General features: G+C 45.6%; 1 protein-coding gene and 1 non-coding gene across 2 annotated transcripts; one reads left to right on the top strand and one right to left on the bottom strand.

Annotated features, from left to right (window-relative positions):
- Positions 1-39,690: 39,690 nt before the first annotated feature.
- Positions 39,691-98,706, top strand: LOC124722887 (homeobox protein prospero-like). Its single transcript, XM_047248062.1, has 8 exons — positions 39,691-42,246; positions 47,560-47,672; positions 48,092-48,193; positions 48,350-48,526; positions 52,435-52,805; positions 62,972-63,133; positions 90,943-91,087; positions 94,375-98,706. The coding sequence occupies exons 1-8, from the start codon at positions 39,807-39,809 to the stop codon at positions 94,552-94,554; spliced, it is 3,690 nt and encodes a 1,229-aa protein (XP_047104018.1). The 5' UTR covers positions 39,691-39,806; the 3' UTR covers positions 94,555-98,706.
- Positions 86,647-86,721, bottom strand: Trnap-cgg. Its single transcript has one exon. It is a non-coding gene; the product is annotated as a tRNA-Pro (tRNA).
- Positions 98,707-144,179: the final 45,473 nt, after the last annotated feature.

The following is a 144,179-nucleotide window of genomic DNA, read 5'->3' as shown; positions in this document are numbered from 1 at the left end:
AGCCTGCATGTTCACTTTGGAAGGGACTTCCACAGTAAAGTAATAATATGGTGAGCAAGGAACTGTAGAAAATTCACGAGATGTATTACCAATAAATAATGCGCACATACAAAAAGGCAAATCTCAGAACCACAGAAACTGTGGTAACGTATGCAATATACATCCCGGATGTTTGGACTGGAGACTGATCATTCTCTAACTGAATCCTCCTTTTCACAAATAAAATCTTCTCTGCGCCGCCTTGACTCCTGAGAAAGACTACTGTCAAACCCTACGTTCGTTAAATGGCTGGTATCCTAGAAACATTGGCCTAGCGACGATCCCAAGAGCAGGAAAAAGTTGAGTAGGTAATGCAAGGAAACAAACTTAACTACCCACAGTGAATACCATCAGCATGTAGAAAGTAGGAGCAGATCATCGCTGCAAAGTATAAAAGAAATAAAGTGCTCGACGGATGCGCCATATGCCACCTGATCCGTTTTTGCGACCTGACTGGTCACATGAAGAAGAAGATGCAAGTTAGGGTGGAGTCTAGTGTCAACAGTAATTGCCCCATTTAAAACGTACGGATTTCCAGCCAGAATGAGACATGCAGCAGTCAGCAAAAGAAGTTTGTTAATGCATTTAGGGATTTTTTTTTGTGTGAAATCTTATGGGACTAAACTGCTAAGGTCATCAGTCCCTAAGCATACACACTATTCAACCTAAATTATCCTAAGAACAAACACACCCATGCCCGAGGGAGGACTCGAACCTCCGCCGGGACCAGCCGCACAGTCCATGACTGCAGCGCATGTGACCGCTCGGCTAATCCCCCGCGGCTAGGGAATTTTCTACAGATTCTTGCCCTACACATTATTACTTTATTGTGAATGTTGCTTTCGGAGTGTACACGCAGGGTACACTGAATAGTGACCAGTTTACAGTCGACATGACAGTTAGGCAACGTTGCTAAAAATAAACGAAGAAGCTCGCTCGTGAGAATTACCGTCTTCTGGACGATAAGACACGCAACATCGCCTCCTTGAGGTCACGACTCGGGAGTCAAAGCTGCGTGAGGCGTCTTGCGGGTTGCAAAGCGCCGTGGTCGCCTCGTCCGGAAGGCGAGAGGCGCTTTTGAGTCCGGAGGAAACGGAGTATCTTTCACACCAAGGCCAGCCGCTGCGTCCCACCTTCCTCACTTCGATGCACTCGATTGACTTCGTCCACGGTTCCAAGACGCCACTCCACTGTAGGATGATACAGGCAGCTTTGTGTCCATACTGTTTATTTCGTGTTAAGTCGGCGACTGTGCGGATAGCTTTTGTACTTCTTCACCGCTTAAAGTCGTTTCTGCTCGACCCGCCTTCTTCGCTCCAGTGGTTCTCTTTGATCTGAAAAGAGTAGGGTACATGGAGGAAAACAAGTGCTAGCAAAATAACATCAAGAAAATCCAAGTTATATTATTCTTAAAGAATCAAGTTTGCCAAGATCACTAGCATTCTTTTTATTACTATGACCGCCGGCCGGAGTGGCCGAGCGGTTCTAGACGCTACAGTCTGGAACCGCGCGACCGCTACGGGCGCAGGTTCGAATCCTGCCTCGGGCATGGATGTGTGTGATGTTCTTAGGTTAGTTAGGTTTAAGTAGTTCTAAGTTCTAGGGGACTAATGACCTAAGGTCATTAGTCCCCTAGAACTTAGAACTCCAATAAGTCCAATAATGCTCAGAGCCATTTGAACCATTTTTTAATCTGTCATACATAAAATCCAACTGACTGTAGGGTCACGAAATCTCTACATTAGGAAGAGCTACTACTGTTACATCTTCTTATGAATATGCATACACATATATCATTCTACGATTTGTAGGGGCCAGTTTACGCTCCATCTGAGATAACTATCTACTATAGTGGAGTCTGTCTGAAATCTTTCCACGTGACTCACGTTGAGCCAGTGATGCTGAGAGATCTTGAGGGACATTCGAGGACGGTCACATGGATGACGATCCGGCAGTAAGTAGGCAAGCAATCGATAGTCGATGCGCCGTGGTCGACCCGTGGCTACGCTAATTGCGCCTTGCTGGGGCCTAATGAACAGCAGCGGGCGGGCAATGTCCACCGCGACTAATGACAAAGTTGCCGGACTTACACATTTATTATTCATGCGCTCACGGGCCGCAAAGAATACTCAACCCCGAAGCAGGACTAGCTGGTGGCTGTGCAGGGCAGACGACTTTTTCTGCCTCCAGCTGTAGAACCAGAAGACAGAGCCGCATTACGTCCACTCAAGGCGGGCATTAGTGGGTACAGTCCTTTAGCGGTGCGTTTACCTGTCGGCGTGGCCCTTGTTGGGTGAGTTGTGTTTTGTTCATAACTTTACACCAGTTTTCAAGTCCCAATTTTTCCGTGTTGGTCACAAATGAGATTTGTTATTTGACTTCACCTATCATATTCAATATCAGTCGATGATGCTTCCTTGTTTCCTCTTTGTATACGAGTGGACTGTAATTAAAATGTCACTCTTTTTATGTCAGATCTGAGATGATAAATGAAAAACACGACTTTATTACGCGAGTTTTAGGATATGTAAAACTGAAATAGAGAACAGTAAGGCAACACTTTAACGATTCGTTCTGAGAGAAAAATGTTTTGTCATAGTCTGGGATTTCTCATTTGCAGAAAGAAAGCAGACTGACACCTCTAAAGCCTGCCGGGGTGGCCGAGCGGTTCTAGGCGCTACAGTTTGGAAAAGTGCGACCTCTACGGTCGCAGGTTCGAATCCTGCCTCGGACATGGATGTTTGTGATGTCCTTAGGTTAGTTAGGTTTAAGTAGTTCTAAGTTCTAGGGGACTGATGACCTCAGAAGTTAAGTCCCATAGTGCTCAGAGCCATTTCAACCATTTTTGTAACACCTCTAACTCTGGAAATCACAGCGGTTATTTATGTTATATTACAACGTTCCGTAGACGGTCACATCCATACAGATGCAACACTGGCTATTTCTCACGAAGACTGGAAAGAAATCTGTTACGATATTCTTCAAAGAAATCCCAGTATTTCCGAAGAATGTTTTATAACAGTTACAGCCAGACTATATGAGAGCTCTTTTTTTAGTAAACGACGATAATCACACCGCATTGGCTATTGTTATTGCGATTAAAATATCCTTTTATGTTGTATTCTACAGCACTGCACAGTTTCGGCAATATCACCATTTTTAGTGTGTCATTTTCGGACATAGTCTGACCCGCCAGGATAGCCGAGAGCGCTAATGTGCTGCTTCCTGGACTCGGGTAGGCGCGCCGGCCCCGGATCGAATCTGCCCTGCGGGTTAACGACGAGGGCCGGTATGCTGGACAGCCTGGATGTGGTTTTTAGGCGGTTTTCCACATCCTGTTAGGTAAATACCGGGCTCGTCCTCACGTTCGGTCTCAGTTACACGACTCACAGACATTGGACTACGTTCCCACTATTTCATGACTTACACTAGACACAGACAGCTGGGGTACACTTATTCCGTCATGGGGGGGTTCGGGGTGGTGGCAGGAAGGGCATCCGGCCACCCTCTGCCACTAACATTGCCATATCCGTAATAACAAGGCCGACCCTGCGTTCCTGCGGAATAAAGGCCTACAGGAAAAGAAAGAAAGAAAGCAAAGAATTTTCGGACATAGTCTGAAGAGAGCAGATGTGAAGAATAAAAAACAAAAATATGTTTTAATCCAATTGACAACACCAAGAGCGGCATGGTTATTGTGATTTAAAAAATTTTTAGGGTGCGAACATCGTTGCGGCTGAAACATGGTAACTAAAATATGTGAGCGGAGTTGTAGCAGAGATGAACTGTTTTTTCTCCTGATCAGAAGTAAGCATGTGCGTATAGCAGTATAGAAGCAGGTGTTCGGGAAAAAGCTCTCACTCCACACCGCGATTTTCTTACACATAATGGGCAACTATAAAAATTGTCAGTGGCTCGCAGCGCTTCGAGGATGCCTCGGGAACTGTGCGGCAGCGATAGCAAGGCTGATCAATAACTTCTGACAAGAACGTCACAGTTATCAGTGTGGCGTGCTACCTTGGGCGCGAGGTATCAAAGTGTGTCGGCGGGCGGTTGGCACGCCTGGAGCTCCACGTACGCGCTTATGGGGGCATTTTGGCACCCCTGCTCGGCCGCACAAAGTGTCCGAGACACCGGAATGGTTTACAGGGACAAAAATCTCCTCTAATTTACAGTTTTGCTCTCCCGCGGCGGCCTCCTCACCGTCTCTTACAATCCGGGGCTAATTTGCTAATTGATGTTGCCTTTAATTAGTGCGCCTGCGGCTGCGTGGCGTCTTACAAAAGCGGAGGTCGGCGGGAAAGCCTTCCGCCAAGACGCCGCTCTGCAGTGCCGGCGCCTTGAATCGCCACGGCCCTTTTGAAGCGATTTCGCCATTCACTAGGCCGACCCGCCTCCCTCCGCTGCGAACCGCGCCCGCGCCACCGGCAGCTCTCGCCAACCGACCCGCGCTGCAGCTGCGCCAACTGTCGCGGACGAGGCGACTTCTTTTTTTTTTTTTTTTTTCCTGGCGATTTTTCGACTGGAAAGCGTCGCAATAAAAAGGCTGGATACACGACGAAACGAGGGCACTGTCAAAATTTCTTAACTCGGAATGAAAATACTGGTTCTTCGCTAACGGCGCGTTCTAGTTTCTCAAACGACGACGGCGCATTCCGGATAAAAGGAGGAAGACTGGGAAAAAACAGCACTTACTTTTCAGGAGAAAGATAATTATTCTTAGGAAAATTTCATAATCTTTTAAAAGATAACACTGAATAGACGTTTGTTACTCTACACAGCAACCGAAATGCATGAAATTGTCTTTTAGTTACCGAATTAATTAAGATAGCTTCTTATAAGGAGAAAATGATGAAAATTCAACGTCTAAGCGAAGAAATATAGCGTTTGTGATGTTTATATATTGGTGCAGTGACAGAGGTTTCTGATGTCAGCCTGAAATAAATTAATTGTTTTTCTCAGGGCGTCTACCCATGTTGGTGATTCCATTATCCAAATGGTTCAAATGGCTCTGAGCACTATGAGACTTAACTTCTGAAGTCATTAGTCCCCTAGAACATAGACTAATTAAATTTAACTAACCTAAGGACATCACCAAAAAAATGTTCAAATGTGTCTGAAATATTATGGGACTCAACTGCTAAGGTCATCAGCGCCTAAGCTTACACACTACTTAACCTAAATTATCCTAAGGACAAACACACACACCCATGCCCGAGGGAGGACTCGAACCTCCGCCGGCACCAAAGGACATCACACACAACCATGCCCGAGGCAGGTTTAGAACCTGCGGCCGTAGCGGTCGCGCGGTTCCAGACTGTAGCGCCTAGAACCGCTCGGCCACACCGACCGGCGATTACATTATTCCTCCCATTATTTGGATGTGCGGAGTTTTTGTTTTCTTCTGACTGTTACTGCCGATAGTACGAAAGTCCAGAGAATCTGTTAAACCGTCAGTGGCAACATGGGATACATCCAACACAGACCACTGACTCACTGGTGCACGAATACGAGGGAGGGGTTCGGTTATTTTGCTGAAGAAATTCCCTGGCATACTAATAAATACGTTCCAGCAACACATGAATATATTTAATTGGTTGGGAAGAATACCGAGCGGTCTAAGGCGCTGCAGTCATGGACTGTGTGGCTGGTCCCGGCGGAGGTTCGAGTCCTTCCTCCGGCATTGGTGTGTGTGTTTGTCCTTAGGATAATTTAGGTTAAGTAGTGTGTAAGCTTAGGGACTGATAACCTTAGCAGTTAAGTCTCATAAGATTTCCCACGCATTTGAATCTTTTTTAGGAAGAATATGTAAATAATAACCGAACGATGCCAACGGAAATTCAAAAAGCGTTGCTTGCGGTACATTAAACAGAATCAACATTTATGAGATTAATAATAATTTGATATAAATTAGGAAATAAAACCCGCGAAAAGGAAATAAAATGGAATGAACACATCAACAGGTTGAGGAGCCAAATATTATTTCCCAGAATGATAAGACAGAATAATAACAATATAGGGCGAAGAAATCAAGGAAGGTTGAGGCGGAGGAAGAAATCGCAGCATACAGCTTTATAACGATGTGACCGTAGAAAAGGGAAAATAATTACGATTGAAACTAAAGCATGCGGAGCCATACCAAAAAGTCAGGGTGCTTTCTTGAGCTTAACATATTGTGTATATAATGGACGTTAATGAATGGAAATGTACCGTACTGACGACCTTAAAATTTAGGTCTTACCTCAAAATTAGGTGTGCATCGACGGTACGTTATTGCTCTGACCAACTTCTATACTCCGACTCTCACAACGAGGGAAATCGAAGCAAAAAAAAAAAAAAAAAAAAAAATGGTTTAAATGGCTCTGAGCACTATGGGACTTAATTTCTTAAGTCATCAGTCCCCTAGAACTTTGAACTACTTAAACCTAACTAACCTAAGGACGTCACGTACATCCATGCCCGAGGCAGGATTCGAACCAGCGACCGTAGCGGTCACGGGGTTCCAGACTGTAGCGCCTAGAACCGCTCGGCCACACCGGCCGGCTCGAAGCAAAATCGTGGAACACTTGAGAGAATGTGAACTCCTCTCTTAACACGGGTTGCGTGCGCAATCTTTCCAGATCGACAAAGGCAGCGTATGGCGTCGTCGTCGCCAATCTTAACTGAAGCGAAAAGAAAAAAAAAAAAAGTTACACTTTCATGAAGCTTCGTTACCTGTCTGTGGCAAAGAGCGAGGAAGAGATCCCTATTTATAAGAAAAGTCTTCGCCACTTCTGAGATTGTATTTGACCAAGAAGTCTCCGGTGGCGTATAAAAAAAGAAGAGGAACTGGCGAAAATTCTGAAGAGCCCGCGGAATGAGATGTTTGAACTTTACGGAGCGGCGTCCGAGACTTGTGCAAGTTTAGGAGGGCCAGTCTGGGGCGCGTTCCATTTCGCAGGGACCGCTCGATGCGAACGGCGGCCGCGTCTTCAAGTTTTAATGCGGGTTCTTTGCGGGAGCCATTTGGAGCGCGTCCACCAGTGGAGCGGCTCGGTGCCAGCGGGCGCCGCTCTGAGTCAGCAGAGCGCGCGCTTCTGACACAAGACGCCGGCGCCCATCAAGAACATTCCGGGGAAGCAGGCGCAATTAGTTTCTGGGAAGCGTCGTGGCGCCGTTCGCCGTACTCGGCTGACACACGGCTTTGGTGCACGAGGACGACGCTTGGCGTCGTGCCCACACACTGCAACGTGATCACAAACACTCCTCTCCGTGTGCGCGTCTTGTTACTTGCTATCAGCAATCTGTCAGGTGGAATAATACTCCCCACCTCCACCACCTCGTTCTCTTACAGATGGAGGCTGGAACATTAGGGTTTAACGTCCCGTCGGCGACCGGGTCATTACAGACAGAGTACAAGTTCGGGTTGGTGAAGGATGGAGAATGAACAAAATCTCAGCATTTGACTAAAGCGATTTACACTGAAGTGATAAAAGTCACGGAATACCTCCCTCTATTACGTCGGACCTCCTTTTTTCCTGCGTAGTGCAGCAACTCGAAGAGGCATGGATTCAACATGTCGTTGGAAGTCCCCTGCAGAAGTATTGAACCCTCCTGCAGCTGTAGCTGTACGTAATGGCGAAAGCGTTGGTGGTGCAGTGTTCTGTGCACGAACCGACCTCTCGATGTCCCACAAATATTCGAAGCATGAAACCAGTCAGAAGACTGATGACCCGGAAATATATATATATATATATATATATATATATATATATATATATATATATATGGCCAAACCATTCGCTTGAACTGTCCAAAATTACCTTCAAACCAGTCACGAATAATTATGACCCGGTGACATGGTGCATTGTCATTCATAAAATTCCACGGTTATGTGCGAACGCGAAGTTCACGAATAGCTGCGAATGTTCTCCAAGTAGCCCAACACAACCATTTCCAGTCAGTCATCAGTTCAGACGGACGAGAGGATCCAGTCCGTTCCATGTAAACACAAAAAAGTGGTTCAAATGGCTCTGAGCGCTATGAGACTTAACATCGGAGGTCATCAGTCCCCTAGAACTTAGAACTACTTAAACCTAACTAACCTAAGGACATCACACACATCCATGCCCGAGGCAGGATTCGAACCTGCGACCGTGGCAGTCGTGCGGTTCCGGACTGAAGCGCCTAGAACCGCTCGTGTGCTGAGTTAACCGCTATTATTTTGTCAGACTAAAGGAGTAACTGCCTCATTCGTGCCATTTAGAAAATATATATAGAACCTTAACAACAAATAATGTACCGATTATTGCTATCTGACATCCTAATAAGCTTTGTTGGACTTGATACGAAACAACTCCCGAGCAAATATTAACCGATCAGCCTTTATCAGTTGCACTCGGTCAGACTATTCTGAACTGTTGGACTGTAATCCACTAGTTTATAAAGGTGGGTTAAAAGGGAGTGTTTCAGTGAGTGTGTGTGTGTGTGTGTGTGTGTGTGTGTGTGTGTGTGTGTGTGTGTGTGTGGTGTTCAATGTTAGTAAACTAATTCGTAACTGGTAGCAATTGCTCTTGTAGGTAGTTAGCCTGGGGAATAAAAGGTAATATCTACGAGAAAGAAAAAGAACGGGACCTTTGAAAGGCAAGGCAACTGATGTGGCACACGGCAATTGGAACAGGTCTCGTCTAGCAAATAACTGAGTTGCTGCGACTCCATGCGCAAGTAGAGCGAGCTGCGGTCGCCGTCGGGACGCAGCGTGTAAACAGTGCGGTGTCGGCTTACACGAGGTGACGAATTTAATTTTCGCCACACTTGACATTTGCGCGCGGAAGACGGGCGCGCCGTCCCGCGCGGGAGGAAGTAGCTAAATTAGCCGTAAACAAGAGAGCGCGAGCCGCGGCAGTAAAAACAGCGGCGGCGATGACTGTGAGAAAGACCGGCCGGAAGCGGCTGGGCTCGGCGCAGCGGCCTCTCTGCCTTGAGATCAGGTGGCGTCGCTTCCTGGGCGCTGGGCTCCCGTCTTCCGCCCGCATCGCGCGTGACGGGGAAGGGGTGCGGGGGGATGAGAGGGGGGCGGCCAACGCGAGAGCTCTCCGCCGCGCCCGTCTAGAGGCAACAGTTTCTTCTCGCTGTCATCGCTCGCCTAGAGTGGTTACTGTGGCCTGGACCTGTACACAACTACACCAACCAATAACAGTGGTCACGCAGTAGACACCTATAATGGCCTCAGATCGGCAAGGAACTGGCCCCGCAAGTTTCACCGGGTAGGCCATATCCAATGGAGACCATTCGTGTCGTGTGGCATTATTGGCTTGGACATCGCAAGGGGATGGTTCAGTCTCTTAGTTGGAAAGGGTTTCCTTCCTCTGAGACAATGGACCCTTTATTGTGGATACGTGAAAGCTTTGTCTTCCGTGTAATTGTAGTGTAGGAGAGCCTAATGGATGCGTGTGTAATGTGGTGATGTTAAAATGGTTCAAATGCCTCTGAGCACTATGGGACTTAACAGCTGTGGTCATCAGTCCCCTAGACTTAGAACTACTTAAACCTAACTAACCTAAGGACATCACACACATCCATGCCCGAGGCAGGATTCGAACCTGCGACCGCAGCAGCAGCGCGATTACGGACTGAAGCGCCTAGAACCGCTCGGCTACAGTGGCCGGTGGAGTATGAACATATCAGGTGCCGGCCGCGGTGGTCTAGCGGTTCTGGCGCTGCAGTCCGGACTGCAGCGCCAGAACCGCGGGACTGCTACGGTCGCAGGTTCGAATCCTGCCTCGGGCATGGGTGTGTGTGATGTCCTTAGGTTAGCTAGGTTTAAGTAGTTCTAAGTTCTAGGGGACTTATGACCTAAGATGTTGAGTCCCATAGTGCTCCGAGCCATTTGAACCACATATCAGGTATGTCAGGCGACCACGTCACCTCGAGAAAAGAGGATTCAGACGTCGGCTGGCTGGGGTGGCCGAGCGGTTCTAGGCGCTACAGTCTGGAACGGCGCGACCGCTACGGTCGCTGGTTCGAATCCTGCCTCGGGCATGGATGTGTGTGATGTCGTTATGTTAGTTAGGTTTAAGTAGTTCTAAGCTCTAGGGGACTGATGACCTCAGAAGTTAAGTCCAATAGTGCTCAGAGCCATTTGAACAATTCAGACGTCCAGTTGACAACACGGTTCATAGTTGGTTATCCTGCTCTTTGGCTTGCCCCCTCGCAGCCATTTAAAGCTGGAATGTGCCTTGCGTCGACCAATAGCTCTTTTGGGGGTATTTATTGTGTGCTGCTTCCTATCCAACACTTCCTTAGGTTACAATTTACTCTTCTCTGGGCAGCCTTAGCACTGATACTTGTTCATAGGAATGGTTACCAACTATTTCAAGACATGCCAAATACGCCTGTTTATGTTTCTTGTGATAAAATTAGTGTAGTTTTGAACCTGTAAGAGAAAAACAATTAAATATGCTATCAGAAACGGAAGGGGGCGATATGCAAACAGAATTCGTATAATTTTTTCAACACCTGATGGTGGAACATAGTTCCGAAACGCACATACATACCTCTACGTGCTTTAAAGGGGAAGCAATAAAGAAAACGCGACCGACAGTTATGTGTGCTGTGAGTGATGCTTTAGATTTTCCACAGTAAGACTTCACAGTTCAGAAGTCCAAACAGCGCGACGCCTACACTTCATAGTGGAAATCTTCTTGTGATATGACAGTAGGGCGTATTGTCATCCGAACTACCAAGTACACCGGTGATGCCGCTGAGGGCGCAGAGATTACGACCTGTATCGGGAGGGCGTCGTTAAACAGGACGGGGGCCGCTTGATGATCAAAGAATCGGGGACAAGTAGCCCGCGGCGGTGGGATCCCGAGCGGACACGCAGGTGCTCCTCCAGACCTATCGACCGCCGGGCGCAGAGGAGTCGAGCACGGCCTTAGCGTGCCGCACCGTGTCTTTGTGCGGCCCTACCACAAAGCCGAGGGCTTCTCAGCTCGCCGCCACTTCCTTCGGCTCTGCACACATCTTGAGAGCAACAAACGGTAGGTCGTCAGCGCGAGTTCGCAGGACCTGCTGCATCGAGGGTGCCAGTCTCGAAGGATAGTGGTTACCTTGGTTTGCCCCTAAAGTAATACTTAGCGGCCCGACGCTCTGGACAAATGGGTCCACGTATCGTTATGGCGAGATCTTCACCAGGGCATTCAAGATGAAAAGATGCGACGTACAAGTGTTGAGATTCGCTCCTGAGGGATGTCGCGTTTAAAAACTGACTGACAGCTGAAGGACTCGTGACACTTGAGCGGGGAACTTCAACGCTTTCCCGTTACGGAACTGCGGTCGAACTGTAGCCTTCCCAGATGAGACTACTTGATGCTTTCTCAGACGTCTCTTAAAAACATCTGGCGTCTAAGCTAGCAAGGAACTAGCAGCAAGCTGATAGGTTGCTTAAAGAAAGACGAACAGCTGAGGACAGCCGCCAAGTCCCGAGGACCTGGCACACTCGAGCAGGGAGTATAAAGGCTTATCCGTTGGAAAAAAAAAAAAAAACTGCTTTTAAGTTGCAGATTTCTTGCCACATTTTAACAAACATCGTGTCGGTACCAAACGACAACTTAAGAGTCAGTCAAAGAAATGAACAGAAAAATAAGCTAGCTATTCTTCGTTTTAGTCTCATAAATGGAAGGCAGTAAGGGTAAAGTCTACTGCGGTGCGACTCACATCTAAGAATTTTTGATCGCTTTACAGGTTTCATCCCCTGTTCACCCACAGTTTCAGTTTCTTCTTTTAAGGAAACCAGCAGCAGAAAACCCATATTCCGCCACTTACAATTTTAACGGGTTTTCTGACAGTTTGTGAGTCCCAAGGAGATACCTTAAACACTTGAAATCGATTGGGAGGTCTCTGAAAGCGTTTGTGTTGAGTAATTCTCTGAAAGGGTGTCAGTGTTTGAGTACCAATTTGTATTCTTAAAGTTACCGTCACTGTTTCTGTTCTACACTGGCAAGAAATCAAATGAAAAAATGGTTCAAATGGCTCTGAGCACTATGCGACTTAACTTCTGAGGTCATCAGTCGCCTAGGACTTGGAACTAATTAAACCTAACTAACCTAAGAACATCACACACATCCATGCCCGAGGCAGGATTCGAACCTGCGACCGTAGCGGTCGCTCGGCTCCAGACTGTAGCGCCCAGAACCGCACGGCCACTCCGGCCGGCAGAAATCAAATGATTCGAATACGAAGTATGTGTGCTGGATGCAACCCAATCAAAAACAACTCCCAAATAAACAGAGCCCAATGCAAAGATCTGTATTTTCTAGGTTATTCAATGAAAAATATACTTCTGAGCAAACTGAATACAATATACAGAGTACGTTGGATTCAGAGCTCACGTGCTGAAACACGATGAAACTCCCAAGTCAAGTTTTACGAGGGAAACAAAGCAACGCTTCGTGACAAACTATTCCTAAGGTTTTGTGACCCTAACGCTAAGCCTCATTTTATTTCATCTAAGCCTTAAGCACTTGTGCAAGGTCATTTGATTTAGCGTAACACAGACGCTCACAAGCCAGTCAGGACAATCGCCGAAAGATATCCACAAGGCAAAAAGTGTGACCCAGTTTTTTGGAATTTACCCACAGGGGCCCCTGCACTTCCGTTCAACAAGGATACGTTTTGTGATTAAATCTTCCTTTCGCTAATTCTCGTGTAAGCGGTACACTGTGCACAAAGGGAGGAGGCATATTTGACTACCCTCTGAGGCTGTTGTTCGACTCTCAGTAGGGCTGTCGTGATTTTAAGGTGTTTGTAGTTTCTTTAATGGACTTTCAAAATACACGAGGATCATTTGTTGTTGCCCACGCAGATCAAATTCACACAGCTACTACGAAAATAGAAGTACTAGTGCTGAGCAAACCAGCTGAGAGCATCTGCAGATTTTAGCAAAAGTACAGAAGGAAAATGATTTCTTTCTTCAGCCCGGAGTTGCAGCGTCTGAACAGATTCTCAGAGGCTTGAACGCCGGGAGGAGGCGAACCCCGCCGCCGTGCATCTCCGACGGAGAACCGCATCGGGCGTCTCCCCGTATTCGGTTTCGCGCAGTGCAAGATTATTCATGAATGCCGGCTGGATCGGAAGCCCCCGAAACCGGAATTAATTCTGCACGCAGAAAGAATTAATTGAAGACTTGTGTAAGAGCTGTCGCAATTACTAGTGGCTGACTCCTTTGATCGCGGCGGCAGCTGCTGCTTGCAGGGTAGGGGGCGGGGCTCGAGTCGCCTCTCTCTCTCTCTCTATCTCCGTCTCTCCCTCTCCCCCTGTGAGCGACGATCGATGCCCGCTTTATAATCTTATTTGCGTCACGGCGGATCCTGATATACTCGCGCTCGGCACACATCGCTCCGCCGTCACCGGCACCGGCACGGGATAATAATGCACGGGTAGGCAACTTCTGCGGACCGCTCCTCCCTCCACTTTTTCCTTCCTCTCTGTCTTTTTTTTTTTTTCAACTACCGCCGCTTCCTCCAACGACGCCGGCGCTCAACAGGCGCTCCGAATGCACCGGCCGCCCAACCGGGAAGCGCATGTCGCGCTCGATCGATTCTTCTGTCCGCATTACAAACAAAAGAAACTAAAGGCACAGCAGTCTCGTTTCGTGGACAACGTGGGCGCAAAGGTAGTAATCGTTCTTCATCTTTTTACCGCAACTTGTGTCTTGTGCAATATATTTAATCGGGTGAACATCCGCAGTTGAGGGCTACATTTATAGAATAAAATTCCGCTTCAGTTGCCAGTAATTTCCTTAATTTTTTCCCACGACCAATTTCGAAGCTTAAAGCTTCATCTTCAGGTGCCACCAAGCGTAGGACGAGCAACCACAGTGCCGGCCTCGACCGCACGACACGTTGGCATCTAAAAATGAAACTTCAAACTTCGAAACGGCCTGGACAGCACGTCACGGATGTCGGTCGTGAAATAAATTAAGAAAATCGCTGGTAACTGAAGTGGATTCTTACTCTAGAAATTGTGTCTTGTTCCAATGTGTGTGAAATCTTATGGGATTTAACTGCTAAGGTGATCAGTCCCTAAGCTTACACACTACTTAACCTAAATTATCCTAAGGATAAGCACACACACACCCGTGCCCGAGGGAGGACTCGAACCTCCGCCGGGACCAGCCGCACAGTCCATGACTGCAGCGCCTGAGACCGCTCGGCTAATCCCGCGCGGCGATTTTGTCTTGTATGTTGACGAGCTCATTAATAACGACCAGTCTCGCCCCTCCATGACTGACGAGTCTCGAGCGATAAATTGACCCTCCTCTACCACAACGAAATCTTATAATAGGCCATAGCAGTGAGACGAGGTGTGGGAAACGCAACTGCATGCACATCGCGACTAATCGACGTAGCATCTCAGTATTCCACCTCCAGAACGTAACAAACGTAAGTACACTGAAATACGTACAGCTGCGTTAACTGGTAGTAAACTGCAACATCTTTGTAGTAATGGAAAATACTGCAAGCACATTTACGATAGGGACCACCATATCTCCATTAATATACTGTTTTATCACATTCTGTGAGCGGAACTCTACAAGAATGGAATTGCTAAGCTATACATAACGAATTAAGTTTCTGAGGGCATCCCATTCCTTCCGTTTAAGTCTCAAGAGCACCAAACGTCCGAAGCACAATCAGAAATGGCTCTGAGCACTATGCGACTTAACTTCTGAGGTCATCAGTCGCCTAGAACTTAGAACTAATTAAACCTAACTAACCTAAGGGCATCATACACATCCATGCCCGAGGCAGGATTCGAACCTGCGACCGTAGCGGTCGCTCGGTTCCAGACTGTAGCGCCTAGAACCGCACGGCCACTTGGGCGGGCAAGCACAATCCCTGGTACGACGACGATCACTGAGTCGCAGCACTTTGCGGTATTAAAACTTAAACGGTATTAGAATTTTAATTTCCCCGCAAAGAAACATCGAAGCTACTAGTCCGAATGTCTGAAAAGCTGAACGTACACACTATTTACTGGAAAACGTGTACAACGTTCAGTCACATCCCTAGATTTACAACTACCACCATTGTTAGGATTATGTCGATCAACTGTTAGTATTTAACAGGCGTCAGCTGTATTTCACTCAGTAAGTTTTTATAAAAGTGTTACGAAGTGTGGCATGAGATTAAGATGTATTGAATGCTACCAGTTATTACTTATAAATTAAAAACAATCGCTACGTTACATGCGAATGTCAGGTGGTATGAAACCTTTCAGCTCAAATACGAATATAACACGGGATGAAGTTAATATTTTACCTGTGTGTCAATGTAATTTGCACAGATGTGGATGAGTGGCTAAGGGGTGAAATGCCAGACTACGGATTCAGCGGTCAGGAGTTTGATCATCGTTTGGTCCTAATAGTTTTATCTGTCACATATCAGATACTACACATCTGGTCTTGTCGTGGATAATAAAAAGGCCATGTTCGATTATAGTTTGGAGTCCTTATTAAATTAATCTATATCTATTACAAAAGTGGATGTAAGTATGTACGTACCTATGTATGTATGTATGTTACCCATCTGCTCCTAAACCACTGTATGGATCTCAATAAAACTTGGTAAACATGGTACTTACTGTATGTAAAGAACCACTGTGGGGGTAAAAACCACCTACCTCTCAAAGTGACCAGGGGCGTGGCTGCGATGGCAAATAGCCACAGTCTATTCATCCAGTATTTGAGAATGTGAGCAGGTAGTGACTTGCAGCAAACTTTACACTAATTTCAAACCTTTATGAGATTATTTCTGGATGACAGCATCTACAAAAGAAAAAAAAATTGTCGCTTACTACGTTTTTCCTGTTTATGCAGTAAAATTGTAGCATCTGGCATGACCTTTCAATTTATTACTCCTGTACTAATGATTCTATTCGCAACACAATTCGCAGGCAGTGTCCGCATATACTACTGGATGTCATATCTTCCGAAAAATGTGTAGTACAATTATAGTACTACACATTTTTCAGAAGATATGACGTCACAAACATTGAACTGCGCGAGAAAAAAATCTGCAGGAGGAAATTCGCCACAGATACACGTGAAATATGTGTACAAATATGAGCGAAATACGTTAAATACATGTGACAAGTGCTTAAGCGGGCAAAGACTTGCGTAAAAATCTCCTTTTGAAATTCTTGGATCGATTTGATCTAAACTTGTTTTACCTCGTACTTAGTGTGGTGTCACCGCCAAACACCACACTTGCTAGGTGGTAGCCTTTAAATCGGCCGCGGTCCGTTAGTATACGTCGGTCCCTCTTGTCACCACTCTCAGTGATTGCAGACCGAGCGCTGCCACACGGCAGGTCTAGTCCAGAGAGACTCCCTCGCACTCGCCCAGTTGTACAGCCGACTTTGCTAGCGATGGTTCACAGTCTGCATACGCTCTCATTTGCAGAGACGACAGTTTAGCATAGCCTTCAGCTAAGTCATTTGCTACGACCTAGCAAGGCGTCATATTCAGTTACTATGAATGTATTCTGAACAGATAATATTGTGAATCATGTACCGTGAAGAGTGACGTTAATCATTAATGGATTAAATTTAAGTATCAAACTAATTACGTCCGCTTTCTGAATTCTAATTCCTTGTCATGTTCCAGACCTCACGTCAGTATAGTCCTTCCCTCCTCACTCCAGCCTGCGTGAGCTAAAACGCGTACCTTTCGGCCTCCACTTGTAGCACGGTGTTGGCTGTCCTGCTAACACATCACTTAGTATCTGGAAAGAAATGTTTTGGAGGCAAGAACCAGCAACCACCTGTTGTAATGGGGTTGATAAAGAGTAGAGGGAAAGAGGGGAGGAAGAGAGGGAGCGACAGGGAGGGGAAGGAGGAGATGGTCAGGGAGAGGGGGAGAGGAATGAACTGAGAGAAAAAAGAGGAGGAGATGGGCAGAGAGAGGTGGGAGGAAGAGATGGACTGAGAAAGGAAACAGGAGGAGCTGGACAGAGAAATGGGGGAGGGAGAGGTAGAAAGAAAACATGAGAACATGAGGAAATGAACAGAGAGAGGGGAGTGAAGGAGATGGACAAGCGTGGTGTGGCAGGTTGGGGGGGGGGGGGGAGAGGCTGGAAGAGGTGGACAGATAGGGGAGAAGGAGATGCGCAGCTGAAGGAGATGGACAGAGACAGGGGGAAGGGAGATCTAAGCTAATAAGATTGGAATAAAATACCTATCTAGACGTCGATGGGTACTCAGCTGATTCCCCTATAATTGGGTTGGCCGATTAGTTCAGAAGTCGGATGAAGGCGACGGCTCCAATAGGACCATGTCTGGAATAGCAATGAAGCGTTTAAAACAACCTAAATACCTATCCTAAATACCTATCCTAAATACCTATCCTAAATACCTATCTAGACATCGATGGGTACTCAGCTAATTCCCCTATAATTGGGTTGGCCGATTAGTTCAAAAGTCGGATGAAGGCGACGGCTCCAATAGGACCATGTTTGGAATAGCAATGAAGCGTTTAAAACAACCTAAATACCTATCTAGACATCGATGGATACTCAGCTAATTCCCCTATAATTGGGTTGGCCGATTAGTTCAAAAGTAGGATGAAGGCGACGGCTCCAATAGGACCATGTCTGGAATAGCAATGAAGCTTTCGAGTTGTCGAAGACTTTAATTAATGTGCACATATGACCGTTCACTAAAACACCCGAGGCAGGATCTCCAATTTACTACGAAAATACGTCAGTAGCAGCCTCGATGTCGATAGGCCATTATGACCGAACTTTTCTCCTTCTCCCCCTACAGTGGCAATGATTTAAAAAATTCCGCGGCTTATTTTCGCACTCCACAGCTGCGGAAATCCTTTGCGAGCTGTGGAATTCAGAAGGCGGCGCGGTTCGTCGCCACACACACGCGTCGCGTACGCGCGCGCCGCAGCTGACCGCCAGCGTGCGGCAGCAGCAGGCGCCGGCCGGCGAGACACGTCCTCCCAATTTCCTCTCCATTTCCAGTCAATCAGCGCCCCGGGGCGCTGCAAACACGCGCCGCAACGAGTAATTGCGCGGCCGACCTCACCTGAAAACCGCACGCCGCAGCGGCGGCAGCGGCCACGGCGGCGCGCGCCGAGCACGTTCCAGCCGGCGCGGCGCGGCGCGGCGTCCAAGTTGCCAGCGAGTGGCCGCCGGTCTCGGCGGCCGCTGTCCGCAAATAGACCCGCCCCTCCCGCTGCGACCGGCGACCGGTCCCTGCCCCGCGCCGCGCCGCGACTCGCGTGTAATTAAGTGTAAACATTTACCGTCTCAGCCGGCGCGCGCGCATGATTGCGTTCCGCGAGCTTCACAGGATCTGCGGCGCATTGTTTCGAGCCGACTGGCGCAAAATCATCGGCCGAGTGTCGCGGACGCGGTAATACGGGGCCGTGCGCAAAAACCCCGCACCGCGTTCTGTTACCGGCGAGGGAAAAGCCTCGCCACTCCCGCCGTGACAGCTAGACGAGTAGTGCAGTCGACAACACTCGACTACGTTTGGTGCTCATTCCGTTATTTACGCAGAGTTCTTACTGACATAAAAATTAAGGGCAATATTTTAAAACAAAATGATATACCTCAGCACCTGAGTCTAATCCAAAATATGTACATACACAACGAAATCAAAGGACCAAAAAAGAAAAGTCCATTTGCGAGAACTATCTGTCAAGAAATGAGACAAAGGTGTCCTTTATCAAATTGTTCAAATCGCTCTGAGCACTATGCGACTTAACTTCTGAGGTCATAAGTCGCCTAGATCTTAGAACTATTTAAACCTAACTAACCTAAGGACATCACACACATCCATACCCGAGGCAGGACTCGAACCAGCGACCGTAGCGGTCGCTCGGTTCCAGACTGTAGCGCCTAGAACCGCACGGCCACTCCGGCCGGAGTCCTTTATCACCCATATTATTTGATATACAGGGTGATTGCGTGATGATGTTACAAATCTTCAGGGATGACGGAGAAGGGTGTCTCAGGTAAGGGACTCTGGTCTGAAAACGAGCAAACCGAAAAATTATAAGCAAAAATCGTGCTGATACGTCTGACAGTGGACCTCTTCTACTGCAAGCTCTTTGTTTTCCATATTTTTTTTTGGGGGGGGGGGCGGGGTTAGTATAGATCAAAACAATAAAAAATTGTCCATAAAGCACGGCCTCTAATATGCAACCCTTAGAGCTATGAGCCTTTGTTCTGTAGAGGAGACGTGTCTCACGAAAACAAAGATGAACAAATAGTCGTAGCTCTTCTTTAGATCCTTAGAGGCCATGTTTCCTTTACATTTGTTCTTTTTTTTTTTGGTACATATTACCTCGTCCCAAAATACGGAAGGCAAAGAGCTTGCAGTACGCGATGTCCACTGTGCGTCAGAACGATTTTTCCTTATAACTCTCTCGTTTCAGAAACGAGATCTCTTATCTCAAGAAGATATATTTACCCTTCTGCATCATTCCTCAAAGTTTGTAACATCATCAGGGAATCACCTTGTATACACAGACGTCTTCGTAAAGACGTGACAGAATAATCTAGTGCACCACTACAAACTTAATAATAAAGTTATAAATAAATACCTGTAAGATGATCAGATAATCACGGGCTACTCTCCTCGAAAAATTTCGGGAAAAGACAATGTTGACGTTTATAACGTGATAATTTATTGGCAAGAGACTTGGACTCTAACAGCCAGTGAAAGGAGGAGAACTGAAGCATTAGAGACGGGACTCCTACGACCACTAGCTCGTTACAATCTCATACACCGGATAAACAACAATGTGATTAGAAATGTACTCGGTGTAAAAAAGCATGCTTCAGAAAATAGAGGCACGCAAAAAAAAAAAAAATGGCAGGACGTCAGATGAACGAATACATAAATTAATACGCAGATATGACCCTTAAGGGAAAAGTAATGTTGGGCTCCTAAGAAGAGATGGGGGGATCAGCTGCAATACACTTGAAGTCCGGACTTCAGCCTATAACTGGATGTGATGATAATGAAAATCGGTGTCTAGCATTATACGAAAGTGAAAATTGGGCGATAAGCAGCACAGACAATAAGAAAACATTTTTGTGATGTGGTGCAAGAGAAGAGTGTTGGAAACTACATAGGATGGTCGGTTAGCTGAAGAAGAGGTATTGAATCACATTTTAGAGAAAACAAATTCATGGCTCAACCTAACAAAAAAGGAAGGGCCAGATCATACCACACATCCTCAGACAACAGGGAATAGTCAGTCTGGTAATGAAACGAAGTGTGGTGAGCAAGGTGAGGGGGGGCGGGGGGGGGGGGGGGGGGGGGGGAAGGCGATTTCTCAACTAGTCTCCTTAGTGACTAACAGAACCGGCTTACCATGTAGCTTACAGACTGTTGCAATACCTTTTCTTCACATGTTAAAGTGTTTCTGTATAAGGCGACTTAATGCCGTAAATGACATCAAACCAGATTCGCGGTAGAATCGATAAAAAGTACAAAGTCTACAAATGCAAACCGAGCGAGGTGGCGCAGCGGTTAGCACCCTGGACTCGCATTCGGGAGGACGACGGTTCAATCCCGCGTCCGGCCATCCTGATTTAGGTTTTCCGTGATTTCCCTAAATCGCTCTAGGCAAATGCCGGGATGGTTCCTTTGAAAGGGCACGGCCGACTTCCTTCCGCCTCCTTCCCTAATCCGATGAGACCGATGACCTCGCTGTCTGGTCCCCTCGCCCAAATCGATGAATCATATCTACAAATGCAAACGTTCAAACTTCGCTTATAACGAGTCTGTTTTCCGCTATCTAACATAATTTTCATCTCTGGCAGCTCCTTGTGTTCAGATAAATAAGAAACAAAGAGGCCACGGTACTTTTTCTTATTTGTAACTGCATATATGATCTGATAGTAGTATATATACCGTCTCATGTATATGACAATTGATAATGACCATGTGAACGACGTTGGCCAATAGTGACGAATAAAACATTATATTCCAACAAGATAGCCTGAACGAACCTTAACGTCTTTAACAGAAAGCAGTGACTCTTCAGTTAAAACTTACATGCTGAGAGACGGTAGACGATGTATACTTGCGAGACATACCTTCAGGGCCAGCTCGAGTATCCACAAATTTAGTTCATCTCATCGTAATACAAACTGGACTTTCACAGCCGATGATTAGCTGAAATTTCAAGGTTCAGAGATGCCTATATATAAAATTATCCACTGACATTTCATCGCGATCTGTGAGAGACGTTCAAAATGGTTCAAATGGCTCTGAGCACTATGGGCTTAACTTCTGAGGTCATCAGTCCCCTAGAACTTAGAACTACTTAAACCTAACTAACCTATGGACATCACACACATCCATGCCCGAGGCAGGATTCGAACCTGCGACCGTAGCGGTCGTGCGGTTCCAGACTGTAGCGCCTAGAACCACTCGGCCACTCTGGCCGGCGTGAGAGACGTCTTCAGAAATATAACTGCCGATTTATCTCTGAATATATCGGTCGCTGATGGGGCGAGACATGGGAGGATAGTCTTGTACATCGACCACGGCCTCCCAGACCGAACATTTTCAGTAAACAGAGGTCGTGTAAGACTACACGGTGCTGTAATGAAGAGAACTGAAATTTTGAGGCGTGCTAAACAGCATCCCGAGCTGGCCCCCAGTAAGACCAGAAGGGCACGTCCCTCGTCACTAACCTCTATGGCAGTCCTGGGTTAGAGTACCGGGACAGAGGGCTGCTGGGTCTTCCGTGGTCCGCGTGAGCGGCCAGAAGACGGCCTGCGGACGGAGGCGCTAGGCGCTCTGCTCCTTGGCTTCGGCTCCCCGCAGCACATACCGCCGGTCTGCCGGCGGCTGCTCCGGCCGTAGCGAGCGGTTCCCGTTTCCTCATTACGCGCCAGAGGGCCGGCCCTGGCGATCCCACGCTCCGCGCCGGCAGGTGCCACCCCGCGGTCCGGCCCGGCTCTCACGGTCGTGGTCGAGGCCCTCGTCGTGGTCGTCCCCTGTCCCGGGCCGTTCCGTCCCGTCCCGTCCCGTTTGCGGAATCGTTGCCCCTGGTCCAGAAGTCCAGCGCCGCGCGACCCCAGGGTCACATTCCCGTGAGAAGCTGGCCCCACCTGACCCCTGAAACCTCCCTCCCTTCCGATCGGGAAATTTCTGGTCGAACTCAGCTTCCTGACGGGACTGGTCCCTTCTCGCCCCAGGACTACTTGTCGCTGCCACCGCCTTTTCTTTGGATCCGTTTCTTGTCTTCAGACCAGCTTCCCTTACACAAGACCCTTACGATACTGAGACCCTTGTGAATCGAGTCCAGATCGGTTGACCCCGCCGTTGTAACAGGCAGCATCCAGCTTCCATCAAGTTACAAGAGGCTACACTCGAGCTGTTCTCGTCATGAAGACTCGTGGGAACATGCCTCTCAGTAGCAATGCCTGTAGAAACAGCTGGACATCGAGTGAACATCACACTAGTGCTTTTTTTTACGCAATGAAACTGACTGCTGTTAATTAACCACGATCAATGGTGATGAAAAAACACTCTCGCAGACGACAACGAGACACCGTTGCACGTCTGAAAACCACAGCAACTAAATTACATTTTAAAGGGAGTTTGGCAGAAAGCAAATGGCGAACTAAAGGAAAAGTAACATTTACGAACGAAGCCAAACAAATTCTGAACTAGGTAATTTTAATACTATCTCCCTCAGGCGCAGATGCAACAATCCTGAAATATATCTTGGTCAAAATGGAGAACGGTAAGCTGTCACTAGCTCAAGATGGTATTCTAGGTATCCATGGATGTATGCAACTCAACCTGAGGGTCTTGTCGACGGACAGATATTCTCAGATTCAATTTTCTATTATTCGTCTGTATAAATAGTTTGAAGGAAGGAGGAATAGAAGTGTAGGGTTTAACATCCCATCAACGTCGACTCATTTAGATCAGAATCAGCTCATAATCTCGAAATGTACTTGAAGTGGTTTTATAGAAACCACGGCAACTGAACTCCAGTGTTCTTCCGATTGTGAGGGTCTGTCGCCTCACGTGGTTAAATCTTTTGAGGGTAGTAGACAGTTGGTATCTGCTGCATCTCTGTGGTCTTGAAGACCATACTGTCAGGCGACAAAATTCACATTCGCACACAATGGCACACAGGCTGCTACGAGTTTGCAGCCTCGGGCTTGCGTAAATATGAAATTAACTACAAGCAAGGTGGTTAAGGAGGCGATAATATGTATAAGTCTGAAAGAGGCGTAACGTAATGCTGCGTCGCATACCTCTCCCTTTTGACCTTTCTTAGAACGTGATTCACTTTATAGTAAGGCAGTAGTTGTTTTTTTCGTACGGTTCACCGAGTAGAACTACCGCCTGTCGCAGAGACGAGTAAATCGGAACCTGATCAAAAGTATTACTGTCATTATCGACTCTTGGCCGAATAAATGACTATACTGATTGTTTTTTCTGGACAGTTTCCCAAAGTCCTGTGGGGAAATACCCAACTGGTTCTCCATTTCTGCGGGTAGCTTCACATGATAAAAATATTTAAGATACGAAATTACGAGGAGAGCTATGCATTACTACAGCAGGCCAAGTAACTTTCATAGAACGTTGCACTAAGCTTCAACGAAGTCACTAACTCCCTCTAAACAACGCTCGGAAACGTCGTAAAAATCGTTCAGTTACCAGATAACAGAAACCCGCTCTTTGGGCACGGAGCCCTTTGAGAACCGCAGTGTGAATGTCCCTATCATTAGAACATCTCTTTCTCCCTGATGTTCTTTCAGATTGCCGAAAAGATAGAAATCGCACTGTGCAGGACCCGGACATCACGATCACCATCACCCACATGTGTGCGGCCTTGCCATATTGTTCCACCTTTGTACTAGGGCTGGACGCCATATAGCATTTGCTTCATACACTATCAGAGTTTCATAGCGAATCTGCGTGCCATTTGGACGTTTTGCTCAAACGACTCGTCCCGTCCCGCGTACTTAAATTTTGGAGTACGTTTAGAGTTGCCACTCCATGTCAATTGCGTAGTGTGATGTACTTGTTACGCGTGACGCAGCAGAGCTGTATCTGCAGGAAATCCATATCATGAACTCATTTTTGACAATGCGTCACTCTTGTCTCAGCGTAGGACGACATATGTCGCTGACTTACGAAATCCCTATGTACGCAGACCATTATTTAGACGACTCGCATGCAGAACTGTACAGAAAAACGCTGTCGGTCCCTCTTGCCTTCCTTCGGCTGCACTAAGTGACATCAGACACACAAACAAATGTGTTAATGATTGGGAAATGTATCAAGTGCAGTAGCGACGCGCCAGGAAACGGACAGGAGGAAGCTGCGGTCTCTCCTTGGGCTCTCGTTCTGACGGGTGGGGGAGATGGGGGAGGGAGGGGTGGGAGGTACGTGAACGGGGCACGGGGCACGGGGCACCCGCCGTTCTTGCCCGCCTGTGACAGCCACGGGCCGTTCGTGTCTCAGGCCAGGGAAACCCTGATTGAGGATTTCCTCAATCACTCAGACGAACGCGCGCCTCACGTAAATAAGGGACAGAGCGCGGACCCTTGATTTCTGTCCTGTCCCTCGCTTCCTCCCACCGCGGTGCAACACAAACAGCTTGTTACTAGCCGCGGGTGGCGCGGGCGGCCGTCCGTGGCCGGCACCGTGGCCCAAAAAACTCCACACTTTGCGCCTCGTTCACCTAAGGAGGTACCGCGGTGTCTCCACCAGGCATAACTACCGTTAACGAGGCTCATCATAGCTAAATACCACAGCAAATGAAAATAACTTGCACCTACTACTGGGGGCAATCGTAAAGAAACGAGGGACTGTGTCGCAGAACACAGTGATTTTGTTTTGTTATTTTACAAAAACAAAAAAGTCAGCTGCGAGTAGGACTCGCACCCTGAGTGTTCCGTACAAAGTTAATTACGTATATAGACAGTTCATCCATTCCGGGAATCTAGGATTTCGACCATTTGTACCAGTTATTGACGACATTGATACTAGCAAGATATCGGCCTCTGTGATTCCAAGAACTTCGAGAAATTTTAAATTTCGGGTTTGAAGTCAGGTAACAGATGACAAAAGAATTATCTTTTCGTGTGCTATAGCTACATATTAACAATTTTCTGATACTTTTCTCTTACTTGTACGGTGAAAGCTTTCTTCTTGCCGAATATCATCACTCAACGTCAAGGAAAAGTAATCCATACATTTTAAAGAGTGAGTTTGCATCAAAATATTGGTTGCATTGACTTAGAAGTTATATTTATTACAACGCCAGAGGAGTGTAAACTTAGTATGCGACAAATGTTTACCAGATCGTGACAAGATGGTGTCTCAGCAGATGCACGAACAGACAGACAGTCTGATAACATAGGCAAAAAAATTTTTTCGTGTAATGCTCAATCTTACTTCTTGCCAAATCATTATTCTAGGACAACGGGAAGTACTCTATAGGTTTTAATGACCGAGTTGGCGAGTACCAAAGTATGTGGCAAAAATGGTTGCATCTTTTCATTGCACTGACTTAGGAGCTTCACTTTTTTCCTTCGCCAAGCGGCCATAGACCTTAATATCTGACATCAGTTTCAACGTTATACGTCTACCCGCTCCTGAGAAAAGGGGTTTTGAAGGTCCGTATATACTGGTAGACATACAGACCTACCGACAACAAAGTGATTCTACAAGAGTTCCTTTCTTACACAGACTGAGGTACAGATCCCTAAAAATAGTCTAGATCACGATTTATTTAATATTAATTACCGGTTTCGGGCCAGTTAGGCGCTCTTCAGCTTTACCTAAAATTCCACAGACGTCAGTTGTTTTTTATAAAACAAGAAAAGCACCTATGTGTAACAGCTGGACAACTGTAAGGACAGTAAGTGTTGCAGAAACAGTATCAGCTTTCGCTCCAGGTAACATGCGTAGCCGATCGGCGACCGTTTCGAGTGTGGGACTGCCCAAACTCTGATTTCACAGTGTGACGCAACCCTTGTGAAGGATCATCCAACGCAAAGTGCGGCCGGCAGCGTTCTCAGATAACAGTCTTTTTCTGTGGCTTTCTCCATGCCTGATACTCATTATGTGTGGCAAAGGAACACATCTGCGGTATCAGTAACGTGTTCTTAGTGCAGACGCAAGCATAGGAGTCCAACGGAGCGGATGATTGGTCAGCGGCCAGTATTGACGGGTTCGCGGTTCGCCTGAGGAAGACCATCCAGCGCCGCATCTGCCCGCCGGCCACGCGCCTGTCCCGTATCGGGTTTCACACGGCCTGGCGACCAGGTGGCCAGCCGCCGGCCAACAGGCAAAACACTCCGCCCACCGACATCCCAGCTTGATCTAGAGTCGTGCTGTCTCTCCCAAGTACCCGGAGGCCGCCTTCAGGTCGCGTTTCCAGTTGTACGGCATCTCTCGTAACGAGATGGGAACGCTCTGCGCTCCGCCGAGATCCAGGTTCCTTTGTGATTTCCCACCGTACTGGTTCACCCAGTGTCAGGCCTTTCCGTTTATCTGTCGTAAATATTATTCCCAGTTGTTATTCGTTTAAGTGGCTTGCTCCCACGGGAGGGAGACAACGGAATGAAGGACGGGAGATCCCGCTGACAAAGGACTCCATTATAAACAACAGCATTAGCTCAGTAGGAAAGACTGTCGAAAGAAGTCTTAGTCGTCATCGCCGCTTCTACGCAAAACGTAACTTGAAGCAAACGACAGTCTCATACCTAAATGTGCGAAAACGTTACCTACAACCAGCATGGGAGCGTCTACAAGAATGAAGTCAACACTCTTTCTGGGTGTCCTCTCTCTCTTCCTTTACAGTATCAGCTCATCTTCCCATCACTACATTACTTCTGAACCAGTTCTCAGCGATCGGCTTTGCCAGTATTAATATCCTATATTGGACTATTATTCAAAAGAAGCGGGGTCCAATTCCCTGTTTGGAAATCCTGATTCAGCTTTCTGTAAATCATCTAAAGCGGGTAATGTCACGCGGGTAATGTCATGCGTTCCCGAACAAGGTTTTCTTCCACTTTCAAAAAAAAAAAAAAGAAAAAAAATGCTTCAAATGGCTCCAAGCACTATGGGACTTAACATCTGAGGTCATCAGTCCCATAGACTTAGAACTACTTAAACCTAAGAAACCTAAGGACATCACACACATCTATGCCCGAGGCAGTATTCGAACCTGCGACTGTTGGAGCAACGCGGTTCCGGACTGAAGCGCCTAGAACCGCTCGGTCACAGCGGCCGGCTTCCTACTTTCCCCATTCGATTAAGTTTTCCGCTCCTACCGATCAGACCCCTACATTATTGTTATCCTCATTTGCAACATTTAATTCTACTACTGCTTGATAATAAAGCTCATATCTCCCTAGTCATTGGGTTTCTGGTAAGCTAAAAACTGATTTAATGTAAGACGTTTCTCTGCTACTTCAGATAAATACATTTACGCCACACACAACACTTATTAGGCTTCGTTTCTGAAATATCTAAATGTAGTCGAAAAGGCTAATCTTGCACAGTGTACACAAGGAGTTTTAACGGTTCGTGCTATCACATTACAGCAAATGCACTGTAGAACTAGACTAGATGACACACAGGAAGGTCACCGACAGCTGGCTGCTCCTGAGCGTTCTAAAGTTCGCCGCTAATTTCCTTCACCTTTTGGCAACGGACGAACACTGCACTAGGTGAATAAAAAAATGCAAAAATGTCATGTGTCGAAATCACCAGGGCTGCCGATATCATAATTATTTACTACCGTATCTTCTTCAGATATCACAAGATTGTTTGCGACAATCTGAGTGGCAATGGTGTGACTGGCGCCAATAAAATAAAAACCACAATAATGAGGTTGCCATGTAGGCTGTTGCAAACAGTTTTATGGTACCTGAAGATGGATCAAAAGACCGAAACCGGTAGAAAATAAAGACTCATTTTATCAGCAGCTCTTAGAACGGTTTTGAAAAAAAAATACCTGTTTTCAAATACTTACGAGCTGTAGGGCACTACCAGCAAATAATATGTATTAGATAAAGAAATCTCAGGCTCCTTACGATCGCCAATAAAAAAAAAGTCCCATTCTCAGCTGTGAGCAACGACTGTGTGCAAAAAGGTCACCACCTAGTGGGGCGGCACATTGCCTCCCCTTCCCGATTCCGCAGTCGCTACTCGGGTAACCGACGGAGGCTATAACTGCGAGGCGAGCCGAGGTGGCTTCTTGAAGGCATTGAGAACCACTCCTTGGGATCCTTTTGAGCGCCAGACGGGGGCACGAGGAGGCCGTACCGGTCGCGGCGAAAAGTCCGTTAGGCGACCGCCGCTACCCCGCCCAGCTACCTGCTCTGCGCAGGGTCTCTTGCCCGCTTCCTTCCTTCCTTTCTTCCTTCCTGCCGGCTGCCGACCTCCTTGCAGCGCGAGTCACCTCCGCCCCACAAAGACGCGGCGGGCAGCTCCTCAGCACAGCTGTCAGGAGCCCAGCAGACAAACACACCTGCCCCGCTGCAGCCAGCCCGCCGCTCCAACCAAACGTGCCACCACTGATGGAAACCACTGTGTTACATCTCCACAAAATATTATCCATATGTTTAGTAGTGCTCAATAAGGTTTTTCTTCGTCGTCGTATTCAAGCTTAGATGCGATCTCTTAAACCCCTTTTACACGATCGGCTTTCTTGGCTGCACGAACCGAGCGAGTCTACTGCACTGCCCCTAGCTTTCTATTCCTGTACTGAGTCTCGTCTGCGGCGGGTGGTCATTTTCGTCTACAAGTCAGTGTCAGAACTGAGTGTCTTGTGAGAACTGCCTGCACTGAAGTTCGACACCAGAACGGTGAAAGTGAGTTTATGAGGGACTATCCTTTTTGCGAAAAATCGAATTATATTAACAAAAAGGTGGAACAATCAATGATAATCGTATTTATTTATAACCAAAGCAGAATTCGTAGTGGAACTTCTTGGCAAAGGTCATTTGATAAATTCTCTACACTCCTGAGAACTGGAAGAATAGGGTAAGTATCATCCAAACCTACACATTTATTTGCCCGAGAAAATATATACTTGCAAACTCATTAAGCATTATCTAGAATGCAGCAAAACGCGCCCTTTTCTTTATGCTTCTGTTTCCTTTCTAAGTGCCAAACAACATAAAAATGCCGGTCGGTGTGGCCGAGCGGTTCTAGGCGCTTCAGTCTGCAACCGCGCGACCGCTACGGTCGCAGGTTCGAATCCTGCCTCGGGCATGGATGTTTGTGATGTCCTTAGGTTAATTAGGTTTAAGTAGTTCTACGTTCTAGGGGATTGATGACCTCAGAAGTTAAGTCCCACAGTGCTCAGAGCCATTTGAACCATTTTTTTTTCTTTTCTTTTCCGATGGCCAGTGATCAGTGAACGCATGTTAAGCATGCACAACGTTTCCTGTGATGTGTCGAAGAAAGTATTTAGTCTACAACTCAACTTTGTAACTGTTCTTTTTCCATTGTTGACATTGTGTTGAACTTCATTCACTACTCCTTGACATAAATAATACCGTCGCAGACTTACATTCTTATTCAAACTGACTTACCTGTTTTTTATCTTGTGCTTTCACAGCACCCATTTTATTCTGAATGCAATTTATGTTCTTTATTTACGTTTTTCTTAGGATTTTTAAATCTCCCTCGGCCTAATATTGTAGAGCACTTTCCTACGTCCAAAAATACTACGATACCGATCGTAAATTGGTAAGCTGGTAGTGGTCGGGAAATGCTTGCGACAGTACTTTGCGTATCCGGAAGGGGTGAGGAGTGCGGGAGACGCTATCGGAGTGGCGCTCCCACGGGGTCACCTGCGCGGAATAGCGACGCCATAATTGAAAGGCAGGCTTGCGTGCGAACGGACGGGCGTCGGGGGCGGCAGTGTGGGAGCTGCGTGCAGTGCGTACGGCTGTGCGTGCCATATGGCGAGGCGAGGCGAGCGCGACAGCAGACACTTCCGACAGCTGCAACTGGTGGTGACGGACGGCTGCACCGGCTTCCAGCAACAGTTGATGCACTCATTAGGCCGAGGGCGGCCCACCCCTCGCTGTACGCGGCGCGTACCAGGCCGCAGTGCAATACTATTCTGTGCTTGGCTTTAAAACTTTATTTTGTTTTCTTTTAAATAGCCTCTGGAAACGTATGTGGGCTACTGCACAGCAGGCTCATCGTCTCCAGGTCGGGCAAGTATAGGAATTTAAAAATGTCAGATCTAGATTCGCTGTTATCAGAGGAGTTACCATGTCACATACTGCCGTGACCTAGAGATAACTGTGGTTACGAAAATAGAAGGGATAGAGTATTTATTTGGGCTGTTTTAGATGCGACGTTCATCTGAATAGTAGCGCTGTATAACTATACTCCGCAAGCTATCTTACACTGTGTGCTTGGGTGAGGGGGCGGTACTTCTGGTAACCTTATTTTTCCCCTTCTTCACGACTGGTACAAAGGAAGAACGAGTATCGATAAACCTCACCGGCCGTTGTGGCCGAGCGGTTCTAGGCGCTTCAGTCTGGGACCGCGCTGCTGCTACGGTCGCAGGTTCGAATCCAGCCTCGGGCATGGATGTGTGTGATGTCCTTAGGTTAGTTAGGTTTAAGCAGTTCTAAGTCTAGGGCACTGATGACCTCAGGCGTTACGTCCCATAGTCTGAGCACTATGGGACTTAACATCTGAGGTCATCAGTCCCCTAGAACTTAGAACTACTTAAACCTAACTAGCCTAAGAACATCACACACACCCATGCCCGAGGCAGGATTCGAACCTGCGACCGTAGCGGTTGCGCGGTTCCAGACTGAAGCGCCTAGAACCGCTCGGGCACTGCGGCCGGCAGAGCCATTTGAACCATTTGTTAAATCTCCGAAGACCTCTAATTTCTCTGAATATTTCGTTGTGGTCATTCCGCGAGACGTATGTGGGAGGGGTTAATACGATGCTCGTCTGTTTTTGCAACGTGCTCTCTCGGATTTACAACAGCAAATCTCCCAGTGGCGCTCGGACCCCTCTCTTGTAGCTTCTGCCTCCAGAGTTAGCTGAGCGTCTCCATTATGTTCTCGCGCTTACTGAGGGATCCCGTGAGAAACGCGCCGCTCTTCTTTCTATCTTATCTCTTACTCATCTGATTTGGAAAGGGTCGCAGACTGATTAACGGTGAAAAAGTCGGGGGATAAGTGTCTAGTAAGTCACTTTCTTCGTGGATGAAGCACATTTCCTAAGAATCTGAGCCTGCCATCTTCTTTGGTTACTATCTGTAACATGTGATCATCCTACTTTAACTCGCTCCGGCTGGTTACTCCTAGGTATGTTTAAAGTGATTTATCGCCTGTAGCGTAATCGAACAGTTGTGTATCGCTGTGCGTCCAGGTAGACAGCAGGGTCGAAATCCTTAACAGCGTGAACTGTGGTATGATGAACGCATGTCTGCCATATTATCTTTGTAGGGAGAGAATAATGAATTTCTAGCGCTATATGTAAGGATCAACAAGCTGCATCTTGTTCGAAAGTCCGTGTCAAACTGGTGGGTCCAAACTTAGTTGGTTGAGCTTGATCCATATACGGGTCGAAGGAAGGGACTGCAGTGTTCAGACATACTTTCGGGTCGAGATTTCTCACCTTACGAGGAGCGTAGCGGACGATAACGTGTACCTGATGTAGAGTGCGACTGGCCGCCAAGGTGGCGGAAGTGAACGCCCCCTATGTAGGTGGACCCGCATCACCGTCTGTGTAAAAAGTGCGACAACCTGCAGGCTTATACGAAAGCGGTCTGGAGAACCATCAGTGTCCGCGGAGTAAACATATGAAGTGCACCATCCATGACCGTTCCCTGTACGGTTCATTACAAACGTAAATCCAAGCTTTCGTTGCATAAAATGAAATACTGTGTAGTAGCAGCCCATCCGTTCCTGAAACTGACTTATTCAGTTTCAAACAGAAACATGCGGTAATAAGTACAGTGATTTAACTTTCTAGCTAGTATATTTTCATGTGGCAACATGAGCTACGATATATATATATATATATATATATATATATATATATATATATATATATTATTAAAAAGCCCAAGTCATCTCTCTTTTCATAACTCTCTGTACTTTTAAACGTCCCCTTCTTTTTCAACAAAAATTAGACTAAAGGTAAATAACACAAAGAAAGGAAATTCTGCAAGTAACAGGGAACTAGTTAATACTAGCGTGTTACATCGGAAATTGATATTGGTAGATTTTTTCTCCATGACCTTGTCTTCGTACAGCTCATAGCAAAAACTGCGGAAGATGTTGGTGTATGGCGAACTGTATGCTTCCCTTCAGTGGTTGGTTCTTTACTGACAAAGTAATAAGTCATTTGGACAAGGGCTTAAGGAGATGTTGTCTTTACCTCTTAAAAGTGACCATTCGGGCAACCGCGAGTTTGTGTGAGGTATTTCCTCTGCCAAGAACAGGAAAAGAAACCTCAACGCAATGTAAAAGACTCTTGGAAAACAAAGTAGTGCTGCGTTTCATTCGAGGTCAGGTGTTTAACAGCGGTCAAATTGTTCACAGAAAATACCATCCATAGGCCTTGCAGAGAAGTGAGGGGAAATCCTGGTGCGTAAGTGTCCTCGATAGTGATGTCGCCTTCTTCTGTTTTGTTAAATGAATTGCACGGAACGAAACAAAGGTACTTAACGACTGATCCACAGACGCTTCTTGTCGCTATTGTGTTCTGTGGTGCGAACACTGTACACGGGGCGCATGCTAACACCGCCGGCTAGACTTGGGCGTCTATCCTTTTAGGGAACGCCTAATAGACTTACGACACTGATATGGCCGCACTGCGTCTGGACTTCAGCTGAATTCTATAACATCGGCATTCCTCCAATTAAGAGGGCTGGATTCCTTCTGTCCTGTACTGCAGTACGATGAAACACACATGTTTCTGAAGAAACGTTCACTGTTTGGGAATATCATCGCATTTGGAAAGTCTTTGTTTTCGTCGCTCTTAAGGAGCCTCTGGAAAAAATTCGTCCTCATTGAATAGGCAACTTTAACACAGAAAAATCATTTTACGACTTTACGTTCAGGCTGAATGTCGTGAGAAATTCATGTGCCTGTACAAGAGTCCATCCTAGATGTCAGATGTCAGTACTGATGGAAATATTTGTACACAGTTGTCCATACGATTGCACATCATAATTTAATGGTCCTGGTGTCAAGATCACAAACAATTATCCGCCGTTCCTGATGTACATAATATTTTCAAATACGTGGCCTGCTTTTGTCCTTCGGCTGTTGTGCCTAAAAGAAGTACTGAATTTCACTTCACTGAACATTTACCTCATCTTGGCTGTGTAATTAAAAAACCAAACGTTTACGATGCAACAACACACGCACGTCAGCCTCTTTAGATCTTCATTCAACCGTTGGAACTTCATTACTGTGGTCAATTTTAATATGTTATATAATGCAGTATCGCCATTTTGGCTCTTTTCAAATTTTAAGGAAGATAAACATTTATAATATGTTTGTCCTAAAATTCTCATCTTTTAAGTCAAAACCCTTTAACATTAATTGCCTGAACGAGATGACTATATTGCCACACATAACAATCTCATTAACGTAATTCTATTACAGTCCAGTTCTTCCCACAATCATCAAAAGTGTGCAGCTTTATGGCAGCCCATTTAATAGCAGTAAAGCTCTACTTATGAACGTTAACGCAGTTGTGTTACAACTTGAACAGTCGTTTCCCCACGTGTTGGGTCAGCGAGTTCTGAAATCGGTGAAATCGGAGGAAGGGAAGTGGAGGTCCCCCTGAATAGAACCCTGCCTAGTTACCCTCTATGGTACACTAACCAACTTTGGAATCAATAAAAACTTGACTCACTATAGCTAAGACAGAATTAAAGAATCAGAAAGAGTTGAGTAGTTCTTCTCTGCCGGCCGGGATGGCCGAGCGGTTCTAGGCGCTTCAGTCCGGAACCGCGCTGCTGCTGCGGTCGCAGGTTCGAATCATGCCTCGGGCACGGATGTGTGTGACGTCCTTAGGTTAGGTAGGCTTGAGTAGTTCTAAGTTCTAGGGGACTGATGACCTCAGCAGTTAATTCCCATAGTGCTCAGAGCCATTGGAACCATTTTAGTTCTTCTCTACTGTTACCCAGGGAGAAACGCACCTGTTGTAAATAGCCATGTAAATGCTTGAGAAACTGGACTCCTTTAGAGGTTACACTGATACGCTTTTCCGCGGCTTTCCTTAACGATTTCTCTGGAATGGCGAGTGGATACTCAGTAGGTCAACGTCCAAAATCTCTCCTATACTGTCGAAATGAGCCACTACTCCTTCTGTAATCACTTCGTTTTCGACAGAAGATTATAGCTTAAAGCCCCGTTGAAAGTGTGGTTTCATCTTGGATTTCTCCAGAAGCGTTTCAGCGACGGAGAAAGTAAGACACGACAGCAGACAGCGATCTGAGCCTTGCTCCCGTCGAATACTATCTCCGTGTCTTAACCACAGTGACACCTCTTCGCCGGCCGGGGTGGCCGAGCGGTTCTAGGCGCTACAGACTGGAAACGAGCGACCACTACGGTCGCAGGTACGAATCCTGCCTCGGGCATGGATGTGTGTGATGTCCTTAGGTTAGTTAGGTTTAAGTAGTTCTAAGTTCTAGGGGACTGATGACCTCAGAAGTTAAGTCCCATAGTGCTCCGAGCCATTTGAACCATTTTGACACCTCTTCGCGCCTCGAGGCTGGTGGAACGTCGAACAGGAAACAGAGGCCGTATTACAAGCAATTCTGCACCATCTCATCTATAAGCGACGACCTACATTCGTTCCGAAACGTAGCTACTTCTTTCTGTCTAAAGGGACGCGCCGGGTGCTGAACCACGGTACCTGGCGGCCGGGGGCTGCTACGCGCCTTGCAGACCGGAGGCTAGGAAAGTAGCGACGGTGGGAGGCGGAGAGTGCGCCCCTCGCCTCGTGGCGCGGCTTCCATTGTCGACACACAAAGCCGATGACGTGCTACGGCCAGGGGGACCGAGTAGGTCTTTGTCGATTCGCGTTTTCTCCCGCGCGCCCATAATGACACACGCCAACCAAAACCTTTACACTGCAGCAGCCAACCACTCCGCCGCGCGCGCCGCCTCCGTTCCTTCGCATCAAGCCTTCTTCTTCTCCTTTCCTTCCGACTTGTTAAGCAGCTGTGCGTCAGAGTGACAGAAGAAACCCGTGCGTGTTCACTCGCGCCCGCTTGCAGGTCTTTCTCTGCGCTCGTGTTAACTACACTGGCTCGTGCAGCGCAGTCTTTCCGCGGCAATTGTCTGAGACCAGCTCCAATTTAGTCGCAGAAAATGATAAGAGATGAATGTTTGATTGCTCCTACGTCGTTGACTGAGTTCGCTAAACATCTCAACATTTAACGCTGCTTAGGGATTAATGTGTGATGATGTTGATAGCACTGCTCGCAATACGCTCATCCAAGTGGCCCAAGAGAAATCCCTCTTCGCTGTTCCACTGCTCTTCAGCGTTGTATTGAACCACAGTCGTGAACATGTCCGTCAGTGTTGCTTGTAGCAGTTAGTCTACTGATCGTAAACGATTACGGTGAGAATGCATCATCTTGCCGGCCGCTGTGGCCGAGCGGTTCTAGGCGCTTCAGTCTGGAACCGCGCTACAACTACGGTCGCAGGTTCGAATCTTGCCTCGGGCATGGATGTGTGTGATGTTCTTAGGTTAGTTAGATTTAGGTAGTTGTAAGTTATAGGGGACTGATGACCTCAGATGTTAAGTCCCATAGCGCACAGAGCCATTTGAACCATTTTTTTGAGCATCAACATCTTTGCTGCACATCGATTTCTCCACATCTCAAATTTACATCTGTCCCCTGGAACAACAAAGTCAAGGAAACAGAAAACGGAGGAATGGTACAGTTTCAAGTGTCGTCGACATTGGGCTAGTAAGATGAAGCGAAGTAGAGTTGGAGGCATCTGGTATGTGTGGCGAGAAGTTGTGTATGGCAACAGCCGAAAATCTAAATTATGATTACACACTACTATTTGAATTTCATTCCTCTCAAATGAACCCAGTGTCTCAACCAGTTCACCAAAACTACAGATAACAAAAGTGTGACCTTGCCATACATATAAACAGACACTCACTCACACACACTTTACCACCCCCCCCCCCCCCCCCTCACACACACACTTTTAATTTTTGGTCTGAGATAACGGACATATTTTTCTCAAAAGCAAAACTGAAATAGCTCCAAATACACTGGTTCCAACCTTTATTATCATGTTATTACCAAAACTGGGTGTGCCCTCGTAAATATTCCCATTCGGGAACCCCTTTTCCTCAACCCAAACTTGCTGTTATTTGGCTGAGAAAAATGAAAGGAAACAGTACCCCTGCGGAATTAAAATTGCAAAAAATAGCTTCATAATAAATACTGTTCTGCTGCTACAGCAATAGGTAACGGGCGTTATAAGAAAGTGGCCACTGTAGACCATTTGAGTAATAGGTAGAATTCGCTCGCATTCTCAGAGTTGAAAGACGATACACAATTAGTACCATGTGCACCTGTGATGACATTATATGCGAAAGTATCCTGAGAAGATACGTACAAAGCCTAGAAAGTGAGTCACATACGGACAGTCTCTTTGTTTATCTGAGCTAAAGGAAGGAACCACTTATTAGTTCTATATTTACAGCTTCATCTGTATTTTAAAGATCCTAGGAGTTTCATTTTAAAGGATAATTATTTGATTCTATTCGCAAACCACTGGAAAAATGACTAAATGAACAGCTTACTACGTGTTCTGTCTGATGTAATCTTACTTTCTAGAGATCCGTAAACAGCACTTGACATTTCTGTTAAGAATCTTTTAACATGTCATCTTTATCGTTCATCAATAGTCCGTCAGACCGATTTTTCTAGACTTCTGTGAAACTTGCATAATATCTGGGAGCCGGTGGTCACCTTTACTGCCCTTGTTTAAATGGCAACATCACTCTCTAGTTGCATGTCACGTTCGTATCTCCTGAACTACTTTATATATTGCTCTCATTACTGCGAAGCAAGCGTTCTTTTGCACTTATATCACCGTACTCTAGCAGGGCAGGGAGCGATGCGTTAGACCCCGATTGCCAGGTATGTTCTAGCAGTGTGTGTCATTCCCCTTTTGCCATGACATTTGCTTCGCCCTATCGACAGGGGGGGGGGTTTACTTTTGCGACAGACGCGCACTGGAAACCACACCGCAGTTAAATTGAGTCTTGATTGCTATTACTGGTTGCGCAGAAACGGTAATATCGCTTTTCCACTTTACGTCATGGTACCATCAAAGAGATTTCCTGTCTAATTGGAGATATGCAAATGTTAACCCTGGGACCGCCGCCGTATTACGATACGTGCAGTCTATTGGTCGTGGCCGAAGAGATGTTTGGTCGTTTCGCCGAAATTGGTAATTCATCAATTACGATATTCAGTTTCTCCTGCGTTGGCCACAATTAGCTGATAGTGGAGGGAAATGCAGAATGACGTAGCGTTTGTTGCGAATTTAGAATGGCATAAAGAGTCAGTTGTTGAAATGGAACGTCGTTGAGAAGTCCAGTGACGGTACGTCGCTCGGTTTGTATTTACTTTGTGTACAACAAATGAAATCTGAGTGTATGAATCTGGTTTCTTTGCTAGACCTGTATTCTGTTCCTAGTATAAAACTGCCTCGGTCTTGTTCTGACGTCGACGCTAAATTCTACATTATCTCATTACTCGCTCTTTCCATGACAGAAGACAGTGCCACTATCTCACTTGTTTGCGTGTTTCTGTAAGAGAAAGGGAGTTGTATCGTTCTACTTAGTTGGCACTGACACAGCGTTGAAAGTAAAACTGCTCACCTTCGATATCGTGAGTCCATTCACTTCTACTGACAGCCTTAGCTTTGCGTGTATTGATTGAGGTAACCGTGCTCGAAATGGACGCAGTTACATGGGCATGATATTGGCAGTTGCAAGCTTTAAAAGACGTTGCGAAATATAATGCAATATACAGTATGAATTCTAAGTGGTATCAAAGTATTTGTACCATTTCACAGAGGAGAGTAGTAGGCCTACGAGATGTATTTATTTTTGCTACCGTTTCTGATGTTTAGAGTTAACAAATCCAGAAACAGTTCTGAAGCAGAGTGAGAGGATCCTGAAGTGTCGACGCCATTTCACCATGCAGTTGCACACTGAATAGTGCTGAAAATCAATACCATTTAAACTGAATTGCATGACTTTTAATTTAATGCTTGTTTCGCTATATTTTACCGAAATATTTCGGCACAGCTGGCGTCTATGCGCGATATTTTCATACGCAACCGTTACAGAGCTGCTGAAGTTTTTGTTGTTCTTCTTCTAGTTTGGACAGTACGTAGTCATCTGGTAGACGAACTATTGGAACCGCAGAACAACAGATATTTTAGGAGGTTTGTGACGGTTATACTTAAAACTATGTGTTCTATAAAAGCAATGGAGCACAAGATACAGAAGATCACCAGATGGCTTTCATTGCCTTTCGTGTGATTTTCATTACCGAAAACCCCTGTTACTTGAATTTTGTACTAGCGAGTGTGTGTTTCCACTGCCGTGAACATGTGGAAAGCAATTGCATTAATTTACGACTCCAATGTATTTTCTTCTCGCTGGAATCGTGATATTTCCACTACATACTCTAAAAGTGAACTTCTGACCAGAAAGGTAACCCTATCTGAACACAGTAGCTTGGTAATGGAAGGTTTCGTAACTATTTTGGTAAGTTATAGCACGTCCGTCGTGTTCATTTCTTGGGAAAAAAAGCAGTACGAATATTTGGGGTTAATGAGAACCACCACAGCTATACTGAAACACTTTGACTGTCTCATAACCGGTTTCGTTCATTACCGAGTTGTGCCAGTATCAATGTTTAGGCGGTATAGTTGCCTTGAGGCAAAACCTGGAAATGACGGTTAGAAAAATGGTTCAAATGGCTCTGAGCACTATGGGACTTAACTTCTGAGGTCATCAGTCCCCTAGAACTTAGAACTACTTAAACCTAACTAATCTAAGGACACACACACATCCATGCCCGAGGCAGGATTCGAACCTGCGACCGTAGCCGGTTCCAGACTGTAGCGCCTAGAACCGTTCGGTCGTCCCGGCCGGCAAACGACGGTTACAGAAACCGGCCGTGGCGCAATAAATGAATATCAACAGAGCAGTGGTGGTTCCAATTCATCATTATATTTGGTACCAATTAGCTGTTCAGCTCAAAATAGAGATTAAAAAGCAGTACATTAGTGTCGTGAAAGGTATCTGAAAAGGGATCGTTATATGGAAACGCTTCGTAACACTTTATTTTGGTAAATTATAGCAACTGCATTGTGCTCATTTGTTGGTAGAAACCAGTACAGTAGCAGTGCACGAGAGGGCACTGGCTGTAGAACTGACTTGAGGCAGAGCGCGCGGCGGCAGCAGTGGCGAGGGCGAGCGGCGGGTGTGCGCTGACGCCAGGTGTGCGGTGGCTTGTTGCAGACGCGGCGATGGGCAAGTGAGTCTGAGCGGCGCGCCGTCGGCCGGAGTACAGCAGCAGCAGCGGCAGAGGCACAGCCAGCACCAGGAGGGGAGTCGCCGAGGTGCCGAGGAGGGGAGGCGCGGAGCTCCACTGGCTGCGCCGGGGCCCCTACCACTCGCAGCGGACCCTCCGCCAATAACAGAGGCGCTTTCTTATGATGTCATCAGAAGAGGAGGCCGAATGCTTCGGGTTGTACGGAGATAAACTGCTGAAGAAGACAAAGCGCACGAGGCAGCGAGTGGACGCGGGCGAGCCCAGGAACAGCTACTCGTCCATACCGAACTTCAGTTCGCGACCGAGCTTCCTCAGCGGAGGACTTTACGGCGCCATTTTCAGCCAAAGCCAGCAACACTTCGGCCTGTTCGGGCCGGCGGCGTTCGCGCCCGCCAAGATGCTCAACGAGCTGCTCGGCAGGCAGGGAGTGAAGACAGACGGAGGCGGCGGGGGCGGCCAGGCGGGCGGCGGGGGCGTCGCCACCAGCGCCGGGCCCGACGTCATGATGGACAACAGCGCCGGCGGCGACTCCAAGGGCGCCTTCGACTGCCTCAACGCCACGTCGGTGATCCGACGCGGGCTCGACGGCGAGGACACGACGGGCGCGGGCAGTCCGCCGCCGGGCGACCTGGCCCACCACATGCTCAGGGACATCCTGCAGGGCCGCAAGAAGGACCTCCTCGGCCTCGACCTGCACGATCTGCGCGGTGACCCGGGCTCCCCGGACAATAACAACAGCATCACCAGCAACAACAACGACCTGTTGCTGCAGCTCAAGAACGGCGACGTCACGTCCGAGGGCATGGGCGACAAGGAAGTGGCCATGAACGGCAGTGACGGCGAGGTGCAGAGCGGCGAGGAGGAGTCGACGACGGCCGTCGAGGAGGCGCTCAACGAGGTCGCCGGCGCCGTCAGCAAGCAGATCTCCAAGGAGATCAAAAAGGAGATGGAGGAGGCGCTGAACGGCGGCGCGAGCTCCGACACGGAGCAGTCGCTCGCGTCTCCCGCCTCCGACTCTGGGAATCGAGTGAAGGACGAGACGGAGAGCGACGCGCAATCCGGCGACAAGGACGGCAAGGACAAGGACGTCCCGTCGCCGTCTTCGGGGCAACAGTCGCAACAGCAGCAGCACCAATCCACCAGCACGACGCCGAACAGCCAGCACAAGCCTTCGGAACATATGGCTGAGCTGAAGCGAGCGCGCGTGGAGAACATCGTGTCGTCGATGCGGTCGAGCCCTGTGCCGATCGCGGTGAACGGCTGTAAGAAGAGGAAGCTGTACCACCCTGTCCAACACGACAGCAGCAGCCAGCAGCAGCAGCAGCTTCACCTGTCTGCGGGGCTGGGACTCCTCATGGACGATGAAGACGACCTGTTAATCGAACCGCCAGAGGTGCGCCAGAAGCGAGTCGAAAAGAACGCCCTGAAGTCGCAGCTGCGGTCGATGCAGGAGCAACTGGCCGAGATGCAACAGAAATACGTTCAGCTGTGCACGAGGATGGAGCAGGAGTCGTCGGATTGTGCCGACATGGACGACGGAGGCAGCGACTTGGACGCGGACGCAACGAGCCCGACGCCGCCGCCACCCCCGCCTCCGCCACCTCCGCCCCCGCCGCCCCCACAGCAGCAGCAACTGCCGCAGGTGATGCCGCCGGTTCCCATGACTGCTGTGCCGCAGCAGCAACCTCCGCCCCCGGTCGCTATGCCGCAGCAGCCCCCGGCGATGCCTCCCGTCGGCGTGCCGGATAAGAACGTAACTCCCAAGCCGTGCTCTCCGGCGAACAGGTTGCCCGTTCCCAAAATGGGACAGCAACACCATATGATGCAGACGATGAACGGCGGCATGCCGATGATACACCACCAACAACAACAACCACAGCAACAGCCGCCGCAGCAGCAGCAACCGACGCCGCAGCAGCAGCAACAAATGCACGAGGGCCACCCTCAGATGGCGCAGCACCACCAACACCACCACCCCCTCAGCAACGCCGCTGCCATGTACCTGGGTGTCAGCCACAAGCTCTTCTTGGAGCAGGAGAGGATGGCCAAGGACGCAGCAGCGGCGGCTGCCGTGGCGGAACAGCAGCACCACCACCACCAACAACAACAGCAACAACTCGCCGCCCAGCAGCAACAGCAACAGCAACAACAGCAGCAGCAGCAGCTGGCTGCACAGCAGCACCATCAGCAGCAACAGCAACAAGCTGTCGCACAGCAGCAGCAGCAACAACAGCAGCAGCAACAGCAGCAGCAACAACAACAACAACAACAACAACAAGTTGTGCAGCAGCAGCAGCAAATGAAGAGCTCTGCTGTCTCGGCGGACTTTTCTGAACGCTTCACCATGTTCCGCAACAGCGTGGCCGCCGCCCCAGTTTCCGGCGCCGATCTCGAGGGCCTCGCAGACGTCCTCAAATCGGAGATCACCGCCTCGCTCTCGAGTCTCATCGACTCGATCGTGTCCCGGTTCGTGCAGCAGCGGCGTTTCAAGCAGTCGGAAGCAGCGGCTGTGGCCGCCGAGCAGCTGAATAAGGACCTCCTGCTGGCGTCGCAGCTTCTCGACAGGAAGAGCCCCAGGACTAAGGTCATCGACCGTGGAGGTAAGTGCTGAATAACTCCTGTACCTCTCATGTTGCCTACTCAGACTTCATCTGAAGCACGTAACTCGTTTAAAAACAGCTTTTTAGAGTGTGCACAAGTGATTCGGCTTAGCGAAAGGTGTGAGACGGTTTGTGATTGTTAAGCATACGCCACGGCATGACAGACACGGTGGCGCCCACCTGTTGACGCCCGCATGCTGCGACGACGCCTCGCGTAACTGGAGCAGCCGAACGCCATATCCCGGTGGACAGCTGTTGTGGGCGAAGCCCCGAGCCCACGTTCTCGCTCCTTCCGTCGCAACTGGTCGTGTTCATTTCCGCAAGCATTGCGTCTACTGTAGTGCTTTATATACCTGATATCGGGAATTCACATTACCCATAAAAAGTCTGTGGTCCCTAATACGGTTAAAAGTATCCTTTGCTAGATCCGTGTAACGCATACAATCACTTACATAAACAATGCAGATATCACCTCACGCTCTATGTTAGAAGATGAGTCTTCTACATTAAAAAGATATCGTATGTAATAATGTGTTAAATTTTCTAGATGAAAATGCCTAACAGTTACGTGAAATTTTTTAGATCACAGTCCGTAGCTGCAAGTGTGATATGATTCAAACAGTGCATTAACTAGAATGTACAGCTTTTATCCTTGCGCTTCTCCGAAAACGCGAAAGATTTTTGTACACCTGATAAACTGTCACAAATAAGCAGCACTTCAGTACTCAGAATGTTGCTACCTTTGATGTGCCCGTAATAGTTAACGGAATTTCTCTATAGTCTTTCCGCCAGAGTTAAGTTACTGCAACGAAATGATCCACTCGTTTCAAATAGATCCACATTTTAGCACTGTGCATCAGCCTGAATGTTCCTCTGTCGAAACACAACAACCGTTGACGCTCAGTATTTTCTAGTTCTTCACTATTTATTCTCATTCATTTTTCTTTCTTTTGCGCAGTGACATAATTGAAAGACTAGACCGCTGATTAATGAGTTATTCTTTGTTGTTTCAAACGCTCGGTTGTTCTTGTTACGATCTCGAATTGTACTATGTAAGAGCGAAAAGTGTTTCTGAAGAAGTGCATCGTAAAATTTAAAAAGGACACCTCGCTGTTTTAAACGCAGTTAAAAAGAAATTCTTGTTATTGCTTCGGATAAAATATTGCATATCTGACATAGAAGTTAGTGTTGGTCTTTAAATTTCCCAATTAAAAAGATTATTTGCTATTGATTTTTCCTACTACATACAATCTCCATCTGCGTCGTAAGAATTTGGTGTACGAAAGGGCTAGAATGAATTTTTTTTTGCTTAGCGACCATGTTCTTGTTTACAAAATATTACACAATATTTATATTTATGGACCGTAGTGAAGACAGCGCCATTTCAGCTATTATTGATAAAAAAAATTCGGACGCAGTTAATCCGTACAGAGCAGTCTTACGCACATTTCGCATTCCAATATTTCTGATGCAATAACTTCTCGGAGTGTCTTGCACTTGCATCCCAAATACAAAAACATATACAAAATAAGACAAGGAAAAATAAAAATATATTTAATGTGGAAATATGAAGTCAAGATGTTTCCCTCTCATTTCACAGGGACAGCCATTTAAGTACTCATTAAAAGCGCAACTTATACGTGCTCTGTGTACTTCTAGATTCTCGTCGTCGTAAAATACGTGCAGATGAAAGCATGGAAGGCGAAAAGCATTTCATTGTGCCTGAAGCTATTATTGTTTATGTAAAGTCAGATTGATGTTTTTGTGACAGCTATTTTTTTTACGATAACTTCCGACAAATTAAATTAGTTTGTCCAGGCTTTTCAGCACGAGACGTTACGGCACACTTTGGTATCCTCACTTCACATACTTTTGCATTGCCGTAATACTTAAGAATTTCATATCAATAGCGAACCTATCTTACGACGTTTTGCCAATGATAGTATATTTGGCACTTTCTGATTCCTGCGAAGTGTTCTGTTCCCACAGAAAATTAACAGTTCACGTTTCGAGCACTTTTGGTAAAGATCTACGTTTGACCGATGTGTCTGTTCACATACACACGCAAACTAGAGCAACAGGCACTCACCCCACTATAAGCTACCTGCAACAGGAGTATATTGCTTTAACACTGTGAGACTGTCAGACATCCAAAGTATTTTACACACAAATTGCTTGCAGTTTCACATGCTAATAATAATTTGGGCTTCTCGCACACGCGTAATGACTTTGACCGGTAATGGTAAGGGGTAATGTGTGTCATCATTTCAGATAAAGCAGAACTTGGTATCAATTTGAAGCCAACTTCTAGTCGCATCGAGTGTTCCAGAAATGCTAAAATGTTTGCCAGATACAGTCGACTCTAGATATATCACTGTTCGAGGCACCTAACAGAAAGTCTCAATAACTAAGAGTTCGATTTAACATAAGTTTGACTCATCAAATTGTAATCAGGAAAAAGTATAAATAAGAGTATAAGTTAAAAAATGGGAGACTACTGTAATTTGACAAACATACTTATTTCTGTACAAAGTGAAGCTGAGAGTAACAACTAGAACACACATAAAAAGAAAGTTGATTTTTTACATGTTTAGTTACTTTTTTATTTACTTTAATATTTCAGCCAAAAGACACAAAGTCCCTAGAATACATAAGAAACGTTCAGTTTTATTCATTTTTTATGAAGAATAATATTAAGACTCTCGTTTTCCCAAAAAAGCTCCTTAAAGCGAAATTATGTCTTTTTTCATAGTAAGTGAGTCACCTCTCGCTAGCGGCGAACCCTATAGCGCCCACATTAAAAGCGAATGACCTTAAACCTGTAACCTCTGTCCGCTTGCTCTCGACACTCACTAAACAACTTCAAAACGAAACTGGCTGTACAGTAATAAACGTACCTGAAACATGGCTAATGGTTTCTTATTAACATTGACATTATTCAACGGTGGGGCACGAACAGATCAAGATTAACAACGTAAAGCCATATTGACTTTTAATCGACCTTGACTAATTCAAAAATAAGAAAAGGTTTTTAAGAGACCACAATCAATCACAAAATTTGTTGACTACGTAAATCACTGAAGGAAGCAATATGTTTCTAGGCATAAAACTAAAGTCAGGCAATAATGGCAGCACAAAAAAATTAACAAAAGTAGTTGATTGTGATGTTGTGTTTAAAGTAACATTTGGTAATTTGTGAACAGTCGTTGACATCAAGGAAAAATCTTATGAGTTGTCAGGCCGCGATCGATATTCCGTCCCGTCCGTTGGGATCTTCTTCAGGAACTTGTGATGCCCACAGTCGACCGAGTTTTCAGCCAATCATGGACACCACAAGATCCTGACGAAGATACCATCAGAGGGGTAGAAACGTCGATCATGTAGAAGAAATAGGACGCAATCTAACAATCTAGAAGATATTATCTTTAACGACAACGACCACGAAAGTCTTACGTAGTGGGTAACATGTTCGAAGGAGCCATAGCAAAGGAGATAACTGAACAATCCACAGCAAGATATGGAGAAATATGATCAGAGTACGTCCCAAGACTGTACAAAAGAGCTTTAATATCTACGTGTACTTGTGTTAAAGGGTTTGATACTGGCATTCTAGCCTGAAGATGATTTTTATACCTCGAAACATGATGCTTCATTAAATAATTTAAGTGGTCAAAAAGTTTTCATATTGATTAGAGCTGTGTTCTAATGTAACGTTGTTACGAGTGGTGTTCAGCAACTGATGCAACACTTTTATTTCTGAGAGCAGGTTGATTTTATTCAGGATTCCCACACACCACGTTACTGCCCACTCTTTTGGCAACAGTACCCTATTTTTTAGCATAGTATTCGTTCCATGTGACGGATTTACGCGACCGTACTGGGAGGGCCTGTATGCTTGCATGGTACCACTCCACTAGCCGACGTCAGAGCCCACGTCTTACTGCATCAGTAACATCCCTATCATCCATGTGCTGCTTTTCGCGGACTGCATACTTCGTTGCGCCAAGGTGCGAGACCTGGACTGTAGAGTGGATGAGGAAGCAGAGGCTAATAAAATTTCGTGAGCTTTCCTAGTGTGCGCAGACTTGTGTGAGGCCTTGCGTTGCCATGGAGAATGAGTAGTTTGTTGGCATTTTTGTGGCGACGAACACTCTGGTCATTTATTTCTGAGGGTAGCCCAATACACAGCAGAGTTGACTACTGCACCACGAGGGACAACATCAAATATTAAAGCCCCTTCTGAGTCCCAGAAGAGCATCGCCATGACTCTGTCGACTGAGGACGCGGCTTTGAACTTCTTCTTCGGAGGAGAGGTGGTGTGGCGCCATCGCCTGTGACGATGATGGACAAAAAATTGTCATGATCAGCCTTGTAACGCGCAAGCAATTCTTCACACATGGTCCTTCGTTGCTTTTTATGATCTCCTGTTAGGCGGCTACGAACCCAGCAGCCACGCACCTTTGTGCATCCCAAATAGCGGACGAGTGCGTCAGCACTGCCAACAGAGATGTGCTGTTGTACAGCGAGGGGTTTGATTGTAATCCGTCGATTACTTCGAATGAGACTGTCCGCACGTTCCAACGTTGTAGGAGTCACAGGCTTGCGTGACCTTGTTACAGTGATGACAGACACCTCGCCCAGCGACTCACCGTGCTTTTGTTCACTGCCAGATCTCAGTAGACATTCTGCAAGCGCCTATGAATATCTGCGATGATCTGGTTTCCCACCGAAAGAAACTCCATGGCAGGTCCGTGCTTGGAAAGCATCTCCGTTACAGACGCCATATGGAGGCTACGTATGGCGCCGTCACCCATCGGAACTTCATGAAAATATAGGCGTTGAAACGGGAATATTCCACGATGTTCCAAAACAAGTTCCGCATTTCTTCAACCGAAACTGACTGACAAAAAAAATGTGTTGCATTACTAACTGAATCCCCTCGAATTTCCACCACTGTGTGTCGCTCATTTCCCGCTGTGGCGGAGCGGTTCTAGGTGCTTCAGTTCGGAACCGCAGTGCTGCTACGGTCGCAGGTTCGAATCCTGCCTCAGACATGGATGTGTGTGATGTCCTTAGGTTAGTCAGGTATAAGTAGTTCTAAGTCTAGGGGACTGATGACCTCAGATGTTAAGTCCCATAGTGCTTAGAGCGACTTTTTTTGTTTTTGCTCTTTTTTTGTCGTTCATTTCATGTGTACTAGGGGCAGTACAGGGTCTATATTTTGAAAGTTTCTTGCACTAAAGCTCATTGCCATTGTGCAGAGTAGTTTAGGTGGATAGCGCCGATAGCAGACTTCGTCACTAAGGCGACCAGACGTGTGCTGTGCTGCAGGTGGCGGCGGTGGTTCGGCGCCAGGCACGCCCCGCGTCAACGGCACGGCGTTCCCCAGCATGGCGATGACGCCGCAGTCGGCGGACGGCGGCTTGGCGGGCATGGCGCCGCAGCAGGTGGGGGCGGCGGGCGGCCAGCAGCAGGCGCCGTCGCACGTGCGGCCGTCGCCCACCGCCGCCATGTTCGCCACCCCCAAGGCGGCCGCGCCCTGGCTCGCCGGCCCGCCTCACGTCAACCCCTTCTGCGGGGGCGGAGGAGGCGGTGGCGGCGGCGGGGGCGGCGCCGGGGGCGGCGACTCGAGGGACGGAGTACCCGAACAGAACGAGGCGCTCAGCCTCGTGGTCGCGCCCAAGAAGAAGCGGCACAAGGTAAAGCACCGTCTCACCCCTCAATGGCAGATACTTTGGTTCTCTGTGAAACATTACGCCGAAGCCTGCCCCCTTACGGGGAGGCCTCGCCGGCCGGTGTGACAGTCGCCGCCTAATCTCCTTGACGTCAGACGTCGATGTTGCAGGTGACGGACACGCGGATCACGCCGCGCACCGTGAGTCGCATCCTGGCGCAGGACGGGCCGGACCCCAGCAAGTACGGCGGCATGATGGCGCCGGGCCCGGGAGCGGGCGCCGACTCGCCGCCGCCGCAGCCGCCGCAGCAGCCGCAGCAGGTAACCGCCGCACCCTCAGTCACCGCCTCCGCCTCCCGACTTCCTTTTCCTCTGTCTCGGAATACGCGTCACGCTTGAAGGATGGTGAGCGACGGATGATCTTTCCAGGTGGGAGGCGTTCCTCCGCAGGCAGTGTCGCAGCGGCCGTACCACCCCCCGCCCCCGCCACCCATCATGCCGGTCTCGCTACCGACCTCTGTGGCCATCCCCAACCCGTCACTGCACGAGTCGCAGGTCTTCTCCCCGTACTCACCCTTCTACGGCGGACAGCAGCAACAGCAACAGGTACTTGGAGCCTCCTTTTTTTCGCTAATAGACAATGTTCCGGTAGGCAATAATCTTATCTTCAAACATTGTAAACCAGGGTGGCTTTGTGCTGCGACTAAATAATTATGCGATAGGAGACAGAGCCATTCGCTGGGGAAGACACTAATCCTGTTACAGCTCGAACTCGAATGAGCTGGGGAAAAAGTTTCTTGAAAGCAGCAAAATGAAAGGGGTGAAATATTCTCTGAAAACCAAAAATGTCAGATTTATATTCAGAAAGCGAGAACTCGTTTGTACTCCTGACACCTGGGATCAGAAATTCTGCAAAATAAATTTTGTAATTATATCTGAACAACTCTTTAAAACCATTGAAAAGGAATTGTATTCTTTTTTGTCACTAATTTACCTTTTAGGTAGCTGGGCACTATGCCACCTAGTATTTAGCATTGGAAAACCCATAATAAAGAAGGTAACAAGTCATCCATTCCTATGAAGTGACTTCGTGTCAAGTTCGCCACTCTTTTTTGATCCAGAACTATACTCTGGGAAACAAATACTAAGTTTATGGAATAAGAAATATACCAAATTTCTACATCCATTCAGTCTCTGTCGAAATTTTTCTTAAAAAAGTTTCCTCATTAAAACCTTCAAAAACAGCACAAACTCGCCCTGGATTACGGTAGTCGGGAGAAATTAAAGACAGGCTAATGTGTAATCTATCTGCGTATGGTATCACTGGACATTGGTATGCAGGAGTATGTGATTCGCCCACTGCTCTCTCTGTCGTTAATGCTTGAAGTCAAACCATTTTATGAGATAAAACTACCATAACTTGTGAGTGAAGGGAAAAGTTTTGGTCTGTGTCCTATCCATGCGATGATCAAGATAGTTAATTCAGACATGTTACTCCCTTGTGGTTTAATGATCAGCCTGTCTGATATTTACAAGAGGGTCTGAATTTTAAGCCGGCCGGAGTGGCCGCGTGGTTCTAGGCGCTGCAGTCTGGAACCGCGAGACCGCTACGGTCGCAGGTTCGAATCCTGCCTCGGGCATGGATGTGTGTGATGTCCTTAGGTTAGTTAGGTTTAAGTAGTTCTAAGTTCCAGGGGACTGATGACCTCAGAAGTTGAGTCCCATAGTGCTCAGAGCCATTTGGACCATTTTTTTCTGAATTTTATTTCCAACACAACATAGGCCTTTCCCTTGGTTTGTCACATTTATTTTTCACCTTCTGGGACACTAGCTGCCACGTTACGAAATTTCCTTCAACAGTAATTGGTCCCACACAGCTGTCGATGACATTCACCTCTATGTTTGTATAAATAATACGACTTCTAGAATTGAAGTAACTATGATTACCAGTGATGGTTTGCTTCTCACAACATTTACTACTAAACAATTCAGAGCCCATGTTTACTATCTGATTTTTCCTTGTTTATGTCCACACTACCAGCTCCCGAAATATAGAAACAAAGAGTTTGAAGTAGATTTGTTTCACAGTATCGAAGATGAAGAAGTGCTCATAGTTATCGTCCAAGGGCTATTAGGAAAGTAAGGTCCGATCGGGAACGAAACGGAAACAACAGTGAAAATCTGAAGAAACTTTGCACAGGTATGTTGCGCAGTGTCTCTAGTTGCACATCGACCGCGTCACGTCGCTCTTTTTGGTTCTGAGCTCACAGTGAGCGCATAAAGATCCCTAAAAAATAGTCTCCCGCTAATTAGGCCGCCTGCCGTGAGATTTTGCTGGTTTCGTGCAGCCCACGTAACGTAACGGTCATGCACTTCCTTCTTCAGGACGATTCTCGGTATCATACTGCAGGGGCAACGAAGACGCTCCTGCAACGTTTTCGACGGGAAGTTTCTGATCGCCAACAATAGTGTCCGGACGTGCCACCGTCTGATTTTCATGTCTGCTCTCATGAACCGCCGACTGTGAGGACAAAATTTTGGCGGAGACAACGAGTTACAGACCAGCTTAGAGAACTGGCGGAAAGCGGAGGTGGCTGCTTTCCATGAGGAAACTGTTTTTAAGGTTGCACAACGTTACGACAGACTGGTTTCCATTTCACGACCGATCGGACCTGAGTAGCTCTAGTATGTATTTTAGAGCCCATTTTTACTACAATTTTTTTCCTTCGAATGCTGATTCTTGTCATATCCCTGAATACTGAGCATTTCTCGTGGTACACAATGTATAGTGCGAGGCCTGGTGGTTTTTCCTTTAGCCTTGTGTTTCAGATTTAAATAAGGTGAATACTGGCATGCAAGCAGTCTCTAGGCGGCGTCAGAATGAGACGATAACATCGCTTTGTGTGTATTTCATTTGTCATTTACACTACAGGCCATTAAAATTGCTACACCACGAAGATGATGTGCTACAGACGCAAAATTTAACCGACAGAAAGAAGATGCTGTGATATGCAAATGATTAGCTTTTCAGAGCATTCACACAAGGCTGGAGCGAGTGACGACACCTACAACGTGCTGACATGAGGAAAGTTTCCAACCGATTTCTCATACACAAACAGCAGTTGACCGGCGCTGCCTGGTGAAACGTTGTTGTGATGCCTCGTGTAAGGAGGAGAAATGCGTACCATCACGTTTCCGACTTTGATAAACGTCGGATTGTAACCTATCACGATTGCGGTTTATCGTATCGCGACATTGCTGCTCCGGTTGGTTGAGATCCAATGACTGTTAACAGAATATGGAATCGGTGGGTTCAGGAGGGTAATACGGAACGCTGTAGTGTATCCCAACGGCGTCGTACCATTAGCAGAGGAGCTGACAGGCAACTTATCCACATGGTCGTAACGGATCGTGCAGCCACGTCTCGATCCCTGAGTCAACAGATGGGGACGTTTCCAAGACAACAACCATCTGCACGAACTGTTAGACGACGTTTGCAGCAGCATGGACTATCAGCTCGGAGACCATGGCTGCGGTTACCCTTGACGGTGCATTACAGACAGGAGCGCCTGCGATGGTGTACTCAACGACGAACCTGGGTGCACGAATGGCAAAACGTCATTTTTTCGTATGAGTCCAGGTTCTGTTTACGGCATCACGATGGTCGGATCCGTGTTTGGCGACATCGCGGTGGACGCACATTGCAAGCGTGTATTCGTCATCGCCATACTGGCGTATCACCCGGCGTGATGGTATGGGGTGCCATTGGTTACACGTCTCGGTCACCTTTTGTTCCCATTGAAGGCACTCTGAACAGTGGACGCTACATTTCAGATGTGTTACGACCCCTGGCTCTGTCCTTCATTCGATCCCTGCGAAACCCTACATTTCAGCAGGATAATGCACGACCGCATGTTGCAGGTCCTGTACGGGCCTTTCTGGATACAGAAAATGATCGACTGCTTCCCTGCCCAGCACATTCTCCAGATCTCTCACGAATTGAAGACGTCTGGTCAATGGTGGCCGATCAACTGACTCGTCACAATACGCCAGTCACTACTGTTGATGAACTGTGGTATCGTGTTGAAGCAGCATGGGCAGCTGTACCTGTACACGCCATCCAAGCTGTGTTTGACTCAATGCCCAGGCGTATCAAGGCCGTTATTACGGCCAGAGGTGGTTGTTCTAGGTACTGATTTCTCAGGATCTATGCACCCAAATTGCGTGAAAATGTAATCACATGCCAGTTGTAGTATAATATATTTGTCCAATGAATACCCGTTTATCATCTGCATTTCTTCTTGGTGTAGCAATTTTAATGGCCAGTAATTTAATATCGGAGGATTTGACTGACTACTTCTGACGCCGATCGAGGTTCAGACTAGAATTTCCTACAGTGTTTTTAGAAACAGGTGAAGTTTACGTAGATTGTCGGGTATAACAGTGGTGATGTACTGGGAGTGCACGCCCGGGGTGCGGCAATCGTCGTGTACAAACAGCGCTGTCGCCCGCAGGTGTCCGGCGCGCAGGCGGGCGGCCCCGTGGCGGTGCCGCCGGTGCAGTCGGCGGGCCAGCAGGCGGTGCAGGTGCCGGTGGGCGGCCCCGGGCAGGCGGGCCCCGGCGCGATGCACCTGGGCGGCGGCGCGGGGGCGGGCTCGCCCCCCGGCGGCGCCGTGGCGGGCGCAGAGTCGCCGCCGCTGCCGCCCCCACACCCGCAGTCGCTGCTGCACCCCGCGCTGCTGGCGGCCGCGCAGCACGGCGCCTCGCCCGACTACTCGCACCTGCGCGCAGCCTCCGACGCCGTCGACAGGAACTCCGACTGCAACTCCGGCGAGGGGCCCTACGACGGCATTCAGCCTACAATATCCTTTTGCTCCAAGCTGTAGTGAGTTTCGCTCCAATGTGTAGTTCCTAGACTCTACCCTGCTCGCTGACGCGCCGTCTGCTCCTTCGTCCACCAGACAGTGTGCTCTGCTCTTAGACTTTTGAAGAATGCTCTCCTTTCCTGGTAATAATGAACGAGGTCACACGATGAAACACCATTTGGGAATCGAGCGAGGTGGTGCAGTGGTTCGCACACTGGAGTCGCATTCGGAAGGACGACGGTTCAATCCCGGCCACCCTGATTTAGGTTTTCCGTGATTTCCCTAAATCGCTCCAGGCAAATGCCGGGATGGTTCGTTTGAAAGGGCACGGCCGACTTCTTTCCCCCGTCCTTCCGTAATCCGATGAGACCGATGACCTCGCTGTTTGGTCTCTTCCCCCAGACAGCCCAACCCAACCGTTTGGGAGAACGGCGGTTTAAATCCCCGTCCACTAAACCAGTATTTCCCTCACTCGCCTAAGCCAAATGTTGGGAATATTTCTTCGATGAGTTTCGATTTCCATACGAGTCTGAGCTTGTGCTCGTTCTGTAATGACCTCGTCGTCGATAGGACGGATTGCTAGTTGTCTTTCCTCGTGGCCACCTATTGAATTAAAAGTCGTATTTGCTGTCTTCTGTATTCCGATACTCTCTCTTTACAGACTTCACGCATACGTGTCACTCGCAGTCTCTTCCAACAACCCTCCACCCCACCCGACCCCTTTCCTTGCACGCCGTTATGAACAATGGAATTAAAGATGGCAAGGAAGTGCTAAATCGGACCGTACGCTATCTGATCTAAAGTATCCGGACATTTATCAGTGACCATCAAAATGGCACAACTCTCGCTTTTACGATGGCTTGACCTCTCTGGAAATATTTTCAATGGAAGTCTCTGAATGTCTGTGGAACAATAATAGCCCATTCTCCCTCAAGAGCCAAAACCACTGATGATAGTTATTGGACGCTAAGGTCTGGAGTGAAGTCGACGTTCATTCTCGTTCCGAAGGTGCTCCATTTGGTGCAGGTTGGGACTGTGGACAGGACAGTCCATTTCAGTAACTTCATTGTCCACAAACCATTGCCTTGTATCTGCTGTTGTAGGACTGGGTGCATTGTCACGCTGATACAGACAATCATGTTGCCCAAATCGTTCCTTTACTGCACACAGTACACGATGCCCTACTATGTGTTTATAGCCTACCACACTTAGCGGTTTCTTAAGTGCAATATGGGGACCACACCTAACGATGGAAACATCGCATGCCTAACACTACCTCCTCTGTACCACGACACGAAGCCAGCTATCATTCTCCGGGCATTCGCCAAATCTAAACCCCTCCATCAGACTGGCACGGGTATAGCGTGATCCATGGCTCCAAATCACTCGTTTCCAGTCGTCCACTGATCAGTGGCGTTTCTCTTTAGACCACATCAAGCGTCGCTTAGTGCCGATCTCATATGACCCATCAGGAGCTGCTCGACCGATGTACCCTATTCTTTTTAACTCACTACCCACAGTCACTGTGCTAGATGGACTGCTGGCAGCACTTTGGCACTCACGAGTGATTCCATCCACGTGATGTTTACAACCACGCTCTGCTATGCTGGATAGGTACGTCCGGTCTTGGTTTAACTGCAGTTGTTCTTTCGCGTTTCCTCTTCACAGACAAATCGCTAACCAGATCACTGGGGCAGCTTTAGAAGGGCTGAAATGTCCCTGATGAGTTTGACGCTCAGGTGACGTCCAACGACGAGACAACGTTCGAAGTCACTGAGCTCTTCCGACCGACCCGTTTCTGTTCACGCACTCCTCTTACATGTAACTCACTCTTCTGCATATTTAACTATTCTTCGCATAACGGACAAACTGCGTTCTTGAGCCGGCCGCTGTGGCGGAACGGTTCTGGAGGCTTCAGTCCGGAACCGCGCTGATGCTACGGTCGCAGATTCGAATCCTGCCTCGGGCATGGATGTGTGTTATGTCCTTAGGTTAATTAGGTTTAATTAGTTCGAAGTCTATGGGACTGATGACCTCAGATGTTAAGTCTCATAGCGCTTAGAGCCATTTGAGCCATTTTTGAGCATTCTTGGGACGTAGGGTTACGAAAGGTATGGTGGACGAAGGAGTGTCAGTACTCAACGTACTGATACGGAGACTGCATCTGATAAATGTGCTAATGTAAGTTTTTGCATGTGCAAGCATGATTGGAATTACACAACGTGCGCTGTGCTTTCATCAGCTCCTCTCCTCTATGTTTAGATGTATTCAATGTATGTGATTAATCTTTCGTGGCGAATAAATTGTACAGTTGACAAGTTAACTCTGAAAACGTCGTTATCTGATCAGTACATTATTTAGGTACCAGATACCCAAAACGCGTGAAGTATTGTAGACGTGTAAGCAGCAACGTTCTGTCTACATCAGCTAACAAATTTGAAGTTATTCCTTATTTCATTGATATTGTCCCGCAGGATACTTTTGTTGCCTTGAGGCTCTGATCAACTTTTTCTCTCAGCCGTATACTTGCAACTGGAGAGGAAGGTAGAGATTCAAAGCTCTAAGTGATCTGTAAGGCATGTTCGGTTATCTAACACTGGAATTGCAAACAGTGGAGTTCCAGTGCTAATGAGGTACATTTTTTCCAGTCTATTACGTTTAGCCCAACGAAAAATCCACTGTACACACCGTAACTGAATGAATTATCTAGTTTATAAACTGTGGAGTAATTTGAAGCGTCCACGAGAATTGGAAGGTGCCTTCTGTGACAGATTCACTCTAATGCTCTCGAAATGGGCAAGATTCAACGCGTTAACTATAGACTTAGCCTCACCTGCGTAAACAGCGTTATTGGTATCTAGGATCTAGAAGGTTCTGTGTACTTACTTATCAGTTTCTCTGTGTCCGCCCCCGGTAGTTGAGTGGTCAGCGCGACAGACTGTCAATCCAAAGGGCCCGGGTTCGATTCCCGGCTGGGTCGGAGATTTTCTCCACTCAGGGACTGGGTGTTGTGTTGTCCTAATCATCTACATTTCGTCCCCATCGACGCGCAAGTCGCCGAAGTGGCGTCAAATCGAAAGACTTGCACCAGGCGAACGGTCTACCCGACGGGAAGCCCTCGTCACACGACATTTCATTTCATTTCAGTTTCTCTGTCAGGTTTACTCGATCGATCACGCAGTCGTAACATCGACTGCAGCAGCGTCTAGGCTAAATGGCAGCAGCGTCTAGGCCAAAAGACCCCTACGATGTCGGGAAACTATCAGAGAGGGCTAAAAGGCTCCTCATTATTCATTACTGTGCTACATTATAAAAAGGAGCTCTACAGAATGTAAGGTTCGTCAGTACTATATGTGGCCCTGAAGTACATCCTCCTGAAGCAGTGTCTCGAACAGCCTCCTGTGTGACATCACCCCGTAGAGTTTCCTCCGCTCTGACAGAGTTCGATCAGTCTCGACCCAAGTTTTCCTTTCCGTTCTTCGAACGGAACACTCAAGTTATCCTCAAGTCAAAGTTGGCGACCGCCCCAAGGAGCTCCTTACCCCCCTCCCCCTCCCCCCTCTCTCCTCAGTCCTGTGACCTGCGCGGCGAAGATACGACGTAACAGAGGCGGAAGGCTGGGAGGGGAAAAATATCATAACAGATGCACAAACGAAGATTATAGGCGGCCGGCAGCTGGACTCAACTTCGGAAAGGGGAGGACGGTGAATAATGCAGGCGGGTACGTCATCACAGAGTCTGTCTTTGGCGGCGGCGGCGGCTCGCGCTCGTTCCTTATTCAGCGGCCGGCCGTGAGAACGCGGCCGCGCGGCCTGCCTCGTCTTGGCGTCTTGCAGCGCCGCCTTGGCGCAGGCAACCCTTCGCCCCGGCCTGCATTATGGACGGCCGCCTCGCTGTTTGCCTAACGTCCGATAACCTATTGTCACAAGAAGTTCCATTTTTAATGGCCACCAGCGGTCTGCCGAGCGTGTCCAGGACTGGTCTTCATTTTTTATTCTGTCTAAACTAATGAAACATTCACGCTGCCAGTTCTGAGAACTAAAGTTGTTCCAGCGCGTTATTAGTTGCAACTCTACGGCGAGTTCGGACCCTTTTTTTTTCCCCAGCGAGGAAAAGTTACGATTCGTTTCGTCGGCACAAGTGGTCCTATGAAGACGAGTGGGGGCAGTACAAGTTCCACTCGTTCCTCACGACCTGCATTCATTTTTCACCCGCTCGTCTTCGTTATCTATGTGCAAGAGACTTCTAAAATGCGCCTTTAAATTAACTGGTATTTCGAGCTGTATCTGTTACGTAACTGGGGTAGAAAGAGACGAACAGGGAGGTTTCGCCGAACAAAGATGAAACTTGCTATTCATTGCTCTCTTAACAGGCGAGCCGTTACCTATTCAGTGGGTTACGATTCGAATTTCCAGAGGCAGCTACGTATACATTCGCAGGAACTGTGTAACGTATTAGTTGCGGCAAGACCTTCAAATGGCAGAAGACCTTGATCATTAGAGACTGAGCTCTACTTTCCTTCAAATGAACTTTGGAGAAGGACATGCCCGTGACTTTATTAAAGGTATCATTCCATCATACGCCTGAAGTGATCTACAAAAACCACGGAAGCCCTAAATCGCTATTTCCATACCGGGCATTTGCTGGGGGGAAATAGCGTGGGTAAAATAATACTGACCTGGAAAAAAATTACAATAAAACTGAGACGAGACTGACCGTTGTTAACGAACATCACAGAAGATGCTGGAAATGGCCACCGTTGATGTTGATTCAGCGCTGCGTTCGATTTGGCACACTCTGAGACATGCGCAGCAGTTCTGCCTGAGGCACAGTAGCAGTACCGTTTTCACTGTTCTACTGTAGCTCTTTCTATGTGTGAGGATTATTCGAGTACACCAGGCACTTCAATTTGTCCTACAGGTAAAAACCGCAGGGAGAGAGAAACCAAGCAATCGAAGTGGGCAGGAGATTGCACTGCCTCTACTGATTGTCCTCAGCGAACACCTCATGCACTAGTGTGACAAGGTTGTCAGAGCGTTTCGTGCTGTGACTCCGTCTTGTTGAAAATGTCCCTACAGTCGTTCATTTTTGAGTTGATCGACATACGGATTAAACCTTTTCCGCATACATCGATTAGCATTAACATTTTGGTAAAAGAATCGTACTACGTTACGAACACCATACTTTGCGTACCAAACACCAATTCTGAAATTATGCATCAGTTCTTCAAAGCGCTGAAGGGGATTTTCAGATGCATAATAGCGCACGTTCTGCGGGGTCATATAGTCCGACAGACTGAATCAGACTTCATGTGAAGAAATGAAAAGCCACTGGCAGAATTCAACACGCGAAAGTTGATCTGAACGCTCTAAGTCATGCACAACAACAGAAAAATTCGCAGTATACAGATGCAGCTCCTTTTTCGTGATGTTTCGACACGGCGCTCTCTTAATTCCCACTTGCTCAGCTAAACGGTGTCTGATTTCATCTGACTTTCTTTAAACGGGAAATATTCCTGGTATTCGAACTCGTTTCGGGAGGCTGAGGTTTTTATTCTCTACAGAGCCTGCTTCACACCATTTGGCCATTTAGTTTTGCATTGCTTGCTACGCCTCAATCTTTGCCAAAACACATCCAACCTCAGCCCCTTGCGCAAACACTTTAGCAGACGATTTTCACTTATTGTGCCTCGCATAACAGTCGAATCTGAACTCCCGCGGTTATATAGTGAGCACAATTTCATGCTGCATTCAGCTGGTCAACAGACACTTCTGGTCCTCTCCGTCACTCAAGCGTGATGTCACAGAGAAGTACTCGGTGCATTGAAATTACGGTTTCCAGCATTTTCTGTGGCGAGCAGTTCTCCTTTTCATTAAAAGGAGCCAACTCCGCAACCGTCTTATAAATATTTTCCGTGACTGATTTATTTTGCTCCACTAAGTTTGTGGGTGTCAGAAGTGAAGTGTCTTGAGGAGCTAACTTATTTGTCTACTTAATACTTATGTTCAAGAATTACACTTCAGATACTTACAAGTGATAAATCACTTCACTTGTGTTACTGGCTGGATTTTTCCCTCAGATTCTAATCTCGAAAGAGTAGTCGTTCGTTATTAAACTCGTACCAACAGAGAAAATTGTTTTCTACGGTTTACTAATTACTGGAGGCAGAGAAACCTTACTTATACTGAAATAATATCCAACAGCGAAGCAAAAATGCTGTAAATTCGTATGTGAGAGAATATTGCATGTACAATGCTTGGATTTAATCTCGAGTGTCTTTTCGACAACGGGTTAACAGTTCTACTAGGCACTTCTCTTCGTCTCCAGCTTCGTAATGGACAGTTGACAATAAGCATCCAATAGGTCCAAAAAAAAAAATCAAACAGCAACAGCAAACAGGAAGTTATCAAAGCCAGCTTGTTTCGCAAGAAACTGGAAATCTGTCTCCCAGAAGTTCTTCTCTGATGCCACATGGTTCAGTGATACAGTCTTACTTGTTCCGATAGCCGCTCCAGCGATTCTATATTCACATTTCGAAAAAAAAAAAAAACTGTATCAGGCGCAAAACGTAACAGATCGCTCTTTCCACAGCTCGAAACCTCTGCATACGCAACGAACTAGCTACGATTCAGTGCAACCGCACCTTACGTACAGAGAAGTAGTAAAACACTAGGAAATTTCCTTCTTAACAAAAAAGGATGAACGTTAGAAGAGTCAAATTCTTATTGGGATGTGTACCCTGCGACTGAGTAGAGTGTGGTTTCGCGAGCTGTCGGCTTCTCCGAGCTCTGCGGGGCGGCTGGCATTGCTAGCGCTTCAGCATTTCCTTGCATTGTCTCCCATCCGAATGCTGAATCAAATCCTTTTATTGGGTATCTTGTGGCGGTCGAAGCCCCACTGCTATTTCCCCGCGATAGGCTTAGCCGCCGAAGCCTTAGGCGGTGCGATGTTGTTGTTGCTGAGACATCCGACCCAGCCGGGTCTGCCCGCTTCACGCGGATTGACACCTGACCCGGAGGTTGAACCCAGCGGCCGCTGCTCATCTACACACCTCCGCCCTCCAACCAGTCCGCTAGGCACTTACAGACACCACTGTCCCTACACGCACCAGTTGGTAGATAATGTGTACTGAGAAAAATTCTTCAGTAGCCAGAGGGAGGAAAGTAGCAGTTCATGTACATCTGTTGAAACTTTAGAATCACCATAAGAGAGAAACGCCAAACTAGGGACGGAGCGACGGCTCAGATTGGAGAGATACCACAGATGGAATACTTTTTAAGGAACCATTCGTGCAATCACTGGAATGATCTAAGTAACCCATGCAAGATCTAAATCAGTATCATCAACTGCCCCTGTCTTTTCGGTCGCCCCAGAACCTCAGTTCTGAGCGATTTCAACAGACTGATAGTTGCATTTTACTGTTTCCGATTATCAGTCTGTGGTTACGCTGTAGCTACTAACAGGGCCACCTAGAACTGTAGAGCATTCAAGTATGTTCTACCAAGTAATACTGTCCCTCAAAAGAGCTCTCTTTGGCTTAGTTTCCGAAACCCACACCCTTAATCATATTTTAGATTTCTCCTCCTCTAAGAGGAATGTAGAGTATCGTGCTTCCCCAGTGTCCTTTTGTTGTCAGAGAATTAATAATTCATGAAGTTTTTCGTCATTATCATTCATCAAGAAAGTCACACGTATTTATGTTTTCCCATATGCAACAGTAACAAACAGCTTTTCTTCTCAAGGGTACTCATCGCCTGCGTTGGGCCTGAATTCTCAAAATCTATTAATATCATGGCACTAATACAACAGAGACTGTCTTCTTTGCTTTAATTGCATCGTTAACACAGTTACAAATCAAAATCAAAATCGTTTTTGTATTTCTTCTCTTCCCATAGCGTTCTGGCAATAATAGGTACACGTATCGTGTGCTCAGTGTCTGAAATTAACCTTTCTGATCATGTTGCTAAACTTCAGGATTATTTTACTAACAGCTAGATTTATCAGGGTAAATTCCGAAACTGATTATTCTCTGAGCCAGTTAGAGAACTACAGCGAGTGCAACACATTTTAGGCACTTTACTGGAAACAAAGAACTACTGCAAAACCAGCGTGAAAGTTCTTTTCGCGGTGCTCGCACAGAAACAGAAATACCCCAGCAGTTTGGCGTGATGGCATTCAGGGGCGTTGTCTAATTAAGACTTTGACACTGCCTGGCTATGCCGAACACCCCTCTCCCCCACCCCTCACCCCACCCTTCAACCCCACTGCCAGCTCCGCCATCTGATGCACTAATTTCAACTGGGACTCATTAATATACTTGCGCAAAGTTTGTATAATTTTTCCCCACGCTTTGTCTTTATCTTGCCTCGACATTAGGAAACTGATCAACAGATAAGGAACACGCATTTGATTGCATGGTCTAAGGTAATACAACTTGGCTCCAAGTCGGCTTGCAACACCTGCCGGTGGCGCGGGTTGTCATTAACGATTCATCCCTGTGCTCGTTGGCAGGAGAACTGCCGGCTTCTCTGACCGGAGCGCTTCCCTCGCCTCTATTCCAGCGAGCTGTGTTACGCCCTCGCCGCGGACGGGCAACTTAAATACCACACTTGATACTGAATACTAATTTAGTTTTACGGCGCAGTTTAAGCCGAGCTACAGTCGGTAAAGCTCCCGTCATCCCTTTTCACTGTCATTACGGAAACCGCGCTTACTGTAGCGTGTGCTCTGCTTCGATTAATGGAATATAATTTCCTTTCGAGCAGCGTTGTAGATCTCAATAAGTTACTACGAGGCTACGCTTGACGAGTAGTCTCCGAGGCACCTTGTCGATTACCCGATGTATTAACGACGCAGTTTTAATGTCTTTGTTCTTTATTGTCAGCAGCAAGTGGGTGACCGGCCCACGCCTCACCCCCTCCTCATTCAGCTTTCAGTTGCCTCTACGTTACACAATATTGCAACACTCGTACGGAAGTGGTTGTACCACATTTTATACTGACGCGTAATGGCACAGTATGCTGTTAATGAGAGAAAGAGGCTGCCATATGTATTCTAGTTCATTACTTTTCGGAAATTTAAGAAGAAAAGCCAGACACTTTCTCTGTTTATCTACTCCTTTTCTTTATGACAGTTCCATTGGCTTGGAAGTAGTCTTAAAGGTAATTTGTGTTAAATACGGGAATTGGCTCCATCTAACCTCTGTATTTTTCACGTAATCGTTCGAAGTGAGGCAAAATAACAAAGTCAGGTAGGTAATTTCTTGCATGCTGATACAGGGCTGATAACTTTCTATTGCTCTTCCTAGTAGAAGCAACAGTTAAGATTACTGCGCCTTAGTTGGACTTTTGACACTTGCTGGCTTATTTCTCATTCCTTGTGTCTGGTTTCTGAGCAAACTGCCGACTGGTAGAAATGATTATAAATTCATAAAGTAAAATTTTCTGTTCTTATTTAAATCAAATTTTTCAGTCAAAGTACTGCAATGGCGAAACAGGTAGTCTTTAGGGCGTGCAAACACTGTGATATTGGATTGAAAGCAGTGCGTAGTCATACAGGTTTTCCTATGATTTTTGGATACATTCTTATTGAAGTAGTTCATTGGTGTGTACCTTTAAACCTGCAGCGTGATTAGAAGTCACTCGCAGTATCTTCGAGTTTAAGGTTTAGGCAAGATACAAGAAACTTTTTGGGAAATTGTCAATAATTTGTTATTGGCTTCGCACATTCGCCAATTTCAGGGTCTTTCAGCATGATATTTACCCTTTGGTATTAGACACACTTCTTGAATAGAGGAGTAATGCCGTTTAGAAACAAGTATTCGTAATAAGAAGCATTAAATAGTTCTCAGTAGTTTGTATACCTAACATTCTCATGACATTTTTAGAAAAGTGACATGGACGTTATCATAACTACTATGACCGGAAGGAAGTCTGAATAGTTACTCCGAACAGTTCATCATCGAACGACTGCACCAATTCAATGTAAACAAACATAGAGCTATATTAAGGAACACAAAGAATGGTGGAAGCACGTGCACCATTTGTGTTATTTGTGTGTGTGTGTGGGAGAGCATGGGAGAGTGTGTGGAGTGTGCCAGGCTGACGTAGCCCTCACATAGAGGGCGCGAGCGAAGCTGCGTGCCACGGTCTGCCCGTCATTGTCCAGTTGTTATTTCCTTAACCAGCGTGAACTCGTCGACGTTGACGCCGATGCACCTGCGCAAGGCGAAGCTGATGTTCTTCTGGGTGCGCTACCCCAGCTCGGCCGTGCTCAAGATGTACTTCCCAGACATCAAGTTCAACAAGAACAACACGGCGCAGCTCGTCAAGTGGTTCTCCAACTTCAGGTAAGCTAGCTAACCGCACTTTTCTAGCTAGAGCACGCTACTAGCGTAAAGGCCCGTGTTGTACCATGAAATAACCCGTGATCGGTTGGTCAGACCTCAAGTCACGTGAATGTTGGCAGCTAAGCGTGCAGGGTCGTCCGACTCCACATGCCTAGTAGCTGACTTACGAGACAGCTGTAGCATCCAGCTGAGATCTTTCCAGTCCGTTTATCACGGGGTTCTTCATGGCGATACACGAAATTTAGTGTTAAGCTTAAGATCGCGTGTAAAGCACACGAATGTATTCAGATATAAATTGAATTTTTAATTCTAAGCGCATCACCCCAATCTGAAAAATATAGTACTTACCACGGAGCTGAAACTAAATACAATCTTGAAATATTCATTTTTGCAACGTATTTGCCTGTATTCGTACACAAAACGGGCTAATGAACAAGTAAATATATGGGAAGTATCCAATTATTCGGTTTACATTCCTACAGCCATGTAATATTACAACATGAGCGACTGACATATTTACAGTATACGAAGTATATGATTTACTATCTTTGACTTGACTGATAGTAAGTCCCTGGTTTGAATCTTTGAAACAAATAAAGCAGAGCCTTCTTTCTTAAAATGCATACAACTAAACAGAGGTGCAAGTTACCTTCAATGTGCGCACAATTCATGCTTCTCTTCACAAACAATTTACACTGCAGTAAGGGTATGTTGCGGAGTGTTACGATTAGAAGTAAAGCTTCAAGAAAGACCAGAAAGCTTCATGACAGAACAGAGTGTAGCCAGGGGTTCAAACTCGGACCCTTGCCCTTCAACTATCCAGGAGCGTTTTACGGTCACTCTCATAGCTTCTATCTACCAGTATATGTCTGCTTCTACTCAAATTCCACATAATTTTCACTACCTACTGACCGCTGTACTAATTAGTCACAACTGTTTAAGTTCACCACTACGAAACATCGTTAAGACTATGAATGGGAAGACATTCTATCTTGTAAATATTGTTTCCTGTAATTAATAAAGGATGAAGGCTTCCCGAACACAGGTGAATGTTATTTCGGTCAACAAGCCTCTTGAAACTATTTGCATATACTGATGTAGCTTCTAATGTGACACACAGTAACCGACTAACAAAGACGTATTTTCACTGGTTGCTTAACTCAAATGACTGCAGCACGTTTAACAAAGCTAAGAGGAACTCGAGGGTTGTTGTACTACACATCCGTCATCGTAACTAAGCTGATTCGTAGTTCGATTTCCATATCTGCAATGGTTGTTTTCATGTGAAATCTGACTGCTCGAAGTGCCAACATTCCATAGGGAACTGCAACCCACTAGCGCTCTTATCAGCTTCCTTTTTCCAACTTTCGACACCTCAGATGGAAGAAGGGGAAACAATTTCGAATAATAACAATATCCGATGACTTCATGTATTCTAAACTGATCCATCCACCGAGCGGACGAGTCACTAAGAATCAAAACATGACCATTACATTAAAGATAAAACATGTAATCACGTTTAAGGGAAACTAACTATTTCTCCAAGAAACCACTATTACTCTGAAAAATCTGTAGAAAAATTCAGCTTCAACTCTTTTCAATTTCACCGTGTTGTGTGCTGTTGATCTGTAATCGGTATTTCCCTGGCCGGAGTGAGAAGAAGAAAATTTTCGCCACAGCTGTCGGCCACGAGACCGCGGCGTAAGAAATGTGACTCGTTCGCAATATGTGCTCCCCTCGGCCCATTTCCGCGGCGCTATCGATTGCGAGGGGAGGGATCTACAGAATGGGTTCCACGCGGCACTTGCTGCTCCCTTCGCGCAGCCTCCTTACAACAACTCTCCGGGCCACGCCAGGCCCCGCAGCGCCGTGCTGCTCGCTGCTCGCCACCCCTGCGACGTAGGCTCCACTCGTCACATCCGCGTCTAAGACGTTGCCGACACTCCCAGGCTATGTCGGGCCTCGGAAACTACACATAGTCCTTATATCGAATAATGATATATGCTAAGGCTGCACGCATTCCTGACCGTTGTTCATCCGGATGAAGTTTGCTGAGTTTGCAGAATGAAATTTCACTCTGCAGTGGACTGTAAGCCGATTCCTGGTAGATTAAAATTGTGTATGGACCGAGTCTCGAACCACGGACGCTAAAGGCAGTGGTTTCAGTTTGGAGTCCCCTCCAGGTACACAGTTTCATATTCGCGTTTTTTGACGTTCCAGTTCCACTGTTGCGTCCTTCCTCTGGAGTCACTGTTCTTCATGTGACTGAAAATTGTTCACTAACAACTCTTTAATCTCTCATTTTGAAATGCCTTCATCTTTGAAAATTAAGTAGGATTGAACGCTAGATATGTGAACCCCTCCAGGAAATAAGGTAAGGCATCGTTGCTACTCCCCAAACATTATTCGTTAATCTTGATACTGATCTCAACATCGAGTTGTGCACCCTTTTCCGTACAAAAAATAGCGAAGGTCTGCAGTTATATTCTGAAAATGGTCTTCGACAAGTACATTTATAATTGCAATACTGTGTAGCATAATGCAAGCCCCTCTTTCTTTATGTTAACAACCGTGTATCGTCACAGAAAGAATCGCTAGTATCGGTACAGCAGTTAGCAAAAATTCATACACAAAACCTCTTTGCTTACTCTTAAAATCAACTATCTGTTGCTTCACTCTCCTCGCGCTATCTTCTCCGCATTCAATCAGTTACCAGGACTAATCACCTATTCATCCCTTACCGCCACACATGTCTAAAAGTCCCAACACATTTTTGTTATGTTTTTTACTGCTTGTGGAATACATTATCCGTTGCTGTTTTCAATAGTGAGCAAAATGACGGCAATGAGTGATAAAACATCTGGAGGGAGGGGAGGGGAATTCCAAACTCAATACCTTTAGCATACGACATTCGTGTAGATGACATACCAGACTGCTAAACAGGTCGAAACAGAACACAATCATAATTTAGTACCACAGAAGTACCGTATGCCCAAGTTTTTCTAAGGCATCTACTGCTGCAGTGTTAGCTCAATGAGATTATTGACACATACAAAGTGGATTAGTCATAACAAATTTATGCGAAAGATCTTTTCCTCGCAAATAAATCTCTTGTGTTCCATTCGTCTTTAGCCATTGGTCTAACAAGAACAACAGTCAATAAGGTTTCTGAACGAAATGAACTTCACTTGTAAGGTGAAAAACATTTTTCAGATGGGAGACAACAAACAAATGGAGTTATATTAGTCCATTCTTTCCCTCTCGTATGGGTCTCCACTGTTCTTCATATTCTGTGTTTTTCTTCCTTTCCCTCGAGCATTCCTTCATCCTTTCTCTGTGTTGATTTTCTCCCGTCCGCAGTGCATTTTGAACCTGTTTACTTACTCTTCCCCCGTTGGTCCCCATCCACTTGTAACATTTCTATTCTAAAGCTACCCCCTGTCTATTGTTTCTTCTTCTGTTCAATTGTTCCTTTCTAAACTCGTCTTTGTCTCTTGAGCTTGTAGTCGACTGCCCTCGCCAAAAGTGTTTGTGGATCTCGGTATTTAATTTGTTGACATCCATTCTGTGTAAATGACGCAAGATTATTAATCTCCTCTTCCTTGTTCCTACTGTTACTGTTTTGTACATTGTGCCTTACTCCTAATTTTTGGCTTCAACTTGTAATACAGTATTAGACATTCAATGGGATATAGGCATTCTGGTTTCACAAATGTAAGTTTGGCCTTACTTATATGGTATAAACGTGTTTTAAAGGTTCTCACGAAGTAAGAGGCACAGCGTTCCGACTTGGCGACTGTATTAGTCGTTAGTCTGTGAAGGCAGGCCAAGAATCGGCGAAAGGTTTTCCGTCGTACACCACCGTACAGGGCAGTTTTCATGTTACAGTGTATGAGAACAGTTTTTCGGTGTCGGAATCAGTTTTTCGAGGAAATCTCTGCGTGATATTACAAATTAAACGATCCTACGTACAATTCCATAGTGGTCGTCTTCAGGGTGACACCGACCGTTGTAGCTCCGTAAGCGTACTTTGCAGGATTTTGGATAAATCATTAAATCGGAGCCTCGCAATCGAAAAAGGGACCGTGCTAGAGAAGGGCGGTTGTCCTCTTTGGTGTGACGTTTTGAGGCCGGCCTTGCTCGATCAGCTACGCAGTCTCCAGCCACCACCCCCGCCACCCCCGCCACGCCGCCCCCACGCTCGCCCGGAGCTCGCCGTCGTGTTCCGTGATGTCGGCCGTGCTTTGTGGACGCGTCCCCGCCCGGCGTACTCCACGGTTCCGCCTGAAACATTTATCGGCCTGCTCCGTATTTACCCTTGTACGTGTTTTAATGGCGAGTTACCTTAGCACGGGTGCGCACTCTGTTTGCACGCCGTTACCCGAAATAATTAATTAAAAGTTGTCTATCCTGGCTCGACACGCAGTGCATAATGTCTCTGATTCCGTCCTCCCTACCTCTCTCTTTCTCTCTCTCTCTCTCTCTCTCTCTCTCTCTCTCTCTCTCTCTCTCTTACTAGCCTCTTTTTCCATTCGACCGTTTCTCCATCCATGATCTTATTTCCTGCTCCTCAATGTCACTTGATGTACTGCTCAAGAATCGTTACGTAATACCGTTCCAAGCAGTTCTTAACATTTCGCAATCCGTAACTCGCTGTTATTAGTTTAGTTAGGAAATAAAGAGAAAGAGCAGAAAGCACAGAATTAGATGTGGGTCATAAGCTGGATATAGATAACAGTTTATTTCAGCTAAACCAACCTATCAATCAATCTCCGACAAAATAAAATGAGAAACAAACAAAAATAAATTGTTTACCGTTTCTTCACTTCACTACTACTGAAGACTGATGAATCGAGCAAGCTGCTTGGCCCAACTGTTTTCACACCGCATACCAGTTTCTCCTCCAGTGTACTCGAATTACGTCCTTTATGTTGTTCTGCCTGTATCGTAGCATTCGGTGAATCCCAGCCGAATTATGAACGCGAGGACAGCATTTGTCCTGTTTGTTGTGCAATTGCTACTGGCGTCTGTAGAAAAACATATTTTTAGAGTGTACATGGTGCAGAATTCCGACATTTTTCTGTGGTTGTAACAGTACTGAATGTAATGCCTTGTGGTTAGTTTTCCGATGCGGTATTTTTAACCTGCGGCAAGCTGTACGTTTATTACAAGCAGTTTATGATGACTTATCCAAGAATTCACTTTCTGTGAATTGTTTTTTTTCCTCATTCCTATGTCGATTTATCACACACGCTTAAGCGCATCGTATGAGTAAGTTATTCATTCTATTTTCTGTTTCATTGATTGCCCTGTTCTTGTTTCGCGTTTTCGTTGTCCTACTTTCGGTTTCCTTACTTCCGGTTGCGCTTAGCTACATCGTTACCAGCAGTCCTAAGAAAAATGACCCCAAAGCGTGGAATACTTCTTAGATTCGACACTAGATTTTATGATTGAATGTCACTAGCATCTGGCTACTCAAACATTCAGTGTGTCAGTGACAGCTTTATTGACACTCTCCTTGGAATTACGTTACTTTTTCTGGAATTGTTCATACAGCTTGACGACTGATACCTGGAGATCTGTAGGGCGTGTTCTGCAGTATACTTTGATTTTGTTGCTTATAAAAAAAAAGTTTCAGTTTTAGATTAGACAGCAGAGCGTATTGGTAACAGTGGTCTGTTACCCTTCACGCGTGGTCAGCTTAAGTAGGTTAACACTTGTACTTTTCGGCTGCAGTCACCATGGGTTAGCTTTTATTACTCGATTTTTATTTGTAAATGGAAGCCATGTTCGCCCAGAAACGTGATAGCTTTTCTGCGTATTGTATGACGTGGCACAGCTGTAATGAAAATCATCTTCAAGTGTGGTATACCTCTTAGGTTCGACAGAGGGTTTTGTGGTAGAAAGGCACCAACGTCTGGCCAACGCAGCCTTCCAGTGAGGCAGCGACAGCCTTCCTCGCTCCTCTCGGCAGCAGCAGCCGTCGCGCGAGCGTCTCAGCACGGAGCCGCAGTATTGGCCTGGCCGACCGCGATGCTTATCTGCTGTGGGGCAGGGGTTGCTGTAGCGTGTCGGAAGGCGGCAATTTCCGCCACCGACAGTTCCCCATTAGCGGCTGCGTCTACCCGCTTGTTGCTCGCAAGATGCGGGGGAGGCCGCGGTGACGCGGCTCTGAGTTGTCCTACCTCACCACAGGACACCCAGCGCCATAAGAACGTGCCACCTGTGACACAGATGAAGAATTTTTACGTTTCCCCTTTCCTGTCTAGCGTCTGATGCGAATGTAATTGTGCTCTGATGTGCTGCTAGGGAGCCCAAAAAGTGGCTAAATGCCTCCTACCGAATTGATGGTGATGGACTAATCTGACTCCCCTGGCGTGACGTATGATGTTATGCAGAAGACGTCGCAATTGTTTGTACCACACGATTCATAAAGCACATATAGAACTATCGACAAATTATGTGTAAGAAAGTTTTTCCACCCGTGAAACAACGTCAGTCTGTCAGGCAACATATTCACATCACGATCTGTGCATGCTGCAGACAAAAATTAGATTCCAACTTTCTTATAACTTATAACCATAGAATTACTAGCAGCTGGAGTACATAATAAGAATCTATTTATGGACAAGAAATAAGTAATGGACATACCATAATCAATCATAATATCTAACAATGAGGTAGCAGAGGTTTTCCTAGGTTATCGTGTACATCTGTAAAACAACTTGAAGAAAAGCATTTTACGCCATCAGCTGTGCAGTTTTTTCTTTATTCTCTATCGGTATCGATTGTTACGATCATCTTCAAGGAGAAAAATATCGCACATCAATGGATCAGTCACTCATTTCCATCATACAGATTTAGAACATATATAACTGCGATATTAGTCTTTCTTAAAACAGTCCATACAAACACTCTTCCTCTGGCACAATTACAGTTGTGTTTTTCTTTATCACCAAATGTGCACAACTATAACTGTGCCAAGTCATTTGTATGGCTCATATATATAACAGAAATGTATTGTCGATCCATTGATGTACAATGTTTTTCTACTTGAATATGACTGTGACAACAGAAACCAGTGAAGAATAAACATAAAACTGCACAACTGAGGGCACGAATATGTTTTTTTTCCAAAAAATGAGCGAACAGTCCAATGCAGCAAACATTTTAACATCTGGTAGCCGACTTAGCCCTTTTTATGGAAACTAAAACGGTTGGATTTTTCATTGACTTTGCTTTTTAGATAGTTCTGAATAGGTCCAGTATTCACGTCGGCGACTGGGACTGACTGCCAAAGGACCCAATACACTGTAAGACACGAAATAATGATTAAGTGCCTTGTGTTTGAAGCTCTGCTACTAGTAATTTCAAGAATGTACGAACTGATGGAACTGTTACTGTCAATCATTTCGAAAGGAACTGTTAAATTGCCGAGTCTTTTGCTGACACATCCGGATTTCATTCTCAGAAGAATGGTCGTGCATGTTCGACTGTCACCTCTTAAAGTGAGTGCTTTATTGGTGTCTGCTGATTCCATAGCAGCTGGTATAGGCACTTAATCAGTGACGTTCGTAGTTTATATCAAACTAGTCTTCATATCGCTGCGACGGGGTTCTAACCAAGGCTTCGTGGCACCAGTGCCCTTCCAACGGTCAGTGAACAGGCGGTTGTTTAATGGTTCGTCTGTTAATAAAAGGTACTTCTCCACTTCAGTTGGCAGATGTCGCATTAATGGGATCTGCGCTGATGCATAAATCTATTACCACTTTTTTATACAGAGAAGTATGTGCTATCTTTCATACTGTGATATTTACTTCGCTACCCTGCATAGCTCGTCCTTTGATTCTCGTGGCTTTCTTAATCGGATAAGGCTTTCCATAGACACCCCTCCCCCCCACTCTATTATCTTAAGTCTAGATCTTGCTTTATGTAACATCCATAACTTTTAGTCTCGACGGAGAATACAACAGTAGCAACAAAATGACGATGACTGCACATTTCCCTCGTTCACATACTGTAAACACCTATCGAAACTACTTTACCGAAGCATAAAGCATCATAGTTTACTGTTCAAAAATGGCTGTGAGCACTATGGGACTTAACTTCTGAGGTCATCAGTCCCCTAGGACTTAGAATTACTTAAACCTAACCAACCTAAGGACATCACACACATCCATGCCCGAGGCAGGATTCGAACCAGCGACCGTAGTGGTCACGCGGTTCCAGACTGTAACGCCTAGAACGCTCGGCCACCCTGGCCGGCTTTACTGTTCGTTTCGTGTAATAGTTCTGATATGGTTCTTCTGATGACAGGTAGCGAAAAGTATCAACGGACTGTAGGATTAGAAAACAATTAACATGTAAAATGTCCTGGAAATTACGGGACAACAACTGCATCTTCTGTTATACAAATTACCTCTCAAATCCACCAACGATTTCAGCTAATCCGCTATTGTCATCTTCTGTCATCTCGTTGCGACCGTCCACGGAGAAAGGAGAACGCCATGCTGCAAGTAGGGAAGGCAAGCTATGCTGAGTTTCCCTTCCCGCACTGAAAAAAAATCTCCTCTTCGCGACTCGAATTAGCACCCCCGTGCGCGCTCGTGACCAAAGATGCGCGACCGGGAATCAAGGAACGGGGCATTCAACACAGCCGCGGTGATGGTTTTGTTGCGTGTGGTGCGCGACGCCCAACGCAGACACACACACACACACACAAACACACACACACACTAATTCACGGGCGCACACACACACACACACACACACACACACACACACTAATTCACGGTGAGTGCACCGGGGGGCCTGTGACTGTAGCACTGGCGTCCTTTCCTTTTTTTTTTCGAAATTCGACATTAAACTGTTACGAGGAAGTCATTTCCCTTAAGAGAAGGCGCGGCCATTATGAGCTTCGCCGGGTTTCTTCCCCAGTTTAGACACACGCGCTGCGGTCCTTTTCCTCCTTCTGTTTTGTCTTTCCCGCCTCAAAAAAGAAAATAAAAGTAGAACGAGAGGCCGCGAACGTAAAGGGTTGCGGAGGTGAGCAACAATTTGAGCCAGAGGAGGGTGCGGGCGCGGGCGCACACACGCCCGGACTCCTCGCCTCACATGCTCGCCGTACGAACGCCGCACCTTGAAATAATGAATAGTAATTAGGATAGGTTAAGAATAGCAATTACGCACGCATGGAGAGGGAGGTGGTGTGGCGGGGGGGGGGGGGGGAGCGCTTGAGGAGGGGGAAGCAAAGGCAAGACGGAGACGGAGAAAAACGCCCGAGCGCCGAGGGAGAGCGACAAAGATAAAGAGCGTGAACGTCAAGGGACAGAACCGGAAAAAAGAGGCATGTTCACTAATTAGAGCCAAGACCGTAATTAAGTAATTTTTAATTAAGTGACTCCTGACTTGGTAATTCTACTGTGTGGCGGGAGACAGAGAAACACGCGGCAGCGTAGGAGGGGGCACTTGCGGCCGCGAGGGAGCGAGGGTGGGGCCGCAGAGGGCGGCGGGAACGAGGGGGGGTAGGAGGTAAGCGCGGCCACAGGGGGGCTGCAGAGGGGGGCGGGCCGCGGATCAATCCGCTCACTCACGTCCTGTTTATGTCGAGTTTTTTCGCAGTTATTTTTATTTTTCGAGGAGCGAGTAGCAGAAGCAGCCCCCACCCCAGGAGCTGCCGCCCACGTGCCCCGCCGCCCACCCCTGCTGCTCCTTCCCTAGGGGCCGTTTTTTAACGATCCGGCCGCTGTGCCGCTGCACCGCGCCTCCCGAGATAAGTAGTGCGTATGTGCCGTGCGTAACGCCTAGCGCGTAAGGCACACAACAGCCGGCGGCCTAACCTGTTCGTTCCTCCTGACGTTGCACGTGTGCGCCCGCTAGGAGCGGCCATACCGGGTTCTGAGGCAGGAGGCCCGCACACATCCACGACCTCCCAGCTGGGCTTAGCAAGTACAAACAGTGTTCCCTTTATATATATACGTGGTGTCTGTTCTTTCTGACATGTCACCACAGCCGCACGGGCTATGCTAGCAGGCCTCCCGTCGTGCCCAAATTCTTAACTTACGCCACACACTACTGATGTAGTGTCCCGGTTCGTTAGGCTCATTACTGGCGGCGTCTCGCAGATTCCTTTAAGAGTTCGTGCTTGTGTGTATGTCCACTGAAGAGATCGTAGGTCGTCATAGCCATTGGTCAGAAAATGTCAGAAACGCTTGTAGGGATGTTGCAGGGTAGGTTGTACTGAGATATAAATGTTACGAAAAAAATTCGGTACGTTGCGCCGTTTCCGAGTTATTTAGCATTGAAGTTAGCCAATCAGATCGTCGCGCGCGTAAATTCAAGTTTCAGCTAACGAGACAAAGCACTCGTTGGGCAACACCGCCCCTGTTAGGCCGCTTGAATGTGAGCGCGCGACGCCCCGATTTGCTAACTTCTATGCTAAATAACTCGGAAACGGAGCAACGTATCGAATTTTTTTCTTAATATTTATGTCTCGGTACAATCTGCCCTTTAAGATCCCTACAAGCATTTCACACATTTTCTGACCACCAGTGGGCTATTATTTCGGCCATGGCCGAAAGAACAGACACCATTTCGACCCTGAAGACAATATGGATGAAGACACAAAGGAATTAAAGACGACGGCTGTCGTTGGACGTTAATTTATGTCAATGGGGAAAGTTGAAAATTTTCAAATTTCCCCGGTGATACACAATCATTGGCCACCGGCAGCTATTGTCTTTAATTCCTATGTGTCTTGAATGTTCGCTTTCTCGCTAGCCGGAGTCATTTCCTTTAGGGCGTCTAGTTTTTCATTAACAGCAAATCTATGAGACTTGCAGCAAGTGGGAGACATCATCCTGAGAGAGTGGGTGCGGTTGTGAAGGCATCAGCGGCCGACGCGTTCTACGATACAGGAATCGATCGTCTCGTCTCCTGAGGGGATAAATATGTTAACGCATGCGGTGGTTACTTTTGAGTGGAAATATTCCATGGTCCCGTTATGGCGGGTGTTCGGTTTTCATTTGACTGCCCCTTATACATGGTAATTCATAAGTATCTCCAGGGCTTCAGGAGGTGTCTGCGTGGAAGTTGGAAGGCATGCAGAAAAGAGACAGATATCAGCGGATAGTGCATCTCCTGCAATTTTTAATTCACTTTACAGGAGCTCAGTATGGAGACAGCTTGAGACGTGGAGAAGTCAGTGTAAGCGCGGAATTCATTAGTGCTGCCACTACTATTGCCGCTCAGCAAGGCGCCAAGACAAAAGTTTACTTAAGAAATCTGTTCATTTGGCTGCCTGCCTGCAAGTGCAACAACACGGAGCAGATGATCTGTCTTCATTGTCTGACACGCTTGCCCTCTAGTGGTGGACTCTGTAACTACGCCGCCGACCGGTGTGGGCGAGCGGTTCTAGGCGCTTCAGTCTGGAACCGCGTGACCGCTACGCTCGCAGGTTCGAATCCTGCCTCGGGCATGGATGTGTGTGATGTCCTTAAGTTAGTTAGGTTTAAGTAGTTCTAAGTTCTAGGGGACTAAAGACCTCAGATGTTAAGTCCCATACTGCTCAGAACCATTTGAACCATTTTTATATAACTACGCCACAGCGTACGGACGTGGTGGGGGGGGGGGGGGTTGGTTGGGTTGTCTGTGGGAAGAGACGAAACTGCGAGGACATCGGTTTCGTCGGATCAGGGAAGGACGGGGTAGGAAGGCGGCCGCGCCCTATCATAGGAACCATCCAGGCATTTGCCTGGAGCGATTTAGGGAAATCACGGAAAACCTAAATCAGGATGGCCGGACGCGGGATTGAACCATCGTGCTCCCGAATGCGAGTCCAGTGTGAATTTAAAGAGATGAACGTCTACTTATATGTATAATTTTTCTTTACACTTTGTAGTTTTCACGCAGTCGTTCTTATGAGTTACACTGTAGGTGAGTGAGACAACGAAGTGGCTCGTGTAATAGGGGCATTAAAATGTCAAAATGGCCGCTACAGTCCGGAACCACGTGGCTCCTACGGTCGCAGGTTCGAATCCTGCCTCGGACATGGATGTGTGTGATGTCCTTAGGTTAGTTAGGGCTACGTAGTTCTAAGTCTAGGAGACTGATGACCTCAGATGTTAAGTCCGATAGTGCTTAGAGCCATTTAAGCCAACGTCAAAACATTTCACTGGGAAGAAATCAGGCAGCAATCGATAGATGAGTGATGAGACAAGACCGCCGTATTTCCCACGAAAGGCGCCTCGCGCGACGCACCGCCTGCAGGAGGGGGACGTTCCGCACACTACAGCGGACGGCCGGAAACATTAAATAACGCGAACTGATTAGCGTGACGGCGCTGCGGCAGCGGCGGTGGCCGACCTAATCGCCGTCTGGCGGGGGCGGCGGGGGCGGCCCCGCGGATACGGCGCAGACGGGAGGACGCGGCCGGCCGGCCGCAACTCGACACCGGCGGGCCGTCTTAATCGAGTTAGTCTTTATTAAGTAGTCCATTAAATTAGCGCGGCGCGCGAGCGCGGCGCCCGGCCGCAGCCTTGGCGCAGTTTGTAAAACATCCATCACGGGCAGCGGACGCCGACGGCGCCGACGCCGACGCCGACGCAGCGCGCCGGGACGGCCCTTCCCGTCGGCCCCGCCCCGAGCGTCCGCCTCCGACTGCAGAAACGCCCAGCGGCGCCGTCTCGCTGGCGTCTCCTCCGCTGCCGGCGCCAATCGTCGCCCTAATTTGCGAGATAGGCCGCCGTGACAAACGCTGCTCCCTGTAGAGTTGAGAACCGACACGTGTTTAAAGGCAGAGACTGGCAGTGGTCTGCGTGGCAATTTGGCAGTTTACGTCATAGGTATACCTCCCAAACGCCGTCTAAGCTACCAGTCACTATACATTCCAGACATCGTCAGCGTGCCAATCGCCAAGATCGCTAAAATTATTTATTACCACAGATTACCGGTTTGAGCAATTCTCAGTTGCCACCTTCGGATCCGCAAAAGATGGGACCACAAATGCTGGGATACAGCAACTAACATAATAGCAATCATAATTATATCCAAGAGTCGCAATACTTTGAATAAGAACATGCCCGTGTTTACATCATTACAAAAAAAATTGTTCAAATGGCTCTGAGCGCTGTGGGACGGGACTTAACTGCTGAGGTCATCAGCCCCGTAGAACGTAGAATACTTAAACCTAACTAACCTAAGGACATCACATACATCCATGCCCGAGGCACGATTCGAACCTGCGACCGTAGCGGTCACGCGGCTCCAGACTGTAGGGCCTAGAACCGCTCGGCGACTCCGGCCGGCTACATCATTACACGAACTTCTCTTTCTATACAGTAAATGGTTCTTCACAATGTATATTCTTGTTGGTATCGTGAGCTATGCTAGAAGTCGGCAAGTCAATTTTAAATGTGTGTACATGGCTGTTATTTCAAAACTGACATGCCGACTTCTAGTACATTTCAGGATACCAACATTAACATACACCGTATGGCACCAGTTTCTGTACTGAAACAGAAAATTGTGTAGTGATTTGCCGAGCGGTCTAAGGCGCTGCAGTCATGGACTGTGCGGCTGGTCCCGGCGGAGGTTCGAATCCTCCCTCGGGGATGGGTGTGTGTGTTTGTCCTTAGGATAATTTAGGTTAAGTAGTGTTTAAGCTTAGGGACTGATGACCTTAGCAGTTAAGTCCCATAAGATTTCACACACATTTGAACATTTTTGTAGTGATTTAAAAATAGGTATGTTATTATTCCGTGTATTGCAAATTTTGGTTATAATTATCTCTGCTGTTATGTTAGTTACTGCATCCTAGCATTTTCGGTCTCACCTTTTGCAGATTCTAAGATGCCAACAGCGACTTGCCGATACTAGTAATATGTGAATAACTGATTTTTAGCGATCTTGGTGGCTAAAAATTTATTCAGCGTTCATACTACCATTCAGCATTTTCATTGGAATAGACTTCACTTCTAGGGCAGATAAGTGCGAGGGTTATTGCGCAGTCAGCTCAACAACTCATTTGTTGAAGTTGCTGGCAAGGATGACGTAGAAACGAATGGAAACGAAAACTATGGGTCTATTAGGTGACGATCAGTTTGCGTTCAGGAAAAGAAAAGGCACCAGAGAGGCTGTTATGACGTCGCACTTGATAGCGGAAGCAAGACTTACGAAGAATCGTGAAACGTTCGTAGGATCTGTCGACCGGGGAAAACTGTTCGACAAAGTAGAATGGTGCAACTTCACACGAAAATAGGTTTAAGCTACAAGATGAGATAATAAAGGGGGTGTCCCAGAAATATTGCGACAAACTTCGAGAGGCTGTAGAGGGTGTCTTGAAGAACAAATCGAGGTAGGAACCCATGTCTGGAAACGTCATCCATGCGGTAGGATGACAGGGTGTCCCAGAAATGTTGCGACGAACGTCTAGGAGTTGTAGAGTGTGTCTTAACGACAAATCGACGATAACAGTCCAATTTCGGTATTGTCATCGAAAATCTAATATTTTCCGACGACGTTCAACCCTTAGCTTTGGTGTATATACCATCGAACTGCCTCAGAGCCTGTTAGAAACAGAGTTTGTTGACCTGTTGCTGACGAAAAGAAACTTGTTACCCACTTGCTTGTTTCTTCCTTGAATTGATACACTGCGGCATATTAACGTATTGCGCAGTGGTGCAGTCTCTCAGTTGTAAGGTTAATGCAGCTTGAGCTTCTTACTTACCATTAATACTATTCTCAAGGCTGCCACAAATACTTCCCAGAAACTCGCAGACGGTTTACAAACCCTGCCTAAGTAATCCGGAACTGATCATTGGATGTTACGAGAGGCAGACCCGCCAGTGCAAAACAGGTGGGGAACACTGAGGTGGAAGGCTTTCACGACCTGATGCTTCAGCTGCTGACAATTCTTCCGGGTTGTATGGCAGTCAGACCCGCCAGTGCAAAACAGGTGGGGAACACTGAGGTGTCATGAAGGCTTTCACGACCTGATGCTTCAGCTGCTGACAATTCTTCCGGGTTGTATGGCAGTGGTCCATGGAACTCCTCTATCCCCGACGCTTCGTCCAAAGCTATGTTGGACATCCTTGGAGGTGCTCCTGGTTGTGCGGAGTCCTGCCGACTATTCTCAAGGCTGCCACAAATCCTTCCCAGAAACTCGCAGACGGTATACAAACCCTATGCATCGAAAGCACAGGACGACCCCTTAACGCAACACTGGTTCAGCTTTCTTTCGTCGTAATGGCTGCCATCCCAGAAACTCGCAGACGGTATACAAACCCTATGCATCGAAAGCACAGGACGACCCTTTAAGGCAACACTGGTTCAGCTTTCTTTCGTCGTAATGGCTGCCATCGGAATGCGTACAGGAAACTTGTAATCGCTTTGTCATACTACTTGCGCCAGTGCAGATCACATGGTCTTGAGCTACTCGCTGTAGATATATGACGAGACCATATTAATGTGACAGTGTCCCGTGTATGTACTTAACAGTAACGTTAGAAGTCGCGACATTACGACATACGTACCTTTTTGGTGAAAATATAGCCGCAGAGCGGGAGACGGCAAGAGGCCTGAAGAAGCGCCTTGTGACACCCGACTCCCCGCAATATCGCGTTTCCCCTTCCGTCCGCGGCGAGACCCGAAACGGGCGTCCGGAGGCGCCTTGCGGCCTCGTGTTAATCACTTTCATTACGCTAATGAAGCAAGTGTCCGCAGATAGCGTGCGCGCAGACAACGCCCCGCCGCTTCCAGGGGAAAAACACGGAGCGTCTTTGGGCTGTGGCGACGCTTCTGCTGCCCTCTAGTGGGAGAGGTCACGCGACGGTCGAGGGCAGTGCCGTCTGCGGTGGGCGGCGGCCCTTAGTTGTCGAGCCAACACTCCACGTCTGCTGGGAGCTCGCCGGAAGCACCGCGAGTCACGCTGTCCATCTGAACGAGGCGCTGTATTGGTGTTTCGCGTGTCTGCGTCAGCGAGGGTTGGCACATGTAGCGTGTGTGTTTGGGTTTGTACTCACGCACGTGTTTCAGTACCTCTTTCTTAGTGAGGGCAGGAAGAGTTGCGTAATTATGGTCTTATCGGTTTTTTTGGGTCAAGTTTTCATCTAGGGGACGATGTGATAATCACAATTTGTTACTGACCTGGGTTGCTGGTGACCAGTTAAGGTGTGTGTGTTTTTTGATACCTCGTTTCTAGACAAGGTCGGGTAGAGTTGCGTGATTGTGGTCTTACTTATTGCTGTCTTTGAGTCAAACGTTCACCTACGTGGTGTAATGATTACCACAAATGGTACGTTTTTAGACAGTCTTGTCTTTGATAACGGGACTTAGATGTAGACATCACCGGCAGAATTGGAAAAGGTTGTAGGGTCTTCCAACGATTGCAGTCCATTGGGGAAGCCCATCCAAACAGCTTTGGCTGTACTCCTCTGTCATCCTACCGAATACCGTATAGAAGTAAGCTCAATGTTTTCCTTAAATGATGCCTGAGGCGAATTTTGAAATTCAGCTATCGCGATCGCGTTTCAAATGATGAAGTGCAGAGAAGAAATGGTCTACTCAGCTCCCGTAAAATCGTTGCTGAAAGATGGCGAATCGGCACCGTCTTGGAAACCAACTGATGCATATAGAAAAAGACATCGTAATACTTGGAAACGAAATTTTTCAAAGGATCTACAATGAGCGGACATGAACTGGGAGGAATCAGTAAACCTGATAATTTATAGAGTTGGATAAAGGAAAATTGTTGTCTGGTATGGTATCTATCATTGGAGGAGCTAAATCTCTCTGAGAAAGAGACGTAGAGCTGCGGGATTATGGCCTCACTTATTTGTATTTGAGTCAACTCAGTCTTCTGTGCGCACACAAAGACCTGCTTTAACAAATACGCTGCTAAATTAGCAGAAAACTTTTCCAAAAGTGTCAAAGTCGAACTGTTAGTTCCGTGCCGTTAACCACTTGAATGTATCTCTTTCTATTTTCATCTTTTGTTTATTAAAACAGTGGGCTTGCGACAGAGTAGGCAGATAACTTTTGACTAGGGTGTGACAATTCGCCATCACAGCACGATACGTTTCCGTGATGTATTTTCTGGAATAGTATTCACGCAGAAGTTGCGAAATTTGTGATTCAATAATAATCAGGAAAGGGCCGCTGACAGACCTGCAGAGGAGAACACTGAACACTAAAGTGAAATTTTCGAGGTGAATCAATACCGTGTGTCTAGCCGGCTCTCGAAACTAAATCCTCTGCTCTCGTGACCAGTGCTTTACCAATGACTGATCCGAATAAGTGTTACAATTTACAGACTCATTTCTGCCTATTACGTGACAGATATGTCGAATGCAAAATAGACACGTGGACCGAAAGTTATAGTGCATAAATTTCTCGTGACGAGAGCGAAAATAACGAGGAAACCACTTGAAAAGTCGCTTCCGAAGATCATTACTATTTGTGGAACATCATTTTCTACATTTAGACAGAAATAATAACCTGAATACTGTACGCGAAACAATGAACTAATCTGCGCCACGTAACCTATAACAATTTCCACAAGAATGATCGAAGAAATCGGTCTTGTGAAGAGAGCGCTCTCAGAATCTGTTGGGAGCACTGGAAAGGAAGGCAGAAAAGATTTAACGTCCCGTCGACGAAGGTGTCTTTAGAGAAAGAAAACAAATTTGAATTGGTGATGGAGAGCGAAGGTAACCAGTCGTGTACACTCCGGCCTCTGTCTTATGTAATTTTGCGAAATAAATGAAAACTTCAAAACTGGATAGCCAGAAGAGGATTCTAACCACCGCCTTCCCGAATGCGAATCCAGTGTTTTACCGCTGCGCCACCTCGCTCGGGTGTAACATTGGAAATCATGACGTAGAATGGTCAGACTGGACTCAGCTCGACTAAAATGTTATATGGCGAGGTCGTAACTGAGGTAGACGCTGTTCATTCTCAAAGTAAGAAGTCTGTGACAAATTAAAAGAGTACCGTTGTTTAGGTTACGTGAGTAACGTAATAATAAGAAGGCCTTCCCCGCCTGATTTCAACTAGGGATGTGATGCGTGTTGCTAACGTTGTACCTGGACACATCTGACTGTAGACAGAGAAATACGTAGCCACAGAAAGAGAGCGTTTAGATGAACTAATTTGAAGCAGAAAGATGGAGGCCCGACGGCGGGTAACTGGTACACTGACCTCCGTGTGCGTGCCGCAGTTGCCACGCACTGCGTGGGCGTGTCCCGGTGTGAGTCGCGTGCGTACGGCGGGCAGCACAATGCGTGCCAGGCACCGCTCTCGCCCCCAAGGCTCCTTTGCGAAAACGCCTCACCTCGTTCTGCAGAACTGCCGGCGCCGCCCCAAATGCTGCGTTCGCCAGCCGGCGTCAGCTGTCTGCTAGACGACGCTGCCGCGCTCCTGAAGGCGTAAATGTAATGGAAGTCTATCTCGTCGCAAACATGTCACAAACGAACCAAGAGTAAGAAAAATGTGATCTGCATGGTAATTAAGCGTATATTCACGTGTATCTCCCAGAAATGGCATTCAAGTCGTCATTTGTACTGTGGATAATGCATTGTCGCCTTCATAAAGTAAACTTCATTCAGCTGTGAACAGGCACTGCGTGAATTATATTCCAGGATGTATATCCAGATGCAACACGCATGACGAACAGAAACTCAGAATGGAAAAGGCGAGGAACTGACAGGGAGGATGAGGCTGCTGACGAGGAGACGGAAAATATGTTTTTCTAAACAAAGAGCAGGCCATATCACGTAACCTAAAAAATGGTTCAAATGGCTCTGAGCACTATGAGACTTAACATCGGAGGTCATCATCCCCTAGAACCTTAGAACAACTTAAACCTAACTAACCTAAGAACATCACACACATCCATGCCCGAGGCAGGATTCGAACCTGCGACCGTATCAGTCGCGCGGTTCCCGACTGAAGCGTCTAGAACCGCTCGGCCACCGCGGCCGGCTATCATGTAACCTATTCATATGACTATTTTAGGCTGAAATAGCTCATCTTCGTTTCTTAAAATCTACGAAGTAGAACCATTAGTATCAGCTGGTGTGTGGCGTTGAAACAAAACAAAACAAATTTTTGCCGACCAGGCTCACCAGCTGATGCCACTGATAAATATCGTACTCTGCCTATTTTAATATCTGTAAATGCCGTATTTCGGGGCAACCCACTCATATTAGTAAATTATGTAATTTACATTGCGCTCTAGTTGTAAAAATACGTTATCACTGTTTCTCCTGCCGACTGAATCACCAATGCTGTGGTGATTAAGGTGTTTTTCAACCATATACACCAACTCAGCCTGTCAGCACGTAATGGGGAAAGTGGTAGAGGTGGAGACACAGATCAAGGTCGCCTCCAGTGTCACGGAAGGCCATCACGTTAACTGCACTTCGAAGATCAATCCTTCAGCTTTAGTGAAAACGTCATGCATTATCCACAGTACTGGGTACACGGCGAATGAAACAAATATTGATATACACCATCAGTTGCAGTATAAACGTTATTGAAATGCGTTACTGGTGTCAGTGTAGATGGACCATCCTTTCGCGCTGGACAAAAAAAATAATTTTAGCATGTAGCTTTCTGATGTTTCACACTTCCACATATAACGTTACTGTTAATATGATTTACGATACAACTAAGTAGCTAACGTAGTTGCTTTAATATTGACTTATGCAGGCAACCTCTGCCATTTATATTATATTACACAAGTCAGTATTAGGGCAACTAGGTTTCATACATTAGTAAGCAAGGTGCAAAAACGAATTTCGGTACAGCGTCAGAAGATGGTCCACATAACTGAAACTAGCAGAACAGTTCAGCATAGTTTATAAATCGGACGATAGTGTGTATCAATGCCTTTCATTAAACGTATTACAGGTGTGGAGCACCATCGTGCAAAAATGTGTGGTTAGCTTTATCGTATTGTTCATTGCCTACAGTTCGCGACCGTAGCTGAGTAGTGAGCGTGTCTGATTGCCTTGTGGAGGACCCGGTTTCAGGTGCAGATTTCGATGCTTGACCATCAACAAGTGTCAGCGTGCGAACCATTCAACGAAACATCATCGATATGGGCTTTCGGACCTGAAGGCCCACTTGTGTAGTCTTGATACTGCACGACATAAAACTTTACGCCTCGCCTGGGCCCGTCAACATCGACATTAGACTGCTGGAAAGGTGTTGCTTGATCGGACGAGTCTCGTTTCAAATTGTATCGAGCGGATGGACGCGTAGGGGTATCGAGACAACCTCATTCATCCATAGACCCTGCATGTCAGCAGGGGATTGTTCAAGCTGCCGGAGGCTCTGTAATGGTGTGGGGCTTGTGCAGTTGGAGTGATATGGGACTCCTGATACGTCTAGACACGACTCTTCCAGGTGACATGTACATGGACCCATTCATGTCCACTGTGCATTCCGACGGACTTGAGCAATTCCAACAGGACAATACGACACCCAGAATTGCTACAGAGTGGCTCCAGGGACACGCTTCTGAGTTTAAACACTTCCGCTAGACACTAAACTTCCCGGACATGAGCATTATTGAGCATATCTGGAACGCCTTGCTACGTGCTGTTAGGCAGAGATCTCCACCCCCTCTTACTCTTGCGGATTTATGGACAGCCCTGCAGGATTCATGGTGTCAGTCCCCTCCAACTATTCTTCAGAGATTAGTCGAGTCCATGTCAAGTCGTGTTGCGACACTTCTGCGTGCTCGCGGGGGCCCTACACGATATTAGGCAGGTGTACCAGTTTCTTTGGCTCTTCAGTGTATTATGTGCTCTTGCCTCTCTACAAGTCCTGTAAGTTTATAACGGGGATTTCGGAGCGCCCTGTATTTGTAGCACTGAGTGCTTCAAGTCTGATGGCCTCAGAGTCAACGTAACGCTAAACATACCACCATTTGGGGTGACGGGATGCTGGGTCCAACATCCAGCAGCTGCCGCTTATGCAAAGAAGGGCGCACTTGCTGTAGGTGTCAGTAGGTGAGAAGGAGGCGCTTAGCCGCGCCGTCAGCGAACACGGGCACTGCCATCGACTCGGAGGGCAGCGTCCCCGTGTCTGCGCGGCCCCCGGTCGCGAGCTAGCGGGTGACGACAGCGCCCACAAAGGGCACGGAGCACCAAGGCGGCCCGGGAGAGGTGGCGCTAATTTTTGAAAGTGCCTTACGCATTTAATTCCGGCCCCGTGCGCGCGGATAGCGCTGGCGGGACGCCGTCTGAAAGCCGCTCCCGAGACGAGATGGGACGGGACGAGACGAGACGAGCGGTGCGACGCCGCGACGCCGGCGCCGCCGCCGTCGTCGTCGGCCCGAATAAAAAGCGGAGCCGAGGCGAGCAGCAGCAGCAGCAGCAGCAGCTTCCAGCTCCCAGCTCCGTGCTAATTGGCTCTCTCCAGAGCCGCCTTGCTCGTGCGCTGCCATTATCGCGACACAAGAGGGTGAGGGGGCGTGCGATGCCAGTTGATAATGAAGCACCAGCCGTTTTGTCGGTGTGCTATCATCTGCGGCGAATTGCGGTTGTATCAGTTCTATAGCCTTTTCACTTTGGAATGCCGTGGAGCGAGCTCGTGCGCGCGCGCGCCTGCCGCTCGCTCCAAGGGCGAGGTTTCGCGGGAGGAGAGCGAGAGAGAGAGAGAGACACAGAGAGAGAGAGAGGAACGCGGGCGCAGCCGGCGGTCGCTGGGAAACGAGTGCAGCCGAGTGTCCCGCCACGCCCGGATAGCCAATACAGGCATTAGCTGCTGCTGCTGCTAGCTGCTCCTCGCAAGGAGTCCGCGGGCCGCGGCCGCTGCCGGGCTAATTACGGCGCGGAGGTGGCGCCAGCGCGCTTTTTCTGCGGGCGCCGCCGACGCGGCGCACAGGTGCGTGAGCGCCGGCTCACAGTCCTCAGTGGGTCCTGTTCGAGCGTCAGCCGCCGTGTTTCGTCCCCGGTGAACACTGAATAGCGCAGCCGCCGACACTGGGATGACAGCGAGCGGCTGACTCTCGAGAGTGATGTAGCACCAATCGCACCTGTCCCGTGATCGTAGAGAGTTGGTTCAACAAACTTCCCCATCCTCCCTCGAGTACTTCTCTGTGTTGCTCTCTTCCAGTCGATCTCTTGAACTCCCCAATGGCTGTTTCGAAACTCTTTTATGTGCCTCCCTGACAATGCCCGAGTGACGATTTCTAGATACCTTTACTACCAATATCATTCATTGGTCGAATAACCTGATCTGTTGACGTAACACGCACAACACTGTAATTGTGTCACCTTTCCTGGGATTACCCTGACTTCTGTACCCAATAAGTCTACTAATATCTCCAGATTATTGACCGTTTTCTATGTATGACCTTCCACATCTGCTTTTATGCTTACCCCCCTCCACACAAATCCCTTGCCAACACATTAAATTCTCCCTCTATCTTCATCTACATCCAACCCATACGCACGTTCTACGCCAACCTCTTCACCGTCCCTCTCAAATTTCCAGTATTCTACAGTGCTACACATCTCACAACCATAAATCTACCCTCTCTCCACATCCTCTTCCACCAAATTCCAGTATCAGGCCGTTCTGTCATCTGCTCACACAACCAGACGTAAGATAAAAAAATGGTTCAAATGGGTCTGAGCACTATGGGACTTAACTTCTGAGGTCATCAATTAGAACTACTTAAACCTAACTAACCTAAGGACATCACACACATCCATGCCCGAGGCAGGATTCGAACCTGCGACCGTAGCAGTCGCGCGGTTCCTGTATTTAGTAATAAACCGTTTTGATGAAAACACAAACCAGCATGACAAACCGTCAGCTTTAATTGCCAAATATGTCAAAATCACACCCTACATTTTATGCTTTGCCGTCAATCTGAAGCACTTCCTTCTCCATCCATAACAGTAAGCCAACTGATCGTTCCTGCCGTTCGAATCGGTCTGTCTCCGTCTCTGAAGAAAGGCAGTCTAACTTGAGCCATCACGCTTCTTTCCTCCCAGCAAGTTATCTGTTCACTCTTTCTTTCTTAATCATTGTCGTTTACACTATTGAGCTGGAGTACTTGATATAACTTCCGAGTTCAATAGGCGAGAATCGCAACGCATCCTTCCTTCGACGTCGCTTGTATTTATAAATGATTAAATTACATTTTTGGTCGCTGTCTCGCATCCAAACACAGGCCGTAGAGATCAGTGGCATCTCCCATATTCCACCCTCCCACTCTCTCCCCTCCCCCCTCTGACCGCGCTCAAGGGCTGCTAAACTCATCTTCGCTATGGTACAGTTATTAACATGTGATGGTCCCCCAACTCACACCCACCCTAACAGTGGATCTCCAGTGTTGTGAATATGCCCTCTAACCTTCAATTACTGTGTGATATGTCGAAACCGTCTACTTCAATTATTTTTATATGCACGTCGGAAGGAACATTGTATCGTACTTCGTAACAATACAGGTACTCCAACATCGTATTTATCCGAAACTTTCTGGCAGATTAAAACTGTGTGCCGGACCGAGACTCGAACTCGGGACCTTTGCCTTCCGCGGGCAAGTGCTCTACCAACTGAGCTACCCAAACACGACTCACCTCCCGTCCTCACAGCTTTACTTCTGCCAGTACCTCGTCTCCTACCTTCCGCCGATACCAGGTAGCAGCTGTCAGTTACGTTACGACGCATGAAGTTTGGTCTATCGGTGAGTCGTGGACGGATAGCCAATGCGGGTAAGGCATCCGCTCGCCTAAAGCGGGATATTCGTGTTTGATTCGCGGTCCGGAACTAATTTTCATTGTCGTCATTGGGCTGATGTTTGTCCATATTCGCAACTGAGAATACATTCATGTAAATTGCAGAAGTAACACAAAGAAATTATACGTAAGCTGAAGGCTATCGCACACCGACTGCTCGCTAGTTTTCGGATACAACTCAGTGCAGGAGCCTAATTAATTTGTGTGAGAGCTGAGACGCATAATAAACCCAGAACCCTTCTACGACGCAGAGCAGGGGCTCGGGAGAGACAAGGGAGTGCTACAATGCTTGGCGCCCCCCACGAAGACTCGTGGGCCACTTTTCTTTTTCGCGCAATGCGTGATGCAGGCTTGCGGTCCCCCGACGTCGGCGACGGTCGGTCTGCTAGAGGTACTCGGTGGCTATCCTCTGTCCGGGACGGCGCGAGGGCCTCGCACTCACACACACACACACACACACACACACACACACACACACACTGATGTGGACCTTGTCTCTGCTGCCAGGCAGAGAAGGAGCAGCACGGCCTGCCCGGGACCAATCTTACAAATTACACGGCTCCTGCGAGTTGAGGAAGGAGTAATGGCCCCGACTGCTATTGAGGTGCGCGCCGGCGAGGACAGTGCCTGCGCCGCGCGACTGCCTTCTAATTGCGCTGAAGGCCAATATTTGTGTCGCGCCGCGTCGCGCAGGCAGCCGCCGCCGCCGCCACCTCCGCCTCCGCACTCGCGCCTCCACCCCCGCAGCACAGTGTTCCGCCCACACGGCGCCGATTCTTCGCCCGCTCTCCCGCGCCCCGCCCGTGCTAATGCTGCGAGGCGCTGCGCTGAGCGGCGCGGCGCGACATGTGATACAGACAACGGCCGCATTGTTGACATCTTGTACTTGGGCAGCTCAATGGACAATTGTGCGCGAGGGTGGAGGCGTGCGCAAAACGTGAAAATGCGCCGTTCCGTTGCGCCCGCTCGCGGCGCGCGAGACTCATTTCCTAACTAGCCCCGGCGAGGCCTTAAAACGCCTCCTCTTTCCCGCGACGCGGCGTGTCCCACTCCGTGTTTAACACGTGCAGCTGAGCCCGCGCAGCCCGTATTGCTTCCTGCTCCCCATTCACGCCGGAGCCGTTGTCTTCTATTGATCTGCCTAGCGCCTCTTTTTCGATGCCATCCACCCACCTACGCCCGCATTCCGCCTCGCTCTCCCTACATCATTTCTCCGCGCTTTCTCTTTCCCTCTCTCTCTCTCGCTCTGCCCGCCTTCCGGAGTCACGTCCCATTCGTCGCTTAGACGACCGGTAAACTCACACGGTAACTTGGCACCGTGTAAAGTGCTACTTATAATCGCGGAGAAGCCATTCTCTTGAGGAACATAATGTCTCCCCCTCGCTCTATTTCCCGTGCTACGCTAGCGAAGGGGAGAGGCGTTTCTTTTGTTCATTCTGCCATATCCTCGGTTGCAAAGGAACTAGGAAAGAAAAAAGAAAATCATACAACAGTCTGGCACGGAAATTTCTCGAAGCTGGTCTGTATTACTAGGAAGTAGCTTAATAAACACTGGGTAAACTACCATCAGTTCCTAGAATTTTTACGTACTCACTTATTTATTTTACTCGGAAAGCTAGGGTCATGAACAAAACGTACCCTGGATCTGAGCTGCGCAAGCCAACTCATATTCATTACATGAATAGGGGACCCATCAAGGAAACGAAGCTCTATTTCCTACGGAATAATATACAAAACTGTTCAGAAAGGCTGTGTTTTTCGCCAAAGACACTAATGCTACGTCTTTATAATACGAGCGCAATTCAGAAAGTAAGGTCCGATCGGTCGCAAAAATGGAGACCACTATGAAAATAAAAAAAATGTTATATTTGTTGCAACAATTAGCTACACCTTCCAGTTATTTCTCTAGATAGTCACCGCCCCGACTTGGACATTTGTCTTACAGTTGTTCCAACTCTCGACTGCCCTGTTCATGTCAGGTAGCAGCCTGTGCCTTCCGCCAATTCTCTACGCTGGTCTACAGCTCGTTGTCTGTGCCAAAATGTTGCCATCATAGCCAGCGGTTCATGTGAGAAGAGATGAAACTCAGGGGGAGCATATTACAGGCTGTATTGTAGATGATGAAATACTTACCATCGAAAACACTGCAGCATCACCTTCTGTGCCACACCTGAGTGCGGCTGAGAATTGTGATGAAGGAGGAAACGCATGACTGTTATGTTGTGTGGGCTGCATGCCATCAGGCGACATATCTCACCAGGCCCACTTGGCAGGAGACACTATTTCCTAGGCATCTTTACGTGCTCACTGTGCGCTCGGGACTAAAAAGAGCAACGTGACGCAATCGGCGGACGTACTGCAGATACTGTCCGACACATCTGTGCAAAGATTCATCGGATTTTCATTGTGGTTTCCATTTCGGGCTCGATCGGATCTTACTCTCTGTGTAGTCCACGTAGGTACCCACAAAATGGACACCAGCTGTGAGGAACATTGAATGATGATAAACGCGGTGGTAACAGCGGGTCCCGTCACATCACTAAAGTTAAGCGCTGTCGGACTTTGCTAGCACTGGGATGGGTGATTGTCCGGTTCTACTCGATGAGAACAGACTGTGTAATAAAAGATGTAGTAGAAGAAATGGTGACTGGGAAGACGCTCGGAAGAAGAAGAAGATATCAGTAAATAAGTACATCAACATAATGCATCCTACGCAGCTACGAAAATGATGGTGGAAAAGAGGCACAGTGGAGAATACTAGACTTGCAGTGATGGATCTACCTAATTATCATCAGCATCATCATCATTAGCAACAGCAGCAGCTGCAGCATCAGCATCACTATGTACAATGTTCTTAATGTAGAGAGTAGAGCTTGTATGATATTTACATATGCTAAATAACATATGTTGTCAGGAGGGTGACGTTCATTTACCTGCGAATACCTTCTAATATTGACATTTAAGTGGTGTACGACATTGTCTGGTACAACTAAAAAAAAAAAAAATGAAGAAGCAACGCTACTGGAAGCGCTTAGAGTTAACAGCTGTGTGGCATTTTCAGTTGCAAGGGGAACGGCGGTGAAACTCGAAGTACTTTCGAGATTTCGTGACAAAGAGCTCTGGATGCAGTTGCTACTGGCCGATATGAATCACATAGACTAACCAGAATTTCTTTAAAGTGATACATTTGTACCTGAATTACTTGCATCCAATTTTGTGACATTCGTTTCTTTCGCTTGAGTAATAGAGGGTGGAGAAAATAAAAGTGACCCAGAGAACAGAGTTCCAGGGTGCAAATAAACACAGCAGAGGAAAGGAAATACAGTAATAACCTGGCTGTAGCACTGTTGAAAGTGACCTCCGTTCTTCTCTTGGCACTTCTGGGCCCTGGTCAGCAAGATGGTGAAGGCGGATCGAAGCTGGACTGCTGGAATAGCTGCATTCTCGTCGAAAATGTTCTGCTGCAGTTCATGAAGACTATAAAGATTGTTGCCATACATCTTAGACTTGACAAAAAGTAATCGCACACTGACAGATCAAGTGACCTGGGACGCCAGCTGGGGCCGCGACCAAACTGACTTCTGTTAACAACTCTGTCGGGCGTAAAGATTGTGTAAATGTGCTCCAAGGTTGGGTCGGCTGTATGAGCAGTTGCTCCATCTCGTTGGAAGTAACTGTAGGTCGTTTCTTCCTCCGCTTTCATTTGCCCCACCCTGCACTGCGTAACACATTTGAGTTACCGTTAACATAACATAAACCATCTGACTTCGTGTGCTTGGACATTGATCATATCTCTAATTTTAAAAAAAAGTCTTTCTTACTATTCTCTGAATCTTTTTCCACTTCTATCTGTGCAACAAATATAATGGTCAAACTCTTGATAAAATCGTGTAATGTCCGTCAGAAAATAACAGATTTTTAGAAATCCTTATTAATTTCTGATATCAACTGCATTTATTTGCCCGTTTAATGTTGTAAGTTGACTAATTATTCCGTGCAGTGTAAGCTCTATAGACAGTCGTGCAATGTATCGTCGGTTTATCTGTGTTGCAGGGAGTTCTATTACATCCAGATGGAGAAGTATGCGAGACAGGCGGTCAGCGAAGGCATCAAGAACGCAGACGATCTCCATGTGGGTGCAGACTCGGAGATCTACCGAGTCCTCAACCTGCACTACAACAGGAACAACCACATAGAGGTATGGGGACCACAGGTGCGGCATTCTTCAGTTAACTTTCCTAACATCTGCTTGAGTGCTTGCACGATCTCACCTGCCTTACTGTTCTACGCCTTTTTTTGTACGTAGCCAAAGAAAAGACAAACGACCAGTTCGCAAGAATCCTGCATGAAAATTAGTTACTCTTCTATTCAGTGTCTGCCACTGAAATCAGGATGATGAATAGTCCGTCCAAATGGAGTTCAAGAAGTCATGTCTGATCTGTTGCAAATGAGTGTTAGATTCATTAAACAGTGTATTTGGACTAAGGTAGTCCACTTCAGATTCTGTACAGTATTACTGTAGTTACCAGCTTGATACCAGTCATCAACAAGCCCATGACTAGCTGATTTTCCATTCGAATACCCTTCACTGCTACAGTAATATGAGATAATGATTGTTCAAACAGTAAGATGTCAATGAACATTTTATTATAACTTCTTCATAGTTCGTGCGAACGCTGTACGTTCCACAGCGTATCACACGTCCGAGACTTCGACTAAGGCCAAACACGATGAAATGTCTGTGAAGACATTAAATTTTGAGCTTACTTCATTCTCTTCAACTGTAGAACTGTCAGTGGCACAACAGCCTTGCAAAGTCTGAATAGATCTATCTTTTCTGCTTCTATGAAATGGATTCACTTCAAATGATGACTTGCATGTTAAATAGCATGATTTTTAATTTAATAAAATGTGAAATTAAAGATCAAATAATTTCAGTGCAATTCAGAATTATACAGAATAAAATTCCGCAGTCACTGTCAATAATCAAACCGTTATGTGGAATATATTACACTGTAATTTACCTGTGCTCGTGGTACTTAAAAATCTGTAGATTTTATTATTTTCTTAATTTATTTATTTATTTTTTTAAATTAGAAGTTCGCCTTTTTCTCCTCATTACATAAGAAAGTAGATTCTGGGTTGCTCTAGGCAGATCATCCAAAATGTAATCACATTCCCTCCACAAATTAGCATACAAATATTTTCGTCTGCAACTAACAATACTTGTTATTAATCTACTTAATGCGAAAGAGAACGGACTCTGGATCCGCTAGGACTTTAGAGCTCAGAAATAAAGATGTAAATATGTATTTATCGAGAAATTCTGGAAGATATAAGCATTCTACATTATATGGTTGACGCTTCACGGTCGTTGTTCACCGATATTTAGTTTACTGGTACACTGCCTTCCCCCCATAATTATTCAGTCTTTGAATGTCAGAAGTCCATACTCGAAAACTTATTACATACGTTTCCAAAATGACATTTTCACTAACATCACTCTCACTTTCCTTTCACTCACGCAGCGGTGAGTCGTCGGAGCAGCACCAACGATGGAGGGTATTTCTGACGTCGGAATTTCCCGGCTTCTCTCACATTTGTTCGTTGCTTTGTCAGGTACTCTTGGTATATCCATTTATATGAAGTATTCTCCCAACTCTTCAGGAAAAGACAGTGTTGCATTTCGCTTCCTTTAGGAGCAAAGTTGATACCTAACTGTAACAAATCGTGAATTGTTTTAAGTGCAACGGAGGATTAAAAGCTGACGGAGTGCTGTGTAAAGCGCTGTCCAATTTTAAATCATTAGACAGGAATAGGGGAAGAGACGCTTGGAATGTTCATTGCGGGCAGATGCGGCTTGTAGTGAAAGCTTGTGAGGCGGAGGTATATTAGACTATATTTTTAAATAATGTATTACAGAATTTAAATCGAAAATTTTTGCTTGGGGTTTAAATGGGGAATCATCTTTTTTTAGAGCTGTTGATGTCGATTGATGTTATTTCTAGCAGGTAGTACCTACTCTTACGACTGTGCCTTGAAATGCCAGTTAACTGTTTTAGTTCATGTTTGGATGCATGACTTCTACGAAGTACAGCAGTTACGGAATTCTAGAAAGCTCAAGCAGCTGAACGTAAGGCAGTCGTACCAACATCCTCTCGTGGTCCACTGTCTACAGTAAAGGAGACTCAGTAGAGTGGCTGAATGTCCACTGTCGAGTCCCTGTCCTCGTCGCTGTCTATTATGTCTCGAGCATCACTAACTGACTTTAATATTAATGCTTTGGTACTTTTTAGGTTCTGGAATTGGCAGTTCTATTCACTGTGGTAAAGGCGTGCTAAGGCTGTAACTGGCATTTCAATATCGTAACACGTCAACACTTAACGAGGGATTCACGAAGGTTTAAATGGAATTACGACTAGAAACAACTGTCATTATTTTCAGTTGTTAACAAGTACCTTGCTAGAATAAGATTTTCACTCTGCAGCGGAGTGTGCGCTGATATGAAACTTCCTGGCAGATTAAAACTGTGTGCCGTACCGAGACTTGAACTCGGGACCTTTGCCTTTCGCGGGCAAGTGCTCTACCAGCTGAGCTACCCAAGCACGACTCACGCCCCATCCTCACAGCTTTACTTCTGCCAGTACCTCGTCTCCTACCTTCCAAACTTTGCAGAAGCTCTCCTGCGAACCATGCAGAACTAGCACTCCTGAAAGAAAGGATAATTCAGTAGTGCTAGTTCGCAGGAGAGATTCTGTAAAGTTTGGAAGGTAGGAGACGAGGTACTGGCAGAAGTAAAGCTGTGAGGACGGGGCGTGAGTCGTGCTTGGGTAGCTCAGCTGGTAGAGCACTTGCCCGCGAAAGGCAAAGGTCCCGAGTTCGAGTCCTGGTCCGGCACACAGTTTTAATCTGCCAGGAAGTTTCAAGTAACTTGCTTGCTAACGACGTTGGCTCGAGAAAGTGCAGTATTTGCAATTTTCTCTTTGTTCCCTGAAATACATTTTGACGTTTTTCGCAATGTATGCGTCAGATAGAATTGCTAAATACACGTGATTTGAGGAAGGGGACAAAGCAAATTCGGTAGAACTCAAGAGAATTTTACCCCACTGGTAACAGATTAATGCACACCGGACTCACATTCGGGAGGACGACGGTTCAATCCCGCGTCCGGCCGTCCTGATGTAGGTTTTCCGTGATTTCGCTAAATCGCTCCAGGCAAATGCTGGGATGGTTCCTTTGAAAGGGCACGGCCAGATTCCTTCCTCGTTCTTCCCTAATCCGATGAGACCGATGACCTCGCTGTCTGGTCTCCTCCCCCAAAACAGTCCAATCCACAGATTAACGGCCTTCTCCAGTGCTGCTACCACGGGTAGCTTACTGATTTTGGATGATCGTGCCTCAAACATTTTTTTCGCTACGCTGTAGTTACTTTCACTTCCAGACGGCTGCACCGCCTAACAGAGCGCCTCTTTCTTTCTTTCGCAGGTCCCCTCGAACTTCCGGTTCGTAGTGGAGCAGACGCTGAGGGAATTCTTCAAGGCCATCCAGGGCGGCAAGGACACGGAGCAGTCGTGGAAGAAGTCGATTTACAAGATAATCTCGAGGCTGGACGACCCCGTGCCCGAGTACTTCAAGTCGCCCAACTTCCTGGAGCAGCTGGAGTAAGCGCGTCCGCCCGCCAACACCGAGGACAGCCCCAGCCGGTGCCCTGGACGGGCGCCGTCCCGCTCCACTCCTGCGGCCGCCACGCGTCTCCCCGCCCAGCCTCCGCGCGGGCAGACTCGGCTGCAGTCCTCAGCGTCGCTCCGCGTCTGCTGCAGGACCAGCCGGCTGGCGGCGCAGGAGTCTCCAGGACGCTCTCCACTTGCCCCGACGGTGCTGCCGCATCCGAGGACCGCGCCCTGCTCGTGTACATAAGGAAGACCACCGAGGCGTACGTCCGCCGCCGCGTGTTGCCACTGTGTAAAGCAATTATTGTGGTACTGTCTTCCCTTTTCGTGTATGTAAAACCAAGAAAAGAAAAAACACAGACAGAAACGTACGAGGGAAGAACACGAACACTTTGTCACGGGGCGGACACGCCAAGAAGTCACGTGTGGTACCGATACGACCAAAGATAACAAAAGATCCTTTATAGATAATTAAAAAAATGAGTTTGTTAATTTGTGCTAGTCGTTGAGTGATGTGTTTTGAAACGAGTCGTTGAACACTCTGTGCGAAACGCCAAAAAAAAGTTGTTTTTACCTTCCTCTCTCACGGACTCGGGAAGTTGCGTCAAAGTTGCTATTGTTATATAAGTTGTAATTATTATTATTACAATTGTTTGTGAACCCCATTGCGGGAGGGATTGCCCACAAGCGCAGCACGTTAAGCACAAACTGTTAGCCGTAGTGACGTCACCTGATCTCACGCCCGCTGCTTCCGCAAAAGGGCAATCTGTCACTCTGGCACGTGGGCTGCCCGTGGTTAAACTTCCTAGTCAAAAATCAAGTTGTTTGTCTTAGGTTAATGCAATGTTTATATCATGTGGTGCAGTGGAAAGAGGAAATAACGTATTCCAGATCTTTTTGCCTTCTCATGTTAAAAACGACGGTGTAACTGATTTTGTGATATATACGCGATTGAATTTTGCATTGAAAATTTTTATAACTGCTTTTAAGTAAGAAGTTAAAAAAACTGGAATTGTGGATAGAGATTTATGTAAATTTTCCTCGAGTTGAGAACGTGTTTCAGTGAGGACATGCAACAGAGGGCAAGGAGTATTTGTGGACACCATCTCTGCGACGGCGGAGAAGAAAGACTGTGCGGTGCTGTGCAGTGCAAAAAGAAAACTTTTTTCCTTTTTTCGTAGGGAAAGGGACCATCGAGTAACTAAAAGAAATGTGATTGTTGGAGGAAGGTGGTAAAAATGTGGATAAAAGAATTCCGAACTGTCGCGGAAGGGATTTATTAGAAAAAAAATTAAAAATGGACTCTCCTCGAGAAATTGTAAGAACATTTCAAGAAATGTGAACGTCAGGCTGGATAATGGTAGCAACTGGCCGATTAATTTCTCTATTTTAAAATAATATGCATACAATTCTACTGCCGATTGTATCAATAGTAACTTCAGGAACCACAATTTACAATTACCTTCAGTGCAATCTTCGTTTCCTAGTTGTGTACTTGAGTTCCAACAGCTCTCGTATGGTAATGCTTTCCTTTATAAATGATTGTCTTCGTTAAAAATAAAAAAAAAGGTACTTGGTCGCTGAACAGGGGCAAGGGGGCCCCATAGAACGACACTGCTTCAGGCCGACCGATCCATTCTGTCAGGTTACAAATTTCACCACACTACGCTGCCAGTGTTTAGGGGAAAAAAAATTAGGAGAGAAAGAGAGAGAGAGAGAGAGAGAGAGAGAGAGAGAGAGAGTGAGGGAGGGAGAGCGAGGGAGAGGATTCAGGGAAAGATAGAAGATATAGTATATGTATAAATAAAAAAAATTATATATAGAGAGAAAGAGATAAATTATGTGGTAGGGAGATGTGGAGATGGGTGTAACCTAAGATGGTGACGAGGGAGATGAAGCAAAAAGAAACCAAAGTGTCCTTTAAGTTCCGGACTGATGAGACCGCCAACTGTTTACCGTAAATATGGCGTCTCAGCAGTTCTGGTACCTAGTCATCACCAAAAAATGATCGTAAACAAACTATCAACAAGCCAGAAGCACATACAGTATCCAAACGACAGGTGATCACTCACACACACACAGAAACAAACACACACACACAGCTTTGACAGTGGCGGTACTCGACGCCGTCCCCGCATCGTACACACATTCACACACACACACACACACACACACACACACACACGCAGAGCCGAGTCGTTGATCGCAGTATCGCCGCTCCTACGCAGTGTCCTAACCCCCTCCCCGGGCCGCCGCGAGCTGTTGCGCGCCTCTTATTGTATTTTAAAAAAAAAACAAAAGCGCTTCTTGCAAAAGAAAAATGTTGCCAGTGCATGTACTGGGATTTTTTACGTAATAGTTTTGTTTGTACTCTTTTTTCCCATAGAAAAACTGACATTGTTGACTCCTATGGTGATTGTTACCCCCTGTAGTTTTTACCGCTTCCGATGGTTGTTGTAGCATTTGACAGGGAGCTAACCCTTAACAAGGTGGTGGTAGCGGTGAGGAATGTTTTCTCTCGTTGGGTTCGTCTGAAATACAGCGGAGGTGGCGCACCCAACTATACCGGACTAATTTCGCGGTTACTTTACAGGTACAACACAACAAATAACACATATTATAGACAGCCGATTCTGTTACTGTTGCAGTGCAGACCATATGAACAGACTTTATTTCCCGAACGCAACAATTTTTCAAATGCACACGGACCATTTGGACCTACAAACCCCCTCCCCATTTTTGTGTGTCGGCGTTCTTTTTATCAACGGTGCAATATTTTTTTTAATTCAAAAGACCTTGGTCCCCAGCCTTTGATAGCGATACTTAGAAAAACAGATTTGGCAAGTTTTAGTCCTGTGTTTAAAAATACCTTTATCGTTTTGCAATGAAAGAAAAAGAGGTCTCGGCAATGTTAGGATTCCCGTTCGAACCTTGTCACAGAAAGTACAAGCTTATTTAAAAAGCACCTTCGCGCCTTATCTTTATGATAAAAGAGTAAGCGAAATAAAATTGTGTGTAATTTTTACCAAAATCTGCCTTACATTCTATTTTCTTACAGAAGTACCTAGTGTGATGATTTGCTGTAGACGAAAAACAGTTCTCACATGTCTGGGTCTTGCCATTCAGTACATCCATGTTTGTTTAGCAGCGCTCTACTACGTATCACTGGCAACTGCCCCGAGGGTTGCTTCCGCCACTCGTTCGTACGTTCGTTCGTTATTCATAAACAGGCTGTTTCACAATCTTCTAGTCCATTTCGCAAAATAGTCATTCTTTTGAGTGTGAGATGTAGTATATGTAAAACTGTTGGTAACTTTTGAGCGTTATGGGATACTTCCTTCAAGTTTGTTGTCTTTTTGTTTAATATGAATATATATATATATAGAAATATATGAACGAGTCGCTATGCGACTCTAACTGCTGACTTTGAGGTTGCGTTCTACTTTTTACAGTTGTATTTGAAGCGAAGACATTGTACAGACAGAATGGTGGCATTACTCAGTTGATGAAACGGCGGTACTGTTTAATGCCGCTACCGGTTTGTGTTGTTGGCAGCCCTGCCCGGGGAACTCCGCCCCGCGGCCTCTCAATAGAGGACGCTGCTAGCTGGGGACCCCCTACAGTGTTCTCAATTCTGAAATAGCATTTTTGAAACGGAACCATATTCACAATACAGTGCTCGCAATAGTCTGAAGGCAACTAAAACGAAACTCTCGTCTAAAATATTTCTGATCAAGGCAAAAAAAACTCACTCAACATACACACAGGGCCAACTCGTCCGATCTAAAGTGCCTTCAAAATGTTAATTTTTTTAGAAAAAAAAGAAAAAAACAGGGCCCTAAATAGACCATTCTCGCCCCACCAAAACACTGTACTTGGTCTCCAGAGCAACGCCCTCTTTTCTGTATCATTTCGAAGGACCCAAAACGCAAAACTCAAGTTATTAAGATTGTTATGCTGAGAAATCAAGATAATTCCGTTTTACTGGTATTTTACGCAAGTACCGCATATTTAATTTATTGGTTCTTATTTAATATTGTATTTACAGAGGTTTCATATGTGATGCATGTAAGAAACCGTATATCCATGGTATAGCATTACTCTAGAATGTAGGAATACATGATTATAATGATAATAATTACTTAAATTGTCTTATTATTTAACATACCAGTTCCTCAATTCCAAATCACAGCAGTCAGTTCTTTTGTCCATTGTTGGACTATATCTGCAACCAGGAGATAAAGTTAACTTGATCAATGTCTCTCAAACAGTAATGAGCTTCAGAAACGGGATATAACGTAGCAGTTGTGAGATTTCTTTCAGGTAGGCGAGAATTCAGCCACACCGACAGAGGAAGTCCTATAAAGGGATGGATCATACCACCTCTATGTGATAGATTACCTGGATCAAACTTGACGAGGATCAGTTTTAACACATAGTATGTCATGTTCGGTACAAAGTGTACTCTCAAATAAAATACTTTGTGTATTAAAAAAAGATGCATACACAAAAAGGAAATACTTCAATGAAAAGCTCGACACATTAAACCTGTAGGACTAAATCGATTGGTATCAGAGCAAACACTCAGGATGTATACCTATGTACGGATGTGTAAACAACACTGAGGTACATTTCAAACCAAAGCAATTACTCTGTATGTTTTGGGGTCAAATGTCACTCTAGTTTACTTAATGTTTTTTTTTAAGAGTAGATCATAGTACCAACCAAACTGGTGAAAACTGGCTTCTAGCATACATTACTAACACATCTGCATTAGTATTTGATAGGTAATAGACATTATTTCCCACACAGAAATATATTGCCAGCATTACAGAGAAGAAACACAACCAATTTGTTGGTGATATACTGATACACTGATCTGATCTTGATCGTCATCTGTTCACAGTCTTACAGTGTAATTGATTGTCGTGGTTTTTTTAGCTTTGTAACAGAAACTGTGAGTTAATAAATAACACACACACAAGTGCATAAAGTCACCAAACGTGTACGTTTACAACTGTGAAATAGTAATATATGCTCTCAAGAACACTTTAACAACAACGTGAAGTAAAAATCATATACAACACGTTTTTTATGATACTGTGAACAAGACAATACACTGTACAAAGTACACAATGAAATGTGAAGAGCATGCAATAGTTCAGAGCTGTGAAAGTGTAGCTCCATCAGGTAACTATTAAATAGTGAAGTCTCACATTGTTTTCAATATTGTAGGTTATTATCATTATTCCAGAAAAATAGTTAATTTTATTAGACGCACTCCTAATTCACAAGGTATTCACCAAACGTTTTTATAGACTGTCAAATGATATGACAAAGTACAGAATAATGCTTGAAAACTCACAATTTACTACTCTCTGCAGACTATTGTAATAAATAGTCATTACAATATACTGACTGACATAACAAAACCTACAGCTCATTTTCCTTTACATACGAACATATATTCTGGCATTCAGTGTTCTATTATTAGTGAACTGCAAGAGTGATAACTTTAGATATTTTACACACCTTATGCAGTCACTTACTCATTTTAACAGTTCATTGCAGAGATAATAGTAAACAGGTACATGACAAGAACTCATGTCGCTGGGCACAACAAACACTCATCTAGTTTTCTACTTGCACTTATACTACACAGAAAACAAGAGATGTAATCGAATCTCTATTTAAATTTGAGATTCCACATTAAAAATTTCTTCACTGACTTGGCGTAGCACAAATTGTAAGATTTTTCATGTCATGTTAAACATTTACACTGATGCGAAAATCAGAATATTGCTTACACTACTGAAAGTTAGCAATTTTCACTTACTCTTCTCTGAATAGAAAAGCCCACACTACAGGTACTGATTATCATAAAGAACAGCATCTCATTTCGTGTTCTGATACAAGAAGTACATATCTATAAACAATAGTACAAAAGATCTAAGAATGATAACAGACGGTTCACAAACAACTGCAAAATCGTTTACCTCATTCGGCCTATGTAGTATATCTGGAACGACATGGTAGTACACTAAAGCGTCATGCAATCACGAGTCTACACACAACAGCTAACAAGTAGGATTTCACATGTAAAAATAGTTTCTTCAATGCAACAGGACAATTTTTACTTGTCAGTGAGAAGAGCAAGCCGCAACGTCACTTGGGTACTTGCCATATGTTCTTTATTCCACTCACTCTAAACACAACATGCACCGTCTAAAGCAGTGAAAAGATGTAAGTTGAGATCTGTACTTCTAGAAACGTGCAGAAGACCAAAACCACAGACGAAAAGTATTTGATCTGAATGATAACTGTGCCTGGGTTTACAACAGGATTATAGTATAAAGACTAGAGAAGAAATCATATGAAGTCGGTAATAAGAGATATCGGCTTCTCAGTCAGCAGAAGAACGAAATTCACATCCATTCAGATGGGTAGTTTATAAGATACAGCTATCAAGTTTTATCACACTCATTTTAAAGACAGCATATATCGTTCCCTCATTTTCTATACAACTTACTGCTGCAATGAATTGTTTTCATCAATACACACTTGTGTTCACAAAACACCTCCAAAACGAATCAAGCATAATACTCTCGGTACTTGGTCAGTGAAGAATACAACAGTCAGTGAGATAGTGACCTAGAGTAAGGAGCATTGTGTTTAACAAACAGATAAAAGTCGTATCTGACACCACCGCTCTGACAAAATTTGGAGGTAGTATCTCAACAGTTACATGTAAGTCAGTAAACCAGTTTACAACTAAACCAACTGAAGGTATTTTTTAATTACAAATTTAGTGCAGAAATATTTCAAACACCACAAAGGCGAAGTGAAATGCACCACAGCACTGCAGAAAAAAAATACATCAAAGATGGATAAACGGTGATCTCATAGAGACACACATCGACTAGGTTCCAGTCTTCAACTTGCTCTATTCATAATGGTAGTGGTATACCGCAGCAGAAACTATTTTGTCTGGCGCAGAAAAGAAAGACTGATACCTGTGTATTATAAAAAAAATGTCGATGTTACTAACAACTTACATTGTCTGGGCCAACTGCGACTTGAATGCTGACTGAACAAGGTAAGTACGAAAAGAAAATATCAGTAAAACACCGATTTCAGAATATTAATTCAAGGACAACCCCTTTATCATCAAAGTCACTCAACACGGCGGGGTTAAACCAACATCCCACAGAAGAGATTTGAAACAGTGCATTTTTAACAGGGTACAAGTTTTTTTTCGTAATGAAATGATCTAGAGTTAAGACTCCGTTTAAGTATTATGTTTTGGGTTTTGTCTCTGCTGGTGCTACAAGAAATAGGAAATTGGCATTCCAGTGCACATTTGAGAAGTACACCTTTCGTGATCCGCCAGATTAAATCCAACAGTAGGGAGTTTCGTGGTTCTTCCTTGAAATGAAAGGTATCTTTTCTTGATTAAAATAATAACTTACTAGCGTATGATGGTAGAGTAGTTAAACTCAGGAGCAGATGAGGCTGACTGATAGTATCTTTTCCAAAGTATTCCCCTTCTGAAGGAACAAATTTCTACCACTATCTTAATCAAATACTTTAAGATCGCTGCACTATTCTTGAGCATTGCTTCACAAGTTCTCAGACCCAATGTCCATGAGCCTCATCTCAAATGAAACAAATTTGAAGTCATAGGAAATGAGACTAGTGTTGGAAGACTGACGCAGGAGACACACTTTACAGGATGTCGACAAATATTCCATGATATATTCCATAATTTTTTGGTGTGCATCGAGCGTATTAAAACTTGATCCGATTTTTCTTCTGACAAACTTTCAGCCATTCTCAAGGTGAGTCGCTCGAAAGATTTTTAAAACTCTTTCCGCTGTGGAGTAAACACATATGCGTCAGAGGGAACTCTGCTGATAATAAGAGCGTCAGTCACAGATAAAACTTTACGCCTGTAAGAGTAAGACAAAGGAAGAGCAGAATCAGCGAATCCACAGTGCTAAAGAAAAATTCTGTCGATTTTTATGGATGGAACATGTTGGAATGCCAGGCAGTGCAGCCTTAGAACAATATTTCCCTGGAGAGCGCAGACATCTCAAGGTAGCAGCTAGTCTTTCTTCGGTTTCCTGGGAGGGGCCTGATGGCATAACTTGGGACTCAACCCATCAAAGCTTCACCGCTAGGTAAGCTGCAAAGTTTGACCACCTGACTGATTTTTCTCAGCAAAAAAGTCTTATAAATATTTTGTTTTTGATCTAACGAATAAGGATCTGGACATCTCGGGAATGGCTGCTTTAGGAAAGGACTTGAATTTAGCTGATAATTAGAACAATAGTTTTTTCGAAAGCGCAGACGTGAACAAAGGGTTTTCCATTATTTGCTGAGACGGGAACCTTCATCTCGGTTGAGCAGGTTGTATTTGCGGAACTCCTTGGCTAGCGAATCCCAGCAGGTTGAGGCCGTGGCCAGTATCTTAACTTACCCGTAACCCATGGAATGGCCAATCGAATGGCAATGGTCAGCTACTGCAAATTTTTTGGTGTTCAGTAGACGAATGTACCGCTAGTGTTCAATGAAACGATGTTCTACAGTGCGTATTGTTTGCCATATGTGGCTAAGTACCACACTCAGAGGAATTTCGTGTACACCCGCATCCCGTAAAAAGAGAACATACTTCATTGATATCAGAAGAGCTGTCGCCTTGGTCACTGGAAGAAAGATCACATCCATTTTATGTTTCTTCACTACTCTTGGAGGTTTTGAAGAAATGTTTCCATATACGGTAGAAAAGCAGCAAACTTTACGTCTTTTCTTCTTGCTCCTTCGGTTGGTCTGAAGTTTTAGTTTGTAGAGTTCTCATAATTTGATGTTTCATGTATCTGTTCTTACGAAATATTTATTCAATGAGTACCAGTCCACCCTGCAGGCCGTCAGCAACAGAAGCTACATGGGCTATGTGCTCTGAAGTTTCACGAACACTTATAGTTTGCGTTGGATGGTGGCAGCAAGACGCCTGCAAGTATAAATCGATGTGGGTGGGCTTACCGTAAACTTTATATCCTAAAAACCTATCTTCCTCACGTCGAACTAATACATACAGAAACTGTAGACAGCTATTCATTTCCCCTTCCTCCGTAAATTTGATAGTTTCGTGAATGGTGTTTAGATGCTCAAGAAACTCGATCAGTTTGTCCTCGCAGTGGGGCCAAACTACGAATATGTCATCGACATATCTCCAGAAACACTGTCAGTTTTAAAACTCTAACAGTTGAGTGCCTTTCCTTCAAAATCGTCCACGAATAAATCAGCTACTATGGATGAAAGAGGACTCTCCAAGCAACACCATCATTTTGTTATTGGTTATCAAACAAACAGCAAGTAGAGATTAGCTCATGCTTAAATAATAGCGTTAAGTCTCCTTCAGACTTGCTGCTAATCAATGACAGAGAGTCAACAATAGGTGCCTTGGTAAATAAGGAAACGACGTCAAAGCTAACCAATAAATCATATTTGTTAAATCTCCAAGTTTTTAACCTACTAATAAAGTCTTCTGAATTCCGGATATAATGTTCACATTTACCTACAAAAGTCTCAACAACGAGGCTAAATATTTGGCCAACCAATAAGTATGTTACTCATTGTCGGACTAAACGTCAATACTTTTAGTATCTGCCCCAAACGTTTTTTATAAGTTCCGGTTTCTTCTGAAATACTTTTGTTTTTGTATTACTTTGTGGGCATCGGGAAGGCCGTATATTTTTGGAGGAAATGTATCCCCTAATACTGTTGACAACTTGCTTAGGTTGAGAGATGGTCTCAAAAATGGAGCAGCTTTTCTTTGAACTCGTGCAGTTAGGACCTTGTCACTCTTACGATATGTTGTGTCCTCCAGTAAGTTGTATTTACATTTTCTCTATGTAGACGTCTCTCGGCTGAAAGACAGTAGCCTTACCTATGCCTGCGGGGTGAGTTACTGTCTGGGAATAGTTCCGTAGTTTACGAAGTTCAGGTCACTCAGACGAAGATAAGTTGCTTTTTTGTGGACGTTATTTTGTTAGTGCTCAGCTTGCTGCACGCCTTACTTCTTCAGCAGCGTTATTAAGTAGTTTCCTACCAATAAAAGATGTTAATGGCAAGGATATCGGTATATGGGTGAAATTCTAGCCCTTTCCTAAAACAGCCGTCCTCTAGTTGTCCAGATCCCTATTCGTCGGATTAAAAACAATACATTTATAAGACTTTTTACTGAGAAAAAATAGTCAGGCGGTCTGACTTTGCAACTTGCCTTGCGGTGGAGCTCAGATGCGTCCAGGCCCATTGTACCCAAGTAATACCATCAGCCCCATCCCGGCAAACAGGAGCAAGACTACCTGCTACCTTGAGATACCTACGCCTGGCATTCCAACACATGCCATCCATAATAATCGACTATATTCTTCGTAACCACTGTGGATTCGCTGACTGTGCACTGCTTTGTTTTCCTATTAGAGGCACCAAGTTTTATCTGTGACTGATACTCTTGTTATCAACAGTGTTATCTCCGACGCACTAACTCCACAGTGTAAAGTGCCTAAAAATCTCCCATTCCACTCACCTTGCCAATGTTGAAAGGCTATTAGTCAGTCATTACGTGGTAATCAACAGCATACCAGTGGGCAGATGGGATGGGAAAGACGCTGTTGATACGGAACAACACAGTTCATAGTGCAATCAATTTTAGCAATTTTACAAGTTCTTTCCGTAAATTCAACGCTGACCAGTGACACAACAGCATGCTTCCCAATTTCTGTTTCATCACTAAGCCACCCCTCGACTATTTTGCTATTCCATATACTAGATCATGAATGTAGATAGATGACCGTGCAGTACATCCATTCATGGTTAATTCTTGAACATATAGACCAAAGTATACCAGACAGCGCCCAATACCAACATACTTAGGTTATCTACATATTTCTAGCCCTTCAATCATAGTGCACATTTACTATTACAATTTGTCCATCTTTGGGCAGTGGGAGTCACAGAGCATTTTCGCATTCTTAGGATAAAGTTGGAGACTGAAAGATCTCCCCTCACTGTTGTTTTCCAACCCTCCTTACAGCACTGTTACCAATTTAATTTGCAGCTGACTAGAAAGAGGAGGTTACTATACCCACTACATTCCACATCTTCTGAAGGAATGGAGGGGTCCGAGTCTGTAACTGCTGTACAAAGAAGACTGTTCTGTAACAGTCTTAGTCATGGCACTCATCCAAGTGCATAAGATCTCTCCAGATGCGCACATGACGAGGAGATTAGCATCCCTTATCAGTGTATAGTAGGTAGTCGAGTGTTGTGATGATATACCAGGCAGTTAAGAAGAGCTGTGTGGTTTATGCATGATAGAGCATCAGACAGATGGAGTTTAAGGCATTTTGTGTAAATCAACTGCACTACCAATTATAAAGTATTGCTCTAATGTTTGGGGTCACTATCAAGAAATCATTGACAAGAGACAAATGGTCATAGAACGTTAACACATGCACTGCTAAGGTTACAAGGTTCTGTACTTAAACACACTATAATGTTAAAGCCATGTGGTTTCAGAGATATTAACATCTGACATTCATCCACCCTGCAGGTTTTTTGTCCCACTCACTATGGTGTCAAACTTTAATATGATAAAACTACTTCCTTCTCCACCAAAGAAAAACACACAGTGTTTGTGATACAGACACAATATAGCTCTCCAGAGATCTATACCACCTACTGTTCACATCTAATCAGTGTTCAGGAACTATAATATGCTCACATCAGTCGTATAAAACGATCATCAGCAAGACAGAATGCCTCTTACAGGAAACTAGTGGTCAACACTTTCAGACAGCTGTTTGGAAACGCTCCATAATTCCACATACTCTTCCAGTTTCCAAATGTTACATTTTTTGTCAATAAGAAACACCACCTCTGTGATTTATTTCAACCATCTTGTGTTTTGTGGGAGCAGCGTAGTTTACACCATGTGATGTTGAGCTTTCTGTGAGAGCCAGTGGATTGAAACATGTTAATGTCAGCTTAGCACCTGACACAGACTTCGAAGTGGTAGTGAAAACACAAAAAAATTGTGTGGCGGTGTACAAAGCAGAATTCGTACACTGCTTGGATGTGTTACACCAGAAAAAAAAAACAGTATATCAAACTGATTATGAAAGAACAACACAGGGACCCTCTCTTGTGATTGATAGTCTGTGGGGTATAGTCCTCCTACAGTGTAAGGTGATGAAACTTTACACTGGTCTGTGCAAGCGATTTCAATCACTGGATATCTGCTCCAATGGAGCAAAACCTATATATTTAATAGGAATGCCGTATATGCTCGATGTCAGCAAGCAGATAGTGTTTGTTTACGAGATATCAGAAGAGAAATATACAGAAATATCTTATCAAGATCATCACCTGGTAGTATCTTATCAATTTCTCTACCAGGTGAGGTTAGCAGAGAATTTATGGTTCGCAGTTTTTCTCTGTTGGGTGGTACAAAACAATGAAGGTAGAAAGAATATTTGGGTGTCAGACATGAATGCACCATGAGAAATGCAGACCTTTGGATTTCAGTACCTGTATGTAGTTCGGAGATGCACTACTATGCATTAGCGAACTCATCATTCTTCCAGTTCCCCAATGATGTGTAGTCTTCCTAATTTTTCCAACAAGAAACACTATCGTAGCTGCTCGTACTGTCTTTTCTACCACTTTGTGTTGCAGGAGAAAGCTTCCTTTGGCGATGGCTTTACACATTTTATATAGCTGGCGGAGCCATGAAAACATGTTCCCATTTTCACTTAGTGGTCAAAACACGGTCCTGTTGCATTATCTCAGCTCAGCCTGTTTCTCCATGAAATACAGAAGGTGGTGCATACAGTGCTCTCTGACTTCTGCTCACTTCCGACTTACATTGGAATGATCACATGGACAAAGCTGCAGAGAGGGCAGGGCAGAGACGGAGGAACAGCTAATCAGATGTTTCTTCATTGTGGTAGGATCTTTTAATGGAACCTCCACAGGTCGAGATGATCATCATAACAAAATCAGCTATATTATCAAATGTATAGAGTGACACATAGTATACGCCTGGTAGTTACAGCTTATCGGTGCTGTTACCTTGAGGGCCTTCACATGCGATGAGACATTTGTTTACTTTAAGATACTGATAGCACTCCATCTTGAGCCAAAAATGAGTTTAATATCGTGGTCCAATGATGCAGAAAGTAACAGATAAGAAGAGATATTTCTCTACCTGATAAGAGACTGCTTGGAGGAAATATAGCCAACGTCATAGAGTTGTACAGGATTTTCACAATGAGTAACGATACTTTTAATGATATGAAAATGTGTGTATGGGTCGATTTCTTTTATCTTTGAAAATAACTGATATAAATGGGAGAGATCTACATTCCACATGAGAAATTCTAATTTTATTCACAAAACAACATATGTATCTCGGATTTTTGAAACTGAGTAGTCTATATTAGGCATGGTTCTCCAGTTAGCCTGAATTGGACTAGATTGTGATGCAGCTGGCGTCGGGAGTGGAGTAGGCAACGACAGGAAGTCGGGACTTAGCTGGGCTTCAGGCGAGCCATGGTTTCCCGGCTGGCTGACTCCTCAGGTACACAATACATCTGGTAAATGGCGCTGTACTAGACTGGAGGTGAGTTGAGGTGGCTGATCAGATTTTTTCCTCTCGTCCGCCTCCGGTACCCGAGTGGTGCCGGCACGGTAGCTCAGCGCGTTCGGTCAGAGGGTTGCGTGCTCTCTTTAATAAAAAAAACTGAGGCAAGGAACCAACGATCAATTTGAACGGATGTGTTCTGACGTCCGCCCCGACTAAACGCAACGAACTATATCGAACAAAATGAGTAAAAAAAAAAAAGTGGTCAGCGCAACAGACTGTCAATCCTAAGGGCCCGGTTTCGATTCCCGGCTGGGTCGGAGATTTTCTCCGCTCAGGGACTGGGTGTTGTGTTGTCCTAATCATCGACATTTCATCCCCATCGACGCAGAAGTCGCCGAAGTGGCGTCAAATCGAAGAGACTTGCACCAGGCGAGCGGTCTACCCGACGGGAGGCCCTCGTCACACGACATTATTATTAGTTTCCTTTTCGTCTTGAGGCACCGCATTTAACTAAGATAATGACCACTACTTTCATAAAAATTACTGTACGATACATTTCCCTGTTTCTGTTGATTAGGATTTGACTTGCGACTCGTAAATACGTGTATGTGCATTTCATTTTCAAATGATATTGCTATAGGAGTCCTTTATAGAGGGTAGGCTGTTACAGGTGCAATGGGAGAGTAGGTCACTGTTCTAATATTACACCACTGGCCATTAAAATTGCTACACCACGAAGACGACGCGAAAATTTAACCGATAGGAAGAAGATGCTATGGTACGCAAATGATTAGCTTTTCAGAGCATTCACACAAGATTGGCGCCGGTGGCGACACCTACAACGTGCTGAAATCAGGATCGTTTCCAACCGCTTTCTCATACACAAACAGCAGTTGACCGGCGTTGCCTGGTGAAACGTTGTTGTGATGCCTCGTATAAGGAGAAGAAATGCGTACCATCACGTTTCCGGCTTTGATGAAGGTCGGATTGTAGCCTATCGCGATTGCGGTTTATCGTATCGCGACATTGCTGCTCGCGTTGGTCGAGATCCAATGACTGTTAGCAGAATATGGAATCGATGGGTTCAGGACGGTAATACGGAACGTCGTGCTGGATCCCAACGGCCTCGTATCACCATCAGTCGAGATGACAGGCATCTAATCCACATGACAAAAGAAGTCTACTCATTCATATAATGCTACGTCACAGGTTCCTCTCTCTCTCAGCTCTCGAGGGAGACGACAAAGAATGCACGTTACGTAGTGCTATTTATACTATTGCTGATAATGAATATCCCTTTGTAATCTTACAACATTATTTTCCTCTGTGGCTATATTTTACATTTTTTCAGCGCAGAAATTAACATATTTCGTAATTACATTATGAGTATAGAAACATTACAATCATAAATACATCGAGAATATTATTACAGAAAATATTACAATAATAACCAACGTCCTTCATACAAAATTAAATAATATTATTTGTTAAACAATTACAGTACATACGAACTGCTTCATGGTGGCGTACATAGTAGAATTAAATGTCACCTCTGGATGTAACAACGGCCTTGATACACCTGGGCATTGATTGAAACAGAGCTTGAATGACGTGTACGGGTACAGCTGCCCATGCAGCTTCAACACGATACCACAGTTCATAAGAGTAGTGACTGGCATATTGTGACGAGCCAGTTGTTCGGCTACCATTGACCAGACATTTTCACTTGGTGGGAGATCTGGAGAATGTGCTGGCCAGGGCAGCAGTCGAACATTTTCTGTATCCAGAAAGGCCCGTACAGGACCTGCAACATGCGGTCGTGCATTATTCTGCTGAAATGTAGGGTTTCGCAGGGATCGCATGAAGGGTAGAGTCACGGGTTGTAACACATCTAAAATGTAACGTCCACTGTTCAAAGCGCCGTGAATGCGAACAAGAGGTGACCGAAAAGTGTAACCAATGGCACCGCATACCATCACGCCGGGTGATACGCCCGTATGACGATGACGAATACACGCTTCCAATGTGCGTTCACCGCGATGTCACCAAACACGGATGCGACCATCATGATGCTGTAAACAGAACCTGGATTCATCCGAAAAAATGACGTTCTGCCATTCGTGTACCCAGGTTCGTCGTTGACCACACCATCGCAGGCGCTCCTGTCTGTGATACAGCGTCAAGGGTAACCGCAGCCATTGTCTCCGAGCTGATAGTCCATGCTCCTGCAAACGTCGTCGAACTGTTTGTGCAGATGGTTGTTGTCTTGCAAACGTCCCCATCTGTTGACTCAGGGATCGAGACGTGGCTGCACGATCCCTTACAGCCATGTGGATAAGATGCCTGTCATCTCGACTGATGGTGATACGAAGCCGTTGGGATCCAGCACGGCGTTCCGTATTACCCTCCTGAACCCACCGATTCCATATTCTGCTAACAGTCATTGGATCTCGACCAACGGGAGCAGCAATGTCGCGATGCGATAAACCGCAATCGCGATAGGCTACAATCCGACCTTTATCAAAGTCGGAAACGTGATGGTACGCATTTCTTCTCCTTACACGAGGCATCACAACAACGTTTCACCAGACAACGCCGGTCAACTGCTGTTTGTGTATGAGAAATCGATTGGAAACTTTCCTCGTGTCAGCACGTTGTAGGTGTCGCCACCGGCGCCAACCTTGTGTGAATGCTCTGAAAAGCTAATCATTTGCATACCATAGCGTCTTCTTCATGTCGGTTAAATTTCGCGTCTGTAGCACGTCATCTTCGTGGTGTAGCAATTTTAATGGCCAGTAGCGTAGTTACTGTGCTGGAACTGTGTAATTGACAACTGCTATCCTTGAGATTTAAGGCGACGTCATTTGGTTTCAGACCGTTGACATCATTATATTAGTTGTTAAAAAGCTAACAAAATTATTTAAGTAATTATTTACAGAGACTTTGTGACATTTGTCTACGGGAAACAGATGATGCCATATCTTTATCGCATGAAAAAAGTGCAGTGAAAAAGTTAAACATCCACGTTGTGTAAGCACGACTTTCAGAAAACTTACATCATTACATTCTAGTATGTGCACTGCTTCTTAATATATGCCTTACAACGTGTAATATCATTAATGTAGATGAGTGTGTTCAGCAAATCGTGATGTCTAGTGTGATTTCCTAATCGATTAGTTCGTTTAATTTCAAAATTTCTGTATTTGCGACTGGTCTAAACTGGTCCTTCGGTGTAGAACGGGTGTCACAGAAAAATTTGTAGGACTGCTGTTAACGTATTTAGATCCTGCAGTGCAAGAGTGAAGCACAATGATTACTTTGTTTGTTGGTCTGGAGGCGAATAAGCTAATAATTCGTCTAATACGAAAGATATCGGCGATTGACGTAGAGTGAAGAGGTGTAGGGCAGTTTTAGAATGCCGTTGGTAGAGAAAGAAAATAAAATCATTGTATAGTGCCCTACATGTGATGCTGACATGTGATGGAGTGACGTCAACGGTTTGAAAACGGACGCCTGTTCGTGGAAGGTGATCCGCGAACAGGATAGGGTAATTGCCTCATTACCCGTGATGTTAATGAGCTGCCGCTATCTATGGAAATCGATGGATCACAGCTGTTTTCTCCATTAATACATACTTACTATCATTAAAAATTCCTTATAATACCAAAAATATACCTTGTTGTTAATCAACGAACGAACAGGAACATTAGAGAATGGATGTGATTGTGGATAAGCTGATAAGCTACAACAGTGACTCTAGAAGCATTTATATGGGCAACACCATGCAACTGACTGGGAAGTACAACAGTAGGTATGATATCGGTGCCAAATGCAGCCAAAATATTTCTACAAGAAAAGTCGAACGCTTCGTCTAGCAATAGTATCGATAACACATCTTGTTTAGAGATGAAGAGTGTAATCTTAACGTGTACTGCCAAGCTCATTTTCTTTTGTGCGTACTACTGCCTAAAATTTTGAACGATTCCAATCTTTCCGTCACTTGTTATACGACAGCTGTAACAATCGTTACGAATTTGAACTTCCGTTTTTAGTACAATGGTAGTTATACTTACGACTTGCTCTCTGATTGTAGGGTTTTTGCAGTTTGAATAGCTTCATTGATTTTGTATTGTAGGTTGAGGATGAGCTGCTAGCTAGCTGACGGTGCTCGAATAAGAGAGAGTATGCAGACTAGCAATACCAAGAGAAGCCTTTCTCAAAATGGGAAACATTTTAACACCTGATGTACTAAGTGATTATACGCTCGAACTTTTGCACAAAAATTCATATTTTGTCGACTTATAAAAATGTGCAAAAGTAAGAATCTGTAAGCTAGTCAAGTGGATGTAGTAAGAGGTAATGTTGCCGTATCTCATGTTATTGTTCTACATATTCATTGTCAAGTATGACATGCCTGCCAGTCATCATAGACACGAAAGGGAAAAGTGAAAGGTAATCGACATAGATAAGAAGGGAATAGATTCTTTGAAACGTAGTGCTACAGAGAAATGCTGAAGATAAAGTGGGTTGACGAAATAACTAATGAAGACCTAATGAGTCGAACTGGCGATTACACAATGTTAAGGCGTAACTTGACCAAAGGAAGGTATCGGTTGAAGGACACATTCTGAGATGTAAAGGCTAAGTAAATCTTATTATGGGGGGAAGTGTGAGGAGTACACATTTCGAATGGTGAGCCAGGCCTGGCGAGGGGTAAGCAAGTTCAAGTGGGTGCAGGTTCTAGTAGCTACAGAGACGAAAAGAGTTGCTCACGATAGTACAGCGTGAAGAGCTGCCTCAAAAGAGTCTTCAGACTGAAGAGCGTAACAAACTTCCATATTTTTTAGGTTTGCTTATCTCAGTAGGTAAAGACGAAAACTTTATAGGAGCACTTTGTTATTCGTCTGTCTCGCTGTCTGTCTGTATGTCCGACTGTTGAGACCACTTTTTCTCAGGAAAGGGTAGAAGTGTCAAGTTGAAGTTTAGATCAAATCCTGAGATCTACGGTCCCTTGGCGGTGCAAATAATTTAAGTCGATAAATTAATGCAATCAAAAATATACAGTCAGATAAGTTTCATAACTTTATATCAGCAAACGCAATCAAGAGTAATGAAAATGAGGAAGTCTGAAGGCTCAAAGTGGAGGTTTCGGATCCGGGTTTCCTCAGTCCTGCGCCCAAATGGGTGAACGAACCAAAATTGTCTATCCGGACTACAGTCAAAATGATTCCAGACTTCCTGAGCAAGTCATTGTACGCTCGAACTTCTGCACAAAAAATCATATTTTGTCGACTTGTAAAAATGTGCAAACGTAATAATCTGGAAACCAGTCAAATAACTACGCCCCATTTGCATTTCAGTAATTTCAACTGAATCCTGGAAGTGAGGCGTTGCTAACACATTAACTTCCAGAATCCACGGGGTCGATAAAATGTATCTTATAAAAAAGTGTTTGATGGCAAGAACTTTCAGTAAATTATAAATGATTTTTTAAGGAAGAGGAGACTTCGATGTAGTAAGACGTAATTTTCCAGAATCTCATGTTATTCACTTCAACGAAATATTAGTGTATTAATTCTTAAGTATCAGGTGTCTGCCAGTCATCGTAGACAACATTTTGATGTCACAATTTTAAATTTGCTAATGAATTTATGGTTTACAGATGAATGTATCGATAAATTGAGCTTACATTGTTTGAAAGCAAAGCGACCGATTGCTGATCGCGTCGTGTCGTTTAGGTACTTCATTATCCACAAGTCAAACCTGGAGACCTGCTTCAACGAAGTCAGATCGAATATTCGTTACCAAGTTTTACGTGGAAGTCAGAAATGTTATTTTACAGTCGACGAGCTTTCAAAGAAAGATAATGCTCAAAACCCATTAGGGTTTGACATATCAAAGGGGTGGACTTGAGGGAAAAGGTATATCATCTGAGCCAGGGGAGGCTAGGGCTGGCGATTTCACTCAACGGAAGGCGAAGTAGAGGACATGCCCTGAGCCGCAGGGGTGCACCCACGCCATAGGCAGAGGAGACCTCGTGGTGCGTTGTTGCAGTTGCTAGCGGCAGAACTTTTTACAACTACTTTCGCTGACTAGCGACTGACCGGCGCCCGGGCAATTGTTCTCGGTTGAGGAAAGTGCATTCCTCCTGTGGACCTTCCTGCGAAATCAGTACCTGATAGGCGTCTGAAAATATTTCGCCTCAGCGGCCGAAATGGGCCGGTACTGCAGAATATTGTTACGCTATTTCGGGGGCATATAGGCACCCAATCCGTGATGCTTTCCCTGTGCGCAAAACGACAGCGTTTTGATTGGGACGACACCTGTGATGTCAGAAAGCGTACCGATGAAATCCTGCTCAAATGTCATGAGATGTATTGGGATTGGAGGAACAGATTTTGCCCATCTTCTGGACAGAGGCAGTGTGGTATGCTACTAGCAAATGAGAGCACTACAGTTTTTCTATCAATGATTTTTAGCTTTTTGGTGGATACTCCACTTGGAGTGTTTCGTGGATTTCAGTGGAGCGTGAGGAAGCTGGGATCAGTGTGGTGGCTGTACTGGGAGAGGAGTATCGGAGAGCAGGTTCGGGCAGTGGCCACGAGCGCGGAGAGGCCGATTCGGATTTCGCTAACGAAGGTGGATCCGGACGAGAGAAGAAGATGAAGGTCCGTCATTCGAGTCGACGCAGAGACGCGCTGGTCGCCATATTCTAGACAGCTACATGCAGCTGTGAGCATTTCGCAGCAGCGGCATTACGAATATTTATGGCAAATTTCACCAACTACAGCATGCTCTTACAACAGTTGCATTTGCTGTCTAATTTAGGAATATTGTGGTAGCTTTCCGATTCACAGTCACTCTGAAACGAATTAGCTATAGTCAAATAACGTTATCCAAAATTAAATTCATATTTAGTCAATCGTTCTCTCTCTTTCCAACATTCTCAAAAATGGCTCTGAGCACTATGGGACTTAACATCTTTGGTCATCAGTCCCCTAGAACTTAGAACTACTTAAACCTAACTAACCTAAGGACATCACAGACATCCATGCCCGAGGCAGGATTCGAACCTGCGACCGTAGCGCTCACGCGGTTCCAGACTGAAGCGCCTAGAACCGCACGGCCACACCGGCCGGCCCAACATTCTCAAGCGGACATCAGGACACACTTCATTTCATTAGACAGGAGCATGACTGTAATCGATGTGTTATCTTGACCTCTGTCCCGTGTCGTTCATGTCTTATGGTAGTTGTGGTGTCACCGCAAGGCACCACACTTGCGCCCGCATCTCGTGGTCGTGCGGTAGCGTTCTCGCTTCCCACGCCCGGGTTCCCGGGTTCGATTCCCGGCGGGGTCAGGGATTTTCTCTGCCTCGTGATGGCTGGGTGTTGTGTGCTGTCCTTAGGTTAGTTAGGTTTAAGTAGTTCTAAGTTCTAGGGGACTTATGACCACAGCAGTTGAGTCCCATAGTGCTCAGAGCCATTTTGAACCACACTTGCTAGGTTGTAGGCTTCAAATCGACAGCGGTCCGTCAGTACACATCGGACCCGCGAGTCGCCACTGTCGACGCTCGCACACCGAGCGCCGCCACTCGGCTGGTCTTACGAGACAAGCTAGCGCACTGCTCAGTGCTGCACCCGACCTTAATAAGAATGGTTCACTCGTTATAGCATCAGAGATCTCATTTGCAGAGACGCTAGTTAGCATAGCCTTCAGCTAAGTCAGTAGCTACGTCCTAGCCAGGCGCCACATACAGTTTATGCATTGACAATTGATCTATATGTGTGAAACAATCAGAATTGTAAAGAAGTATTCGCAGTTCAATCTACAACGGCACTTGTTAATATTATTGTATAAAGTCACGATTGACGTTCACCGCTGATGCTTAATTAAAGCTAAGTATTTAACTGTATTTCTGTGTACTAACTATCTAATCACCTAAGATGTTACAGATACATCCCGTCAAGTATAGTTCATTGAACCTCACGTCAGCTACGTGATCAACGAATGGAATTATTGGCCACACCTCGTGATCAAACTATGAGTCAAATTGCGTGACTCAGCCGGGTCACCCTTTTTTCATGAGGCCCATAGTTCCGCCTCATACATAACAGAAGTAAATGATCATTATTTTGAATGTCATCTGTTATTCAGTTATACAGCATTCCTTTGATCACTTTTATTAATTTCATTAATCTGTGTGGGAACAATAAGAGTAATCTTGGAGTAATCATGTCAACCTCAATTTCATTGCTAAGGGCCAAATACTTTCGTCATTAGCACTAACATTCCATTGAGTTTCATTTTACAGTAGTGTGACTGAAGGGTGGTTCTGTATCACAGAAATATTCAGACGCAGGAGTTCATTGGAGGTGCCCACATACCTGCCCACAAAACGGGACATCTTGTTAGATTACACGACAGCTACATGCTACGAGGTCCGCCTCCCGCCTCTCGGTTTCGGGAGCTCCCAAAACGCTCCACAAAATTATTTAAACTTTAGATATTCTGGCCAATGGAAATCGGCGGCAGAATGCAGGCGCTTTCAAGGTCCATTCCCTGCTTCCACTAATAGAGCTTCCGTAAGGTGCTACATGCTGGCAGGACTTTTGCAAGTTTCACTATACTATGGGTGTCGGAAAAATCTGTGAGCCAACCATGCCGGCTCCAGCAACAACCCATTTAGAAGCTTTAGGGAAAGATCAGCCCGTTATCCTTAGGGCAAACAAAAACCGCAACAGTGCACAGGACTAGCACACAGGATACAAGGTGCGCAGCTCCTCAGTCATTTTTTACGCATGAAAACAGTTTCAGCAGCCTGTCTCTGCAAAGTAGAAAACAAATTCTCAACAACATTGTGATCTAATGACTGCTGTGGCCAAATCAGATGCGACAGTTCATCCTCGTGCTGACAAAACCAGTTCTGGTTGCAAGGTACTTGAAGAGGGATCCTCTCATCTTACAGCACAGCATCACCATTGGGGAACAAACATTGTACCATCGTTTGGATCTGTTCAGTCTACGTAGTTACATACTCCTAAGTAGTAATGCGACCCTGCTGAGTAACAGAGTAACTATAGGATTTACGGAATACTGCCCTAATATGATGACCGACCCCCCCCCCTCCCCCGCTACAGTCACTCTTGAGATGTAAACTCAGTCAGAAGTTAGAGTGACACAAGACTCATCCGAGCAAATTACATTCTTGCTTTGCTTCGTAGTCGGCACTATGTTTTCCTGTTTACGGACACTTTCCAGCTCTGATGAGTGGTGCTGTAATTCCAGCTGGCCCTGCAATTCTCATTTATGGAGCTCCCTTCGTGCTGTTTTTGTGCTGACAGGTTTCTTGAGTGCGATTTTCAGTTCCGCAGTGACTATTGCACCTGTCACCCTCCTATTTTTTGTTATAACTATCTTCAATGACCGTCTGTCTCGAATACTCAGGACACACTTTCGTCTGGAAACACCCAACGTATTTGCACCAACATCTTGCTTACGTTCAAGTTCAGTTCGATATAATGCACTCATATCTCAACAGAACACTGCTCTGACAACGACTGACGCTTAGAACGTATTGAGGACATTGCACAGGTGCCACGGTCAAACACAACAGCGCGACCTCCAGTTATCTTTAAGCACGAATTTCTGGCAGTTTTCCATACTATTGTCCACTCCGTCCACTCCCTGTACCTTAGACAGTGTGAAGGCTCAAGGCTGGCCATATTTGTTGGTACACGCTTTGCAAAGTACCACAGTAGTCACAGCATGGACCCTAACACAAGCGCAAGATGCAGCTGCTGTTTCTTTTTGCACTTGTGATTTAGTTTAATTTTTCCTCTCTCATTCTTCCTTAAAAGGATGAATTTTGCCTGCCTTTCTTACAGTGTTGACAAATGTTTACTAATATGAAACTTCCTGGCAGATTAAAGCTGTGTGCCAGACCAATACTCGAACTCCGGATCTGCCAGGAATTTTCATATCAGCGCACTCCTCGCTGCAGAGTGAAAATTTCATTCTGGAAATGTTTACTAACTTATTCTAAGTTTCTGCAGAAATTTTAACGCATTTTCAGTGTATGAGCTGGCTTTAATAAAAACCAGAAATACTGTAGTAGCTGAACTTTGATCGCACCCAGAGACTGCTTGGATTAGTTATAAATCACTTATGATACTGACGAAAAATCCTTAAAGATGGACAGGGATTGCGCCTGTTGTGTTCGGATGTGAAAAAAATCGGTTCCTTTCCATGAACAGCTGCAAGCTGTGTTGGCCAGAGTCGATAGGCTTCAGGCTGTTGTCGTAGGCTGTGGTAACGTTGTGGCGCGTAAAACGCATACTTTGGTGCATCTGGAGTCTAAATAAAATCTCTGGGCGGAAGGTAAAAGTGGGTACTGTTAACACGACTGTCCTCCTATACTTCAAAAAGAGGTTTGTGGTATTGTCTCTGCTGGAAGTACACCTGAGCCAGCACGGGACGCCGCGTCTCGTGTCTGTTGGAACTCGAGGTGATCTTCCGAAAGGTACGAAAAAGCGCGGAGAGTGGGATTGCTCGTCATTGGGAGCTCCAACGATAGACGGGTGATGGAGTCCCTCAGGGAAATAGCAGACGGGACGAGAAAAAAGGCCGTTGTACACTTTGCATCCCTGGGGGTCACATCCGTGATGTGGAGGAGATTCTGCTGGCAGGGATTGAGTACATTTGGTGCACCCGGCTGAAAATCGTGGCTCATGCTGGCATGAATGACGCCTGCCACTTGGGCCCAGAGGCCACCCTCGGCGTTTGGATGCTTTGATGAACGAAGAGAATCTTGATCACGTGGTGGAAGCAGAGCTGTCGTTTTGCAAATCGTTCCTAGAAGATATCACGGTTCGCTGGTTTGGAACTGAGTGGAAGGTTTAAATCAGACGTGTGGACGATTCTGTGAAGATCTTGGATGAGACTTTCTCGAACTCCAACATCAGGTGGAGAATTTTAGGACCCCCTTTAATATGTGACATCTGCTTTACATACAGGAGCGGCTACTAGGATAGCAGAGTACTTGTCGCGTCACAATATGGGTTTTTGTAGGAGAGGACTGCCTCCAGGGGCCCGAAAGGAAAGGTTCCGATTTCAGACAGGCAGGAAAACTATCCTCATTAATTGAAAAGAGCAGCATTCGTCATGGAAGACCGGAGAAAGAAAATGTATTAGTTAACTGCAGGAGCATCTATGGAAAGGTTCGAGAAGTAGTCTCGCTTATAAACGATAACAATATTCATTTGGTAGTAAGAACAGAAAGATGGGCGAAAGCAGATCTTAACGGCAATGCAATTCGAAATTCCGACCGGTATGTGTATAGCAAAGATAGGTTGAACACCGGTAAGTGGGTCGAGTTTGAGCCACAAAAAAATGCGATAATATTTAGTGAGGTTAGCATAGATTCTGAATGGAGCCCTTGCCTAAGGTGCCTAAGGAGGAGTAGTAGCGGAACGTAAGAGAGAAAACTTGGAGAATATTTCACTTAAATGTTCTGGTCACGTTATAGCATTAGGAGGAGATTTCAACTTATCTACTGCAGACTGGAAGATTCAAGTTATTAAAGTAAGAATTAAAAATAGGTATCGTATGAAGTTGTTCTAAACGCCTAATCCCCTGAAAATTATCTGGAGCCGCTAATCACAGTACAAGCTCTTGAAAGTAAAAGATCGTCTGGTCACCAACAGGCCCTAACTTCCCGACTCATTTAGTGTAGAACAAGAAAACAGTGATTTTAAGTTCGTTACACCATCACTGAAGACAGTTGTAAATTTTTGAAAAAACTTCTCTGTAACCTAGTTAATAACCCTCTAATGAAATTCGGTTACAAAATCAATTCAAATTACTAATGATGCAGGAAAGTACGGATAAAGCTGAAACAAACAGCAATGGTTTCGAATCTAATAAGTACTTCGTCAGTTCATTTCTATGGTGTGAAGAACATGTGTAACTTTTATCTGTAGGCTGGGTCTTTTGGCTGACCTGGAGAGTGGGAGGACCACAAGTGCAAAACTTCAAGCGAGTCGTAAAACTGTTTGTCGCTGAAAGGCAGAGTCACAGCAGTGTAAACACAGAACAGACGGGCGCTATCAAACACGGTGTCCGACCTCTCGGTTAGTCCTTCGCAGAGGGCAGGAGGTGGCATTCGTCGTGCTGCAGCTTCCATTGTGAGAAGCAGCGTAAAGAACGCTGTGAAAGGGGATAGAAAAACGCAAGGCACTCAAATCGAGAAGAACCTGCTGCACTCATAGGAGGCAAGCAGTAACGGATATCTAAACTCAACAAGGAAACCCAACTTCACCAAAATTATTTTTGTAACGGAGAGACTCGCGGGTGCATACCTGCAGCAGCTGTCATTGTTTGAAACGTGAAACCATCTTCATAGTGCGTGAGAATTTTTTATTTTTACCCCACTCTAAGAGAGAAATATGTATTACTCGTTAATCACAGAAGATTCTTTAGGAGAGGGGAGATTGTTGCTACTAAAAATTGTTCATTCGCTGAAACTCAGAAGACTCCAGTAATTGGCTAAACTGAATCCGGTACAGGCCGAACCAGCCAGGTTTTGACAAGGAGAGCTGACAGATATTTCATCTTGGATCTTTAGTAGGAGAGGTGCCTTAGCCTTAGAACTGCAGAGAACGAGAACTTCGTCCTGGAGCTGATGATGGATTCAGGGGCTAAGCGTACGACTCTCAGCTGCCAGTGCAGTTATCCTCAGCACCTGAGCTTCAGAACAATGATAAGCATGAACCGCATTTGCGTAAGTTCCTGATGAGGAGGTGCAAAGTCGTTTGTTTCGAGTTTTGCTTTTCTGAATTCATCTACATCTACATCTATACTCCGCGAGCCACCTTACGGTGTGTGGCGGAGGGTACTTATTGTACCACTATCTGATCCCCCCTTCCCTGTTCCATTCACGAATTGTGCGTGGGAAGAACGACTGCTTGTAAGTCTCCGTATTTGCTCTAATTTCTCGGATCTTTTCGTTGTGATCATTACGCGAGATATATGCGGGCGGTAGTAATATGTTGCCCATCTCTTCCCGGAATGTGCTCTCTCGTAATTTCGATAATAAACCTCTCCGTATTGCGTAACGCCTTTCTTGAAGTGTCCGCCACTGGAGCTTGTTCAGCATCTCCGTAACGCTCTCGCGCTGACTAAATGTCCCCATGACGAATCGCGCTGCTTTTCGCTGGATCATGTCTATCTCTTCTATTAATCCAACCTGGTAACGGTCCCATACTGATGAGCAATACTCAAGAATCGGCCGAACAAGCGTTTTGTAAGCTACTTCTTTCGTCGATGAGTCACATTTTCTTAGAATTCTTCCTATGAATCTCAACCTGGTGCCTGCTTTTCCCACTATTTGTTTTATGTGATCATTCCACTTCAGATCGCTCCGGATAGTAACTCCTAAGTATTTTACGGTCGTTACCGCTTCCAATGATTTACCACCTATGGCATAGTCGTACTGGAATGGATTTCTGCCCCTATGTATGCGCATTATATTACATTTATCTACGTTTAGGGAAAGCTGCCAGCTGTCGCACCATGCATTAATCCTCTGCAGGTCCTCCTGGAGTACGTACGAGTCTTCTGATGTTGCTACTTTCTTGTAGACAACCGTGTCATCTGCAAATAGCCTCACGGAGCTACCGATGTTGTCAACTAAGTCATTTATGTATATTGTAAACAATAAAGGTCCTATCACGCTTCCCTGCGGTACTCCCGAAATTACCTCTACATCTGCAGATTTTGAACCGTTAAGAATGACATGTTGTGTTCTTTCTTCTAGGAAATCCTGAATCCAATCACAAACCTGGTCCGATATTCCGTAAGATCGTATTTTTTTCACTAAACGTAAGTGCGGAACCGTATCAAATGCCTTCCTGAAGTCCAGGAATACGGCATCAATCTGCTCGCCAGTGTCTACGGCACTGTGAATTTCTTGGGCAAATAGGGCGAGCTGAGTTTCACATGGTCTCTGTTTGCGGAATCCATGTTGGTTATGATGAAGGAGATTTGTATTATCCATGCAGTCAGTTAGCAGAAAACAATATGCGCTTAGGCCTGGTAACTTATGCTCATATATACTTTTCTAGCTCTTTTCTTTCATCTGTTGATTAATTCGGCAATCACTGGCAGTTTATATCGATTTTCAATTATCGTGTATGATTAATGATTAAGTTGAACTTTCGTGCACTTCATAATCATTTGTATTAATTATTCCATAACTGGAATTAAGTTAGTGTGTCGTACTAATAAATAGAATTGTGTTGTGACCTTTGGTTTCAGTCCATAGGTTGATGAAACCCTTTCTCATTATATTTACGTGGGCTACGGTACACATACTTCATGTTTGATTGGGTCACCTCTGTTTAAATTCAGATGTTCATTAGTTTGTCTTGTGCGGATGTATCTTAATATTTCACATGATCTCATAGGGAGCGTCTGATCACTGCATCGTTCACTAACGTCAGAACTTGTTAGCATCACAGGGGCTAATGCTCAACTGTAGTCTCGCGTTAAAAACAGCGATGATAAACGGATTTCAAATGGTTCAAATGGCTCTGAGCACTATGGGACTTAACAGCTTAGGTCATCAGTCCCCTAGAACTTAGAACTACTTAAACCTAACTAACCTAAGGACATCACACAACACCCAGCCATCACGAGGCAGAGAAAATCCCTGACCCCGCCGGGAATCGAACCCGAGAACGCGGGCGTGGGAAGCGAGAACGCTACCGCACGACCACGAGACGCGGGCAACGGATTTCAGATTACTTGTCAGTCAACATGAGAAATTCATCTCTAGCACTCACAATGCTGAGGGTCAATGCACAAGGCTCAACAGTGTTTCATAAAACGCCTTAGAAAGGTATTTCCAATGTTACACCTGACATATAAGCGATGTCAGCGCAGTAACAACAGTGAAAGCTTGAACTAACAACTGTAAGCAAAAGAGGTACATTAGTCAGTTGTGAACAGAGTTAATAGTGGACGTGGGACCGTACTGTGTCGAGGCGGAGCAACCTCTGTAAGTCGAGTGTTCAAGATACTCTCAAGATTGTTTTAAAGGAGAGAAAAGTGTGTGCAAAGTGTGTCCCCCATACCTTGACTTCCGAACATAAAAAAAAGACGTGGACGCCTGCCACACCTGCACTGAAATGCAAAACTCGGACAGTTCTTTTCTGTAGAAAATGATCACAGGGGGCGAAACTTAGTGATACCAACCTACCACAAAGAATCGAGCTAACTACGATCACGGTCGCACAGCCGAAGTCAGAACTGAACTCCTGGGCAGTGTGTGCTGCTTTTTATACAAACAAGGACGATCCCGGAATGTACAACAATAGATACACGCTTAATTGAAATCTTTCAGTAATGATAAACAGTAACTGACAAGAAACTGCGGGTGGTCGGATCTGATCTGGCGGCTTGCAGCGCTCTATGACGCAACTTGAACCGCTACGCCAAATTGCAAGCGGTGCAAGGCGACCCAATATATAAACTTCAACTAATTCACAAAGTTTTTCCATCCATCTGTTCTGCATTGGCTTTGGACACCCGAATCACAGCATCCTACATACAAGTTTGGTATTCCTATTCTCTAAACGATCTCCACTGTTTTTTTGAGTCTCAGTAGAACTCGATTCACCGCATCCCATGTTGATTGCTAGTTGTTATGTCAATGATGCGTAGTACGAATGGAAATTTTGATGATTTGTTCATAAACAAAACTAGTTCAAGAAAAACTTTCTCTAGTTTATGAACCAATATTTATACAGGGTGAAGAAAACTTCGCGCACTTGGACTTCGCAGCGTGATTCCTCACATACTAACAAAACAAAAATGTCTTGTCACAAAATTTCGCTCTGCCCATGTTTCCGGCAATAAATGGACATTGAATAAAGGCAATCTGGCAGCACTGTAATCACATATACGGCAACAATCTCTGTCATTTCATAATACCAGTGCTGTGCAGCTAGTACAATGAATATCGTTTTGGTTAGCAAACAGTAGATCGAGCATTCGATTCTGGGTCGAAGCGTATTTGTTTTTATTTGCCAATTTCATTTACCCAAATGATACTGTAGTGTATACCTTTACTTAATCCATATGTATCCGACATTTACATATTACAATCCTAACGAAATGCAGTGGACCTGAACATGGCAAAATAATGGTTGGTGCTACTCGATGGGACCATTGGGCTAGGGAACAAAGAAAACAGGTTTGTATTCTAGCAAATGCAGTGGTGCCAAACTATTCGCTTCCATGAAGTACAGAAGGCTTCTTTAAAAGCTGGCCAATGATTGTATTTCCACTTCTGCGTGCGCCGTACTAACTTGCAAATGTTTTGAGGAAGACTCATTGTAGTCACTGTATGACGATTAAGACGCCAGATACCGTACCACGCTGACTACACGGAGCCATTAAAAACAACTTCGCCCCATCCAGAATCGAACCCTAGACCTACATCCCAACCGAAAACACTAACCACTGCACAAACTGTACATCACTGGTGCAATGTACTGACAGAGCTAGTTACCGTAGTTATGAAGATAGTGTTGCCAGATTGCCGATCAGTGACGTCCATTTACTGCCGGAAATATGTGCAGAATGAAATTTTTGTGACAGACGTTTTTGCATTGTTAGTATGTGAGGAACTGCGTGGCGAAGTCCGAGTGGGCGAGTTTTTCTTCACCCTGCATAGTTGCTGTAGATATTTAGTTAGCAGTGTTACTTGTAGTTGCCGAGAAAAGATTAATCTTCAACGTCTAGCGAACGTCCACTTCTGTACCAGTCATACCCCTAATATGACAGTTCAGAAGACGCTGTAACACGTTTACCCACCTCTCCATAACTGCATTTGTCTGACAGTTTATATGGGTGGAGGTAATCTTTGCTGGAGTTATAAGTGAAACGTGGAGGAGAAACAGATCGAGCAGGAAGGAAACAGAACCTGAGAAATGAATAAAAACTGTAACTAATGAAGAGTTACTCAATCGAATTTGGATGAAATAAATTTTTGGCTCAATTTGACTAAGAGAAGGAGTAAAGCAACAGCATACGTCCCGAAGCATCAAGGAATTGTCGATTTCGTATTGGTGGGAAATGGAAAATGAGGGCGGGGTGGGGGGGCGGTGGTAAAGACTGTAGAGGGAGACCAAGACTTGTCTACAGTAAGCTGATTCAAATGGGAGTAGGAAACTATACCTAGGCAGAGATGAAGAGGCTTTCACAGGATACAGCAAGTCAGTCTTCGGTGCTGTAAATTTCCTATTACAAAATTGATCATCCCTGTAATTTGGTTCATGCTTTCGTGAATGTTTTGGAACAATTTTTAACCACATCACTTGATGACATGGTGATTCAAATTGAAGATTGGCGTTGTAGATGTTCTGTAGGCTAGTTCCCATGTCATAGTTCGCCTAATACGAGAGGTGTTCAGAAAATTGATGCGCTCTAATTTTTTATCGGAAAATTCTTGATACTTTGTAGCAAAAGTTATTAACATTCTACATCTTTATTCTTCATGCTTACATATTTATTTCTCAACATAGTCACCCTTGCGGCAAACGCATGTCTCCCAAAGAGAGACCGGTTTGTTGACACCGGCACTGTAAAAAGTTTGATATTGTTGACGGAGCCACAACCTCCCCTCTGCTTCAAAAATGGTTCAAATGGCTCTGAGCACTATGCGACTTAACTTCTGAGGTCATCAGTCGCCTAGAACTTAGAACTAATCAAAGCTAACTAACCTAAGGACATCACACACATCCATGCCCGAGGCAGGATTCGAACCTGTGACCGTAGCGGTCGCGCGGTTCCAGACTGTAGCGCCTAGAACCGCTCGGCCACTTCGGCCGGCCACCTCTGCTTCACCGCTATCAAAGTGAAGTCCTCGAAGGTGTTCTCAAGTTTCGGAAAAATAACAACATCGGATGGGGCCATGTCTGGAATGTATGGAGGACGATCGATGGCAGTTAACCCATGGCGTCGGATTGTTGCACATGTCTGTGATCTGGCACTATCATTCTGAGGGAGAGGATGCTACATACGCGGAAGAACTCTTCGAATTCGAAACTCGATTACAGCACGCTGTTTGTCAGGTACGAGATAGTTATGTTACACACTGCTATGTTACATGCATGAATTCGGAGTCTCTAGCGGCAGAGCGCTGCAAATACAGGGTGATTCACGAAGATATGCTAATATTTTAATACTTTATTATAAAAGTAAAACTAAAGAAAGAAGTTCATATAAAGAAAGGTCCGCAAATGCTTAGTTACGGAGTGACAGCTAATAAAAGATTTTGCCTGAAATTTAGCAACTTCGCTGATATGAAGCCATCGCAGAACTTTTAAAGTAAAGCACGATTTCCATTTATTCCATTGCTAATCGTCTGGTGAATGTAATAAAACATGTCCCAGACGTGTAATTGCAGTAGTTTTCCAGAACATCCAGAGAAGCAAAGGTTATTATACTGTACAAGTAAATGTGTTTACTTTCCATTAGGAATGTAGAAACGCTTATATCATTGTTGGCAACCGTTAGTGAGTTTTCATTCGTTTCCTAACCTTGAAACGAGCTAGTTTTCTGCATTGTTCAGTGGAAGAACATAATAACCGTAGTGTGTTTAAGCGAAACAGAAATTTGGAAATAAGGGGCAAGTTCCTATGGGATCAAACTGCTGAGGTCATCGGTCCCTAGGCCTATACGCTACTTAATCTAACTTAAACTAACTTACGCTAAGGACAACACACACACCCATGCCCGAGGGAGGACTCGAACCTCCGCCGGGTAAGTGATACCACATAGTAACTGTTGTAGTTTCACGTAACGTTATTACCATCATTTTTTCAAAATTAATTTCTCTACAACTTCTGTTGAAAATTTGGTGCAATTTCCTGGAATTTAAAAATAAAGTGTGTCAAGTAGTTCATAACTAAAAGAATTTACGAAATTACTTCTTTGCTTCTCTGAACGTTCTGGAAAACTACTGCAGATACACGTCTGGGACAAATTTTAATAGGTTCACCAGGTCAATGACAGCAAAATAAGTGGAAATCGTGCTTTACTTTAACCTCGTACAGTTTTGCGATGGTTTCATATTAGAGAAGGCCGGCCAGAGTGGCCGAGTGGTTCTAGGCGCTACAGTCTGGAACCGCGCGACCGCTAAGGTCGCAGGTTCGAATCCCGCCTCAGGCATTGATGTGTGTGATGTCCTTAGGTTAGTTAGGTTTAAGTAGTTCTGAGTTCTAGGGGACTGATGACCTCAGCAGTTAAGTCCCATAGAGCTCAGAGCCATTTGAACCATATTAGAGAAGTTGTTAAATTTCAGGCAAAATCTTTTATTAGCCGTAACTCCGTAACTACATATTTGCGGACCTATGTTTATATGAGCTTTTTTCTTTAGTTTTACTTGTAGAATAACGTATCAAAATATTGGAATATCTTCGTGAATCACCCTGTATGTAAGCGCGAAGAAAAAAGATGCAGAATGTTTGTTTGTTTTATTTAAAAAGCTTTGAGTTTTCACGTAAAAATTCGGAACCATTACCTTTCCAGTACGCTCTCGTAGTAATGTATCATCAGCAGAGAGGATGCTGTGGATTCTTTCAGTGTGGGTCCGCATATTTTTGTCTTATCCTCGGACAAAGGTAATGCTGCACTTGTGTTGGACAAGAATGGTCACATTCAAAAGACACTGTATTTGTTACCTGCTCCAGCGTATCACAGCCTCAGAGCTTCCTTAGTCAGGAAGACTAAAAATTCCTGGAGAAAGTTCCTTGTCGCAAGAGACTACGAGCAGTCTTATTAAGCTATTTTCCGTACATTACATGACCTACCAAAGTTCAACAAGGAAGGGCTTCCTCTTAGACCTACCGTGAGTAACATTGGTACTCCTACATACCATGTAACAAAACACGTTACTACTCTGATGAGCCCACTAGCAGGCTGAGAGGTGGCAGAAGCCCCCTCTCATATTTCTATCTTACTCTGAGTAATTCGATTTTCCTCTCTAATTGCATGCGGTGAAAAGTTGCTATTCCTTCACACGCGGACTTCCCACGCAGCGTCTCTCGTCACCCGGGTGGTCTGGTGACACGCGGGAAATGCTGATCTTGAAAGGGTTGAGCCGACAGGTGTGAGGGAGTCGAGTGAATGCTTTCCAGACGCCGACATTGTCAGTACAGCGGCGGAGACACGCCCAGATGCGCCTGAAGGAGCGGCTGGGCTGGAGATTCCGTTACTTCGCAGAAACTTGGCGAAAACACTTTCTCGCGGGCTACCAGCGAGGGGTGGGAATAACTTGTGTCCCCAGGCAGTCTTGGCGAGCAAATTCCCGCGTTTTCTGTCAAATCGTAACTGTGATTGGCTTGCTCAGGACATAGCTGCGTGACGTAGCAAAATCGGCGCAGAAATTGGCGCCAAGAATCTCCATTGGTGGAATGGTAGAGCTTCGGCAATAGAGTGGAATTTTCCGCCGGTTTTCGAGTTGCTGATTGGAACGTTTGACCATGGCCACTGTCGTGGGGGCGGGAATGTTCTGTGTTCGGTTTGTATGGGTGCTCTTGTGGTGGTCGGCTCTTGCCTTTCAGTCGGAGTAGGTTACAAGACTGAGCTCTCGCTGCTCTGGACAGCCTGCCTTCCGTTGGCTGTCTAATATACTTTCATTTGATTGTAACTGTTTAACGAAGTTTCTGAAGTTTCGATTTCAACGTAACATTCCGAGTACAGTTGGCAATTGAGCGTTCTGCGTACAAGCGGCCTATGTTGTCTGTCTTGGGCAGTTTTGGCTAAAGTTGACTGTATCGGAGTTACTGTATGACTTCGCTTGTTACAATCAATCACTGTACCGTCAGTGATTGTGTGGCGAGCCTTCTTCGTCTCCCTAAGGGGCGCATTTGTATTGATAGGAAGTCTTTAGTCTGGAACAACCAGACCAGGACAATTTGTTTCGGGCTATACTTGCGACATTATCATCACCACGACGGGACGTCGAAGCAACCAGCCATCGCTTCCGGTACGCCAGATCGTGTCCTTGCAGTTAAGAAGACAGCTTGGTAATGTATGTCCGCAGCACCAGCAGATTAGGGAATTTGCACTGTGATAATCAGAGCTCAGCAGAACGCGCCTGTTCGTCTTTTTCTAACTTTGTTCTGTTTTGGGTGTTCATTGTCTGAGTTCTCACTACTGTAGCAGCAATTCATGTTGGGTTGGTTGTGTGTTTTCTCTTAAGATTTGAGTTGCAAGGGATTGGCTCCACATACCACTTCGTCATAAATGTCACAATCTTGTTTATGGACAACTTCACCTTCACAGCATTTATTTGAGTATCCAATTTGATCCATTTTGATGTATTGTAAATGTTTCATGTGTTTTGTTTATGATTTTGAGTTTAGTCATAATAAATAAAATTGTTATTTTGGACAGAACTTTCATTCTGTTAACCGGTAGAGCAGCCCTTTCATTTCTCATTACGTTACTGAAACTTTCCTTTATTTAATTAATGTCTATCAAATTAAATTATTGCAGGTGCCAAACTCTTTTCTACCCCACTTGCAGTGCCGATTACAGTCAGTTCGCTTTTCTTTTTAATCCATGTGCAACAGCAAAAGTCGGAGTTAGAATAGGGGAGGCTTAGAGCATCATTTATATATGAAGATTCTCGAAGAATTTAGTGTTAAATACTCTACTAGCCCCGGCACCTCGCAAGGTGACTTCTCGCGTACATCAGATAGATTGCGTTTGCACAAAAACTTTCCTTTTGTCCATGCGTTGGAGCTTCGGTAGAGCGCTCGGAGGCATACCCACGGCCGCTGTCAAAACATAGGTACTCTCGGCATCGTGCGGTGCGCGAGACGAACTGCTCCCCAAATTAATCGGAAACGTTTACTGGCGGACCTACATTAGTTCTCCGCACTGCTGCGCACGTGAGACCAGTCTAAATAAGGGTTGACGGTCTCGCTTTGATCCGTGAGACAGCGTTAAATGTCTCACAACTCCAAAGTCATTAATTACAAACCCTGTAGCTATCTAACGACAATCAAGGAAGATTTCAAGATCCGACCAGTGGGCTGAAAAACGTTCAGCACCAACAGTCCAACATACCACCACCAACTGACTACTAATATCTCCCATCAATGATAATCACAACAACAAAACTGGAATACAGTTCAAATCAACGGGTAAAAAGTCATACAGAAAACTCCACGCTCAAATTTGCAGGGAGACAAATGAAATATATTGGTGTCAGTTAACGCTAGTCCAGTCTATTACTTTAACACCACGTCCAGGTAGATGTTGTTTGCACGCTCAGCTCTGAATTCCACCATCCCTAATCCGAAACACTCACAGCCAAAACTAGGAAAGTGCCTAAGCAGAATTCCACGATCGCGCACAGGAACGCACTTTCGAACGCTTTGTAAACTTTTCCTACTGGAAAAAGAACCCGTCGAGCTCTAAGGATAGCAACCTCCCGACTTCCGAAGTGATAAGCACTTAAAAACTCCGCCCCTGATGGTCCGCGATTCACCACGTCAACCGCTCGAGAACTGCCGGTCTACTTCTCGATTTTCACGAATTCCAAAAACACTCCCCTAAATTATTTAACGTATCTGCTTTTCAACCAGTCAGAATCAGAAGCATTGACCATTTCTGGCATACAAAGCTTCCGTAAGATGTTGCCTTCTGACGGCACTTTAAGAAATTTTTCTGGAACGCACGTTGGAAACAGTGGCTGTCACGGGGAAATTGCTCTCCTTGTAAGCCATCCAAGTAGGCTCCTCCCACAACTCATTTAGGAGGATTAGGGAGAGGCGGTACGTCAGTGCAGGCTGAAGAAAAACCACTTGCCCACGTTAGCTGAATACTGTTCCAGTGGACTACAACAGTGGACAGGACTACCACACATTGCTGGCTAGGAAATAATGTTACATAATAGCTCTGTTATTTTGGTATGTTTTGATACGGTTTCTCCTCTAACTTACCTCCCTCTATCAGACTCGTTATGGTTAGTTAAGGTTTGGTTCAGTCTTAAATTAGCGAACCTATTCCGACATATGCTGACCTCCATTTACTTTTTATTTTATGATCAATTCAGAGGACAGACAGTTGCTCTGGGGAGCTCTTTGTCGCCTATTATTGCCAATCTGTTTGTGGAAGATTTCGAGCAAAGTGCCCGGCAGTCGGGGACGTTGAAACACCCATTTTCTTTTTCATATATGTAGATGATACTTATTACACTGCAAGACAAAAATAACGACGCATCACGAAGGAGCTATCCGAGTGGGACGGAAATCGGTAAATGTGATGTACTTGTGCACACAAACAAATAATTACAGTTTCAGAAGAACTGAATGATTTATTTAAGAGAAAGAGCATCACAAATTTAGCAAGACAATAACGCACTGGTTCACGTCTGGCCCTTAAATTCGTAGTTATTCAGCTTGTCATTGATTGATAGAGTATTGTATTGTATTGTAACCGGGGACCTAGAACCGACGGAGAGGCTCCGTCCCCGCCGCAGCCGCAGTGGTCCACAACCCCACGACGACTACCGCAGTCCACTGCACCCCTCCGCCGCCCCACACCGAACCCAGGGTTATTGTGCGGATCGGCCCCCGGGAACGTCTCACACCAGACGAGTGTAACCCCTATGTTTGCGTGGTAGAGTAATGGTGGTGTACGCGTACGTGGAGAACTTGTTTGCGCAGCAATCGCCGACATAGTGTAACTGAGGAGGAATAAGGGGAACCACCCCCGCATTCGCCAAGGCAGATGGAAAACCGCCTAAAAACCATGCACAGACTGGCCGGTTCACCGGACCTCGACACAAATCCGCCGAGGGGATTCGTGCCGGGGACCAGGCGCTCCTTCTCGCCCGGAAAGCCGTGCGTTAGACCGCACGGCCAACCGGGCGGGAATTGATAGAGTGGTTGGATGGCCTCTTGAGGGTTATCGTGCCAAATTCTGTCCAATTGGCTCGTCAGATCAACAAAATCCCAAGATTGTTGGAGGACCCAGCCAGTAATGCTCCAAACGTTCTCAATTGGGGAGAGATCCGGCGACCTTGCAGGTCAAGGTAGAGCTCCCAAGCACGAAGACAAGCTGTAGAAACTCTTGCCGTATTTCAGTCGGGCGGGCATTATCTTGCCGAAATGTTATTCCAGGTCGGCTTGACACTAAGGGCAACAAACGGGGCGTTGAAATCGTCGACGTATTCCTGTGCTGTAAGGATGCCCCGGAAGAGTGCCGACGGGGTCCTGGTATGAAAAGAAATGTCATCTCAGACGTGGTTGTTGGGCGTTAGGCAAGTGACAGTCACGTTGGAATCCCATCGCTCTCCGGAGCGTCTCCAGACACGTCTTCGGCCAGGAATCTCATAGATTGTGGCAGAATTGTCTTCATTGATGACACCCGCTGCCAACAGTGTACCGATGAACCAGCTCGGGATTCTGACGACCTGAAGCACCAATTGGACAGAATTTGGCACGAGGTCCCTCAGCAGGACATCCAGTAATCCCATCAATCAGTGACAAGCCGAATAACTGCCTACATAAGGACCAGAGATTAACCAACACGTCATTGCTCTCGCGAGGCGCAGTCGGGACTGGCGCTTAAGAAATCGCAGGCACGCGCCGGCGCTGGACAGCGCAGAGTCGCAGACACGGCAGCTGGTGGCTGGTGTGCGGGAGTAGCGCAGAGCGGCGCACCGCTCGGAGCGATTGCGGCGGCCTGCCAAGTTGTTGCTTGCGTTCCTGCAGATTAGAAACACACACGTCGGCGCCGCACCGCACCGGCGGCAAGATTACTGCCGCCAAGTTGCGGGCCGCAGATTAGAAGCACACACACGGCGCGGCGCCTGCTGCGCCCCGGGAAGAATGGGCCTCCGCTGACAGAAGATGGATGAGTGTTTCGGCCGAGCGGATGCGCCCGCGCGCGGCCCACACATGCAAGGAGGGGCCGCGCGCCAAGCAAGCTGCCTGCCTGCCTCTGCAGTCTTCCGCCCCGGGCGGGCCGCGCCTCGTCCTACCTGGCCGGCACGTGCCTGGCTGCTACTGAGGGGTGCTCATCTCGCTGTGTTCCCGCCTCACGCTGCTGCCTCCCTACGGGGCTGCGCTAGCACACCAACCGATGAACTGGGTCACCAAGGAAACATCTCTCCACACTATTTTATTTCAACCTCTACTTCGTTCTGCACCGTGTTCATTGATTACACCTTTTCCAAAGCATGACGTCACGTTCGCTTCCAGCTGCAAGTGTTTAATTAATAAGTCGCTGGTGCAAAATACTAACGCGAATTCTTTACAGACGAATGGAAAAACTAATAGAAGCCGACCTCGGGTAAGATCACTTCGGATTCCGTAAAAATATTGGAACACGTGAGGCAATACTGACCCTACGACTTATCTTAGAAGCTAGATTAAGGAAAGGTAAACCTACGTTTCTAGCATTTGTAGACTTAGAGAAAGCTTTTGACAATGTTGACTGGAATACTCTCTTTCAAATTCTGAAGGTGGCAGGGGTAAAATACAGAGAGCGAAAGGCTATTTACAATTTGTACAGAAACCAGATGGCATTTATAAGAGTCGAGGGGCATGAAAGGAAAGCAGTGGTCGGGAAGGGAGTGAGACAGGGTTGTAGCCTCTCCCCGATGTTATTCAATCTGTATATTGAGCAAGCAGTGAAGGAAACAAAAGAAAAATTCGGAGTAGGAATTAAAATCCATGGAGAAGAAATAAAAACTTTGAGGTTCGCCGATGACATTGTAATTCTGTCAGAGACAGCAAAGAACTTGGAAGAGCAGTTGAACGGAATGGACAGTGTCTTGAAAGGAGGGTATAAGATGAACATCAACAAAAGCAAAACGAGGATAATGGAATGTAGTCGAATTAAGTCGGGTGATGCTAAGGGAAATAGATTAGGAAATGAGACACTTAAAGTAGTAAAGGAGTTTTGCCATTTGGGGAGAAAAATAACTAATGATGGTCGAAGTAGAGAGGACATAAAAGTAGACTGGCAATGGCAAGGAAAGCGTTTCTGAAGAAGAGAAATTTGTTAAGATCGAGTATAGATTTAAGTGTCAGGAAGTCGTTTCTGCAAGTATTTGTATGGAGTGTAGCCATGTATGGAAGTGAAACATGGACGATAAATAGTTTAGACAAGAAGAGAATAGAAGCTTTCGAAATGTGGTGCTACAGAAGAATGCTGAAGATTAGATGGGTAGATCAAATGACTAATGAGGAGGTATTGAATAGAATTGGGTAGAAGAGAAGTTTGTGGTACAACTTGACTAGAAGAAGGGATCGGTTGGTAGGACATGTTCTCAGGCATCAAGGGATCACCAATTTAGTATTGGAGGGCAGCGTGGAGGGTAAAAATCGTAGAGGGAGACCAAGAGATGAATACATTATGCAGATTCAGAAGGATGTAGGTTGCAGTAGGTACTGGGAGGTGAAGAAGCTTGCACAGGATAGAGTAGCATGGAGAGCTGCAACAAACCAGTCTCAGGACTGAAGACCACAACAACAACAACAGTCCGCAGCTCGTGGTCGTGCGGTAGCGTTCTCGCTTCCCACGCCCTGGTTCTCGGGTTCGATTCCCGGCGGGAACAGGGATTTTCTCTGCCTCGTGATGACTGGGTGTTGTGTGCTGTCCTTAGGTTAGTTAGGTTTAAGTAGTTCTAAGTTCTAGGGGACTGATGACCATAGATGTTAAGTCCCATAGTGCTCAGAGCCATTTGAATCATTTTTGAACAACAACAATTTCCGATTTTTTGTCATTTTCTAGCATCAATTTTGATGTGTCATTATGGCGTAGGTTAAAAATAACTTTGAAGTTAAAATCTTCTGGGTTATTATGCCACGTCAGGTTTCTTCTAAAATGTTCGACGATTCGACCCCTCTGCTGGAATCTTCCTCAGGATCTTTTGGTGTCCACTACTGCTAAAACACTGTCAGAGGCGAGTGTCGCGTCCAGTTATAAAGGGGGAGTTTTCTGGCGATTTCTCCAGGACTAACGCCAGAAAACTCCCCCTTTATAAGTGGACGCGACACTCGCCTCTGACAGTGTTCTAGCAGTAGTGGACACCAAAAGATCCTGAGGAAGATCCCAGCAGACGGGTCGAAACGTCGAACATTTTAGAAGAAACATGACGTGGCCTAATAACCCAGAAGATTTTAACTTCCGTGACAACGGCCACGAAAGCCTGCAGACTTACATAAAAATAACTTCCATCATCGTTATACTCAGAGGTGACAAAAGTCACGCGATAGCGATTTGCACGTATACAAACGACGGTAGTATCGCTTACGCAAGGTATAAAAGGGCAGTGCCATGCAGGAGCTGTCATTTGTACTCAGATGATTAATGTGAAAGTCAATAGCCTTGCCGCATTGGTGACATTAGTTCCCGTGAGATCACGGAAGTTAATCACTGTCGGGCTGGGCTAGAACTGGGATGGGTCACCGTCGGAGGTCTGCATACTGCTGTTGGCATGCGGGGAGCACCAGCTCTTGCGAGGACAATTGAGGAGCTACTCGTGAAGGAGCGGCATCAGTCGCGAAAACTGATAACGGCCGGGAAAGCGGTGTGCTGACCACACGACCCTCCGTGTCCGCATCCGGCGAAGCCTAAGAGCTGAAGATGACACGGCGGTCGGTCGGTCCCGTTGGGCATGTTCAGACAGTGTTTTTTTTTTTTTGTTTTTTTTTTGTGGGATGTGAAAAGGTATCCGACTATCCGAATATGACTGCACGACGGAAATTGACAGACGTTGAACGCGGAATTGTAGTGGCAGCTAGACGCATGGAACATTCCGTTTCGGAAATCGTTACGGAATTCAGTATTGCGAGATTCACAGTGCGAAGAGCGTGCCGAGAATATAACATTGCAGGCATTACCTCTCACCACTTACAACGCAGCGGCCGACGAGTTTGTGATACTTGCATGGAGTGACACTTGTACGGAGAGGGAATGTGTTCACATTTGTACAGAGCCTAGGACACCGTAGGCAGTGGACAGTGTGTTCTAGGAGTGGGATGCACCGGCCTGTCCGCCGCTATCTGAGACTTATTCTGCGGAGGGCCAAAGACCATTTCCAGCACAACCTTTAAAAAGATTAAATGCAAAGGGAGACTATCCACAAAAAGTAACACGGTTTTAGGGGAAGGTTTGTATTACAGATGAAGCAGCTAATGAGGTGGGAAAAGAAGCGGGCGGACGAAACAGACGTACAGTTTCACCAGTTTACGCTGAAGAAGCAGGGTAGTTCTTCAATCGAGGCTACGACTTAGTAACATCGTTACTATCGCACAGAAGTGCAGAACAATCGTTACATTGCATTAAGCGAAAAAATATAGGAATTACACAAGACCCCACTGATTCTGGAGGAATATTCTTCCATGAAAATAATTTACTGCTGAATAATGGTAGCAATTGTTTAGTTGCACATCATAACAGGGGACAGAATGACAAAATACTGGTGCTTGCCACGAGTAGAGGGAAAAGCGCGTTTATCAAACTGCAGATCATTCTTTCTAGACGGAACGTTCAAGAGTTCGAGCAAGCAGTTTGAGCCAGTTGTTTCCACTCTATGCCGACCTTTATAGCTCTTGAGAGGAAACAAACACCATTTCAGTTGTTTACAATTTGCTGCCAAATGAAAAGCGAGAAACCTATGAACGTTTTTTTAAAACTATTAAAACTAACGTGCCTGGATGTAACCTTGCATCTCTCATGATGGACTTCGAAATTGCCATCGTCCAAGCACCTAACAGTTTGTTTTCTGGAACAGAGATTACTGGTTGTAGTTATCGTTTTAATCAATGTGTGTGGAAACAAGTGTTGCGTCCTCTTTCTTGCTGTCACTTAAGAATTTGTTCTGCTCTAGCACATCTTCCCTGGAAATGTTGGACAATGGTTGGCTGTGTATTCAGGACACCATGTCTGAAAACGAACGGCTTCAGGACTTCTATGACTGTTTTTTTGGACCAGTGGCTCGATAAGAAACATATGACAACAGAGATGTGAAACAGCAGTGGAAAGAGCCATCGCCCTTGTAACGTCCCAGAAGGATCGAATCGAAGAATAAATACATTAAGAGCAGAAGTTCACCTGAATGTTTACTAATTAGCGAAAAATCTTCGAGAAGATACAGAGTATCACGGCCACCAGTTTCACCGACTAATTTTCAACTTTGATTTAGCAATGAAGACTGACGAAACGCCTGCAGATGCTTTAAAGAAACTCCAAACTGATGGAAACTTAAAATCATTTCTGACTTGTGTTTCCTACGCACAGAAGTTACAATGACGAAGAAAACATCAGATTAATTGAAAAATTTGTAAATTTTGAAAAGTAGTGTAATGTAATCATCGGCAATCTTGTAAATATTATAAATAAATTTAATGGAGGACTGAAAGAGGCTACCTCTTCGTGCTCTTCCCTGGAAACGACAAAAAAGCCGGCTGAATGTCTCTTGAAATTTGTAAAATATTCTCTAATGAAGACTAACAAGACTATCCCAAAGGCTAAGCATATTCTAGGGATCATTCCCAGCATTCGCCTTGAGAGGTTCTTAGAATCAATGTCTATGGGACGACACCGGACACAAAATCTTTTCAGCGGAAACGCAGGCAAATGACATTCAATGGAATCCATAATTTATCCTTTTATTAGAAGATGAGTAAACCAGTATGAAACTGGTAAAGAGAAATTAAATTGCCATAAAAAGTGACTGGTCGCATTTTTGCAACCTTCCAGCAGATGATAAAACTAACCTCTGGTAACACATCTCGTAGACTACACGAGGGCGGGCCTCTGTGGCCGAGCGGTTCTAGGCGCTTCAGTCTGGAACCGCGAGACTGCTACGGTCGGTGGTTCGATTCCTGCCTCGGGCATGGATGTGTGTGATGTCCTTAGGTTGGTTAGGTTTAAGTAGTTCTAAGTTCTAGGGGACTGACGACCTCCGATGTTAAGTCCCATAGTGCTCAGAGCTCAGCCATTTAGACTGCGCGAGGTCTGTTGAGGATGCAGCTAAGCGAGCAAGACAGCTCACGCTCGCCCGCCGCCTGTTTGTAAGCAATCGCGGTGAAGTAGTACTGTCAGACGTCGTTACGTAGCGCAGTGCGGCCGACTGATAGCGCAGGAGGAGAGAAATGAACATAAATTGGTTCAGCGTAGCCTTAGATATGAACTTACAGCATATACCGGCATGGCTTAAGGTGAGACTCAACCCAAAAATTTTTCTTCTACTTGCCAATAGCAACGATATTTTATGATCGTGTCTATTATATAATTTTTGAGGTCCATAACTTCACTGTATTTCGAGTTCTGAATAATTGATAAGATTTCAACGGTATTCTTGAGAACCAACTTTTGGTATGCACACCACAGATTTCACATGCCAGATTTTGTAGGTACATTCAAAAGACAGTTTGAAGGTTCTGTGTATTAATTTCATGAGAAATACTGATAATTTGTTTTCAGTGTTAATTACAAATTTCAGCCTTAAATTTTCTTTAATTATCGGTACATAATGTGATGATAAGATAAACGAATTACATTTTCGATAATATTAATGCATAAAAGTATGCAGACACATTGCAAAAGTTCCATTCATAATAAAGTTGGCACTCAGCAAAACAAACTTATGGTAAAACGGATTTTAACATTTTACCAAAAAATGAATGTTACTACACGATACAAACCCATTAAAATTCGCCTGCACCATAAAGTTTTCCCTTCCTGCTCATATAAAAGCTTCTTCTTGTAATTTCAAGGTATGGGTAGCCTTAATCTTGAATTTTCTAAATAAAAATCTACTCTGCTGCTGCGGGAGGGACGTCTGATTGTAAGGGAGCGCCTGTTTCCTTGGAGCTTGTAGACTGTGCTGAACAGGATTTAAGGGTATTCACTAAATCTATTTTTACACAGTCAACAGGCAAAGCAATAGATTTCCAACAGGAGACTGCCAATTGTTTCACTTCAGTTTTCCTGGAAATCTTGCAACTTCTTTTTATCCCAGTCTGAGTTTATGCCGAGGTCGGAGTAAAGATGGTTCAGTTTGATGGGACTAGAAATCAAAAATTATCTTTGGCACCTCTAGTGTGCCACAGTCCCTTGCGCAATCCGTATTTCAACCATTTATTAGACGTATTTGTAATTCGAATACAGCCAAATCGTTTTGGGACCTAAGAGTAAAATCTCTAAAAACATGAAGTATCAACCTTTTTTTAAAACTGAAGTGTTTGGGTGGAGTCTATTCCTTAAAATGGAAATTCGAATACAGCCAAATCGTTTTGGGACCTAAGAGTAAAATCTCTAAAAACATGAAGTATTAACCTTTTTTTAAAACTGAAGTTTTTAGGTGGAGTCTATCCCTTAAAATGGAAAGTAGCTGTTTTGAAAGGGACGAAAAGTAGCATAACGATCGGGTTAAACTTCAAAGCGGTCAGACACATAAACGTGAACGTATCAGTGCAGGATACCCAGTCTATGTGTTCATTGTAGGTGGTGGTGTCTTCATAAGCTCAGTGTTCTATTAGTGAGCTTCAAAATTTTGAACATAACGAAGACATTCAGTTTACAGCAACATTACAATAGACTCTATGCAAAAGATTATTGTCACTTGGAAGATGAAAAAAAGACACTCTTAAGCTATATGACTGAAGTAAGTATTCATCATAATGGAACAGAGAAATAAACGTTCGTATGATTTTCGCATTATTTTCAATATGAAAACATTTCTGCTTTCAAGAGGAACTCTCAACGAATGAAGTTGCAGTTAACTCAGAGTTACCATACCGCTTTTCAGCTTGCAAAGAGTTGCGCAGTTTCACTGATTTCCAGGTTACGTTGGCAGTGTGGAAACTCGGCTACAGTTGGATCTTATACACCTACTGTGTGACGTTTACATGATTAATTTCATAGCAAAATTAGTCTCGTAGACTTCTGTTTCCTCAATGTGAATTTTCGAGATTTTACAAGTCTTTAGCTACGATTATGTCGATGTTTAGACTTAACAAGTACATGCTGCTTTTTTTCACAATGAGAGAATCAACCCCACCGTCAGAAGCTCACTGGCAGACTTCAGCTTTAGAGCTTGTTTTCTAATCAGCATAAATCGAAAAGTGGTACCGGACATTGACCCATTAGTCAAAAGCACAAGTAATGTTCATTGCGTTATGCGTTTCATGTGTAACGTTTAAATAAAATGGTAACGAAATATAAATTGTCAGTTTAAGTTTCGTCCTAAAACAGCAGTCACCATAAGCTGCAAGGGTCGTGAGAAATACAATGCTTCCTACTTAGCTGCACCCTGGTTCTTGCAACATTAGAATACTGAAAGGACTATTGAACTGGAAGAAAATGGACATGAAGATGATGAGATCCAGATTTTAGAAAGGGAAATACTTCAGGTGTTCAGAACAGGAAAGAATGGTAAATCACCTAGAACAGGAAATATCAATCTGGAGTGTCTGAAATATAGTGGTGACAAAATTGTGAAACTGATAACACAGCTCTTCAACAAAATGATACGTGGAGATTCAATACGCAACGAGATGAAGCTAGCAAAATTTGTTCAAACTGTAGAGGAATTTGTGTTACTAACGCATTAATGAGAATTTTTGCGAAAGTAATTAAAATCAAACTGGAAAAAATTTTAGAACCCAAGAAGAATAATGTGGTCTCACGGCTGGGAGATTATGTGTAGACTATATTTTCACATTACGACAGACTTTGGAGAAACATAGGGAAAAATCAAAAGATATATGACTAATTTTCGTAGATCTAGAAATAGCGTATGATACTGTTCCAAGAAAATTCCTTTGGAGAGCACTACATATGGCAAACATAAACCCATCCTTGATTAGAATAATACAACAGTTGTATAAAGGTAACATTTGCCAAAGTGAAAGTTGGTAATAAACTTCCACAGAAATTTAGAACAAGCAAAGGTCTTTTACAGAGCTGTATCATGTCACCATCATTATTTAAAACCTTTATAGATATTAGCCTTAGATCATGGTCTCATAAATGTAATAGTATGGGATTAAAAATAAGAGATGGAATTTGCCTACACCATTTATTTTTTGTTGATGAGTAAGTAGTCGTACCACAAGATGGAGAGGATGCTGACTAAATGTGCAATCGACTAGCAGTAGCATACAAAACTTGGAGTTTGAAGATTAATTGCCAAAAAAACAAAGTACTTGACTAATGATTCAGATGAGCTATACATTGAAGGAAAGAAAATCAAAAAGATAAACACTTTCTGTTATTTGGGATCCATTTTAGAAATCAAGGGAAATCAGAGTCAGAAACCAATAAAATAATTAGTAGCGGACGTAAGGTCACTCGGATGCTTAACTCAATCTTATGCAGCCCGGAATGTAATGAGCAGAACTAAAAAATTATTATACAAATCTATATTAGAGAGTGTTGTTTAGTATGGAACGGAGACCTGGACAATTAACCTGAAGCACATAAAAAAATTACAAGCTCTAGAGATGAACTTCTGGAGAAGATCGTCAAGACTCTCCAGGAACGAGAAGATAAGGAACACCGAAATAATAAGGAGAATGGAAATAAAAGAAAGAGTATATGACGTAATGGATAGGAAGAAATTACAGTGGTACGGGCATGTAAGGCGAATGGAGGAAGCCAGAATACCAAAATTGATACCGGAGTGGGAACCGGAGGGGAGAAGAAGATGAGGACAACCTATGACCACCTGGTTCCAAAATGTACAGCACACAATGCGGAGAATGGGGGCAGAGGAAGAGGCCACACAAGATCGAAATATCTGGAGGAATATTATGAAAATATAATTTAAGAACGTTTATTCTTTGTATAGTAATTTCCGAGTAAATTATTGTGTTGGAGACAAGCCTCCGTAATGAGGAAAAGCTCAAAATAATAATAATAATATTAAATTTCATTGTCAGCCCTCACTATGTTGCATTTCATTGTTAGTTCTCATTACTAAAACAGTATTAAAAATAAATTTTCCACGAAACGCGTTAATGAGCCACCCTGGAGCGATACGTGGTAGCTCACTTCTGTGGTGTCAGCGTGAGCAGCTGTGCAGAACTGCTAGACTTCTTAGTGTGCCTGTACCTGTGAAAAGCCGGTTAGCCTGGCAAGAGCCCTAGCCTCCGTGTAAGTGTCACTCCGTGCAAATGTCACTCCGTGCAAGAGTTCCAACCCCTACGAACACACTGTGCCAAACCAGCTATTCGTATGGCGTATGGACGAGACCGGGCGTTTTGGCAACGATTGACTTAAGAGTTTTACTACACGGTCTTGAGGGAACCAGCGTCACAACCACCTTCGCCGGAGCGCCAAACGGTCGTCCAGCAGACACAGGTGCGGCTCCTGCAGATTACGGCGGCCATGTTATAAGAGACGCGGATTCGAGTGAAACTGTAAGATTCCGTCCCAGATGAACGTGCTTCTCTTTATTACGTAGTCAGAGAACGGAGACATCGTAAGAGGCGACTCATCACGACAGGTTTTGCGACGGACGGGCAACATGCAGAGGCAAACACCGCATTTTCCGTGTCATCACGAATTATTAACGCGCTCTCTATTTGGCCGGTAAACGGCCAGACAATGACATTGAGGACGTCCAGCAGACCTACTGCTTTCGGGTAGGGCACAAGGAGACGACACATTCTAGGACACCATCACGCTGCGAGAATTGCGTGTGGCCCTGTCAAAGAGCGCGAGAAAGAAATCCCCTGGACCTGATGGTCTTCCGCTTGAATTTTATAGCACCTTTTCCGGCCTGATAGGGGATGTTTGGTGGTAGATGTGCGGCGAACTCCTTGATCCGAAAGTTCGCGTTCCCCCTCCTCCCCACCCCCCCCCCCCCAACCGTGTTTTTGGAGGGCATGGTTCAAATGGTTCAAATGGCTCTGAGCAGTATGGGACTGAACTTCGGAGGTCATCAGTCCCCTAGAACTTAGAACTACTTAAACCTAACTAACCTAAAGACATCACACACATCCATGCCCCAGGCAGGATTCGAACCTGCGACCGCAGCTGTCGCTCGGTTCCAGACTGTAGCGTCTAGAACCGCTCGGCCACGCCGGCCGGCCGAGAGCACGGTAATCCGTGTCCCAAAGCCGAACGAGGGGCAGATTACAAGACTTCCAGCAGTTGTTGACGTTAGCGAATTCGCCTTACAAGATTTTCGCACGCATACTTCGTGCTCGCCTCCTCGCTACTGCCAAGGATGCCGTTCATTCCGACTAAAATAGTCTGGGATGTGGCAGTAATACAGATGACGTTCAGCTCTGGTATAGATGTGATGGCGCCCATGTCGGAGTGACGTTTAGAAGGCGCCCTCGTGGGGTTGACCTAGATCACGCGTCCGACCGAGTTGAGCACGGTTTCTTGCAGGAAAGATGGGCCTCTCCCCAGTATCGGGGAGTATGGTTCTCCGTCTCATCCACGAGGCCCCTCACAATGCCCTGGTCAATGGCTAACGCTCGCCACCATTCACTATTGAGTGCTCAGTGCGACAAGCCTTTGTCTTCGCCGTCTACGTCAGCATTTGGATTGCATTCGCCTCCGTAATGTGCGTTTTAAATGATGTGCCTACGTGGACGACGTAATTTTGTTGGTGAGGTCGGCAGAAGACGTATATATGGCGTTCGACGTACAAAGTAGCGCGCGCCCTCTTTCTGCTGACAGTGCATCACCAATGTGCTTCGGACAGGAACACCATCACTGTGAAATAGCTCTATTGGGAGTTTGTTAGTTGTATTTCTGAAATGTGTACATATTTTCCAAGTCTCAAACGCTAAGCTACAACTGATTAAATGAATTGTCCATTTTCAAGCACGCGGTATTTGGTCAGAGCAGCTGTGTCGCTGCCTCTCAACGAGGAGTGCGGGCAGGCTGGTGTGGCCGAGTGGTTCTAGGCG

The sequence above is a fragment of the Schistocerca piceifrons genome, chromosome 1 (assembly GCF_021461385.2).
Source record: "Schistocerca piceifrons isolate TAMUIC-IGC-003096 chromosome 1, iqSchPice1.1, whole genome shotgun sequence".
NCBI lineage: Eukaryota > Metazoa > Arthropoda > Insecta > Orthoptera > Acrididae > Schistocerca > Schistocerca piceifrons.
The sequence above is the reverse complement of the archived record's forward strand: the minus strand, read 5'-3'. Positions and strand labels throughout refer to the sequence as shown.

Bases quoted from the DNA above. Each gene is read 5' to 3' on its own strand.
- LOC124722887 (XM_047248062.1), top strand. From the start codon at position 39,807: ATGATGTCATCAGAAGAGGAGGCCGAATGCTTCGGGTTGTACGGAGAT. The intron at 47,673-48,091 runs GCGGGCATGGCG...TCGATGTTGCAG, and splicing joins AGTCGGCGGACGGCGGCTTG to GTGACGGACACGCGGATCAC. The intron at 48,194-48,349 runs GCGGGCGCCGAC...TGATCTTTCCAG, and splicing joins TGATGGCGCCGGGCCCGGGA to GTGGGAGGCGTTCCTCCGCA.